Source organism: Capsicum annuum, chromosome 1, assembly GCF_002878395.1.
Source record: "Capsicum annuum cultivar UCD-10X-F1 chromosome 1, UCD10Xv1.1, whole genome shotgun sequence".
Lineage (NCBI taxonomy): Eukaryota > Viridiplantae > Streptophyta > Magnoliopsida > Solanales > Solanaceae > Capsicum > Capsicum annuum.
This window is the reverse complement of record NC_061111.1, coordinates 131,093,503-131,237,681: the sequence shown is the minus strand read 5'-3', so window position 1 is coordinate 131,237,681 and position 144,179 is coordinate 131,093,503.

Genomic DNA, 144,179 nt, shown 5'->3' with positions numbered 1-144,179 from the left:
ATTATATTTTTCCTGAATTTTTTCGCTTGAATTTATCAAAATGTCTATTATTGTATTATATTGTTTATCTTCTGAATGTAAAATATGTTCACCCTGGTTGAAATTACACCTTATAGTAGAGTTATCTTTTAATACTCTATATTTCTTTTCTGGTTGAAATCTAAGATCTAAGTAATCAAGGCATTTTAAAGAAGCTATCTTGTTATCCTAAGTGGTTTAAGTTAAGGTATTTTTTGGTTAGCTTAGTTTGATATTTCAATCTACTATTTGTATAGGTTATATCTAATTCTACTTCTTGTATATTTTCTATCAGCCTAGATTGTTCACTAATTAATGCTTTTTTTATAATAGTTAGATGTTATGGTAATTATTTCGTCTGTTTCTTTAAAGTTTAAAATATCTATTTCTAGGTTTCTTATTTCTTTATTTAGCAACTCTAGTCTTTCTACAAATTGTTTCCAAATTTTTACAAGTTGATGTTTATAAGCAAATTCTCTATAATATTGACGTTGTATTTCTCTAATACACTCAATATATCTTATTGGCATTTATTATCCTAATTGATAAGAGTTTCTCTTAATCCGTTCCTTAAGCCACTTTATTCCTAAAGTATTATTTTCTAAATCTCTCTCACAACCTTGTATTTCCCAATTTAACGCGCTTCCTAAATCTTCACAAACTTGTCTAGATGTATTATAGGATTTATGTAATCTGTTTGCTTCTAATAACCTTCTTCGACTTTCTTCTAGATTATGTTTTCTAGCTATTATATTATTTCTTTTTCTGATTTCTCTACATAAATAGAAATAGCTACACCTTATGTCTTGGAAAGATCTATGTCTTTTCATATATAGTTTATAAACTTTTGCGAGTTAGTAGGTAATGTTCGATACCAGGTAATGTTCCCAAAACCTTCGCGCTCTGATACCAAAACAGAGATATATTTCAATAATATTATATTTTAATATTATGATATTTCAATATTTTAACACAAAGATAAACAAAGATAATAAACAAGGATAGATTTCAGTGAATAATGATTGATTTTTTAGTATATCAATTTTGTAAAACCTACTCAGTACTCCCTCTTTCCCTTTGTTTCTTCATATACACACACATATATGACATATCTACTTCAACTGTTTCAATCGTAATTTTACTATATATCATCCTAATTAATTATTATAAGTCATCTAAATAGTACAAAAATATATATTTAATAATAAAATAAAATAGAAATAAAATAATAAGTTAACTTTTGATGTTTTAAATTAACTTCACGTCTTATATAAGGCCCATTTTTAAAAAAAAAAAAATCATAGGTACTTTTTGTAGTAATTTTGTTAAATCACTTCTTATTAGTCATTGTGAATAATTTAAGACATATGTTTGTTTCTTTGCTTCAATCGTAATTTTACTATATCACCTCTAATTAATTATTATAGTCTAAGCATTGTGCCACTTAAATTGGAATATAAGGAAAAGTTTTATAAACCACAATAATTAAAAACTTAGATTATTTAAAATATGCAATTGACTATCAATGCCACAAAATTTTGGACAAGGGAAGTAACATATATTATTTAAAAATTACATAAAAAGTATTATAAATTACAATAGTTAACAACTTAAAATATCTAAAAGTAAAAATAATGTGTTATACATTTCAAAAAGTACGTAAAAAATATTATAAATCACAATAATTAACAACTTGAAAATTTTTAAAAGATATAAAATATTTGATTGACTCTCAAAATTATATCAGTGGCATTTAAATTGGAATATAAGAATAGTATAATAAATCACAATAATTAAAAACTTAAAATATTTTTAAAATATAATAGACTATCAACGCCACAAAATTTTGGACAAGAAGAGTAACATATATTATTTGAAAATTAAAAAATATTATAAACTACAATAGTTAATTACTTAAAATAGCTAAAAATGTATTAAAAGTATGATTGATTATCTAAGTTATATTTGAATCGCATTGTTTGAGATAAAAAAAATAACATATATTAAGCCTGTGGTAGGTTTTTTATTTTAAAAAATTAAAATAATTATTAAAATAATTTTAGTATTAATTATTATTCATTTTGTAAATGAAAAAAACCGACCACAAGTGGTCGGTTTTAAATCCAACCACAAGTTGTCAGTTTTTTTTATATATTTTTTAATTACTTTTCTTTTCAAAAAAAACCGACCACTGGTGATCGTTTTTTAAAAGAAATTAATCAAAAAACCAACCACTTGTGGTCAGTTTTTTATATATTTTTTAATTTTTTTTTAAGAAACCGACAACCAGTGGTTGGTTTTTTGTTTTTTTTTTTATTATTTGAAAAATAAATAAGAATTAATACTAAAATTATTTTAATAATTATTTCAATTTTTTAAAATAAAAAAGCTACCACTTGTGTTTGCTTTTAAAAAAAAATAAATTCCGACCACTAGTGGTCAGTTTTCTGTGGTTGGGTTTTGCCATTTTTTTAGTAGTGACAAACATTTATGATTCGTTCCTTACGACTTCATGGAATGGTCAATAATATTTCATTAACTTTATAGATGACTACTCCCATTACAGGTCTCTATTTAATTCATGAGAATTCACAATCTTTGGATGTTTCTAAAACTTTTAAGGCTGAAGTTGAAACTTAATTAAGCAATAAAATTATGGTTGTCAAATCTGACCATGGAGGAAAATACTACGGTAGATATGATGGATTAGGTGAACAACGTTCTGGATCTTTTACAAAGTGTTTGACAGAGTGTGGAATTGTACCTCAATACACTATATCAGGAACTCCAAGGCTAAATGGTGTAGCTAAGAAATGAAACTGAACTCTTAAGGATATGGTAAAAAGTTTGATTAGTCATTCTTATTTGCCTGAGTAACTTTGGGAAGAAGCATTAAACACTGCAGTTTATATACTAAAGAGAGTTGGCTTAAGTCATCGACAGGCACTTAAAGTTGTCTTGAAAATTCACTTGGATCCCCCAACTAAGATCTGTACCTATCAGGCACCTCCACTGCTTAAAATTGATACCTATCAGGCGCAAAATGTTGATTTGGCAAGGAGAGTGTGTTACACTCTCCTTTGCGCGCGTGAATCAAAGAAAAAATAATATTTTAATTTTTTTAATTAAAAAACTTATACTTAAATTATTTTATTAATATAATTTTTAATTATAATAATTTTTAATTTAAAAAGAAGAAAAAAATTTTCAACCCCTCCCCCAACGTCATCATCTTCACCCCACCCCACCCCCACCCCGCATCATCGTCTCCACCCTTTCTTTTGATGACAACAACGAAATGGTAATGTAATACCCCGTATCTTTATCTAGCTTGAAATCATCTCAAGTATATTAGAAACTTGTGTTGAAATATGAATCCACTTTTGTACATGTGATATTTTTAAGATTTTCACTTTTTATCACGTGAGAAATCGAATAAGCTTTCCATCGATACTAATTTCATCAAAATTCGGTATCAGATGAAGAAGTTACGGTCGAAACACAGAAGGCAGGAAAATCGCCCAGGTGCAACGGTGTAGGCCAACGGACCGTCAGACAAGCGATGAACCATCGACCACGACCGTCACATCGAGGCAGTGAGTCAGCTTTCTGGTTGAGTACGACGGAGAGATCCGATAGACCATCGACCAAGCGATGGACTATTGGACCCTACCGTCGCACAAAGGCTGTAGGTCCCAGTTCTAGTCCCAGTCGATGATGAGTCCGATGGACCATCGGCCCAACAATGGACCGTCATACCCCACCATCGCATGTCTAGCTCAGTTATTTTAAGTCTTTTTAACAGGGGTATTTTGGACTTTTACTACCCAGTTATATCCAACCTCATCTTAATTGTTCTTTATTCTTTCACAACAACAAAACTAGGGTTTTCTTTCTAACATTAATCCCCAAGAACAAAATCCAAATCTTATTCAAGAACTAAGAGATCCAATCCTTCAAGTTCAAGAACTTCATGAAACCCAAGTATGCATAGTGTTCATTCATGGACTCCTTTCGTCCATAAAGCCCAAGAATCCTTTTTCTAAGTTCAAGTTTATAGATTTTCCTTTATGAATTTCATGTTGGGTTGCTAGTGTTCATGTTGATAATGACTAATTAAATTTTAATCCATGTTTGGTTTTTAATTTCATGTGGAATTGATTAGTATATGTGTAGGTTTATGTAAACCTATAATTAAACCCTTGAATGATGAAATTATAATTGAACCATGATGTTTAATTATTGTACAATGTTTTTTACACATACTATGCCTATCATATGTTTGATTAAATGCCTATATGAAGGAAAAGTGTTTAACTAGTATGATATTATGAAATCCTCATGTTTGTACAAGTTCATGCATATCACATTTGATGAAATACTTTAATAAATGAATTATGGATTATGATGATTTGTCATGTGTTCAAGTAAGTCATGTTATGTTAGTTTCTTTCCATCAAGTCCTGGGGTACTTGTACACGACAAATTAGCTGTGTGCCTAAAGCCAGTGTCAGTTTTCATGATACTCTCAGTCAAGTCATGATCCATAGAACTCAATCAGTCATGTGAGTCAGGAAATCTTAGAAATCTCAGTAATCTCAGTAGTTCAGAAATCTCAGTAATATCACTGATCTCAGTACTCAGAAATCTCAATAACTTCAATACTCTCAGTCAGTCCTCAGAACTCAGTAGCATTTTATTTGTCAACGAAATTCAGTAAATTCAGTTTAGCTCTACTAAACAATACCATTAGTATCAGTTTACTTAATCAGTTTATTGTCTTTCAGATGGGAGTAGGATTACGCACCGAGCGATCCTAGGGATAGGGAATCACCTGCTAAATAGGACTGAGATCCCTAGAAGCAATTCCTAAGTTCCAAAACTACGTACCCAGCATAGGCATGAGATGTCACCCGTTAGATAGGACTAACATACTCAGGGATCACCCGCTAGTATAGGATTGATCTCAGGGGTCAGTTGCTAGATTAGGACTGATTCCACAACATTTGTCTTTACCAGTGGTGCGGTACTAACATTCTTCCAACTGGGGTTGCAGGATGGAGCCCAGTTATCTTATTATAGGGCATGTCGATTAGATGATTACTTCCAACAATTTTAGTCTTAGTCTCAATCTCAGTCTCAGTAATAGAACCCAGATAGTTCTACAGATTTTAAGACTGTCAGGTACAGTCACTCAGATATAGTATGGAACTCAGCTAGTTCCATATGATCTTAGACTGTCAGATACAGTTACCTTAGCTTAATATAAAACTCAGATAGTTCCATCAGAATTAGGACTATCAGATACAGTCACTCATGTTATCAGTATTCAAATTCAAAAATCATGTGATCACGGTATTAGTGTCAATTATTATGTCTCATGCATGTATTCTCACGTTCATGATAGTTAGTTGGTTATTATTATTCATGCATATGAACCTCTGCATTCAGCCTACCTCGCATGCATACAGTACATTCAGTCGTACTAACGCATTCACGCTATGGTGTTTTTTTACCATAGGTTTAGAGACACGAGCTCCAAAGAATCAGTAGCATCCCAGTTCAGCAGTCAGAGTTAGTAGTGAGTCCTTATCTTATCGAGGACATGATCATTACTTTTATGTCATTAATTAATTTATTAGTTGGATTTAGTTAGGGACATATCCCATCAACTCCTTATTCAGACAGATATGTTTTAGAGGCTTTCCAGACTACAATATCTTCAGATAGCTTATGTCAGTTTTGTTTTCGGTATTTCATACCCCCACTTAGATGTTTTATTTTAATTAGATATTATGCTACAGTTTTGAAACTTATGGCTTTTCAGTTTATATGTATGCATTTTAGAGTATATTATGCAGTATACAGGTACAGATATCAGTCGTGGGTTAGCTTCTAGTCCTTCGGGGTCATGAGCACCGTGTAGCATTTTGGGTACCAGATTTAGGGCGTTACAAGTAAACTGACCTTGAACACTGGAATGGTAAACTTCAATGCCAAGCCAATAAGTATAGCCATTTGTGGAAGTTATATCGTATACATTTAAGTACACTAGCACCGATCGACAATAATTTTGAACTGAATTCTTGCAGCGCAATATCTTAAAAAATGAGAAAATTTCAGCTCCCCTTCCCCCTTTAATCTCTAACTCACATATAATTGAATTTTAGAAATATGTTGGTATAGTACTTGATAGGTACAATGAAGTAAAAAATGTGGGTCCTCTTTTTATTTGTTTTTTTCTTTTTCAGTTGGAGGTAGAGTGGGGGTATCACCAGTAATAATACAATGGTTATGCTAGTTGGTGGAAAAGGAGGATAAGGGTAGATGTGTGTGTTGAGTATATATATAAAAATATATTAAGGAAAAAGGTGTGAAGAGTATTATAATGGTCAGCTGATGAAGTGTATTATTGTGAAAGTTTACTGAAGAATAGAAGTTTGCTTTTTTAAAGTGAAAATGATGGGGCATGAGTTGTGTGTGAAGAAAACGAGATGGGTGGGGTGGGGGTGAAATGGGGGATTTGTGTGTGAAGATGATGGGGGAGGATGGTGATGACAGAGGATGACTATGTAAATGTGTGTGAACTATGAAGACGCCCGGGGAAGGGGTGTGACGATGACGAATGGGTAGGGGTGTTTTTTTTCCTTTTAATTAAAAAATTATTAGTAAATAGATATTTCAATAGAAAAATGGACAAATCAGCAACTCCTCCATATAATTATTTTTTTTGCCACATTTTTTTTATTTGTTATTTTTGTCACGTCACGCGAGTGTTTTACACACACTCTATACCTTTTGCTGATTAGGCAAAAAGACCTGATTGAATCAAAATTTGGGTGGGTTAGGGGCCTGATAGGTACATGTCTTAGTTGAGGGGTTTAAGTGAATTTTCAGGACAACTTAAAGTGTTTGTCGATGACTTAAGCTAATAGAGTTCTTAGTAAAACAATAGCTAAGATCCCATACGAATTATAGATTGGTAAGAAGCCTAGTATTAGGCACTTGCATGTATGAGGATGTCCAGTTGAAGCAAGGCCTTACAATCCTAAAGAAAAGAAAATGAATTCAAGTAATGTTAGTTTCTACTTTGTAGGTTACTCAAAAAGATCGAGAGATTTTAAATTTTATGACTCCTCAAATTTCGAGACAGAAAATGTCAAATCTATTGAGAATGTTGATTGTAGAGGGAGTAATCAAAACAAACAAATTGTGTTTAAAGAGGAATTTAATAATATCGATTCTAGTGAAAATGATCAGATTACTTTACTAAATGTGTTTCAATCATAAATCAGGATTATGGAGAAAACACAATGATATTACCTCATATTCAACAATCTCAAGTTGAAGTTCCTAAAAAATTAGCAAAGAAATGAGAAATGTAATTTCAGATAATTATATTGTTTATCTTAAAGAACATGATTTTTACATGGGATTGGAAGATGTTCCTATAACCGTTAGTAAAGCAAAATCATTTCAAAATTCTGCTAAATGGATTGAATCTATGAAAGATAAGTTGAAGTCTATGAAAGACAATGGCATTTGGAATCTTGTCAAATTACCACAAGGATAAAAAAATAATTGGTTGTAAGTGGATTTTTAAACCTAGCGTGATTCAAAAGGTAATACCCAAAGATATAAAGCATGTTTAGTTACTGGATTCACTCAAAAGAAAGGCATAGATTTTAAGGAGATGTTTTCTCTAGTTTCGTTGAAAGACTTCTTTAGAATCATTATGGTACTTGTACCTTATTATGATTTAGAGTTACATCAAATGGGCGTAAAGACTGCATTTCTCAATGAATACTTTGAAGAAATGATATACATGGTGCAATTAGAAACCTTTGAGTGTCAAGATTCAAAGAACCATGTATGTAAGCTTAAGAAGTCCATATATGACTTAAAATAGGCATTCCATATATGATACCGAAAGTTTGATCAGGTGATAACCTTTTTTGGGTTTTAGAAAAACACTGCTGATCAGTGCATATATTTTAAGTTCAGTGGGAGAGAATTTATGATCCTTATGCTATATGTAGATGACATTCTCCAGGCAAGCAATGATGTAGGTTTATTGCATGAAAGCAGAAAATTTCTACCTAGCAAATTTGAAATAAAAGAACTTGGTGAAGCGCCCTTTGTTCTAGGTATATAAATCCATAGGTATTGTACTAGAAACATTCTTGGACTGTCATAAAAAATTTATATTAATAAGGTGCTAAGTAGATTTGGTATGCACAATTGTGCATCAGGAGATACACTAGTGGCAAAAGATGATAAGTTTAATTTGCGCGAATGTCCAAATTTGGACATACAGAAGAAAAAGATGGATAAAATTTCATATGCATTAGCAGTGGAAAGTATCATATATGCACAAGTTTGTACTCGTTCAGATATTGCGTACATAGTGAGAATACTGGGGCAATATTTAAGTAATTTGGGAATAGATCAATGGAAAGCTGCAAAATAAGTTATGAGGTATCTTCAGATTTTGGTGGATGTCTTGATAGTATGAGACTTACACCAAGTTATGTTTTCATGATTACTGGAGGAGTTGTTTCTTGAAAAGTGTGAAACAAACATTAATAGCTTCTTCTACAATGGAAGACAAATTTTTGGCGTGCTATCAAGCATCAAATTATGGAATGTGACTAAGAAATTTTATCACTGAAATACAAATAGTCGGTGGCATATAAAAGACCATTGAAAATTTCATTATTATAACAAGTCTACTGAGTTATATTCAAAGAACAACCGAAGTTCATCAAAGTCAAAACATATAGACATTAAGTTTTTTGTTGTGAAAGAAAGAGTTCAAAGTCATCTTATGTCTATTGAGAATATTAGTACAAATTTAATGACCGCGGATCCGTTCATGAAGGGTTTGCCACCTAAAGTGTTTCATTGACATGTGGCTCATATGGGTGTTGTCAAATTTAAGGATGAGCCATTTTAGTGGGAGTTTGTTATTTTATTTATTCTTTTGATATTTTAAAATTAATTTTTTTTGCAAACTCAAGTTTTATGTAATCTATGAATTTCGTGTGTTCATTGATAAATCTGAAAAATAAAGATATTAATTTTCTATTGTAGTATTGCATAAGGTATAAGAAAGTGATTTTGGACTATTAAAGTCATAAGGTAGGAACATTTGGAAATAGGCATGACTTAGATCATTTTAAATGTAATTTTTATATGTGATCTATGTTGTTGGTATTGTTAATATTTGTGATCATTGATGAATTTCGTTTTGGATATATGTTACAAAAACCACTTTGATCCTATATTAGTTGTATCGATAGATCATATTATTTTGAGATATTACTAAAGTTTTATCTATGTATGATTATTCTATAATATATATGATCTAAGTGGGAGACTGTTAGTAAGTTTCTATTTTATGGACTCACATATCAATATATTATACATAGATATGCTATATCTAAAGAAGCCTAATTTATGATCTAATAAAGTATTAAAGTACTTGGACCTAAAATGTAAATATCTAATTAGTATCAATTTATTTTGGATTAGTTAAACCTCATGGACCTTTTCATAACTGTGATGGAAACTTAATTGAAAAAATATCTCTTTTAAAGAGACATGATTAAACGGTTGCCTTTTAGAAGAGTTAGAATATAAACATCATGGTCCCTAAGTTTGTACGTAATTTTTTTCTATCTCTAACCCATCTTAAGAAAAAATATAGAACGTGTATTAAAACTTATAAGACCATAAAATCAACATATATACTATCTCTAACCCATCTTAAAAAAAATATAGAACGCGTATTAAAACTTAGAAGATCATAAAATAAACACATACACACACACACACACACACACACATATATATATATAAAGGAGGCTCTTAGACAATCCTATGACATGTCTTAGAGGTCTCTAAAACTATTTATCTTTTTTATGATTTTTTTTTTCATTTTTTAAATTTTAAACTATTAAATTTTTCTTTTTCCTCTTCTTTTTTTTTTCCATTTTATCACCTCATTAATTCTCAATATAATTGCACCACTATTAAAGAAAGAGTTATTACAAATCCCAAAAGTCACATGACTTGTACTAAATATTCCAAAAGGCTGTCGAAACACAAGCAAAAAAGGTTTGAAAATGTAACATGAATGCAGGGAAGGAATGAAGAGCGCTTAGAACATTGATGTCATAGAAGGAATACTTTAGCAGAAGGAATAATCTTAATTATTGATGTCATAGTTAGTAGATAGTACATAATTTTTTCTTTTTTATAAGAAAAGCTTGCTATTCAGAGTACTGTAAAGGATGCTTGCTTTGTTTTATGTAGAACTGATGGTATTCGGCAATCTGTACCTGGAGTAAATGTTTAACTAATGGTATTTAATACAGCCGATGAAAGGGGAGAAGGGGAGGAGATTTTTCTCGTCAATTCATGTGTTAGTAGATATTCTAGGAGGGTTATATCTAATGAAAAAGGTTGCTTATCTTTTCCAAAGATATATGGTGATTTTAAGGTAATTGGACCTGTTAATCATTCTTTGTTTGACATCATGTCAGTCTACTGCCTTACCATGCGTGTGTTATAAAGAGTTTGGGAGGGGTGTGTGGAGATGTTTGTCATCTTTTTGAATCTCTAAAGAAGCTTCAATACAATTGATACTTTTCTTACTAAAGAATATATTTCATTGTGTGTGTATATGTATCTTAAATGAAAACTTTTAGAAAATGTTTGGATCTCGTAGTACATTTTATTTTTGTTTCATTTGTATTGGTAAATATACAATTAAATACTTACAATTCCTTTTAGAAACAACTTTCAAGAGAAAATTGAAGGAAAGGTGTCTTAAGTCTTGAATGAAGGATTGGTGACATTGACCAACTTAAAGGGTCAACCATCATTAGCAAACTTGATTAAGTTAATTGTGGACTTGATTAATATTTTCAAAACTTTCTAATCTTTTCAAAAATATAAATCAACCCAATTCACACCCTTCATTCAATCTAAATCAACCTTCTCTCTCCTCTCTCACTCTCTACAGCTTCTCTCAACTCTCTCCCAACCAATAGTTTTGTAAAATTCTCCATTCAATCCTCGGCAACTTCAACCTCTGGTGGATAAATAATTGGGCGAGTTTCTTTTTGACTTTCAACCGTCAATCAACGTGAAAACTTCTCCGGTGAAAACAACTTTGAGTTCTTTATTGTCCCATTTCCCTTTTCACAAGTAAAAAATTATGAAAAAACAAAGGAACTTGAGCCAACTACTCTTCTAGTATTGGTTAACAATTTCAATATTTTTAGCTTAAATTTAAAATGTGAACTGAATAAAACCCTAATTTTTGGCATTTCTTCCTCTTGTTATCGAACTGTTGATTCAGATTTATTGGTGATTTTTTATCATAGTTGATGTTCTTAGTGTGTGTATGTGATGTGCTGGTGTTGCTAGGTTGGTTAGTTGTTTGTTTTGGTAAAAATGGTGGTGTAACAGATAAAATATCTAATGCAACAGAAGAAATAATTTGATGCAACAGATGAAAATCTGATTCAACTATAAAATATTTGAAGCAACAGATGAACAATCTAACAAATCATTCATCTATTGTGATTGATGACTCTTCTATTTGGAATAAATCTAAATAATATTGACCCAACAGATAACTCATTTTGCAATAGATACGTGATATATTTCAACACATCAGTGATCTATTTTATGGTTTCCAACGAATTACTCATCCATTGCAATAGGTTGGTTATATGTTGTAATAGATAAACTACCTGGTACAATAGATTAGTGATCTATTTTTACTTGGTTATATGTTGTAATAGATAACCTTCTTGGTGTAATAGATGAGTGATCTGTTTTTACTTTATCCAACAGATTACCCTTTCGTTGCAATATTTTGGTTATATATTACGACAGATAAACTACCTGGTGCAAGAATTAGTGATTTATTTTTATAATTTCCAATGGTTTACTCATCCATTACAGTGGTTGGTTATATGTTGCATCAGATAAACTACCTGGTGCAACAGATTACTGATTTATTTTTACTGTTTTCGGTGGATTACTCATCTATGCAACAGGTTGGTTACATGTTGCAATAGATAACCTTTTTGGTGCAACATATAAGTGATCTATTTTTACAGTTTCCAACAGATTACTCATCCGTTGCAATAGGTTGGTTATATGTTACAACAGATAAACTATCTGGTGTAACAGATTTGTGATCTATTTCATGCTTTCCAATGGATTACTCAACGCTGTAATAAGTTGGTTATATGTTGTAGCAGATTAGTTATCTATTTTTAATTTTTCCAATGGATTACTGATCCTTGCAATAGGTTGGTTATATGTTGCAACAAATAACCTTCCTGGTGCAACAGATGACTGAACTGTTTTTACTATTTCTAATGGATTACTCATCCATTATAATAGGATGAGTATATGTTGCAACAGATAAACTACTTGGTGCAACAGATTAGTGATCTATTTTTATGGTTTCCAATGGTTACTCATCCATTTCAACGGTTCGTTATCTGTTACATCAAATAAAATACCTGGTTCAACAAATTAGCAATCTATTTTTATTGTTTCCAACGGTTTACTCATCCTTTGCAATAGGTTATTTATATGTTGCAACAGATAACATACCTGCTGCAACAGATGTGTGGTCTATTGGAACTGTTATTTTATCATTGTTCATGTTAGATTTACTGTTATCCTTTTTAATGATGCATTAATCAATTATAATCTATTTTATGTTCCTGTTAATTTAAGCTAATATGGCTCCAAAAAGAAAAGAAACCGAATCAAGTCTAACTAAAGGAACAAGTGCAGCAGCTCGGCTACATCCACCACTCTATGAGCTTACTTTACAAGTGTTATCTTAATCAGGAGCAGAAGATAATGAACACGGGGAGGAGGAAGATTTCCAAAGAGATGATCTAAATACTAATAGCCCTTCCGCCGAAGAGTTGGTCAAAACCTTTAGCATTGATCGTTATTCTATGAGAATGCAGTGCGATGGTTCCACAAATTTAATGGGTGATTCCATGGTTAAGTTAGCCATGGGAAAATCTTTCGACGCCTTCAAAAAAATACTTCTTTTAGGGAAAGCTGTTTTGGGGCAATATCTTGATTTGCCGGAGGAAAACAATGCTTGTTTACTGATAAAAATGGTATACGATCTTCTTAAGTATAGGTTTATGTATGAAAACAAAGATAAGATGGATGAGGTGTGGATAAATTACTGTGGCATGCCTATTTGTTTTAATTGGAAGGAGTTCGCCATAGTTACTGGACTAAAATGTTATTCTCTTTCTCCTTCTCAAGCTATACCTACTCTGACCCAAAAAAGCACCCTGCACACCCAAAAAAGGCAGAGGCAAGTTGAGTGATCATGAGGACCTGGTATCCATTGGTGCTCCAAGCTTAAAAAAAATTGATAGAAGCGTGGAAAGGTAAAGGACACTCAAAGAATCACAAGCAATCATTGTACTTGGTTTGGTTTGTACATAATATTCTTTGGGTGAGAGATGTTAACAACAATATAAGCCTCAGTTTAATAGCTATGCTCGGGGTTATGAAAGCTTCAAAATGACTGTCGAATATTTGTTGACTCCGTTAACGCCAAAGACAGTCAACTTATATGGCTTTCCATGGGCCTTCATGGTAAATATTTCTTTTATCATGATATGATTTGTTTTCTTATTTAATAATGCTTTTGATTTATTGGCATTATGTTATAGGCTTGGGCATTTGAAGTCATTCCTTATTTGAGACAACAAGTGAACTACCAGGAAAAAGTTTCCTGTCCAAGAATCCTGAGATGGTTGTCGGCCAAACCTGATAAAAATGCAAAATTTCTTGATCTTTTTAATCCCCCGAAGGAAGAAGTAAGTCCAATTCTAATCAAGTTTTTATTTTAATTAATGATTATTTTAAATAATTTCATCATCATTCTAATATATGTACTGATTTATTTTAGATTGTCCATCTGTGGCTTGTTCTAATTAACCGAGAGTTGAAGATGCCATTTTTTCTTATTTTATGGTTTATGCAAACTTTATCGGACCCTAAGGTCATTGATGGAATAAAAATAGAATTGTTTGGAGCAACAACCATCACAAAAAAAATAATTTTAAAGGGTGGACTTATTACTGTTGATGATAGTAGTAGTAATTGTAGTGGTAGTGGTAGTGGTGCTACTGTTGGGGCTAATGATGCTCCTCTTACTGTTTTTATAACATCAATCCATTATTATTATAATCATACTATTTGTACAAAATTTTCTCCAGATTTTGCCATATCTAGCAAATGTTCCGCATGCAAATGTCAATACTACAAGACGAAACACGATGGAGTGATTAATTCTATTAATGCACTAACTGCTTTTGAAAAGGAAATAACATCTAAGAGGGGTGTCATGCCACCAAAAAGGATTTCATATCCATACACTCCACTAGAGATCAAGGTGGCTAAGAGGAGAAGGAAAGATTTTTCTAAGGCATCATCAAGCATTGAAAATAGCAAAATTGCAACGCCTCTGTCTTTGTCTTGCATCATTGTTTAGTATGCAAGGGCCACAGGAGAGCAGCATGAGCTGAAGAAGGTGAATGTTCATCATCTATTCCAACAAACAAAAAGGCACATATCTATTTCAACAGATGATACATCTGCTGAAAATTATTAAACAAATATATACATCTGTTGCAACTGTTGTCTAACCTATTGCATCAATGCATTATTTATTACAACAGATAAGTCTTATGTTGCAACAGATGGGTCATCTATTCAAAATTATCGTACTTCTCTGATTTATCTATTCGAATTTATCCCAACAGATGATTTATTTGTTGCAATATAAGACTCATTTGTTGCACCAGATGGATAATCTATTGTATATCTGTAATTAGCATTGAAAATTCTAGCTTTCCAGGTGGATGTCATAGTAGAAACTACTGCTAAAGAGCATAATATCACAGTTAATAGTCCATCAACTGCTTTTAAAATGAATAAAAAGTGAAGCCTATCAGTTCGGAATAACGAAAGAATTACCTGTTTAAAGGGTTCAACATCTCGGACGAGGCTCTAAAAAAACTAACACAGTTGATCAATAACTATTTAAAATGGATTACGATGGGCTGTTAAAGCATCATGCCGGTAGGTATATAAGTCAATTTTAAAGATATTGGTTTATACAATTCTTGTTGTAAGAACATGACATTAACATATATAAATCATCATGTAGAAAACAAAATGACGAACACTATAAAGTAAACAAATCGAGTCTTTTTGATATATTTGACTTTGTTGTTGCACATAGCGGATTGAAGAATTGGTTCTATTTGATGTCACAACCCCAAACTTGCTAGAATGATGAGGTTTAAATGTAATACATATTACTATTAATTAATATTTTATTTAATTACATCTGCATATTAATTTTTTCGTTACATAATCTGAAATATTTGATAATATGTGCAGTACATCGATGTCAATTTTTACTACCTCCAAAAGAAGGCCAAGTTACAAACACAAGAACAATATAGATACAAGACAGGCAATTATTTGTACAAAGTTTACATCAATAATGCCTACGAGAGGTATTGTCAACAACAACTGGATGTTTCCCGACATAAGGAATGCTTAATCAACATCATCAAAGGTTTTAGAATTTCAGCTGGCTTACCTTGGCATTCGATCGACAAAGTGTATATCTCAATTAATTGTGGTGATGAATTCCATTGGGTGTTGGCTGTCGTCATTCAAAAAGAGAGGCACACCCGAGTTTATGACTCGATGTCCCGAAGGAGACGTTTCAAGCCGTCGTCTGAGATACAAAAGCTGGCCAAAATATTGCCTACTTACCCTAATATGAGTGGCTTTTTGGACTAAAAGGTTCGTACTGATTGGTCGACGATTGAAGCATAGCAGGATAAAATGGGCAATCCATTTGATGTACAATATGTTGAAGGAATTGCTAAACAAAGCATTGGTAGCCTGTAAGTTTAAGTGTCATGATTTAGTGTCATTGAACAAATTTTACAACGCTTGCATGAACTGTAAGATATAGATTATCTATTTTTTTTTAAAATGCAGGGATTGCGGTCTTTTTGTTGTCACGTACACCGAGTGTTTGAGAGATGTATTACTAGTACTAAATGATGAACTTGATGCTGAATTACTCTGCAAAAGATATACTACTCTTTCATAGAAATACAGAGAAGAGAAAGCTCAGAAGCCATGTGCAAGCGACATTAAAAGTCCACGATGACCAAAGCCGAATTTCGTAGCACCAAATGAAGAACAACTTATCCATATTGAGTAGATCTTTATAGCTTGAGTCCGTCAATGTAATAACCTATCCTTATTAGATCAACTTGTTAATTTATTTGTAGAGTAGATCATTTGTAGTCATAATGATTTTTTTACATTTTATTTATTTGTTGAGTTATTTCATGTAATTTTCGAAGGCTTCAATTTATTTTATGTTGTTTATGAATATAATTTAATCCTTAGTTTTGAACATGTTAATTGAAATGGAATACTAGATTCAAATATTGCAACAGATAATACATCTGCTGTAACAAATGACATATCTTATCAAATATATTTAGACATATGTTGCAACATGAGATGCAACACGTAGGTCATCTAATGGAAATTATATAACAGGTCTTCCTACTTTCTTGATTTGTTCCAACAGATTACCTATCAGTTGCAACAGATAGATTATAAGGTGCAACAGATTAGATATTTGTTGCGACAGACGGACTGTGAAATATCTTCATAATGCAACAGATAACCAACCTATTCCAATAGATAATCAATCTGTCACAACAGGTACTATAGCTGTTACAGTAGATATACTATATATTGCATTATAAAAATTCAACTTGGCCAAACATAAAAATTATTGCCACTATATGTAAAGTGAGGTAGCTTGAAATAAAAAATTATTATCTTGTTCATCTACGTCTTTGTACATATGCTTCTTTATACACGGGCTCCAACCATTTAGCTAGTAACCCATAATCTCAAACCTATTGCATCTTTCCCATAACGGAGTCGCACATACCGGTCATTTTTGTGCTGATCAGCAAACACTATATGTATGCAAGCGAGTACGTGCTGCACGCTGCACCGATTCTATTTTTTTGAAGCTGGATGTTCTTATTTTGACCTTCAAAAACCCATGATTCCTTCCTCAAGATTTTCGATGGCAAATAGTCCATCAGCTTACTCTGCATCAACAACTTCAAGAGTGGCTACATGTGGATTATAAATGTCTCCTCGCTGAAGATAGGTAAGCTGTAGTCATAAACCTTAATCCTTCCCTCATAGAGTAGTATCTCAATAGTGAGAAAATATTTGACTTCCACGTTCATGAATGCAAGGATTCTCTTTGCCTTGATCCAACTCTTGCCGTGTAGATATGGCCTCTTCTCTCTAACATATTTAATCACGTCTTCATCCCATTGGAACGTAGAAACTAACTTATAAAATCTCTGACCACTAGGATCAGCTATCTTATGGAGATCATCGTACCTATCCTTGAAATTATTGTAGAAGTTAAGGTCCATTATCCTATCGGCAGCATCATAAGCATCCGGATACGCTAATTTTCTGTCCCTTATGAGGCAGATATTTTATCAACATAATGTGGTATAAGAAGACAATTTTTAAATAGGTTAGTAATTGTAAAAAAGAAAAGCACAGTGGAAAGAATCTTTTGCAGAGAGTTATCTGAATCAGTTCACAGATTACCCAGCTAACGAAACTTATGCAACAAATTTATATTATGTTGCAACAGAATACTAAGCTATTGCAACAGATTACACATCTGCTGTGTAGATTCTTCTTTATGGAGTAGATTGGAAGGCTAGGTTAGCAAACGTAAACTTACATTATCCTCGTACCACTCACGCATATTTGTCGTATTCGTGAAGTCTTTGGCGGTAAATGAATGCATGGTGTATTCTTTTTGAACCTTCGTCTTGTTATTTATGATTTCTTCCAGTTCATTCTTCTTCTTCTTTCCAAGTGCCGCAAATATGTTCACTATCTTCAGTGGCCCCTGAACTTCAACAACTCTTGGAGCAGGAGGAGTTACAATTTTGCTATTTTCAGAATGAAGAGAATTTGTCTAATATTTCTTCACTTCCTCCTAGCTACTACTGTAGGAGTGCATGGCTCCCTCACCTTGTTGGATGGTATGACACCCCTCTTAGATTTCAACACCTCGATAGCTTCAACAATAGCCTCTAGCTTTTCAAGGAGCTTATCCTCTCTATCCTTGCATACTTTGCATTTGCAATAGAACATGAGGGTGAAGAGGGGTGAGAGAGACTACTGTAAGGGTGGGAGGGACCGGTGTTGGGGTGAGAGGGACCGGTCCAAGGGGTGTTTTCAAACTTATTTATGTTTTTCTGAGAACCAACATGCTCATAATCATGACTGGCAGTAGAAACAACATCAAGATGGCTGCCATCATCATCAACAACTCCACCAGCAACATCTCCAGAAGAAGCACTCAGATCTGTTGCAGTTTGAGGTTGGTCGTGAAGAGCTTCAACATTAGGCCGACCTTACCTAACTGCTCTTCTTATATGCTCCAGCCAATTCCTTCTTTATTAGCTCCACCATTAGGTCTTTTTTTGTATCAATAAGACCTAGAGTAAGAAAATAAGTCATCCCTAACTCATCTATGGTTGGTACGATCCAAGGATGCACAACCTATAAAAAAAACATGAGGCATTTAAATCATATAATAATAATTTGAAGTTAGTTGGGTTACATGTTAACACAACCAACTCATACAACATATGGTTCTAGCTGCCGCAATAACTAATTTGTATGTCGCAACATATGTTGCATCAGATTACCCATCTATTGCATAATTTGCAGTAGATGGGTAATCTGTTGAGTCGGGTTCAGAGAACTAGAGCAACAAATAGTTAATCTGTTGCAAAATATGTATCATCTGTCGCAACAGATTACCCGTCTATTGCACTAGTTGTAGTTGATGTCTAATCTATTACAACAGATGACCCATCTATCACAACAGGTGGAACATTTATTTTAATATTTTTCTTTGAGGTAAATTATTTTAGTTGAAAAAAGACGTATTTCATCATCTAGAGGGTTAAATAGATCAGCCTCCTACTCCTTAATTATTTTTGCTGCCCTTTACAGCCGCCAACCACCTAAGGATCCTTGGATGAGAAACCTTATTTGGGTATTCCTTGAGCTGCTTTTGGAGGGGAGAAATGGTTTCACATGCCCAAGCCTAAAAAATGTAAATAGGAAGGAACTATATTCAATATAAATTAATGGATGAGTAAAAATAGTGATTAATTTTACCATGAAAGACCAAGGAAAGCCGTATAATGTGATCGTCCTTGTGGATAGCTTTGTTAGTAAATATTCGAGAGTCATGTAGTAGCTGTCATATCCCCAGGGATAATCATTAAATTTCTCAAAATCATCAGCAAGCGTCAACAAATCATCTTCTATGACTTTCCTGATGTCTCTTGCCAATAGAATAGAATGGAAAAACCTAACTAAGCACAATTTCTCCCTGTAGTGATTTGGTATGTCTTTATCCTCGAGATCTACCATTAAATCCTCTACTTTGTTGCTACTACATCCAACAATGCTAAAAAAACCCATCTTTTTTCCCTTTCATTTGTTGGACCCATTTGTGGGGTGCTTTCTTGATGAGAGGTTATTCTGGGCGATTGCATCTCAAGCCCGTCAGTATGTCAAACTCTTTCAACCTAAAACAAACGGACATGCCACAGTAGTTGATCCATATTTCATCCGTATTCTTTTTTCCCTCCTTCGAATCTTTATCATCTCCCGCATACTTGATCCTGTGCTTGAGAAGACCATATACCATGTTTACTAGGAAATGGAGAATCCAATCATCAGGCAGCTCAAGAAATTATGCAAAGCAGTTCTTATTAAAAAGTTTGTCTATTTTTTCATTCTTCATAATTCTCCTTAATTCATCAAAACATTTCCCCAACTGACATTTAAGTACAAGATCACCAGTTACTTTGTCAGGGATATCCATCGGCATCATAACTCGAAACCCATCGATACTAATAGTTTTGATAGGATATTACAAGGAATGCAATATTAATTCATGCCCCATTGGTGAGAAGGAGTAATCACTTTTCTCAGCTTCATTTTGCCCCGACTGAGATTATTCAGGAAGTTTCTCCGAATCTATCTATACTCTAGCCATTTTTTTGGGGTGGTCAGAAGTTGATCCACTTTCAGTTTCTTTTCTTTTGAGAGACATCTTTTAACTACAAACAATAGAAAAACAAATACATTGCATCTGATGTCTGCATAATATTTTTTAAAAAAAAGGTAAGACAAATTTCAATAAATTATTCTACGCCACATTACAAAAAAATTCTCCAACGGATAACCCATCAGATGTAACAGATGGGGAATTTGTTTGAAGACCTATTTAATATGTCCCAATAGATCTTCCACCTATTGCAACAGATGGACCACCAACACCACAACCAATGCATCCACCAATGCCACCAAGACCACCACCAATTCCCCCACTACCAATACCAAGACCACCGACACCACCACCAAAAATACAAATACCAACAACAAAAACAACATCCACCAACAACACCATAAATACCATCCAACAATACCACGATAATCAACAAAACAAAGAGATAAAAACTAGGGTTTTCTCTGATGCTTCTTATTTTTTTAGCATCAAAATACAAAATTATCAATCCATTCTCGAAGATAATACAACTAAAAGTCTTCTTTTTCAACATTAACTAAAAATCCCTAATTTTTAGAATAAATAAAAAATGTATAAATCTTCTCAAACTTTGTTACCTGTGAAGATAGAGAAAACAACGGATACAAGCGAGAATGAAGTCGAAAAATAACAACTATGTGGTCTGAAATAAGAAGAAAATCGATTAGTTTCAAAGGGTTGAGCAATATGTTGAGTAATTATTGTCTGTATTTTTTATAGAAGAGAGATGAGTGAGAACTTGAGATTTGAAATAAGGAAAAAAATTTCCCGTAAATAGATAATTTGTATGGGTTGATTTGTAATTTTGGAAAAGAATGACAAGTTTTTATATTGTTAATTTGGTCCGAGTTGATCTTAATTTAAAAAGTTATAGATTTTAAAATATTAAGTTAATGAGAACACATTTCAACTCAGAGTGATTGATCAACGAATCGGGTTGGGATGAACGCAATACCAACACCATGCAATTGCAATGACTCAATTGAAGTTGTTGTCGACCCTATGAGCTCATTAATTAATACCTAGTTTTACCTAAATCAATTAAGGTACTATCAATCTAAACATTAAGTTCATGAGAACTCATTTCAACTTAAAGTAATCGATCGACGACTCAGGTCGGGATGACCGTAATACCAACACCATGCAATTTCAATGACTCAATTGAAATTATTGTTGACCCTATGTGCTCATTCATCCCTAGTTCCACCTAAATCAATTTAGGTACTATTGATATTAACATTAAGTTAATGAGAGCTCATTTCAACTCAGAGTGATCGATCGACAACTCTGGTCGGGATGAACGCAATACCAATACCATATAATTACAATGACTCAATTGAAGTTGTTGTTAATCCTATGAGCTCATTAATTCATTCCTACTTCCACCTAAATAAATTTATGTACTATTTATCTTAACATTAAGTTAATGAGATCTCATTTTATCTCAGAGTGATCGATTGACTACTCGGGTCGGGATGAAAGTAATACCAACAACATATAATTACAACGTCTCAATTAAAGTTGTTGTTGACCCTATGACCTTATTAATTCATCCAAAGTTCCACCTAAATCAATTTAGGTAATATTAATCTTAATATTAAGTTAATGAGAGCTCATTTCAACTTAGAGTGATCGATCAACTACTCGGGTCAGGATGAATGCAATACCACCATCATACAATTGCAATAACTCAATTGAAGTTATTGTTGACCCTATGACCTTATTCATTCATCTCTAGTTCCACCTAAATAAATTTAGGTACTATTAATCTTAACATTAAGTTAATGAGAGCTCATTTAAACTCAGAGTGATCGATCGGCAACTCGAGTTGGGATGAACGCAATACTAATACTATGCAATTGCAATAACTCAATTGAAGTTGTTGTTGACCCTATTACCTTATTCATTCATCCATATTTCCACCTAAATTAATTTAGGTACTATTAATCTTACCATTAAGTTAATGAGAGCTCATTTCAACTCAAAGTGATCGATTGACGACTCGGGTCGGAATGAAAACAATACCAACACCATGCAATTACAAAGACTCAATTAAAGTCATAGTTGACCCAATGACCTCATCCATTCATCCTTACTTCCACCTAGATCAATTGCAATGAAATTTGTTGGAACAAATGGCTGATCCGTTGGAAATTTCTAACAGATATTCATATCTGTTGCAACAGATGACATATCTAATTTAATTATCAAATAGACATTTGTATCTGTTATAATAGATAACTGATCTATTAGAAATTTTTAAATAGATATTGATATTTATTGTAATAAATATTACATCTGATTTAATTATCAAATGGACATTTGTATTTGTCGTCATAGATGACTGAGCTATTGGGATATTTATATAGATATTGATATCTGTTGTAACATATGGCATAGCTGATTTAATTATTAAATCAAAATTGTATCTGGGAGCTGTTGAGATTTTTAAACAAATATTTGTATCTATTATAGCAGATGACTGTGTTGTTGGAATTTTGAAACAGATATTGCTATCTGTTGCAACAGATGACATATCTGTTTGTATTTTTTTGTTCAATTTTAAAGCTTTTTGTCTGAGTAGATAAAGTAGTAAGTACTACAAAATGCAGTAAAAATGAAGAGTTTCTCTTCTTTTTCTTAGATAACTCAAAAATGAGTTCATTGAGTAGTCTTATCTTGTCTTTTCAATGCACTAGTCTTCCTCTTGCCCCTTAAATTATTAATGAATATTAATTATATTAATTAAAGAATATTAAAAAACCCATGTATACGTACACACAACATCTAGAATTATCTTATCTCTCCTCAGCTTCAGCCCTAAGTTTATTTTATTCATCTCTCATCTTTTTATTTTTCTCCTCTTTAGGTTAGGGTTATCACGACCTTTTTTACCTCTTTTCTCTTCTCTTTCTCATAAAGATATTTTTGGATCTAAGATGATCTATATCTTTCCTTAACTGAAATTGTTGTTTTAATCCCCTTTTGACATTAAGGTATAGTTCACTATTGCTCTTTCATTCTCGTCTTCTTCATTTCAAGTTATTTACATCTATTTTTTAATTTAATTACCATTTACCCATATGATATTTATTTAAAAATTTTGAAGGAACTTTTAAGTATTGAATAAACGAACTAAGAATTTTTATTACAATATGCGAAAAAGTATTCTGTTGGGAGAAGTTTCAAAGCCTTGTTGGGAGTATCATTTTTTGTATGTATTTTATTTGTTTCTTTGTTGTTTATGATGTTATTAATGTTATTGGCAGGGTTGACGTTGTAGGAACTTATGGTGTGGTGTTGTTGATGGTGTTAGAACAAAGGATGTTGCTTCTTTATTGTTGATGGTGTTGGACCAAATGTTGTTGTTTCTTTGTTGTTGATGTTTTTATTTGTTGTTTCTTTATAGTTTATGCTGTTGTTGATGTTGCTATAGATGGAGAAACTATTCGAACAAATCAAACCACCAGCATGGTTGGTTTAATGTATTCTAACAGACTCCATATCTATTGCAACAAACTCTATATCAATTACATTAGACTCCACATCTATTGCAACAGAATCCACATCTGATGTGGCAGACTCCATATCTAATGGAACAGACTCCACATCTAATGCAACAGACTCCACATCTGTTGTAGCAGATGGATAATGTTATTTCTATGACATCAATTTTTTTCCTCTTCTTTATAGATATAAAGTACTAAAAATTGATCAACATTTGCCCGACCGTCATAAGAGGCTACAGTAAAGATGGATTCGGAGGAATAAGCTGCATACAGATGGAACTACTTTATATGTGGGAGGTATGTATTACTGATAATGTTATCATGGAAACAAACATAAAGTACACTGAATTTGTGAATGCTATTTTTACCAATTAGTCATAGATCATTCAAACAGGATATCTGTAATTTTATAATTAATTTTGGTAGGTCTGAACTGATAAGGCTGAGGGTCTATAAATATAGTTCTGATACCTTATTAAGATTTAATGTCGGTTGTTGCTTATGTTTATTTGTCAAGCATTGTGAAGGGATCTAGTTTTGTTATCATTGTAAAGAGATTCAATAATGATTACACTAACTTTTAGGGTGCATTGGACTCTGAGAAGGCCTCAAAGCCTAGCATTGCATCTAACAAGAATGAAAAACCAATATAGTTATTTCCCTTGCCCAAATTTATATGGTTGGGTTGCTCGGGGTGATGATTATATGCTAAAAGGTGCGATAGGAGAATGCCTTTGAGGGAAAATGAGTGGTTGATGAAAGACTATATCATATGAGAGCTAATTGAAGAGGATAAATAGGATAGAAAGTAATTTTTAGCAAATTTGGCCGATGAAATTATCTTAAAACATGAGAAATTTGTATCAAGTGCAAATATGAAAGTGTATCCGATAATGAAAAATCTGTCTGTTTTTTCTCTAAGAGAAACATAGTGAAGATGGTCACTTTGCTAGGGAGCTACGAATAGGTAGCATGGTCAAGATTATCACCTAGATAGAAAATAGCAGAAGAACAAGAAAGTCGCCTTAAGGAAATCGAGGGTTTAAATGTTGTACTGTAAGTCTAGAAACTTCGGCCAATAGCAACTGCAGTTAAAGTAAGGAATCTAAGAGAAGGCAGAAATTTCTAAATTTTAAATTGCATCCCATGTCTTCTTATTTGTGGTTTCAATTAGGTCCACTGCTGTTGATCTGATCGAAACCATAAACGAGATTGAAAGGCAAATTGAGTATCATTACTTCCTTAGCAATATGGTTATAATTTATTTTGTTTTATATCCTTAGGATTCTTTCAATATATCTTGGAGAAGATCAGAGGCTTGCTCTAGTATGTGAATTTCAATAATTTTCAAGTTTGCCTCTAGCTTACTGATTCTATATTTAAGTTGGTTGTTGTCGTCTTTGATTTTGGTATAGAGTTCCTGATATTTTGTGAGCTCGATCAAGAACACTATCTTCAAAGTTGTGGCATTCTAGAAGCCCTTCAGAACACTTTCTTTAGAAGCTTTAAAAGATACATGTAGGGTCGTTGTGTATGTTTTTAGGTCATAATGTGTTGATGTATACTGAAGATGTGGTCCCAACCGTTGAATAGCTCACTTTGATCGAGCATTTCTCAATACATCTTGCTCTAACAACCTTCAAGGAATTTGAGAAATTAATAAGAAAGGAGTTACGTAATGTTTGATGTAAACAGACACTATCAAGCCTATCAAACATTATGTAACTCCAGGATCATTACCCTATCAAAAAACTTTGCCTGAGTTAGTGTACAAATCAAACGAGCTCAATCTCTCAACCTTTCTACTGATCGTTCTTCTCTAATATAGATGACAAGATATTCGCTATGCAAAAGTCTACACCGTCACCAGAAATGCTTGCCTGGGCACAAGTCTTCAGAAGGCATTAACAGTAATCTCTCAATATCAAGTGATGTTGAGAGATTCCTAGTCATCCTTCCCAAGACCTTCGCTACAGCAAGAATTTCTGCTGATGACAAGATATTCACCATGCAAAAGTCTACACCATTAACAAAAATTCTTGCCAGAGCGAAAGTCTTCAGAAGGCATTATTAGTAATCTCTCAACATCAAGCAAGTCTTGTATGAAATTCTTCAGAATACATCCAAAAATAAAGAAGTTTTCAGCAATGACTACACATAATCACAATCAACAACTTCACCAGATTCACTCCTAGTTCAAAAGAAAAGGCAAAAATACTTTCATTTGCATTCGAACTAGGAATGCAAATAAAAATATTTTTGCCTTTTTTTCGGAACTAGGAGTGAATCTGGTGAGGTTATTTATGCTGTAATTATGTGTAGTCATTGCTGAAAACTTCTTTATTTTTAAATATGTTCTGAAGACTTTCGTACAAGACTTCATTAATGTTGTGAGATTACTAATAATACCTTCTGAAGACTTTCGTTCTAGCAAGATTTCTGCTAACGGTGTAGACTTTTGCATGGCAGATATCTTGTCATCAACAGAAATTCTTTTCGTAGCGAAAGTCTTGAGAAGACATGATTAGTAATCTCTCAATATCACTTGATATTGAGAGATTACTGTTGATGCCTTCTGAAGACTTATGCCCTGGCAAGCATTTCTGGTGACAGTTTAGACTTTTACATAGTGGATATATTGTCATCTATATTGGAGAAGAGCGACCAGTAGAAAGGCTGAGAGATTGAGCTCGTTTGATTTATGCACTAACTCGAGCAAATTATTTTGATAGGTAAGCTACGTAATGTTTGATAGGCTTGGTAGAGTCTATTTAGATCAAACGTTACATAACTCCTTGCTTATTAATTTATCAAATCCTTTAAAGGATGGTTGAACAAGCTGCATTGAGCAACGCTCGATAAAAGTGATTTATTCAATGGTTGGCACCACATCTTTAGTGTGCATCAATATATTTTAACCTAAAACAAATACAGTAACCCTCCATGTATCCTTTAAGGCTTCTAAAGAAAGAGTTCTGAAGGCCTTCTTCAATGCCACAACTTTGAAGGTAGTGTTCCTAATCGAGCTCAAAAGAGACTAGGAACTCTTTACCAACTTCAAAAATGGCAATGACAAGATTGGATACCAAATCGACAAGCTAGAGAAAAGCTTGAAAATTATTGGAATTCACATACTACAGCAAGCCTCTGATCTTCTCCAAGGAATGTTAAAAGAATGCTAAGGAAAGAAAACACAACCAATTAATCCATATTATTAAGGAAGTAATGATACTCAATTTGCCTTTCAATCTCGTTTGTGGTTCCGATCAGGTCAACAACAGTGGACCTAATCGAAACCATAAACAAAAAGGCATGGGATGCAATTTAAAATTCAAAAATTGCCGCCTTCGCTTAGATTCCTTACTTTAACTGCAGTTTTTGTTGGCGTAAGTTTTCTATACTTACTGTACATTATTTCAACCCTCAATGCCCGTAAGGCTGATTTCTTAGTCTTCTGCTATTTTCTATCTAGGTGATAATCCCGACTACGCTACTTAGTCGCATCTCCCTAACAAAGTGTCCATCTACATTATTTTTCTTTCAGAGAGACAACAAATGAATTTACATTACCGGATACACTTTAATATTTGTACTTGATTCAAATTTCTCATGTTTTAAGATAATTTCATCGGCCAGATTCGCTAAAAGTTAATTTCTACCCTATGTCTCTTCTTCAATTAGCTCTCAGATGATTTAGTCTTTCATCAACTCTCCTTTCCCTTATAATATTCTTCTTTGGCTTCTTCTGGCGTATAATCATTTTCTCAATTAACGCTTAAATATAAATTTAGGCCAGGGGAATTTCTATTAGTTTTCTGTTCTTGTTTTATGTAGTATGAGGCATTGAAGGCGTTCTCAGAGTCCAATGCACACTTAAAGTTAAGTTCAATCTCTATTGGTTCTCTGTAATGACACTAAATATTGATCCCTTCTCAAAACTTGACATGCATAAACACAAGCAACAACCGTCAGTAATTCGCAATAGGGTATCTGTACCATCTTCATGGGGCCCTCAGCCTTATCAATTTGAACCCATCAAACTTAACTATACAATGCAGGATCTTGTTTGAATGATCAGTTCCTAATCGGTTAAAAACTGCATTCACAAAAATATTGTACTTTGTGCGTGTTATCTCGGTGACCTTATCAGTAATACTTACTTAACTCCCACATATATGATAATGATCTATCTGCACGCACCTTATTATTTTTTATCCCATATATGGCTTAAATTGAATAAATAGATAACTAGCAAATTGTAACAGATGCCACATCTGTTTAAATTGTGAAACAATTGCAGACATTTATTACGACAAATGATCAATCTGTTGCAACACATGAGATATCAGTTGAAAAAGCAAACAGATATATCCATTTTTTGCAACATATTGTCAATATGTTGTAAGTTATCTGACAGATGGAATATATTTTGCAACAGATTACCCATCTGTTAGATTTATTTTAAAGTAATTTCTTTTTCTTTCTGAAATACAATAAAAGATAAAATATTGTATTTAGGACAGTTTTTTTAATTTACATATTCAAAAAGTCACCAATTTTATTTAATTAAGGGATATGAACAGTCATGGCTTTTTGTTTGACTAATCCCTTCCAATTCAATCATTTATAAATATGTCCCTCCAGCCTCCTTCCTTACTCACTCTCACTCGTTCATTCTACTACACTTACAATACAAATATGGATGATCCAGATTCGTACAAGAAGATTCATATCGATTCTTTGTGGGAACTTCAAAGGCAATTTGATGAACTCCAGAGAGATTTGACCGACTTCAGAGCAAGGCTGGGGAGGGCCCTATAGCTGCCGGATGAAAATTGTCTGATTGACAATAGTAATAGTAATAATAATAATAGTAACGATAATAATAATAATAGTAGCAATAATAATTAGGTTATGTTTTTTATTTTTTTTCAGCATATGTATGTAATGTATGTATGTATTTTCATCCTTTTGTATATCAGATCTACCTAAGGGATTCAAAAATCTATGTTTGGACATGGTGATCGACTATGAATTTTTAATTCTTATTTATTATTTAATTATCATTCTGTTTATTCTTAACATGTCGATAGAGGTTAATCTGATGCGAAAGATCTATCATATATTGAAACAGGCGGTTATTGATAAAAAAAGGGTTATTGGTATTGTAATTGAGAGAGTGAAAAGACATGACTTTCCGATTATTTAATATGAAAAATAGTTTGTAAATAAATTGTAATACCCCGTACTTTTACCTAACTTAAAATTTTCCCAAAAATGTTAAAGACTTGTTTTAAAAGATGAATCCACTTTTATACATATTGAATTTTTAAGATTTTGACTTCTTTTGTGTGAAATATTGAATAAGCTTTCCATCGATACTGAATTTGCCCAAATCTGAGACCCAGGCAAAGAGTTAGAGTCATTTTAGTAAGATAGTATGCCACCTGAGCCATCAACGCATCGCGGAACATGCCAAAATGGCAATCGTCAAAATCCAGTGAACCTCCGCGATTATGGTGCGTCGTTCCAAGGCTCAATTTCAGAGTTGTCAATTTACAGTGTACTAACCCGATTCCACCGCGTTGCAGTGCACTTTCAGTTCACAAACAATGTAGCAACGCGATTCTACCATGTCATGCCGTCAACCCAGTTTCTAGTTGGCAATTTCTGGTGACATGGCACGATAGCGCCATATCACACCAGCCTACCAAATCGAGAAATTTTGATGAAAAATAAATATTTTGTCCAGGGACAAATTGGTCTTTTACCAAGATTTTAACACGTCCAGGTGCGGGATTTAATCCCTAAAAATATCTTAAATTATTATTTACTCATTTTTTCCTAAATAAAAATATTCTCTCCTAAGAAACAAAACCCTAGCTTTTAAGAAATCAAAGCCAATTCCAAGAATCTCTCCAAGAACTTTAAGAAACTTACAATCAAGGTATGTCAAGTGTTGATTCATCGGTCCCTTTCACCCATGAAGCTCAAGAATCTCTTTTCAAAATCCAAAGATTATGTATTTATGAATATTCATGATTTAGTTGAATTGAAATTCATGTTGATGTTGTTGTTGGGTTTTGATTCATGTTTTAAATTTCATGTTCCAATGATTGATCCCAGTATGTGATGCTTTGCATATATTCATGATAAACCCTTCAAATTGCTAATTTATTTATGGAACCATGATAATTAGATCCATTGATGATGGTATAACCAAAGTATGCTCCCCATGTATTTGATTAAATGCCTAGGTGAAGGAAAAGGTCCCATTATAGTATGTTGAAATGAAGTCGCCATTCATGTACAAGTTAATGCATGTCAAGTGTTTGATGAAATATCTTAGTCAACGAATTATGGATTTATCTATATAGCCATTGTTGTGCTTTCGAACTAATGCCATGATTTACTTTTATGTTATCGAGTCCTGGGGGTATTTATACCCGATAATTTAGCTGTGTACCTAGAGCCAGTGTCAGTTTTCACGATATTCTCAGTCAAGACATGATCAGTAGAATTCAGTCAGTCACATAACTCAGGAAAAACTCAGTAAATTCAGTATCAATCTAGTAATCTCAGTAATCTCAGTAATCTCAGTGAACTCAGTCCAGTGTAATCAGATCAGTGTCTATTCAGATGGGAGTAGCATTCAGCACTGAGTGAACCCAAGGATAGGAACACACATTGCCAGATGAGGGTGTGATCATTAGAAGCAATCCTTGCATTCCAGAACTATGTAGCCAGCATAGGTTAAGACATCAATACTGACAGTTGAGGGTTAATGAGGTGGATTAACACTGCCAGATAAGGGTTTCACCGTTCTCCTTTGAGGACACTGCCAGATGAGGGTCACTTACATCTTGTCTTTACCAGTGGCGCAGTATTGACACCTTCCAATTGGGGTTACAGATTAGACCCTAACTCAGTTATAATAGCTTATTAGGGGCATGTCAGTTAAATGACTACCTCCTAAAGTCTCAGTCTCAGTCTCAGTCTCAGTCTCAGTAATAAAACTCAAGTAGTTCTACAAATTTCAGGACTATCAGATACAGTCACTCAGCTCAGCGCAGAACTCGACTAGTTCTATCAGAATCAAGAATGTCAGCAACAATCACCCAGTATCAGTTATATTAGTTATCAGTAATCCATGTTATCAATATATTTAGTATTCAGAATCCCCATGTTTCAGTTGCAGTTATGTTTTCATGCATGTATCCTCACCCAGACATATTTATGTTATCAATCAGTTATAGTTCATGCATATGTACCCCATGTATTCAGCATACCTTACTTGCATACCAGTATATTCTCACATACTGACGCATACTTTTATTTTCCGCTATGGTGTTTTATACCATAAGTTCGGACGCTCAGATTCCTGACCACACTTAGCAGCTCAGGTTTCAGTCAGCAGCAGTAAATTAGCAGTGACTCCTTATCATTCGAGGATGCTTTATCATTTTAGTATTTCAGTAGTTAGAGTTAGTTGGGGACATGTCCCATCAACTCCTTATTCAGACAATTCAAAGTCTTTCTGACTAGATATTCAGACTTCAGTATTTTCAATTATTTTAGTTGTTTTGGTATTGTTATACCACATTCAGTATTATTATTATTATTATTATTCAGTTTTGAACCTTATGGCCTTCCGACCTTTTATTCCGTATTTATATAGTATATTATGTAGTGCTCAGTTATAGATATCAGTCATAAGTTAGCTAGTGGTCCTTCGAGATTGTTAGCACCGTATAGCATCCGGGGTACTAGATTCGTGGAATTACATAAATAATAAGGAAATAAATGATAAACACAATTTATAACCATAACAAAATGGTTATTTACTTTTAATAACTAATCGTGACTCTTCAACATATTTGTTTTTAAATCTATTTTTTAAATTTATATAATAAAAAGTCACCAAATTTGGATTAAAAAGATATGTTGATTATTAAAAAAGATATCTTATATGTGTATCAGATATTATCTGATGCAACAATTATCGATTTATCTCAACAAATGGTAATCTATTGTCACAGATGGGTTATCTGATGCAATAGATATATAATTTGTAGCCACAATTCAATAAAAATGGTTACTAAAAAGAACTTATCAAAGTCCTAACTTTCCACAGTAATTAAAAAGTCACCTGTTTGAATGTAATTAATAAATGGAGATGAACAGTCGCGCTTTTTGTTTTTGAATATGTTTTTTTTAATTTACATAACTAAAAAGTCACCAAATTTGGATTAAAGATAAAAGATATGATGATTATTAAAAAGATATATGTTGAACCAAATATACATATTGTAAACTTATTGCAACAAATGGCATATCTGTTGTCACAGATATGTTATCTGAAGCAACAAATATATAATCTGTTGTCACAATTCAATAAAAATAATTACTAAAAAGAACTAATTAATTCATAACTTTTCATAGTACTTAAAAAGTCACCAGTATTAATAAATGGAGGTGAACAGATGCGCCTTTTTGTTTTTGAATCTGTTTTTTAATTAATATAATAAAAAAGTCACCAGATTTGCATTAAAGATAATGATATGATGATTATTAAAAAGATATAGCAACAGATATATTATCTAATGCAATAGACTGTGAATTTGTTGCAATAAATGGTATATTTGTTGTTAAGATGGGTTATCTGATGCAACAGATATATAATTTGTTTCCACAACTCAATAAAAATAGCACCAGTATTAATAAATGGACGTGAACAGTCATGCCTCTTTTCCTAACTCATTCAAATTCAATCCTCTATAAATAGGTTAGGTCCCTTCTTACTCGTTCATTCTACTACACATATCTATTTATTTCTTGCTCTTGTCTTTCATATTACACCTTTAACTACTTTCTCTTCAAGGACTTGATAGTTTTTCCGTCTCTGATAAGTTTTTTTTTCTTGATTTTTGTGTAAATATATGTTGTATTACTTTTCTTTCAAATTCTTTTCTTTACTTTTATTTTTGTATTTTTTTTCAATTTATGCGTGTTCTAGATATGGCTGATCCAGTGTGGGATATCGCTATTTTATGAGACGTCGTACGGGAACTGTAGAGGAAGGTTCATGATATATAATTGGAGTTGGCCGCTGTCAGAGTAAGGATGTTGCGGGAGATCCGCATGATGAGGAGAGCACTGCTTCTGCCATTCGAAGATTGGCTGGCTGGCAACAATAATAATAATGACGAAGATGATAATAATAATAATAATAATTAGATTATTTTATTTTTTTCTTTTTGAGTCTATGTATATGAATTTTAATTTAATTTAGTTTAATAAAAAATTATGTTTGATCAACTTTGACATTTTAATTCATGTTTAATCTTCATTCCGTCTATTATATTCTCAACAAGCATGTCGATGATTGAACGTAAGGAATAATTTTGAATCCAATAGCAATAGCAAGATTTAAGGTTTATCTATTGGGTTTGTAGCAGGGGCTGATTTGTGTTGTTCCAAACATATTACTCATATGTTGCAACAGATACGCAGTCTGTTTCAATAGATAACTAGTCTGTTGCACAGCTTTTACGTTTTAATTCATACTCCCTCCATCTCAAATTAACCCATTCCAAATTGAGATGACACATTGATTAAGAAAAATAATTAATAACATGCCTAGTTTACCATAATACTCATATTAAATGATGTTTTCATTTTAATTTGAAGAAAAAGTGATTAATGCAAAGGGTAAAAGATGGAATTTTTTTATCTCTTCTTGATTAATGAAAAAAGACAAGTAAAATGAGAAATTAAATTAGAAAATTTAGGACGGGTAATTTGAGACTGAGAAAATATTTAATTTTCATCATGTCTATTATCTTCTCAATAAACATGTCGATGATTGGACATAAGGAATAATTTTGAATCCAGTAGTAATAACAAGAGTTGAAACACATTGGCTATCTGTTGGGTTTGGGGCAGGTTTGATTTGTATTATTCCAAAAAGATTAATCATTTGTTGCAACAGATAATAAGTATGATGTAATAGATAATCAGTCTGATGCAACAGATCATCAGTCTGATGCAACAGATAATCAGTCTGATGCAATAGATAATTAGTCTGATGCAACAGATAACTAGTCTGTTACAATAGATAAATCTTTTTTTGCAACAGATTAATCATCTGATGCATCAGATTAGTGATCTGTTTAAATTATGGGTACTTATGTTGGATTCATGATCAGGTTCTGTCCATTTTTAAAAAAACAATAGTAACTGTGTACCCGGATGATAAATTCGAATAAAAATTATAATTTTACTTACCAAAGTCACCTATGAAGTAATTCCAAAGTGAAAAGTGATATAGGAAATAAAATTTGACCTAAGAAATTGGTTAGCTAGCAATAGTAGCGGTAACAACAGCAATAACAATGATTGACAAGAAAAAGTTGAAGATGATAATAAAGTAGAAGATAATGATAATGAAGTAGAAGATGATGAATAAAGCAGTAGCAACAATGAACAACAATAATCGTGAAGAGAGAGAAAATAACAACGGATGAGAAGAGAGAGAAACATGTTTTTTTCCCATTTCCTGTTATATTAACTAACATTTGGATCAAAGTGTAAATTAAAAAGCATGTGGATTATTTTCAAACTTCTCCAACTTTTTTAATCCATAACAAAGTAATTGTCCCCTCCACTAAATAATTCAGACTTGTGTCACCTACACCTCATTTTAAAACTCTTTTATCACTTACAGCCCAAAGCCCCAACTTTCAGTATAGGTTGATAATATGAGAAATAATAATTTTAAAATCAAAAAGTAAAATTATTTTATCTTGTATGTAATCTATCTATCTATATATATTTGTGTGTGTGTGTGTGTGTTGATGTGGCATGCTTCTAAAGTCACTATTCACATTAAACTTTTCTTCTCATTTTTTTCTCTTTTATAACTTTTATCTTTATAAATAAATAAATGAATAAATTTAATATGTAATTCAATTCAATGTGTATTCATTGCTAAATCAAAAACAATACATTTAGACTACTATCATTTTTTTCTAATCAATATTAACGTGACTTTTCCTTTTTCAGTAACTTTTTTCTTTCTATAGATAAATTTATTTCGTCTTGATTTATCTTTTTTCTCTTTTTTTGGTCATTTGTTGAGTTTTCTCCTCATTTTTAATATTTAAGCATTAAAAGAAAAATCAAAAGTCACTCTCCTTAACTCTATATATTGATTGTGTAAAAATTAATGTGTCAATTACTATATTTTTATTCATTAAAAATTAATGTGTCAATTACTACACTTTTATTCAATTTTATTTTTCAATTTCTATTCTTAATTAATTCTCTATTCCTATTTTCTAATTTTAAAATGAAATTTCAAGAGTAAAAAAATATGTGTTTCTTACAAAAAGAGTAAAAGATTTGTTTAGAGATATAATTACCATAATATGCTCTTGAATAGATTTTTTTTTTGTCTTTTTATTTGTTCTCTAATTTCACCTCCATAACTCCTTAATTATTAAATTTCTACTCTTAATAATATTATTAACTTCATGAATTTTAAGTTTCATATTCATAACCTCCAATTAAGTATTTAATTATAAAATTTAAGATATCTTTTGATATTCCTCCATTTATCTATATAAAGTCACAATTTTTTATTTCATGAGACCATATTCAAGAGTATCCTTTTTTCATATTCAAAATAGTGTTCTTTATATTATTATTTATAGTATAAAATTCAAGCTTATGAAGAAGGTTTTGGAGGTTGATCATTTATAAGAGGGGCTATCAAACAGGAGCTTACAAAATTATACACTGATTCTATATTTATTTTTTATGATTAATTAATGAAATACATTATTCTTTATGTGTTTTTTACGATACAAAAAATGATTTATTTTTTATTTAACGATTTGCTTATTTCTTTTACTTTAATAACAGAAAAGAATTTGATAGTAATAAGTATAAATATTTGGGATAATCATATTCATTTTAATAAATTAAATTAGAATACATTTATAAGGATATATACAATATCTTTACGTAATTCTTGATTGTAGTTGATATCATGAAGCAATTATAATCTACCATTTTCATGTCATGAGATCTATAGACACAACTAAAAAATAATATTAAATGTCTTTGCTTAAAAGATCAATATAAATTGTGTAAAAATGTAAGATACTTTCTTTTATTTTTTCTACTTATTTTTTTCTCCCCTCTCTCTCTCTCTCTCTCTCTTGAGATGCATTTTTCGATTTATAAAATTATGCTAATATTGAAGAAACAATAATTTAGGAGATGCCAGAAAGTTAGAATGAAAAAATAACGATTTGTAAGCTTACATTTCTTAGAGTAAAGATAGAATATATAAAGAAAGAAAAAGAAAAAAGCAATAAAGAAACATAAACAAGTACCATAATAGAGCACAGAGACAAAATTAGCATAGAAAATCATTTAGATGATGATGAAAAGTTAAAAATGAAAAAGATAAATATGAACTATAAAAGGATAAACTGTCAAAAAAGATATAGAATTGAAGAAGAATTATCCGAATAAAAGTTTACCACTTAATGAAAGCAGGAATAAAATTAAGTGCTTAAATCATATAATGAAATTAAATGCTTAAATATATATATATATATATATATATATATATATATATATATATATTTGAGTTGTATTAAATTTAAAAAATTGTGTATTAACCTCTTGATATATGAAACTTTTTATTACTAATTTTTTTAAAAAAAAAAAATATTAAAGACGAACAATAAATTAGATCGAGAGCTTTTTAGAAAATTGAGCTCTCAATATTTTAAAAAATGAATTTATTTATTTAACGAGATATTTTATGATTGCAAAGCGCGATCAAGTTCTCTAGTTGATTACTAAAGAAAAAAGATCTTCAACAAATCAAGTTATTGCGATGGAACAAGGATGGTATTCTTACTATTTTTCTAATTTCGAATCTCTATCTAATGGTTTATATTGAAGCAGTTCCAACTATATCAAAATACTGCTACAATGACATAGTGAATTTAGTTATAACCAACTCCTAGCTCACCTCTAACCAACTGACTATCCTACTAGTAGTCTTAGCTCACTTATTAACTGCCTATATATACATATGTATCATTTACTATTGAGAACAACTTTAATAACAGAATTTCAATTTTGGCTAATGCTCTATGATCATCTCTCTCTTTTTCTCTCTTTTTTCTTACCACCTTACTTTCTTGCTTAATCGTACACGGTGATCATTATTAAGATCACTTAATTCTTCATGGTATCAAAGCAATATTGAATTGAATCAGTTCTCATTATTGATCCTAATTCTTAAGAGTGCATATTGATTCTTGAATTCAAGAAATAAAAAAAATCTAATGAAATTTTCTTTAATATTTCTCTAATTGATTGAAATGGCAAACAAGCATGGATGGAGTTGGTACTCCAGTTGTACCTCCTGTGAATGTACTCCGGTGAATGCTAACAATGACGGTTCTAGATTTCAGTTTACAACAATCACTTTGGATACTAATCATCCCCTATATCTCTCTATTGTTGATATCTCAGGGAATTCACTTATTTCGATATCTCGGGTACACTTATTTCATTCCACTTACAAGGGAGTGAAAACTGTGTTGTATCGATTAAAGTAGTTAGAATTGCATTGCTAGGTCGGAATAATTTTGGAATGGTTGATGGTTCTTGAAAAAAAAAAGTTTCTCAGTTGATTCAAGTAATCAATGGGAGAGAGTTAATGCAAAAGTGCCGTCATGGCTAATGAATTTAGTTTCTAGTAATCTTCTTGGAGGGGCAGTTCATGCCTCGAATGCTCATGATGTATGGGCAGATCTTAAAGAGAGATTTGATAAAATAGATGTTTCCAGGACCTATAATCAACATCAAGAAATTGCAACTATGTCCTAAGGTGTTCAACTTGTTTTTATCTACTTCACTAAGTTGAAGGTCTTATGGGATGAGTTTGAGTCTTTAATACCATCACCTTCTTGTAACTATGAAAAATCAAGAAATTTTTTTAGCTTATCTTCAAAGGCAAAAGTTGTATCAATTTCTAATGGGCTTGAAGGATTCCTACTCACAAGCAAGACACCAAATCTTGTTGATGACACCACTACCTACTATTAACATGACCTAGTCCATGATCATAAGTGATGAGAATCAAAAGTCTATGGCCCAATTGTCATACCCTATTTCTACCTAAGGTCAAAACGAGCACGACGTTATGGACTCTAAAAGAATGAATTTATGTACAGAGTCGTTATCTAATTTTTAAGGAAAATAAGGAAACCTATTTATTAACAAATATGATTAATGGTTTTGGTCTGCGAAAACCAATTTAAGATTCTAGGTAATGGTTCAAGTTCTCCCGAAGGGAAGGGGTTAGGCACCCTTCGAAATCCACAAATGTGATACCCGACTAGACTAAATTTTTCAAAGAGGGAGGAGGTATATTTAAAATAATGTACAAAATATGTATTAAGTATAAAATAATTCTTTTAAAAAATATAAATATTTACAATTATGTAAAGGTATATGTATATTAAATATATAAATAAAACATATTGTTATGAAACACATGTAAAAAAAAATATATATAAAAAATGTATAAATTACATGTGAAAAGAAAAAATATTTTTGACGTGTATGAAGAGAAGTGTATCTTGATATGCCATGACGAGAAAAATATTTAAAAATAATATTTTTACTTGATTTAAAATTGACGAGAAAAAAGTAAAGATTTATTTGAACAGAAAAGATCACAATGTTTATGATGTCAAAGTATGTAAACTAATTTATTAAAGATAATTTATTAATGTAAACATTAACGGCCTAAAGTTTGCATAAACACAAGGTGAAGTCGTATAAATAAAGAAAATCCCGCCCAACACCCCAAAAATAAAGTTTTCACTATAATAACATTTGTACAAATATAAGAATATAAAATACAATATAATACAAAATTAAAAAATCCTCTTTGACTGCAACTCCCGACGAGTATTCCAAAATAACCTGTATAAACACTTGTAAAAAAATGTTAGTAACAAATAAATAATAATAAATGAGAATGTGTATATTTACGTATTAAAAAAAAAAAAAATTTGTTAAAAGTAGGCTCAAATAAAATCATCATTGCAAAGTGGTTGCTCAATTAATGGGTCATCCTAAATCATTTTGCTACGAAATGGTTGCTCAATAAATTGGCCGTCCTAAATCGTCTTGCCAGAATATGAGTTGTAAAATCTTGTGTTGTTATAAAGTTTCATCATCGTCCAAAAAATATTTATTTATTATGTATTTGTATACATAAAATCCGTCTTTTATTTACGGAGGTCTCAAAATTAATAATAATTTTTTCATTGGCCATAATATGTAGTGTCTTATTCATTATTAGTCTAATAAATATAAAACGATAAAATAGTCCAAATTTATAAAATACCAATAAATAAAAAGTGATACTAAACAAGGTGGACCCACTGTAAAAGCAAATAATATTAAATAGCAATTTAAAGAATAAAATTCCTGCACAAAACAAAGTTCAATTTATAAAGTACCACACTAAACAAAGTGGACCAATCTGTAAAGGCAAATAATATCAAATAGCAATCCAAAGAATAAAATTCTTATTTTATTTTCATACCAAACTCCAGCAAAGCAACATCAATAAAGAAGAATAACTCCTCTGCAAACATAAAACAAATACCAATATCGCCAGAGGCCATTATTCAGTACAACTACAAAACAAATATTCACAAAAAAAATATAATAAAAAATAAAGAGAAAAGAGGCGCGATCTTAGACATATCTAATGTTCAGGGATTAACACCGGAGATAAAGAAAAACATAAAGTAGCAGTGACCATCAGTGTTACTTCAACGTCTTTCGCCAGAGCAACGCCGGAATCGCAAAAACGGACAGAGCTGCCACAGTTTCGGTGAACCGTGGGATGTTGGTCGGAGAAAAAGAAAAAGAGGGCATTCGTAGTTGTTTTCTCGACTAGATCTCGCCGACAATCACCTCCGGCGAGCCAAGAGCAAACGGAGGAGGAAGAAGGAGGGTCGTTGGTTGGTCACCGTTATTGCAATGATAGCGTTGGGGAACGACTTTTACTGATGGGATTCGACGGCGATGGTGGTCTTGAAAGAGATGTGGGGTTAGAGAGAGGAGAGAGTAGATAGAGAGAAAGAGGGGTAAGAGATAGAGCAAGTGAACCAAGATCTTTGTTGTATGTCTTTTTTGATTGAAAAGAGAATAAAGTCCATCTCCCCCCTCAATATGAATGTCCTGATATATAGTGTCAGTGTAAATTTAAAAATGTGGACCGTTTTAATTGGAACGTTGTAAAAGCTAACATATATCAAAGTTAAAGATTTGGTTTTGAAATGTGGAACATTCATAAATTAAATCAACCTACTTTTCTTGAGATGTGACATAAAGAAAGGTAACTTTTCTTTTAGTCTTGAAATGTTTGAAAGAAAGAATAAAGGGAAGTAAGTATTTTTTACTATTTAAAGTCTAGTCATATTCATCTTTTTATCAATTTATTATTTGGATCCTTTCCGGTCTTAAATTGATTCTTTTGAGCTTCTAATTTAATAGCTAGTTTAATATATATTAAATAATAATAAAAAAATATGAAAAATTTACTATATACATGACTACTTTAATAAATATGAGACTAAAAATAAAGTAACAATGATCGATTTTAAAAATAAAATAAAATAATAACAGTACTATTGATAACACAGTAATATTTTTAAATTAGTAATAATACTATTACATAAATAAGAACGGTAAAAAATAATAATAAATTAAAATAATGATGAAATATAAAATATTCAACTCATTATTAATTTGGAAGCTCAAGAAAATGAATTAATAGAAAGGATAAACAAAATTAGGTATCAACAAAAATTAATGTGACAAGACACCGAATTATTATTGCATTTGTATTAAAATAATTGATTCGACTCAACTTTTGCAAACATGTAGAAATTGATTTGTAATTATGAAAAAATGTATAAAATATTAAAAGTATAAAAAATGTTTAACATATTTTAAAATGTAATTAATTTAAAAAAAATATTTTAAAATGTGATGTCATGCACGTTTGCAAATGTTTGTGAAACAATAAATTGATAATAATAAGAAAAATTATTAATAAATTATAAAGAGTAAAAACTATAAAAATAAATTGATAAAATTATAAAGTAATGATGAACATCAATTTTTATTATCAATTATAAAAAATATGTGAAAATTGTATTTTGTATTTTGTGCCCTTTAGCGGTCAGGAAGCCTGAAGACATTAAGTACGGAGAGAAAAAATTGGGTGTCAACAGTTGCCCCTTTTGGTTTGAAGGCGATGTAGAATTCTTCAAACTAAAACGTTGGTATGTAGCCAATTTTGCTTGACAAAATGATTTGAAGAAAATTCGATCGAACTCCAATTTAAAGTTACCTACATACCTCGAGTTGTTTGAGGATCAGGCCAATGTAGTTCAAAAAATTAAGCAAATCGCCCTGTTGTTGAGGGTGAGAGATCGTGTGAAATGATTATTGGGAGAAGGACTAATTGAAAACAAAAGTGTTCATCTATTTTCGATGCCCCTTTTAAAATTGCCCCTGTCAGATGCTGGAGATGCAAGATTATGTACTTGCTGGGGAGAAAGAATGATTGTGGTTGTGATGATCGAACTCTGCACAGATCTTCTTAATTATCTTGAGTGTTACGAGAATCAGGTCACTGTAATTCGAATCATAGCAATATCTTGATAAATATCAAAATTTGCCCTAGTATAGAGTTATGGTGACACTGGGTTCCTTTAAGGATGACAGAAAATATTTTAACATTAATGGAATGAATACGGGTGCTTATTCCAAAATTGACTCCTTGTTCCAAAATTGACTGTTTGGATAGCTAAAAATGAGTAGATGTCAGATAGAAATATTTGCTGGAGACTTTGAAGGAAAAGGAGATTGCGAATTTTCAAAGATTGCCCCAGTATCGAATTAAGACGACATTGAGTAATCATAATAAGAACTATAAAATTGAGAGTTTTAGGTAGAGTTGAATTAAGTTTCTTCGCCAAAATTCCTGACGTAACTAAGGATCCTTGACATTCTGCTAGCTTTCCCCAGTTTGCTGCCAAGAGGATAGTTCCACGTTGTACTGCATGTTCTAGTATTATCTCTATTTTTTTTAAGGCAATCCACTTGGCGGGGTGATAACTGAAATGTAAATAGCCTCCGTCGGCTGAGTAGTTATTTGAAAGTAAAAACCTTCGTCGGCTGAGCAGTAATTGAAATGTAAATAGCCTCTGTCGGCTAAGTAGTTTGATGAAATATAAATAGCCTCCGTCAGCTGAGCAATTGCTGAAATGTAAATAGCCTCCATCGACTAAAATGTAAATAGCCTCTACCGACTGAAATGTAAATAGCCTTCGTTGGCTGAAATATAAATAGCCTCTGGTGGCTGAGCAGTTGTTGAAATATAAATAGCCTCCGTCGGCTGAAATATAAATAGCCTCTGTTGGTTGGAATGTAAATAGCCTCTGTTGGCTGAAATATAAATAGCCTTCAACGGCTGAAATATAAATAGCCTCCGTCGGCTGAAATATAAACAGCCTCCGTCGGCTGAAATGCTTGTTGAGGAAGTGAAAGTTATATTATATGTTCTATTGTTCGGGGCGGACAGTCCCTTTCCTATTGTTCGGAGCAGACTGCCTTATCCTGTTGTTCGGGGCAGACTTTCATGTCCTATTATTTGGGGTGGACAACCCTGTGTTATATTAGAGTTTTGTGAACAACTGTTAGTACTTGATGACCGAGTCTTAATGGGGATATCCCTTTAATGCGACCTGGCTTCCTAGCTCGCGATAGAGATATGATGCTGAGTTCCTGATGGAATGTTGTAAGATACTTGACACGTGCCTCCTTGAGCATTATTGTGACCTACAAGATTCGAGAAGATCCTTTAGTCTTTTGGAATAATTTACGGATAAATTGACGATACTTGGATTCTTAGTTCGTATGGTGAGGCAGCATTTAGGCTTCCAAGATGTTTGAACCTTTGCTGTAGTGATGTTGTACCTGCACTCAAAGAAATTTCTTAGTTTGGGGAGAGGGTGTTGATTTTATGTCAATCGAGACCTTGACCTAGCAACTACCTCATCCTTCAATCTTTCGGCAATTGATAATCTATTCAAGATTTAAAGCAGTGACACTTTCAACTCCACATAATGTGCTCATAATGGTATATCTTATAGCGGGGACTTTCTCTGTCTTTATCTTTTGACTTCTGTCAAAGCAACAAAATTGATATGGATTGAGGTGATAAACAAAATTATTAAAAAGATAGAAAGATTATGTTGTTGATATGATCGAGCTTGAATCAGGCGGCCTATATATCCTAGAATAGGAATCAGGTTAAAACATAGTTCCATGTAAGGAAAATCAAGAAAATTTGGCCACAAGGGTGGGTGGGTGGAGAATGGTAAGGTTGATAATAATAAGTTTGCCTTCAAAGCTCATTTGGTCGCTTCTGAGTGATGTCTCTTATGTAAGTCTTTAATATCTTATCTCTTTTTTCTTGTGCTAACAATTAACATCAAAGAATTCCTTCATTTGAGCGATGCTTTTGTAAGATGTTGGAGTCGATTAAGCATTGAGATTTACATCTCAATGTCGGTTCTTTTGTGTCATAGTTTTGAGCGGAAGAGTAGTGAATGTGTTGTATAAGCTATCTTCATATGTTGTCTCACTGACTTGCATTTTGATGAAAGCAAGAGGCTTGGGTACATGCGCGAGTCTTCTTTGTGTAAACTCTGAATATTTCTTGGGCACCTCATTGATAGTCTCCTTATCTTGTGGGCGTCTTCGTATATGAACTCTTTTTGGGTCCACTACAGTCGTCCTTTTGTGTACCCGTTTGGAAGAAAATAACTCGCAACAACAAACACAACAACCTTTTTGGTTGTTGCATAATCATTTGTCAGTTGAATATGTCTTCAAAGCGGGGTGCCCCTTTTGGACACCGATGACACTTTATATGAAGAACGGTCCCTGCGATGGTGTAACCTTGTGTTGATGTGGTAAAACCCTTTTGAGTCACCTATAATTCTTGTGGAATGATAACCTCTCTGTTTATTGCCAATAATTCTTTGCATATGATCTCAAATAAGTCATGCGCTTCTTTTGTATCAATACGACGTATAGATTCCCCTTGAATCGTCAATGTTTGGATTATCTTGCGCATTATTTGATGTTAGATACGAGGCGAATTATAAATATCCTTTGAATTTCTAGCCTTTAGGTAATCCTGCACATTATCCGACCTTAGATAAGAGATGACTTACAGATATCCCTCCAATCGCTAGCTTTTAGGTGTTCCTGCACATCTTCCGACCTTAACACAATATGACTTATAGATATCTCTCAAATTGCCAGTCCTTGGGTAATCCTGCACATAATCGATCTTGGATATGACGCGGATTATAGAGAACCCTTGGACGTATCAATTTGATGATCTCACATATTTTTCGGTAAGGATTTAGTTGAAACTTATGGATAACCTTCAGACTATCAATTTTGGGTAACCTTGCACACTATCCGATTAGGATGTTATTGCAGCTTACGAATGACCTATGGGCTATCAACTCAGAGGTAATCTTGCACACTATCTTATTTCAAATAATATGACTTATAGATGATACTCAAATTGTGAATTTCAAGGAAATCTCATATGTCGTTTGCTTTTAGATAGCGACTTAAAGACATACATTGAATCACGTGCTTTTGATGAATTTAGATGCGGATTCATAAGATGATGAGATATCCTCGATGTCAGCATACGCTATCTCACATGTTAAAAAATATTGAATGTTGATATCCTCGATTGATGTATTAGTCATAATCCAAGCTTGATTGTATTTAAGCATATTTTGGAAATTATTCTTGGGATTGCGGGTATAAATTATCATTCCTTGTTATGTGAACTATATTTCTGGATCTTTCATAAGTATGGGCCACCTGAAAATTTGGTTGACCTCCAATGACTGACGTAATAAGTGTAGTCAATTGCGTTGATCGACGATATCATCCCAAAGCATTTGGAACGATAGTATCTTTTAACAGTATTTGTAGTAAAGATCTTTATAGAATTTGTAGAGAAGATCTTTGGTTAAGTGGTGGAAGTGTCTTCTGTATTGACCCTTGGTGCATTTCTCTCGATATTGCAGTCAATTTGTCTCCTGTTGATGTCTTGTAGATTTAATGATGACTTGTGTTATCTGGTACAAATCATCCTTGATTGTAACATTTTCAAGTTGAACGTCCTAGCCTTCGTTGATTTTCGAAACGTTCTTCAAAATTTTGCCCCAGTCTATTGGAGAGACTTTCTCGACGATTCTTTATTGCGTATCTTGGGATAACCTTGATAGGTCATGTAGGGTTTTCTGGATATCATCGTGTTCAAGTTTCGCTCTTCGTTGGGGGAAAATAGAATTTTGTACTATAAAGGGACTGAACCTTATATAGGCTGCCTACGTATCCCGCTGAGGGAAATCAGGTCACATGTAGTTCCAATTACAAAAAATATTTATTCTACTTAAGTATGACCGAACCCGATGAGGGTTGCCTATATATCTCACCATGAGAAATCAGGTCAGAACGTAGTTCTGATACATGATAATTAGAAGGTAATCTTATGCCTTTCAAATATAGGACTTTATTGCCTACTTCTGAGTCAATTAACTTGGATTTATCACTATTGCATTCCCACTAAAGTTAATAGCTTCTCTGTAGGGTGGCTTATATGAAAGCCTTGTTGGCTCAACGTGGAGGATGGTGTCCCTCATGTCATATATAATCTTCTATTTTCATGACTGGCACTGGATCATTATTTGTTTTTGGTTGAACTTTGACACATTGAATTTCCCCGACCTTGATCAAGCACTCAATTCTATGCCTTAGCCTATTACAATCTTCAGTATCGTGCCCCTGAACTCCAGAGTGAAAGGCACATTTTTTTTCTTTCATCGAACCATTTAGGCAATGGGTTAGAAATCTTTCCCAGCACGGGTTGCGATAAATTTATAGCTCTCAATATTTCAAACAAAAGTGTCAATGGTTCAACAAATTAAGTACGGCTTCGACTGCGCCTACCTTTTTGATTTTGTCTAAGCCCAAAAGGTGTCTAATTTTGATAAACTAGCATTTGGATTGGTATGCATGGTCGTGATGTATTTTGGTACGTGGGAGCTTGGGGTTGAAGGTAATTTTGTTGGATATCATAGGTATAATGTAGTCTGTGACTCGATATTTGTATCAGTTCGTTATCAGGATTTTGAAGTGATTGGGATGATTTAGGTAATAAGTGGTGTGGTATCACAACAGATACTTCTTCTTCATTCTCCACCTTGGCTCCTTCGATAAACTCTAACTGAGTAGACTCTTTCGAGTTATTTGCCGAGTTAATCTTTCCAGAGTTAATTGCCTCTTCAATAAAATTCCCCATTTTGACATAATCAACAAACTTCTAACCCAATGTGGACATTATCCTTTCAAAATAGACACCCTTTTAACTGCGGATAAAATACTCCGTCCATTGGTGGTTGAACTTTTCCTACTTTGGACCTTCATCGTCGAGTTCCTGGAATGATTAAGAGGTCTTCTTTTGTATACTGATTAGGGAAAGTCGATCAGGTGCGATTTCTATGTTAAAATTAAAACGATTCATAAAGTCTTCAGCCATGTCACTCTATTTATACCAAAGACGAGGGTCTTGTTTGGTGTACCAAGCGAGAGCCTCACCAGAAAAACTTCTAATAAACAACTTCATTATGAGCTTCTTATTTTTTTCAATTCCTTCCAATTTATCACAATACACTCTTAAATGAATATGAGGATCCCCGGTTCCATCAAACAAGTCAAACTTAGGTGGCTTGAACCCGATTGGCAAATCAACATCTGGATAGATACATAAATCTTCATAGTCCAAATGTTTGCTGACTTAAGTTTCTTGGAGGTGTTTCATCGCTCGCTTTAGATTACGAAGCTCATTTACGATTTTGTCATTCCCCTCTTTTGTTCCTGAACTAATCGCAAGCCTACTTTTAGCAGGCATGGTGAAAATGGGTGTCTCAGTGACGCACATTGGAGAAATATATTATTCTTAAAAGGTAGCGTGATTTATTTGTTAAATATCATAAGCAGATATGATAATATTTGGATATGGGGTGCAATGAGGAAATTTATAGGAGGTGATAGGTATGAATGGGGATGATGGATTTGTTAAACCAACAGTCATTGTGGGAGGTTGTACTGACTGATAGTGTTTAGGTATTGAAGTTTCTAGCGACAAAATATTAGGAGGGCGTGGCAGAGTAGCCTTGGATGGATGTGTGGGATCCTTTCCTTGGTGCAGTTCTCCTCTTAACGTCTCGAGTTATTGCTCTAAAAGAAGCATACGTTTATCTTTATCTGTATTATCTTGTCTTTTGAAAAACCCTGATACGTTTCCCAGCGTTGGAACACTTTTGGTTGGGTCGACAATATTGGTGTTCATTCCTGAGATATATAGGTTAAGTCAGCTAGTTCTATCGATCAACACAATTAACCTCTATCGGGGGGGGGGAAGGGGGGAGGGGTAATGCCAACATAAATAAAAGTTAAGGAGTTAGTTCATGTCGATAGACAAGCACATTCAGACAACATCAAGTAAGCGCAACTTATATTGTGGAGCCTCATTTTGCCAGAGGTAGGCCTTCGTTCAAATAAATTGACATAGATGAATCTAGGCTTTGACACATTTTGGATTCGAAACAATTTTAAGTTTTCTTGAAAAGGAAATGTATCCAATAAGGGTGGCTAAAATTATGCCTTTAAAAGAGTGAGTATCTCAAGTCTCGTTATTAATGAATGAGGATCTTGTGGTAGAAATATCGAACGGAGGAGAAGTATCGACAATGCCTCATGCTCATTGGCTGAAAAGAGTTAGAAGTGGGTGAAGATGAATAATATTCCAGATTCATTATTCTGAAGAAGGGTGTCAAATAATTGTAGAGTTTTGAATAATATTCTACGTCTGTTGACTAGAAAAAGGAATCAAACATTGGAAGAATGCTTGACGACATTCCACTGTAGTTTGGATCAGAAAAAGTTAGACATAGGTGGAGTTTCTAGTGACATAAGTTAGACATAGGTGGAGTTTCTAGTGACATTCCCTATCTGCGGATTTGAAGAGAAAGTCAAACGAAAGCAAAGCATTTTTAGAACACTCAGCTTTCATGGACTTTGAGAAAGATATTTGTGAAGTGGAGTTTTAACAACACTTTGTATTCATGAAAATGGTGTCAAATGTTGGCTAGTTTGGGTAATACTTTATGTCTATTGACGTGAAAATGATGTCGAATGAAGGAAGAGTAAAAGAAGGCCAATTTGATTGTTCTGAATCCATTAATGTTCGATTTCTGGATTATCTGAATCAGTTCTAACACAAAATATGTCATAATGGTTTCATAACCTTATGATGAAAGGGTGAATTCCTAGTTGCGAAGACGATACCTTGGACCGTCCCGCCTAAGGTATATGCAATATGACCTATTACTAGAGTAGGATTTTTTCCTAAATGTTCAAGAGTGGGACTGAATATTTGCGAGAAGGTGCACTAACCTAACTACACCGACTCTGAAACTAAGGAATCCAAAGAAGGTTCGGAGGAGTGCAGTACACCCCTTTCATGTACCACAATGTGTGAATTGTGTACGGCCAAAGACTCGATAGAAAAATGCAAGTGATAAAGTAGTAACAAGTAGTGTTATTCAAACAAATAAGGAATGCAAGTTTGGATTTGGATTGCATCCTTTCACACATCGCATGATATAAAAATATGTAAAACAAATAACATAATAAAGCATAAAAATCCTAAAATAAGCATGATAAAAAAATGTAAAGAATATATGAGCAAATTCACTTAATTTGCAGTGTAATAGGTAAGGAATCAAAGAATTTAATCATATACAAAAATGTAAAAATACCTCCCTCGATTGAAAATTGAGTCGATCATGGTTAGAATGTCTCTTCATCCCCAGCAGAGTCGCCATTCTGTCATACCCTATTTCTACTTAAGATCAAAACGAGCACGACGTATGGACTCTAAAAGAATCAATTTATGTACAGAGTCGCCACCTAAATTTTAAGGAAAATAAGAAAAACTATTTATTAACAAATATGATTAATATTTTTAGTCTGCGGAAACCAATTTAAGATTCTAGGTAAGGGTTCAAGTTATTCCGAAGGAAAGTTGTTAGGCACCCTTCGAGATTCACAAATATGGTACCCGGCTAGACTAAATTTTTCAAAAAGGAAGGAGGTATATTTAAAATAATGTACAAAATATGTATTAAGTATAAAATAATTCTTTTAAAAAATATAAAATGTTTAAAATTATGTAAAGATATATGTATATTAAATATATAAATAAAACATATTGTTATGAAACACATGTAAAAAAAAATAGGTATAAAAATGTATAAATTACATGTGAAATGAAAAAATATTTTGTGACGTGTATGAAGAGAAGTGTATCTTGATATGCCATGAGACGAAAAATATTTAAAAATCATGTTTTACTTGATTTAAAATTTACGAGAAAAAGTAAAGATTTATTTGAAAAGAAAAGATCACAATGAAAGATTTATTTGAAAAGAAAAGATCACAATGTTTATGATGTCAAAGTATGTAAACTAATTGATTAATTTAATTTATTAATGTAAACATTAACGGCCTAAGTTTGCATAAAGACGAGGTGAAGTCGTATAAATAAAGAAAATCCCGCCCAACACCCCAAAAATAAAGTTTTCACTATAGTAAAATTTGTACAAATATAAGAATATAAAATACAATACAAAATTAAAAGAGCCTCTTTGACTGCAACTCCCGACGAGTATATCAAAATAACCTGTATAAACATTTGTAAAAAAAAATTTTAGTAACAAATTAATAATAATAAATGAGAATGTCTATATTTTCGTATTAAAAAAAATATTTTTTTTGTTAAATGTAGGCTCAAATAAAGTCATCATTGCAAAGTGGTTGCTCAATTAATGGGCCATCCTAAATCATTTTGCTACGAAATGGTTGCTCAATAAATTGGCTGTCCTAAATCGTCTTGCCAGAATATGAGTTGTAAAATCTTGTGTTGTTATAAAGTTTCATCATCGCCCAAAAAATATTTATTTATTATGTATTTGTATACGTAAAGTCCGTCTTTTATTTACGGAGGCCTCAAAATTAATAATAATTTTTTCATTGGCCATAATCTGTAGTATCTTATTCATTATCAGTATAATAAATATAAAACGATAAAATAGTCCAAATTTATAAAATACCAATAAATAAAAAGTGATACTAAACAAGGTGGACCCACTATAAAAGCAAATAATATTAAATAGCAATTCAAAGAATAAGATTCCTGCACAAAACAAAGTTCAATTTATAAAGTACCACACTACATAAAGTGGACCAATCTGTAAAAGAAAATAATATCAAATAGCAATCCAAAGAATAAAATTCCTATTTTATTTTCATACCAAACTCCAGCAAAGCAACATCAATCAAGAATAATAACTCCTTTGCAGACATAAAACAAATAGCAATATCGCTAGAGACCATTATTCAGTACAACAACAAAACAAATATTTACAACAACAATATGATAAAAAATAAAGAGAAAAGAGGCACGATCTTAGACACATCTAATGTTCAGGGAGTAACACCGGAGATAAAGAAAAACATAAAGTAGCAGTGACCATCGGCGTTAATTCAACGGATTTCGCCGGAGCAACACCGAAATCAAAAAAACGAATAGATCTGCCACAGTTTCAATGAGCAGTGGGACATTGGTCGGAGAAAAAGAAAAAGAGGGCATTCGTAGCTGTTTTCTCAACTAGATCTCACCGGTAATCACCTCTGGCAAGCCAAGGACAGAACGGAGGAGGAAGGAGGAGGGTCATTGATTGGTTGCCGTTGTTGTAGAGGCAGCGTTGGGGAACGACTTTTACTGGTGGATTCGACGGCGATGGGGATCTTGAAAGAGAAGTGGGGATAGAGAGAGAAAGGAGTAGATAGAGAGAAAGAAGGGTAAGAGAGAGAGTAAATGAACCAAGATTTGTGTCGTATGTCTTTTTTGATTGAAAAGAGAATAAAGTCCATCTCCCCCTTCAATATGAATGTCCTGATATATAGTGTGAGTGTAAATTTAAAAATGAGGACCGTTTTAATTGGAACATTGTAAAAGCTAACATATATCAAAGTTAAAGAATTGGTTTTGAAATGTGGAACATTCATAAATTAAATGTACCTACTTTTCATGAGATGTGACATAAAGAAAGGCAACTTTTCTTTTAATCTTGAAATGTTTGAAAGCAAGAATAAAGGGAAGTAAGTATTTTTTGTTATTTAAAGTCTAGTCGTATTCATCTTTTTATCAATTTATAATTTGGATCTTTTCCGGTCTTAAATTGATTCTTTTGAGCTTCTAATTTAATAGTTAGTTTAATATATATTAAATAATAAAAAAAAAAAAGAAAAATTTACTATATACATGACTAGTTTAATAAATCTGAGACTAAAAAAAAAGTAACAATGATCTATGTTAAAAATAAAATAAAATAATAACAGTAATATTGATAACACATTAATATTTTTAAATTAGCAATAATAATATTACATAAATAAGAACGGTAAAAAATAATTATGAATTAAAATAATGATGAAATATAAAATATTCAACTCGCTATTAATTTGGAAGCTCAAGAAAATGAATTAATAGAAAAGATAAACAAAATTGGGTATCAACAAAAATTAATGCGACAAGACACCGAATTACTATTGCATTTGTATTGAAATAATTGATTCGACTCAACTTTTGCAAACATGTAGAAATTGATTTGTAATTATGAAAAAATGTAAAAAATATTAAAAGTATAAAAAATGTTTAAAATATTTTAAAATATAATTAATTTAAAAATATTTTAAAATGTGATGTCATGCACGTGTGCAAATGTTTGTGAAATAATAAATTGATAAGAATAAGAAAAATTATTAATAAATTATAAAGAGTAAAAAATATAAAAATAAATTGATAAAATTCTAAATTAAGGATGAGCATCAATTTTTATTATCAATTATAAAAAATATGTGAAAATTGTATTTTGTGCCCTTTAACGGTCAGGAAGCCTTAAGACGTTAAGTACGAAGATAAAAAAATGGGTGTCAACACCAGTCAGTACAAGGAATAGGTCTTCTTAGTGCTGCACCTACTACAATGGATATTGTTGCAATGAACGCCAAAACTGGATATCAAGGTGGTTATCTGAAGGGAAAAAGGAACTATGTTTCAAACTTTAACCCAAATGTTATTTGTGATCATTGCAAGATAAAAGGTCATTATAAGATGGATTGCTACAAGTTAGTTGGATATCCACCAAGGCATCCAAATCATGAATATCAAAGAGTCAACAATGACTTCAGAAATGGCTTTGATAACAAAATTAAGCAGAGAAAAATTTCTTCTAGTGCTCATAATATTATGGTTGAAGATTGGCAGCTACAGCCTCAACAAACTCAATTAATAGTGCTTATCAGACTTCACAAAATTTACCAAATGATGGGATGATTATACCAAGGTTTACACTTGGATAGTATCGCAAAATACTGGAATAACAGAATTAAGTTTTAACATCTATGCCCTCTACTATTGCAACAAACATGATAGGTATTAGTAGTGCCTTGTTGGTCAACAATAAGCCACATGAGTGGATTATTGATATAGGTGCTACAAATCCCATGACAACATACATTGAACTTCTAAATAAAGGTTTAATATCTGAGTTAGTGTATCCACAAAAAGTAACATTACCTAATGGTGATATGTCACTTGTTACACACACTAGCTCTAGTAGTAACTCTGATAGGAACACTATACAAAACGTGTTCCTTTTACCTTAATTCAAATATAACTTGTTATTAGTCTCACAGGCTACTAAACAACTTAATTGTTCTACAACTTTTTTCCCTAACTTTTGTGTATTTCAGGATCTTTAGAGTGAGAAGGTGAATGAGATTGATAGAGAAAAGAATGGATTATACTTTCTACTAAGACAAAAGTTACCAGGACATAGCAGAGTAGCTGACTGTGTGCTCAATGCTGAGATAAAAGAAAAAAAAATCTTCAACTATGGCATAAGAGGCCTGAACATGTTCCCTATAGAATACTGTATAAAATGTTTCCTAATAAAAGTGGTTCTCCAGATGGTTTTATCAATAAATGTAGTGTTTGTCCTCTAGCTAAGCAAGTCAGATTAGCTTTTCCCGTTAGTACTACCACTAGACTTAAACCATTTGATCTTCTTCATATAGATCTTTGGGGACCATACAAAGTTCCTACTTGTAATGGACACAAATTATTCTTGACTGTAGTTGATGATTTCTCTAGAATGATATGGATATTCTTTCTTAAACTGAAATCTGATGTTATAGTTATTCTTAAGCATTTCTTACCTTATGTTCATACTCTGTTTGATACATGTGTAGAAGTCATCAGGACTGACAATGGAACTGAATTTGCTAATAGCTCATGTACTGATTTGTTTGCAAACTTGGGAATAAAACATCAAACCTCATGCTCTTATACACCCCACCAAAATGGTGTGGCTGAAAGAAAGCACAAACATTTGTTGGAAGTGACCCAAAGCTCTAAGGTTTTGAGCTAATATACCTGTAAATTTTTGGGGATATTATGTACAAGCAACAACATAGATTGATTAATAAACTTCCACCTGCTGTGTTAGGATATATAACACCTTATGAGAGGATGTATGATAAAAAACTTTCCTAGATCATCTAATTGTATTAAAATGGCTATGGTATGCTAAATCTGTGAATAAGCCAGATAAACTAAGGCCTAGATCTAGAAAAGCAGTTCATATAGGATATTCAGAAACAATGAAAGTCTATATTCTCTATGATCTCACTAACAAATTTTTCTTTGTGAATAGAGATGTGGTATTTAGAGAGGACACATTTCCATTCATAACTGATCTAGATCAATCTCCATAATATGTGTTTCCTCCATATGATTCAGAAGTTGAGTTACTTAATACCACTGGTGTGACTAGACTTCAACTTAATGATGACCTTAAACACTAAGCCATAAATGACTTGATTGCAGATCAACCAAGTGCTGCACATAGTCAGCCTGTACAACTCCCTACATAGGACCACCATGCACAACCTGTTCCAACAAGAAGAATAAAAAGATCAATTACCAAACAGCAAGTTTCAGAACAACCTATCACAAAAAGTATCACAACTAGAGTACAGATTGGACCCTTCTAATTGGGGTTACAGATTGGACCCCAACTCAGCCATAATGGTGTATTAGTGGCATGTCGGTTAGATAACTAATTCCCACAGTTTCAGTATCAGTCTCAGTAAAAGAACTTAGATAGTTTTTCAGATTTTAGGACTGTCAGATACAGTCAACTCAGATACAGTACGAAACTCAGATAGTTCCATCAGATTTAGGACTGTCATATACAGTCACTCGTGTTATCAGTTGTATTAGTCATTAGAACTCATGTTATTGGTACTCAAACTCAGTAATCATGTTACCACGATCTCAGTTTTAGTTACTATGTATTCATGTATGTATTCTCACGTGTATGTTAGTTAGTTAGTTGGTATTGTTCATGCATATGAACCCCATGCATTCAGCCTACCTCACTTGCATACCAGTACATGCAATCGTACTAACGCATTTGCGTTATGGTGTTTTATACCATAGGTTTAGAAGTACGAGCTCTAGAGCATCAGTAGCATTCCAGTCTCAGCAGTCAGAGTTAGCAGTGAGTCCTCATCTTTCAAGGACATGATCATTTCTTTATTATCTCATTAATTAATTTATTAGTTGGAGTTAGTTGGGGACATGTCCCATCAACTCCTTATTCAGACAGTCATATTTTAGAGGCTTTTTAGACTATCATGTTCAGTTAGTTATTTCAGTTGTTTTGGTTATTTCATACCCCACACAAATGTTATATTCTATCAGATATTATATTACAGTTTTGAACCTTATGGCCTTTCAGTTCATGTTTCCACATTTATCCAATGTATCATGCAGTATAAGCACAAATATCAATTATGAGTTAGCTTGTGGTCCTTCGAGGTCATGAGCACCGTGTAGTGTTTTGGGTACCAGATTCAGGGCATTACAGTTTGAGGGGGTGTTGAAGCATGCAGTTAAAGGTATTCCAACTATATCAAAATACTACTGTAATGACACAGTGAAATTAGTTATAAATGATTCCTTGCCCACCTCTAACCTACCAATTAACCTACTTGTAGTCTTAGCTCACTTACTAACTTCCTATATATGTATCATGTACTATTGAGAACAACTTTAATAATAGAATTTCAATGTTGGCTAATGCTCTATGATCAACACTCTCTTCTCCTCTCTTCTTTCTTACTTCCTTGCTTTTTTGCTTAATCGTTCATGGTGATCATCATTAAGATCACTTAATTCTTCAGTTTACATGTGATTTTGGATGAATTCCTTCAAAGTTTTCCTACATTGTATGCACTCTGTAAGAATTTAACAATTTCTAAGGAAAAAATAAAATCTTGTACAATGAATTGTTTTTGTGCAAAAAGAAAAAAAAAAACTACAGATTTACTTATACGGTGCATTTAATCTTCTACACTCGTAATTCGTAACCTAAGTGTTGGCCTTTTAATTTAATTCAAATATCATCAAGATATCTTGATATATTTTTGTGTGGGGGTGTGTAGTTATAATTTTTAAATATGTATTTATATTGTCAATTTGGCTCGATTGTTTCAGTTAATTTTTGTTTAAAATTAAAATTCAAATTAAATTATGTTGTTTTAAAATAAAGTAATATAAGATAAGAAAATTAGAAAAAAAAAAAATGAAAGATTAAGAGAGGAGAGCTTTCTTATTATTTCGAGTATCAAAGAATATACGATCTTATGTCTTTGTTTATAGCGTTCATAGAGGTATACAAAAGATTGTCATAACATAAATTAATAAGAAGATTGTGGGGGAGGTTAAAGGGTGTGAAAGTTATATCTATAATTAATAATGTGTAAATTTGTGGAGTAGCAGCTATACATTATGAAGAAGATTAGTGAAAGTAAATTCTGAAAGTAGTAGATATCCATACTAAATATATTTTTTCATAAGATATGTGGATTTTTTAAGTTTAAAACCAAAATCAAATTAAAAAAAGAAGTGTAGATTATTTTTTGGAAAAATAACATAAATATCAACCTTTTAAAAGTAATTACACTCTCTCCCATTTTTTTAATTACTTTACTTTCTCTCCATATTAATATACATAACATAGTCAATATATACATAGCATTTTATGTATATGTGAGATTTTTGTAATATATTTAGGAAGTTAAGATTTTTTGTAATATTAAAAATATAAGTTGTGTATTTATCTAATTTTTAGTTATCATCTTCAAGCGTTTGACTTTTACTGGTGTGATTCCATGTTCCGTGAACACTCTACTTTTTGATCTAATTTCCAAAAGAACATAACTGGGAGACCGTTTGGTGCGTTTTCCTCATTTTGAACATTCGGGCATATTTTGATTTAAATTTAAAAAATTAAAAAATTGAATTGAAATTTAATTTTGTCTTGGTTTTTTATTTTTTTCGGATTAATTTTGGTTTCAAATTTTAAAAAATTGATTGAGCGATTTGGTGTTTGGATTTTCGAAAATTTTTTGGATAAACTAAAAAATCGAAATTATATAAATAATATTTTATAATTTATATATATATTATTATATATGAAAATATACTAAAAATATAATATAATCTGATATAACATATAACTATATAAATTATAATCATTTACTAACCCTAAATCTTAATATATTGTTTTGCTTTAGCCCCTAACATTAACGTGAAGGCTGGAGCGGCGCTCAATTATCCTCAATTCGTCAGTTCATTTGAAATTTCAACATCGCCAACGAAAGTCGTTTGCTCAGTTCGTCACTGTCGTTGGCAGTTGTTGCCGAGTGCGGCCACGGCTGTCACGTCAACGGCGATAACTCAATGAGGTCGATATTTATGATTATTTTATACGTGTTGAATTAATTATATTTGAGAATGAAAAATAGGTTTGAAAAAAAGATTATTTTCTAGAAAAATCACCAATTTTAAATGCTCACTACTTTAATCGTTAAAATCGAAATAAAAATTCGAAATAATCGAACCAAATTTGTAAAATCGAACCAAACTGAAATAATTTTGGTTTGGTTATGGTTGTCATTTTCGTCAATCCGAATATCAAAAAACCAAACAGATATTCAACAATCAAACCGAACAAACCGAATGCCCACCCCTAATTGAGAGAAGTGGTTGATCAAGGGGGGGGGGGGGGGAAAAAAAACGCAGTTGAAATTAATCAGAGGCCTATGAGCCTATTTGAATAGGATTAAAATCTCGTCAAATAGGTTTTAATCTTTTTTATTTTTTAAATTTTTTAGGTGTTTGGTAGAATTAAAAAGTGTTTAGAAATAGCTAAAAAATTGATTAAAAAAAGCAAAAAGTGAAAAACTGGATACCCCAACTTTTTACTTTTTAGATTAAAATTCTTTTATGTTTGACCAAAATATTTACCTTTTTATCCATTATATTTCCACTAATTTCAACAATACCCTTAACTCGTAGCCCTTAAATATATGGTATTTTTTTCTTTTTCTCTTTGCCGCTTCTTTTCATCTCTTTCCTCAAATTTTCTCTTCATCTTTCTCCTTTATTTTCAACAAATCATCATACATCGAAGGTTTGCTCAAAAATTTTATCTTAGAAGTAAAACTTATAAATAATTCTCTTTATTTACGATGTTAATAACTTTAAAGTCATTTAAGTCATTTTAACAATAAAAAAGTACTTAACAACACTTATTTACCAAACACATCAATAATTTTTTTCAGTTTTAGCCGTTCTATTTAAACACTTATGTGCTTAATTTATAAAATTTACTTTAAATTTTTAATCACTTAAATTAAAAAGTTAATTTTTTAATCCTATCCAAATGAATTTTATATTGTTTGCGAGGTCTATTATTAGAAAAGACACAGATAGACTAATTATTGAACTACACTTTTTGTGATGTCTATTATTGAAACTAATATTCCATTCACGAGAAGATTGGTAACCCTGTGGCTTTACCAAAAACAGATGTGGATAGAAGGGTGCAGCATTAACCGTCCTGTTCTTTCGGTGGAAATTCCATTAGCCGAATTCTTCTATTACTCCATCCAATGTATATACTCTCTCCGTTTCATTGTATTTGGCTCGTGTTAGTTTGACATTCTTCTTAAAAAATTATTTTGAAAATCAAAAATTAATTGTTAATACTTGTTGTGATCTTTTAATAATATTGATTGTATTGAAAGAAAAAGCGATAAAGACTTTTTTTATTTATATAAATTGGATAAGTAAATTAAAATTACTATCTTTAGTAAAAGAGTCAGGTAAAATGAAAAGAAGAGAGTATAATATTGGCCAAAGCATCTAAATCTAGTTTACCAAATTGAAAAGAAGAGAGTATAATATTGGCCAAAGCATCTAAATCTAGTTTACCAAATTGAAACGTCTTTTGAATTGAATACAGTCACTCACTGAGCCAAAGGTAATAAACCGTTTTTTCATAAGTGGGCGGTTTTTCAAACCCTACCACTTCATTAATGCCAATAATATGGAAAAAGATAAAGCTTGACTTGTATGAATCTTTTGGGTCAAGAAATAAGTGGGGAATGTTTTTGGAAAATTCTAGCATGAATATTCTTATCCATCTTAATTATATGGAATTCCAAGATGAATTCTCTTATGTGTGTCTTGGGTGTGGGTGAGGAATGAGGATACCCATATGTACAAGCAGTAGCAAATTAAACATATAAAAAAAAACGTATTTTTCTTTTTTTTTAATAAAATCAACTAAGAGATTGCCCCTACATTTTTACTCCAATTCCATCACCTCTGTTGTTGCTACTTTCTATAAAGTACCTTATTACGGCATTCTTTTTGAAAAGAATAAGGTTAAAACCGGTGTTTTAAAAGGGAAGGCGTGGTGATGCATGCGTTTTATTTTAGAGAGGGTGAGACGTAAGTTTCGAGAAATAAGGCGTAAATCCCTTGAATTTTTAATTTTTAATATAGTAAAATATTACTATAATAACACAGAAATTGTAAAGTTAATTAACAATTTCAAAAAAAAATTAAAACATGATTTATAAAACTCATAAAAAAACAAAACTTCTCACACTATTTTACACGTAGCAATAATGCAATGATATAAAAGTTATTATAAAATGTAAATCAACTCTAACATCATAACTTTTAAATAACTAAAAACATATTCTCAATTTACCTCCCTAAAAAAAATAATCATGTATTAGTATTATAATTAAAAAGATATCTCTTCCATGAATAAAAATAAAATACTTTCAAATTAAAAAAATAATAGTATATGAGAATTTGGAGATGGGACAAAAAGATGAGTGAATAGGTAAACTCTAACTATGTATTTTAAAACAGAAATGTTACTGTATTCAATCCCCCCGCCCTCACCCCACGAGGTTCTCAAATAGTAAATAAGTAACAATATGATTTGTTATTTAAGTTACTTAATTTTTTTTTATTTAAATAGAAAGAAAATACTAATTAAGTATCATTCATTATTAAAGAATAATGCGGATCAACAGTATTGAATAAGAAATTTGTACATGATTTATACAAGATAAGACTCAAGCGTTCGATGTTAGGCGTGTGTTTAGGGCGTACAATCGAATCATAACATAAGCATCATAGCACTAAGCCTTACACATGAATCCTGAGGTATTTTTCCAGTCGCCCCCTTGGACTGAGCCCCGGTGCCAGTCCCTAAACTATCTTTTAAATGACTGGTTGAAACAGATCAATTGGAATAAATTTCAGTGCCCAAGTTCCATATCACACCTAGGCTTGTGGACCTTGCCCGTTGTTAACATGTCATGATGTTAGCGTGCCTAAACTAGGTTTCTTACCCTCTGTGATAGGGCATTAGTGGCACCATGAGATTTGCAGGAACGCCATGTTTAAAACTTAAACTGACATTTGTTAATTTTATGATAGTGTTTTACTTATTTATTTAATTTCTTTTTGTAATAAAGTTACCTAGTGTAGATCGATTGTGATTTACTTATGAGATACAAAGAGAAAGGAGACTATAGCCTTTTCTCCATTACAATGCAATGGTAAACTAGTCAACTCATCAATATCAGAAGAGAGATCCGCTGCACTGAAAAGGCTAAACTCTTGTAATAAGTTTAAATAAGTGAGTATCAACTATTATCGATTTCTGTTATAATATAAAGCATTTGACACTTATCCAGAAAGTAAACTCCTTCTCAGTTCTGGAAAGCTTTTTAGGAGAAATAAAGAAATATTATTTCACTACGCATAACAGTCATTTTTGATAGAAAACTTGATTATTTTCTCTAAAATAGTGAGTAACTTGAGCATTAGTGTAATTTATTTTTACAATGATATTACCAAAGATTTTCTTGAATTTGAGGTTGTTAGTTCTGTAGTTGTTATTGGGAGATGATTGATTGTGTAATAAATTGTGCAGATTTCTCTCCCTAATTTATGCTCTATTAAATGTATATAATATTTTAACTGATTTCTAGTGGAAGAGCAAATTTCTTTCTGTTCGATGACACAATGCCTCACCTACCTTCTGGTACACATCTCTTTACTTGTATATATATCTATGTAACCTTTGGATAATACACAAGTCTAATACACTACTCCTTCTTCATCTCTCGAACATTTATGGTATTAGAGCCTTTCTAAACTACAACGAGTCTTCTCATCTCTTTCAAGTTTTCTTTTGGTTCTATGGCATCCATAATGAATCCAAGTGATTCTATTATCCCTGCTAATAACACCAGTTATCTGGTGCAATTTAACCCCAATTCCCAGTTTTTTCTCAAACTTACTGGTCTAATGAACTTTGTCATTTGGAAAGAGCAGGTCGAATCTCTCATGTTCGGTCATGATCTCTACCGCTATCTCGATGGAACCTTGACATCACCATAAAAAATGGTAACCCTTAACAACCAAGAGGTACCCAATCCCAAGTACAAACTCTGAATTCGCTAAGACCAATTGATATGTAATGCCTTAATGGCATCTGTTGATCCTACAATCACCTCTGCAATCGCTAAAACTTCCACCTCAAAGCAAGTGTAGGACACACCGCATAACCTGCATGCTAATAAATCACATACAAGGGTTTTTAGTCTCCATAACTCTCTAGCTACCATCACAAAAAACTTTTGCAGCATGACAGAGTACTTGTGTGAGATCAGGAGTGTTGTTGATGAACTTTCAGCGGCTGGAACTTCTATTTTAGATAACGAACTTGTGGTAAAAATTCTCAGCGGTCTAGGACCTGAGTATGATTCAATTTCAACGGTTATCCAAGTGCGAGATACACCTATCTCGTATGAGGAACTATACAACAAGCTTCTCAATAGAGAGCTCCTCATCAAACATAATGAGCCTAATCAGGCCTCAATTACAGCTACAGTGGTACAACAACCATCACCAAATAACTTTACACCCCGCAATAATAAGAGACGACAACTATGGCATCCATAACATCCCAATCAACAAAATGCATGTACCTCATCTCTAAATTGGCATCCAATGAATGCACCAGCCACATCACCAAATTGGTGTCCAATGGCCCCTCGACAAAATCGTCCAGTTTGTTAGTTATGTGGTCGCACTGGGCATACTGCCAATGTGTGTCATTCATGTTCCCACAATCACTTAGAAGCTAGAGTAAACTTTACTTCCATGCCTTGGGTTGTCGATTCAGGAGCATCACATCATGTGATTGCTAATTCTCATAATCTTCAACATCCGAATGACTACACTGGTACTGACGATATTACCATGAGTAACGGTGACAAAATCCCTATAACTCACACTGGTCATGTTTAAATAAATTCTTTAAATAAAAAGTTTCATCTTTTGAATACTTTGTGTTCACCAGAGATTAAACGTAACCTTATATCTGTGTCTTAATTTTGTAAAGATAATCAGACATCCATAGAATTTTTTTCTTTTGATTTTCTTGTGAAGGATTTGAGTACGGGGGCACCGTTGGAACCAGGCCAGAATAAAGAAGGACTTTATGAGTGGCCTGTTAGAGGATCCCAATGCAATCTGAGCTACCAATCCTATATTGCTGAATCTCAACAATCTTGGCATAGAAAATTAGGACACCCAAATAATAGAGTGCTTAAAACACTCTCACATATGTTTTCAATTCCAATTTTAAATTCTGAAATGTTTGATCATTTTAATTCTTGATCTTCTAATAAAATCCATCGGCACCTCTTTTCTGAGAATACTCTAGTGAGCAAAAAATCTTTACAAATTATTTTCAGTGATGTATGGGGCCCATCACCTATTTTGTCAATTGACTAAAAATTATATTATGTAATTTTTTGTTGATTAATTTAAAAAATACATTTGGCTGTACACACTTAAAAATAAAAGTGAGGTCAAAACAGTTTTCTCTAAATTTAAACCCCTTGTTGAAAATTATTTTCATATAAAAATAATCTCAGTTTATACTGATGTGGTGGTAAGTTTGAAGGTCTTAAGTCATTTCTTCACACCATTGGCATTGAGCACCTTGTATTGCCACTATACACACCACAATAGGTAGCTTTGGTTGAATGTAAACATCGGCACATCATTGAAACAACAAAAACTATTCTACACCCAGTCTCCATGCTTCCAGTATTTTGGTCCTTTGCTTGTCAACAAGCTACATTCTTAATTAATAGGCTTCCTACCTGCACACTTCATTATGATTTTTGTAACGCCCTAAACCTGGTCCCCGAGATATCACACAGTGCTCAAGACTACGAATAGCCTCAAGCTAATGTAACGACCCTAAATCTCCTCCCAATGCGTCACACTATGCTTAAGGCTACAAGTAGCCCCAAGCTAACCCTTTGAGCCTGTTACTACATATAATAACTCATTTTGAAATGAAATAAACAAAACACTGGTACTGTCATATCAAATGATAGGAAATACAAAGAAAATACTTTGTCCAAATGACCACAATACCGGAAATCTCAACATAATAACAATCTAATAACTAGTCTGACAAAACCTCTACTACTTCATGAACTAGAGAGTCATTGGGAAAGGTCCCCAATTGACTCAAGCTGAACTAAAAGTAATAATATATCTACTAAAATACTGAAATGTCTAAAGATAGATCCTCAAACCATAAGGACTCACCACTGTGGAGATGTAGACAAAGGTACTCAAAAATCACTGACGAGGCTGGGATTGAGAACCTCAACCTACATTATAAGGTAATGTAGCACATAGACATATATGTGGATCAACACTTGGGAATGTACTGAGTATATGGGGGTGTATGCATTTACATAAAACAATATCAATACTCTTTAATAAAATCATGCATGCAGTTAGAAATGACTCACATAGCTTGAACAATCTAAAATGTAAAGATCATAAATCATGTATAATGAAGCATGTAACACAAATCTCGTGAGCCATTATACTTTAGTTTTAAAATCTGTACTCTTCTCTTATTTTCAATACTCAAAGACTAAAGGAAGCTTTAGACAATATTATCAAACTCGTATTCTTATTTCATGAAGAGTAAAACTTCTTTAAAACTCAAGAACTCAGAACTCTTTTCGACTCAAGACACTTGGAACTCGCAATTATATAACTTTAGTTTAAAAACTAATTATTTACTCTTACTAGTAGAGAAAACTACTTTCTTCTTGGAAAAATTTTACTTCAAGAAACTATTCTTAAAATCTTACTATTGGGAAAAAAAATACTCAAAAGATGTTTATTTACTTTTTACTAGCAGGGAGATTCTCTTAACCGACATAAACCATGCAAGCTACATGGAGTCCAACGTCTTGTCCTCTTAAGAAAGAAACCTCACGTATGGGAGAGGTGTCATACTCTTGCCAGGGAGTATAACCTCAACACATTGATCACTTATCTCGGCCTCAGACCCATAAATCTTAATCCTATGGCGACACGTAGTTCTAGGGTATGAAACCATAGTAACTTACCCAACTCAGTGCTAAATACTACTCTCTTTAGTTAGCTACACTCATCTCATGGAAATCTACTTTAAAAATAATCTCATGGTTCATGAAGAACCTAACTATGAGATCTGTAATCTCATTTAGTAAAGTGGATTTCAAAGCTAGCTTGACCATTAAGGTCAAAACTTTCTAAATGATCTCAAAATACTCAAATTAGGGGTAATCATAGCAAAAAAGTTCGTAAAAACTGAAATCTCAAGTAGGGCTTAATGACCCATAATTCAATCTCAAGTTAAGACTCATCAAAATGCATGCTAGATACCATATGGATTCATAAATCATATAGAAATCTGGAATTTTCAACAATTTGTCTTAAAATCTCAACATACTCACATACTTCAATTTCTAGAACATTGGAACTATTAAAATCTCAAGGAATAGTAACATAGGCTATAAACCCATAATTCAATTTCATAATAAGACATGGAAAATCATTTATCCTTGTAATTAAAACAACTTTTAGGCACAAGGACGAAAGAAGTGTCCTTGTTCAAACCCCACATACCTTAGATTGTGACTTAAATGAACAAACTTGCTTGAGACTCTTCTTCTTACTCTTTGAGAGAGGGTTCTTGAAGCCTTTGACTTGGGGAACTTGAATCTCAACTCAATTTGTAAAATCTATGGTGAATTCTTGAATTTCTTGGAGAAGGATTTTGCGTTTATTCTTGAGGAAGAAACCCTAACCTTTGGATGATTTAGGAGATAATCGAGTTATCTGGTCCGTAAAGGGTATATCAAGGTGTTAAAAGGGTGGAAAAAAACCGAAAAGCCCTTTTTAAAATGACTTAAAATTACTGAGTGGGATCTGCGATGGTTGGTGCAATGGTCCGTTGGCCTAACCGTCACACCTGGACCAAAAAAAGGGTATCACTACCTTGTCTGTGATGGCTTGGGCGATGGTTTATTGCTGCTTCGATAGTCCGTTGACTTGACCGTCGCACTTAGCTAGAGAGTGGGCTTACTACCTCAGCTGCGCTGCTTCGACGGTCCATCGACTTGACTGTAGCACTTAGCCAGAGAGTGGGCTTACTACCTCAGCTGCGATGGTCCGGGCAACGGTCACTTGCTAGATCGATGGTCCGCCGAACCTTTATGTCGCACCTGGGCAGTTTAGACTACTTTTTGTAAAACGTCCATATCTTTCTCCTCCAATGTCGAATTTTGATGAAATTGGTATCGTTGTAAAGATAATTCAATTTCCCACATGATAGAAAGTCATTTTTAGAAAAATTCAAAAAGGTTTAAACACTAATCACTTTGGAAGTCACTTCTCAATATTTTAGGGTCGGAAATATACTTCACTTGACACACTCTAAGGCCCAGACTACGAGGAAAATTTGAGGGGTCTTACAATATCTCCCCCTTGAAAACATTCGTCATCAAATGTCACTAGTTAGACTAGGAACACATGAAAATAGAGTACACATAGCTGAAGCAATTTGCTAAACGGGCTCCAAATCTTTCTAAACTCTTGAATACTTTGAAAATTGCAAGAACTCATGTAAGAATAGATACACAGCTAAACTATAGATTAGAAGGGCTGAATTAAGGAAGAATAATACCTTCAGCTTGATCTGAACTCACAGAGAAGAGGTACGGGTAGTTGGCTCGCATGTCTGCTTCTGCCTCCCAAGTAGCGCCCTCAACCGAGATAACCTCTTTGTTCCTTAGTCTACAGATCTGAAAGTCTAGAATCTCAACAGAAATCTCATTGAATGAAAGGCTGTTCTGAATATCAGCACTCTCTAAAGAATCTGCTACAATAGAATCACCGATATATTTTTTAAGCATCGAGATATGAAAAATTAGATGGACGGCTAACAACTCTATGGGCAACTCAACTTTATAGGCTACTTTACCAGCACGGCTCAAGACTCTATAGGGGACAACATAACGGGACTAAGCTTCTTTTTTTTCCCAAACCTTTTCACCCATTTCATGGGTAAAATCTTCAAGTACACCAAATCACCTACCTCAAACTTAAGATCTCTTCTCATCACATCAGCATATGACTTTTAATGACTCTGAGCTGTCTTCAACCTTTATCTAATCAACTTCACCTTCTCCATAGCCTCAAAATACTGCATCAGGTCCAACAAAAGCAGCTTCACCCACTTCAAACTAACCTATGGGTGATCTATATCTTCTACCATATAAAGCCTCAAATGGTGCCATCTTGATTATAAACAAACATTATCAATGGCAAATGCTCATCGCAACTACCTTTGAAATCAAGAGCATATGTCCTTAACATATCTTCTAGAGTCTGAATGGTCCTGTCAACCTGATCATCTATTTGTGGATGAAAAGTGGAACTCAAATGAACTTGGGTACAAAGAACCTGCTGAAATGCTCTCCAAAACTGAAAAGTAAACTGAGTACCCCTATCCAAAATAATAGACAAGGGGACTCCTTGCAGCCTGACTAACTCTCGGATATACAATCTAGCATAATCCTCAGTTGTATAAGAGGTATCAACGAGCAAGAAATGCGCGAACTTAGTCAGACTGTCTACAACAACCCAAATTAAATCATAATGATGACACGAAAAAGGTAAACCAATGGCAAAATCCATATTCATATCTTCCCACTTCCAAGTGGGTATAGCAAACTCTTGCATAACAGAACCAGGTCTTTAGTGCTCCACTTTAACCTGTTGGCACATTGCACACTTTTCTACAAATTTATCTATATCCTTCTTTATACTACTCTATCAGTAGATTTCTCGCAAGTCGCGGTGCATCTTGGTAGTACTGGGATGAATAGAATACCGCACGCCATGCGCCTCAGCCCTAATCCTCTGCCTCAGATCATCAACACACGGTACACATAATCTACCCTACAATCTCAACACGCCATCTCCCCCTTGGGAGAAAACCTCTACCTTTTGGTCCTTAACTAACTCCTTCAGTCTGACCATACTACGATCCTGTCTTCTTTCTCTTTAACTTTTGAAACTAAAGAGGATTTGGAACTACTCTACACCAATATACTCCCCCTAGCTGAATTAAGCAACCTAACACCCAATCTAGCCAGATAATGCACATCACGAGCTAACTCTTTCTTACCTTCCTCTATATGATTAACACTACCCATAAACAACCTACTAAAGGCTTCTTCTACTATATTAGCCTTGCCTGGGTGATACAACACACTCATATCATAGTATTTAACAACCTTTGCTATCTTCTCTGCCTAAGATTCAACTACCTCTGAGTAAACACATGCTGGAGGCTCTTATGATCAGTAAATACATCAACATGAACACCATGCAAATAGTGTCTCCATATTTTTAAAGCAAAGACCACAACATCTAATTCAAGATCATGAATTAGGTAGTTCTTTTCATGCGGCTTCAACTATCTAGAGGTAGGCTATAACCTTACCTCTTTGCATTAACACATAATCCAAACCAACTCTAGAGGCATCACAATACATCACAAAACCATCTGTACCATCAGGAAAAGTCAACACAGGGGCTAAAGTAAGTCGAGTCTTCAACTCCTGAAAACTCTTCTCACAGAAATCTGACCACTAGAACTTAACTTTCTTTTGGGTCAATCGGGTCATAGGAGACACAATAGAAGAGAACCTTTCAACAAAATAGCTATAGTAGCTAGCTAGACCCAAGAAACTCGTAATGTCAGATGGAGAGATAGGTCTAGGCCAATTTCTTACAGTTTTTTCTTTTGGAGCCTTTGATTGAAATGATATGACCCAGAAAGGCTACTATCTTAGACAAAATTCACACTTATTGAATTTGGTAAACAACTGCTGATCTCTAAGAGTTTTTAATATAATTCTAAGATGATTTACATGGTCATTCTCAGTACGAGAGTACACAAGGATATCATCTATGAAAAAAATGACAAACATATCAAGATATTGCTTGAATACTTAATTTATGAGGTACATAAAGGATGCTTCAATTTATGAGGTCCATAAAGGCTACTGGAGCATTGGTTAGCCCGAAAGACATGACTAGAAACTCAAAGTAACCATAACGAATTTGGAAGGCTATTTTTGGGATATCACACTCCTTTACCTTAAGCTGGTGATAGCCGAATCTAAGGTCCATCTTGGAGAAATAAATTGCACCTTGCAACTGATCAAACAGGTCATCAATTCTCAAAAAAGGATACTTATTTTTGACTGTGACCTTGTAAAGCTGACGATAGTCAAAGCACATACGCAAAGAACCATCTTCCTTTCGTACAAATAGAACAGGTGCGCCCCAATGAGAGATACTAGGCCTTATGAAACCTTTATCTAAAAGATCTTTGAGTTACTCTTTCAACTCCTTAAGCTCTGCAGGTGCCATACGATAGGGAGGAATAAAAATAGGCTGAGTGTTTGAAAGAAGGTCAATTCCAAATTCTATCTCTCTATTGGAAGGTACCCCTAGGAGATCTTCCAGAAAAATATAAGAAAACTCATTAACAATGTTGACTAACTGAATGGTTGGAGCCTCACACTTAGAGCCTTTAACTCTAACTAGGTGATAAATACAACCTTTGGATATTAGCTTTTTGTCTTTGAGATAGGAGATAAAATGACCTTTGGGAGATACTGAACTCCCTAACAACTCAAAAAACTAGTTCATCCAAGAACTGAAACTTGACCACATGATTACGACAGTCTATGGATGCATAAGAAGGATGAAGCCAATCCATACCCAGAATAAGGTCAAAATCCACCATGTCTAACTTTATCAAATCAGAAAAAATGACTCTATGAAGAACAGTAATAGGATAATTTCTGTACACTTGCTTAGCAACAACTGACTCCTCTACTGGAGTAGAAACTAAGAAAGGCTCAGGAATCTTCTCGGGACTCATTTTAAAATTCACAGCTACAAGTGAGGCCACAAAAGAAAAGCTTGACCCGGGGTCTATCAACACATAAACATCAAATAAAAAGACACAGAGCATACCAGTAACAACATTGGGAGAATTCTCCTGCTTCTGATGGGATGGTAAGGGATAGAATCTATTCTGGCGCTAACCGCCAGTAGTGCTAGACAAAGTGCCCTGAGCAGGAGCGGGATGGGCTACAAGAGCTGGTGTACTAGTAGTCTGTGTCTAAGGTCAGACATCTTTGTTCCCCTACCTAGCATACGAACAATATCTAAGTCTATGGCCCAGCTTTCCATAACCAAAATAACCCCTCTGATCTACCAAACACTCACTGGGATGATCCCTACCACATTTAGCACAAGGAGGATAGCGAGACTTTTTACTTATATTGTTCTGCGACCTAGACATAGAAGACCTGTTCTCTTGCTCCTGCCTACCTCTAGGAGTGGGAGCACTAGCTGATGAAGGCGCTAAAATAGATGAACGACTCCGGAACTTTGGGCGATTCCCTCCTTGGGACCTAGCCTAACTGTATGTATGCTACTCGGATCTAGCCCTCTTGTTTCCCCTCACTATATCTCTCTCCCCTATCTTATCTGCCTCTATCTGCTGTGCATGTATCATCAATCTAGACAGAACCATATCCCTATTCAATATCGCAGTCCTACACTCTTTAAGTACCAATCCAGAAACACCTATCACGAACTTGCTCATACTAGATCGGGTATCAGCAATCAAATCAGAAGCATACTTGGCTAACTGGTTGAACTTTAACCAGTAATCCTTAACAGTCATGGAGCCCTGCCTTATGTTCATAAGCTCCTCAATCTTTGCTTCCCTTATCTCAAGCAGAAAGAACTTGTCCAAGAATGTATCTTGGAATACTTGCTAAGTCACAGGAGAAACACCCTTACCTCTACCCTTCTTCCATGCTACAACCAGTAATAAGCAATATCTTTCAACCTGTAAGACACCATCTCAACACTTTATTCCTCAAAAACATGCATCACCTATGTGATCTTCCTCACCTCCTCAAGGTATAACTATGGGTCTTCACCTACCTTAGACCCATAAATCTCTGGCAGATTTATCCGAATATAATCACGAATCCTAGCAGTAGATAAATCACCTCCCTACTGATTTGGCATTGCGGCCTAGTTATTGACCTGAATATGGCAGTGACTGCTTAGGCTAACGCCTGAAAGGCCGTTTGAAACTTAGCATGAGACATAGTCTCATTCAAGGGATCAACAGGCTGGGGTTGCTCATTATTGTTTCTGGGGGTGTTCGCTCTTTGGGAAGGCATTTTTTAAAATAGAAGAGAATGAATTATTAGATAAGAGAGACAACTGTTGGCATGATAGAATTTGAAAGAAAGAAACAACTTTTTGCTAAAATGTCTTGTAGCCTCTTGCTTATAGATGTGGTGCGTTACACACCGATGATCAAGACTCTACTTAACGCAGCTTGTCAGACTTCCTAGGACTCCTTAAACCATAAGCTATGATACCAAGTTTGTAATGACCCGAAATCTCCTCCCAGGACGTCACACGGTGCTTAAGGCAACAAGTAGCCTGAACCTAACCCTTTGAGCCTGTTACTACATATAATAACATATTTTGAGATAAAATAAACAAAACACTAGCACTGTCATATCAAATAATAGGAAGTATGAAGAAAATACTCCGTCCAAACGACCACAATATTGGAAATCTCAACATACTAACAATCTGATAACTACTCTGACAAAGCCTCTACTACTCTATGAACTAGAGTCATTGGGACTGGTCCCCAGCAGACTCAAACTGAACTGAAAGCAATAATATATCTACTAAAATACTGAAATGTCTAAAGATAGGTACTCAAACCATGACGACTCACCACTGTGGAGATGTAGACAAAGATACTCAGAAATCACTGGCGAGGCTGGGACTGAGCACCTGAACCTACATTATAAGACAATGTAACACAGACATATATGTGGATCAACACTTGGGAATGTATTGAGTATATGGGGGTGTATGCATTTACATAAAATAATATCAATACTCTTTAGTCAAATCATACATGCAGCTAAGAATGACTCACATAGCTTGAATAAATCTGAAATGTAAAGCGCGTAAATCATGTATAATGAAGCATGTAACACAAATCTCGTGAGTCATTATACTTTAGCTTTAAAATTTGCACTCTCCTTTTATTCTCAATACTTAAAGACTAAAGGAAGCTTTTGACAATACTGACAAACTCATATTCTTATTTCATGGAGTGTAAATCTTCTTTAAAACTCAAGAACTCAGAACTCTTTCTGACTCAAGACACTTGGAACTCAAAATTATATAAATTTGGTTTAAAAACTGATTATTTACTCTTACTAGTAAAGAAAACTACTTTCTTATTGGGAAAATTTTACTTCAATAAACTATTCTAAAAATCTTACTATTGAGAAAAAAATACTCAAAAGCTGTTTATTTACTTTTTACTAGCACAGAGGTTCTCTTAACCGACATAAACCATACAAGCTACATGGAGCTTGCCCTCCTAAGAAAGAAACCTCACGTCAAGGAGAGGTGTCATACTCTTACCAGGGAGTATAACCTCAACTCAGTGATCACTTATCTCAGCCTCGAGCCCATAAATCTCAATCCTACGGTGGCACGTAGTTTCTCGGTATGACACCGTAGTAACTTACCCAACTCGGTGCTAAATACTAATCCCTTTAGTTAGCTATGCTCATATCATAGAAATCTACTTTAAGAATAATCTCATGGTCCATGAAGAACCCAACTATGAAATATGTAATCTAATTTAGTAAACTAGATTTCAAAGCTACCATGACCATTAAGGTCAAAACATTCTCAATGATCTCAAAATACTCAAATCAAGGGTGCTCATAGCACAAAAGTTCATAAAAACTAAAATCTCAAGTAGGGCTTAGTGACCCATAATTCAATCTCAAGTTAAGACTCATCAAAATACATGCTAGATATCATATAGATTCATAAATCATATAGAAATTTGGAATTTCAGTAATTTGTCTTAAAATCTCAACATACTCACATACTTCAATTTCTACAATATTGGAACTATTAAAATCTCAAGGAATAATAACATAGGGTATAAACCCATACTTTTATTTCATAATAAGACATAAAAAACCATATATCCTTGTAATTAAAACAACTTTTAGGCACAAGGACGAAAGAAGTGTCCTTGTTCAAACCCCACATACCTTAGATTGTGACTTAAATGAACAAACTTGCTTGAGACTCTTCTTATTACTCTTTGAGAGAGGGTTCTTGAAGCCTTTGACTTGGGGAACTTGAATCTCAACTCAATTTGTAAAATCTATGGTGAATTCTTGAATTTCTTGGAGAAGGATTTTGCGTTTATTCTTGAGGAAGAAACCCTAACCTTTGGATGATTTAGGAGATAATCGAGTTATCTGGTCCGTAAAGGGTATATCAAGGTGTTAAAAGGGTGGAAAAAAACCGAAAAGCCCTTTTAAAAACAACTTAAAATTATTGATCGGGATCTGCGATGGTCCATCACTGCTTCGACGGTCCGTTGGCCTGACCGTCGCACCTGGACCAAAAAAGAGCATCACTGCCTTGTCTGCAATGGCTTGGGCAATGGTCCATCACTGCTTTGATGGTCCATCGACTTGTCCATCGCACTTATCCAGAGAGTGGGCTTACTATCTCAGCTACAACGATCTAGGAGATGGTCCGTCGCTAGCTCAACGATCTATCAGACCTCTCCGTCGCACCTGGGCAGTTCAGCCTACTTTCTATAAAATGTTCATATCTTTCTCCTCCGATGTCAGATTTTGATGAAATAGGTATTGTTGGAAAGATTATTCAATTTTCCATAATATAGAAAGTCAATTTTAGGAAAATTCAACAAGGTTTAAATACTAATCACTTTGGAATTCATTTCTCAATCTTTTAGGGCCAGAAATACACTTTACTTGATATGCTCTAAGGCCCAGACTATGAGGAAACTTTGCGAGGTCTTACAACTAACCCTATCTGCCTTCTACTAAGTCTGAATATCATAAAATAGAAACATAAATATAAGAGTCATACTATATGCAGAAATCTATCTGAATATAATATCTAAAAATAATGTCTGAAACCTCAATACTAAATAATCTAAATCAATACTAGCAGTCTGACAAGCCTCTACTACTGATATCTAGAGAGTCAATGGGACAAACCCCCAGCTGACTCAAACTATTTGAAGATACTGAATCATCTTAACTGATAAGCTAAAAATCTGAATAACTAAGTCCCCAAACTATGAGGACTCACCAACTGTTGGGATGTAGATAAAGATGCTCGAAATCACTCTTGCTGCTGAAACTAAGCACCTCAACCAACATTATGAGACAATGTAGCATATAGAAGTATATTTAGATCAATGCTTTGAGGTTTTACTGAGTATATGAGGGTGAATACGTACATAAAAATAGTATATCAATCATTACCATCACTTGTAAATCAATGCATGCCAAATGTAAATGGCATACATAAGCTTGAGTAACTGAGAAACTAAAATCTGTAATCATGAGTAGTAAAGCATATTGAATAAATCTAGTGAGTAATATCATTTAGTTTTAAGAGCTGTACATGTGTTCTGTCTTTAAAACGTACTATCTAAGTATAGAAAGGACTCACTCTCATATCTAAAATCTAAAAGCTAAAATCTGTAGCTAATATTTTTCTGTAAATCATAGTTTAAATAAAGTTGTGAACCTTTACACTTAGTTTTCTAAAAGCTTTTTTATTATTCTGTAAGCTTAAAATTTTAGGGAGGTTCTTCTAACCGACATAAAACATGTGTGCTAACATGGAGTCCAACGTCTTATTCCCCTATGGGGAAAACCTCACGATGGGGAGAGGTGTCATACTCTTGCCAAGGAGTATAACCTAATCTAAGTGATCACATCTGTAACTGTCATTCATATAGAAATGGGAATAATCTAATAATCTACACCTACATTGGCTACATAGTTCTGTGGAAGATAGGGCACGCTAATCCCATGCTTCCAGCTCGGTGCTAAATACTACTCCCTTTTAATCTGTATGCTCATTCTATTGGAAATCCACTTTAAAACTAGCATAAGGGTTTATTCTGAAACCAATTATGCATTTATCTTAGTAAATCTATAAATAAAGCTAATCTGATTTTTGTATTCTGTAATAAATCTATAAAGTGGATTCCAAATCTTATTTGAGGATCAAAAGATCAAATCTTTACTGAAAATTTAAAAATAAACTAATCACCTGATGCTTAAAGCATAATCATTCTTGAAATTATAATATTCAATCTTGGGATGATAACCCATGAATCAATCTAATGTCAAAACATCATAATAATCATGCTTGGTAATAAAAACAATGATAATTCATGTCAAAATCTGAAAATTACTACAATAGGCTCGAAAATATGAAATAGTCACATAATTCAACTTCTAATACACTTGAAATCTCAAAATCTTGCAATTAGCAATAATGGGTATGAACCCTAATTTAAATCTCACGTAATTTTATAGAAAATCATGTAAATATATAGTTAAAAGCTAGTTTTGGGCACAAGGATGAAAGAGGATCCTTGTTCATAAACCCTACATACCTTAATTGATGATTAGATGAAGATACTTGAATTTTGGGTTCCTATTAGAGCTTTTGAAGATGAACTTTTGATTATCTTGATTTGGGAATCCCCAATTTTGAGTTTTCTTGCAGTAACAATGGAGTAATTTGATTTCTTGGAGAGTAAGCTTTTAAGCTCTAGGGTTTTTCTTTGAGAGTGGATGAAAATAAGCATAAAGTGCTTCGGATATGCTTAATTCCTTGTTTTGGACATATTGGGGGATTGAGAATTAACCAAAGTGTCCTTTTTAAAATTCACGTCAGAACTGGAATAAGGAAAAAATTCCTGATTTTGCATGCCACCGCAACGCGCCACTATCGCGGTGGCTTACTGGACAAAGACAACTAGGAACTAGAAAATCTCCGCAGTGCAGAGCTATCACAATAGTCTACTAGAATGTCATTTTGACCATTACCATAATGGGCCTCTACAGCGGTGAGCTACTGAAAAATTAACAACAAGAAATAAGGCTTCACCTCGATGTGGGCTTATCACGGAGGTCCACTGGAATCGGACAATTGCCATTTTGCAAGTCATCGCGGCGTGATGCTTCTCCAGTTAAGATACTACTTTACTAAAAATTCCATAACTTCTCAATCGAGTATCGAATTTTTGGAAAATTGGTATCGATGGAAATCTTATTCAATTAGCTATACAAAGGAGGGTCTAAATCTGGAAAATTTCATATGTAACAAAAGTTATTCATTTTTGAAGCTTACCCTTGACGTTCTAGGAGATAAATTGAGATAGGAAAAAGTACGGGGTATTACAATTCTCCATACTAGTGATTATTTGAAGAAATTCCAAATTATCAATCCATTCATACTTTTAGTTGCCTATGTTATGCATGGATTAAACCATATGCCAAACATAAACTAGAACCCAAGTCCACCCCTTGTGTTTACTTAGGCTATTCTAATACCCATCACAACCATCAGTGTTATGATCCTATTTGACAAGGGATATATATTTCACAAGATCTTATTTTTTATGAAAATAAATTTCCTTTTTCTAATATATTTTCATCTTTGAAAGAAAAAGGAATTTCAAAATTAGAGTAGGATATCTTGTACAAAGAGTCAAATGACCTTAGTGTCAAGTCTATGCCTCTAGTAGATTATGAGATTTTCCAGCCAATCAAGGTTTCTCTAGAATTGCAAGTGACATCTTCTATAGGTTCTTCTTCAGGTCTTTCTTTGGCAGCAACGAAAACTCCTGATGCCAGCTCAGATTGCTCCACATAGCCTATTTTTTCCCACCTACCACAGAACGACTAATCCAGTATCAATGCTAAAATCAGCTTACCCCAAGAAAACCTTTATCTATACCAACTCTAGACCACTTTTCGTCCATTCCATCTCACAATCATCAACAATCCTCCACCACAGATTCTGTACATACCCAACAACCATCCATTCATCGACTTGTTACTCATTCACAAAATAACATCACCAAACCCAGACAAGCATTTGATTATCTTGCAGTTGCATTAATTGAATCACTTCCTACCACTTATAACTAAGCCCAAAAGAGTGTACACTGGATAGAAGCGTTGAAACTTTAGTTTGAAGCATTGATGAACAACAAGATATGGGAGCTTGTATCACCATCCTTTTCTCAAAATATTGTTGATTGTAAATGGCTCTATTGTATCAAAACCAAATCAGATGGAAGTGTTGACATGTATAAAGCTCGAATAGTTACAAAGGGCTTCACGCAATGACCAGGCATGGATTATAACTCTACATTTAGTCCAATGGTAAAACCTGATACTGTTAGACTCATTTTGTCGCTTATAGTTCAGCACAATTGGCATTTATACCAACCGGATGTGAATAACGTATTTCTTCAAGGACACCATGAAGAAGATGTATATTTACGTCAACCTTGTGGGTATGCTTATCCTGATTTTCCTCATTACGTGTGCCAATTAAAAAAAGTAATTTATGGATTTAAGTAGGCCCCTCGAGCCTGGTACTCTGAGTTACTCTTGCTTCAAATTGGCTTTAAAAGTCTAACTCTGACTCTTCTCTATTTATTCGTCATCAAATTAAAGCATTGGTCTACATTCTTATATATATTGATGATATAATTATCACTGGATCAAACTTTGAGGTTATCAAGAAAACTATTCTTCTTTTAGCCAGATTCTCTCTCAAATACCTCAAACATCTCTACTATATTTTGGGTATTAAAATTTTCTGCTCTAAAGAAGGGATCGTCCTTTCTTAAGCCAAGTATGTTTCTGATCTTTTTGTTACCCATAGAATGTCTGAATATATGCCTGTTATAACTCCCATGAGTTCCATAATCTCACTATCCTTAAAGGATGAAACACCTCGGAAGATGCCACTTTGTATCGTCATGTACTTGGTAAGCTTCGATATCTGTAATTCACCAGACCAGATATAAGATTTGCAGTTTACAAATTATCTCAATTAATGCATGCTCCTACACAAACACATTGGTCTTTTTTTAGCGACTCTTGTGATACCTCCAGTACACTAAAAATCATGGCTTACAGATAATGAGCAAGGCACATCTTGGGTTGTTTATGTATTTAAATGCCGATTGGGCTGGTGACATTAATGACAGGAACTCTACTTTTAGATATATTATGTATCTTGGTACATAAACCTATTAGTTGGTCATCCAAGAAGCAATGGACTATTGCGCACTGCTCTACTGAAGCAGAGTATCGTGCAGTAGCTTCTGGACTTGCTGAGGTCAATTGGGTTCAAAAACTTCTTGTTGAACTACATGTGTAGCTGCTTGATGCACCAATAAACTATTGTGATAATTTTAGTGCTACCTATCTACTTCAAAATCTGGTACTACACAGTAGTATGAAACACATTGAAGTTGATTTTCACTTTGTTAGAGAACAAGTGCAGCAAAACCAGGTGCTCGTTCAGCACTTACATGTTGCTGATCAACTTGAGGACACACTTACAAAGCCTTTGACTCATCTGCTATTTCATCAATATCTATCCAAGTTAAAGGTTATTGATACCACCTTCAACTTGCGAGGGCGTATTCGGACATGATTGATTGTGTAATAAATTATGCAAATTTCTCTCCCTAATTTGTGCTTTATTAAATGTATATAATAGTCTAGCTGGTTTTTAGTGATTTAGATATCTAGTTACCTTAGTTAACCTTTCCTTTAATTGTATGTATGTATATATATATATATATATATGTAACCTTTGGATAATACACAAGTCTAATACACTACTCCTTCTTCATCTCTCGAACCTTTATGGTATCAAAGCCTTTCTAAACTCCAACGAGTCTTCTCATCTCTTTCAAGTTTTCTTTTTGTTCTATAGCATCCATGGTGAATCCAAGTGATTCTACTATCCCTGCTAATAACACCAGCCATCTGGTGCAATTAAACCCCAATTCCCAGCTTTCCCTCAAACTTATTGGTCCAATGAACTTTGTCATTTGGAAAGTGCAGGTCGAATCTCTCATAGGTTTGGATGCTTAGTTTATTATCTTAATAACATGTAATTTGCCACTTGTTTATTAACTTAATATTAATAGGTGGCAAAATATGAACAGAACATGTAATTTAATTATTTTAACTATCAATTACCTAAGTGATGAAAAACATCAATATGACAAGTGAGAAGAGGGAAAAGGGACAGTTTATAACAGAAATATTTATATTAAATTAAAGAGTCTAAACTGCCCTAAGCAAGTAAATATATACAAATAAGAAAAGAAAAGAATAAATTCACAAAGTTGGACAAGAAAATATTATGGTTTATTCGCATTAGTACCCAACTCGTCAATCATTATCTGACCCATTAGACAACAGTCGGATTCTAGACAAGTAATAATGGCATACATCGTATAGTCAATATATGTTTGGGTATCATTACTTCTGAATGTCTACGCACCCCCACCTAGGCTGGTTGTCAAACCTAAAGCATTCTAAAAAGAAAGGATAAAACTAATGCCTCTAAAATGCCTATCGTCCCAACCTATCATCCACGAGACATTGGACTTTACTATTTTAGATTTGTGGTCTAGACAAATAAAGCTAGGTTTCCTAGTTAGACTAAAAGAGCGTAAAACATGTTGGACTACAAGTAGCATATAATAGTCTCAAATAAACCTCTTGATTAATTAAGGAGTTGGTCAAAGTGATTAACATGCTAAACGACTCATTGATTTTTTTTGATATAATTAGGAACCTATAGGCATGATACTAAGTGGCAATATTATGCAGGTTCGTTAAACGTGTCAAGGACAGAGAAATATAAGGGAATTAGATAAGCATGAAACTAATTGATTCTAGTGTGCAAAAAAACCGATGAGCATTAAGGTTAGTTGCTGAAAATATGGTTTAGAAGTTGAAAGTTAAAACATCTAGTGTTGATAATGTCATTTTAACTTTATTGGAAATTGACAAAACATTGTTGAAAATTAATAGTTTAATTGCTAAAGAAAGTGATTTTATGTTACTGTAACTTGTTTTAAAAAACTGAAAAAAGATTAAACTGCAGGAATTTGTCTTAAAAAGATAAAAACAAAGTTGAGTTCCCGGAGATTGTTTTAACTAAAAATAGAATTTTGTTGCTGGAAACTTGTTTTAATGTGTTAAGGAAAAGAATTTAGCTGTTGGCAATTTGTTTTAATGTGTTAAAAAATAATTTTTAAATTGTTAGAAAAGACGTTCAACCATTGCCTAAACTAACTACGATGTCCAATAAACACGCATGTTGAGATTAATTCTAGAGCAAAAGTTAATTAATGATCATAAAGGCATGTTTTCTAGTCTAGGTGGCAAATAAATTAATTAATGATTCCTATATTCCATTTGTCTAAGTAATTCATGTAGCACATAAACCTCCCCCCAAGCAATCCCAATAATTATTATTACATCATAGTATTTATACAAAATTACAGACCAATATGAAGGAAAAAAATGAAACAACTAAACTAGACAGGAGTAATGTAGACCCTCTCAAACCCTCAGGTGACTCTTTAAATCCCAACTTGTTAAACATAATGAAAATAGCAGGGGAAACACAAAGAGACGAATGAGAGTATTGTGGCATTATTCGGTAGACAAAATGACCAAACAATGACGTAGCAAATAATATACAAAATAATTCCTATGAACATATTTTGTAACGATTTTCACAACACAAACATTTATCATAGAAAGAATGGAAAATCGCATTGAGTAGAAGCTTACGAGTTAGCATCAAAGGAAATGCTAAGGAAGACGTAAGCAAAATGATCCCAACAATGAGATAATCCAAATGCTTCATTAGAATCTAGAAAGCACCAGAGAATTGAAAAATATCTTACTTTTCATACTGAAGTAGTTAATATTTTTTTTTATTAGGAGAGTAATAGCCAAGAAGAGCCCTCTTTAAAAAGGTGAAGAGTAATCCCTTATATAGGTTGAAGGGGGGGGGGGGGGGTCCATAAAAAGGAAGAAGAGAATTTTGAATAGTATTACACCATTATTTTCTTTAATTAGGAAAAGATTGAATAAATTTAGGGATGTAAAGAACAAATTTACCATAAATGCATGAGTAAGAATATTTTCTAAAAAGGGACAAATATTGATAGTAAAAATATGCCCAATTACTTACCATATGTGATGAAACTAATAACATCTAAAACCCTTAAAATATTCCCTTATCATATTATTCAAATTCAACTCTCAATTTACCAAAAATACATTACACAACAAGTTAAGGTAAATCAAATGTCAAAGATTGCCAGAATAACATGATCAAGGTATAGAGATCTCCTTTAAACAAACAATAACATAAAATCAGTCAAAACACATCAAGTATGAGGCAATACTAATATGTCACACGGTTTGAGGCTAATTAAAAGTCCTCGAGCTTCCATACTTTGCAAAACAGACTGTTCAGAATCAAATTGAGCAAGAGAAATTTGTAACTTCCTCCTAATAAGTGAAATTAGTGTTAACAATGTCAATCATAAAATGGCTATTTTTACTAAAAAATTTCAAAAGGGTAAAGTAGTATTTAGATATACATAGTTTACATAGACCAAAATTAAAGGATTTAGGGTTGTTAACAGACATGCATTTGTAGTAAAACATACCAAAATTTAAAGAAAAATAATATATACAATTTAAGGTGTTAGGGAATCAAACCGGTGATAATCACAGTAGCATTTGATGAAAAATCTCTTCGATTACGGTAAATAGACAATGAAAATAGAGAAAAGCCATTTGTCATGGGTTTCTCCAGAGCGGTTAGTTTTGTGGTCTCACTGGCTGGTTGTGGATTGGCTGTTGCTGGCAGCTATTGGTGTTGTTGTTGGTCGCCGGTGGTTGGTGGTTGGTGGTTGGTGGGATGGCTTCTGAATGGAGAACAGGATGAGGCAGCGGAGGGGCTCTACTGGTTTACTGACCATCTACATGGCTGCTTGCAGTGGTAGCTGGTGATGCTGGCTGGTGCAGCTCTCTGGTGGCTGACTGGCGGCAGAAGGAGACGGTGACTGATTTTTATAGAGAGAAAGAAGAGAGATAGAGAAGTGGTAACGCTAGTTCTGGCGGACGGCCTAGCAGAGACAACTATGGTGGAAGTTTAGATAGATGAAGAAAGGGGGGTGCAACTAAGAAAAATAATCCAGGAGGGACTTCTAAGTTTTCAATTAGAAAAAGGGGACAAGTGGATCCCACAAACTTGTCCCTTAAAAAAACTAAGGCCCTTGAACAACTGAGATAGTTGTTAGACAACTACACTAGTTGTCTGAACAACTTTGTGCAGTTGTTGAACAACTTCTCTCAGTTGTCGAACAACTGTGCCTAGTTGTTCAATAACTAGGCACAGTTGTTGAACAACTGCGCTTAGTTGTTGAACAACTTGCGTTGTTATCGAACAACTACCAAAGTTGTTCTACAACTAGGACAAGTTGTTGGAATGGAAAAACCTTAAAAAAAAACTCAAAAACCTTTTGTCCCTCCCACCCAATTTAAAAAACTTGGAGGACTTTCACTTAATTGGAAAACTTGTTTGTCCTTTCTAATTGAAAGTCCCGGTGCGCCTAGTTTAAGAGAATAAAGGAGATTAGGGTTTGTTTTTTTTTTTTAGAAAGGAAAGGAAGGGTGAGTGAATCTCAGCTGTTGGATCAATATTGATCAACGGATGAGATCAAAATGACCCAAGAAATGAGTTTAAAAATTGGAATTTAATTTTATGGCCAAATTGATGTCTAAGTTAACTACAATTGACACAAATTGAGTACAACAATGTCTAGAACTTAAATACATAGGATAATAAATTGAAATTGGCTACTATTTTAATAAATGTAATAACAAATATAAAAAAAATAATAAATATAATAATAACAACAATAATAATAATAGCAATTATAATAATAAGGACTTGACATTGTACTTGTAAATTATGAGTGTGCATATTTACAAAAAAAATTTACGAAATATTAATAAAATTATGTCAAAAAAGTTGTATTTAAATTAATAAATTGTAAAAAATGAGGATTAAAGTAATAAAAATAATTTGTATTTTTTTAAATCATGAATGTGACACATCAATAATTAGTTAATATCAAAATAATGTGTAAAAATGTTAATGTTAGAAATCAATAATTTTGACAAAATAACAGCCTACCGAGAGGCCAAAATGAGGTGTCAACATCCCACAAACATTAATTGAAAGAATTCATGAAGAAATCTTGTATTCGGAACTTAAATCCTTGTGTTCTTGAGAGGAAAATCTTGAACTTTGTTCTTGGGAAAGGAGAAGTTTTCTTGTGAGAAATTTTGAGGTAATAGGCAAATAATGCCCCTTGGAATTTTAAAAATTGTGTTTTAGACAATTGGGGTTGAGGGGAAAGGACCCAATTACCCTTTGTCCTTTATTTTCCTATGGGATGAACCTCATGGTTCCACCCTTGTTCCAGTGCAATAGGCCTCGCGACGCGACCCCTACTCCGTGGAATAGCCCTCGCAGTGTGGGTTTATCGCGACCCCTTATTATTTCTCACGAAAAGTCATAACTTTTCACTCGGGAATCGAATTAAGGAAAAATTGGTATCGTTGGAAAGAAAACTCAATTATTTATTATTTGATGGGTATTGATCTGCAAAATTACACATATGTAAAAAGTTATACACATTCAAAGTCAACCCTTGTAGAATTGATTACCAAAATTTGGCCAAATCAAAGGCTCTTAGCTCAACTTTGCTCTAAGGGATTCCTACGAAATTTTTTCACATCATAAGCACTCTTCTCACTAGGATAATAATCATGACACGTATTCAAATGTAAATCGTGAGATTAGAGTTTATACACGTAGGAATGATGGTTCAAAGTCTAGCTAAAAAATGCGGGGTGTTACATTGTCTCCCTCTTGGAATTATTTGTCCTCGAATGAAACTAATTAAGCTGAGATACTATAGAGACTAAGAGTCTATATTGAATATTGATAAGCTAAAACATTATCATAACTAGGTCTGAAACATGATACATACTACATAGGTTGAACTAATTTCATGAATGCATACTTGACATGAGAATAGTTGTATAGCTGAAATAGAGAACAAAAAAAGTCAACCTAAAGAAAACTGTTACCTCAATCTGATTCTGAATTTTTGGAGAAAAGATGAGGATTCTGAGCTAGCATATCTGCTTCTTCTTCCCACGTAGCTTTCTCAATGGACTGATTTCTCCATACAACTTTAACCAAGGAAGCTTCTTTATTCCTTAGCCTACGAATCTGACGGTCAAGGATCTTAACTAGGACTTTTTCGTAGGAAAGGTTATCCTTAACATCCACATTTTCTAAAGGAACAATAGAAGTTGAATCATAAATGTGTTTCTTTGAAAAAGAAACATAGAACACTAGCGTACTGATGCCAAATCTGCAGGCAACTCTGGCTCATAAGCTACCTTCCCAAAATGGCTCAAAATTCTATGAGGTCCAACATAGCAGGGGCTGAGTTTCCCCTTCTTGCCAAATCTCTTCACTCCTTTCATAGGCAAAAATTTTAAATAGACTAAGTCATCCATATCAAACTGAAGATCCCTTCTCTTCATATCTGTATAAGATTTCTGATGACTTTGGGTTGTCTTCAGCCTCTCTCAAATTAACTCAACTTTCTCCATCACCTCAAACACCGAATATGGCCCTATCAAAGCATCCTCACCTGCTTTGAACCACCCAATAGGAGATCTATATCTCCTCCCATAGAGAGCCTCAAATGTAGCCATCTGAACACTGGAGTGGTAACTATTATTGTAAGCAAACTGAATCAAAGTTAAGTGGTTATCCCAGATACCCTTAAAGTCAATAACACACGCCCTCAACATGTCCTTAAAGGCTTGAATGGTCCTCTCTACCTGACCACCTGTGTGGGGATGAAAAGTCACGGTGAGGTAAACTTGGGTACCATGACCTTTTTGGAAAGCCTTCCAAAAGTGTAAGGTAAACTGAGTACCTCTGTCTGAAATGATAAACAATGGAATCCCATGCTATTTTACCAACTCCCTAAGATAAAGCCTGGTATAATTTTCAACCGATTATAAAGTATGAACTGGTAAGAAATGGGCTGACTCGGTCATTCTATCTACAATGACCTAAATTGAATCAGACCGATGATGCATATGAGGCAATCCTATCACAAAATCTATATTTACCACCTCTTACTTCCAAGTAAGGATGTTGAACTCCTGAAGTGTACCACTAGGTCTTTGGTGGTCAACCTTAACCTGCTGACAGTTCGAATACTTAGCCACAAACTCTATAATATATTTCTTCATACCACTCCACCAATAGATTTCCCATAAGTCATGGTACATCTTATCGGCTTTGAGGTAAATAGAATACCATGCACCATGTGCTTCTGCTAATATTCAATGTCTCAAATAAAAAAACTATGGAACACATTATATATCCTGGAAATGAATCACACCATCTCTCTTTTGAGAGAAAATCTCAACCTTCTGATCTCTAACCATCTCCTTCAACCTAAAAAAACTGGGATCCCTGTCTTGCTTTTCTTTTACCTAAAAATTCAATGAAGATTTTGCTCCATTCTAAACATATATACTACCATCGTCCGAATCAATCAATTGAACACCTAACCTAGCAAGATGATGAACCTCATGGACTAACTCCTTCTTATCGCCTTCAACATGGGCAACACTGCCCGTAGACAATCTACTAAGGGTATCTGCCACTATATTGGCCTTGCACAGATGATACAACACACTCATATTGTAATCTTTCAACAACTCAAGCCATCTTATCTGTCAAAGATTTAGATCTTTTTGCATGAACACGTACTATACACTTTTTTTGATCTGTGAACACATCAACATGAACCCCATAAAGATAGTACCTTCAAATTTTTAAGGCAAAAACAACAGTTGTCAACTTAAGATCATGGGTAAGATAATTCTTTTTATGGGGTTTAAGCTGTCCAGAGGAGTAGGCTATGACCTCACCTCTCTACATCAATACACTACCCAGACCAACTTTAGAAGTATCACAATAAACTACAAACCCATCTGTGCTTCTGGATAAGTCAATACTGGGACGAAAGTGAATCGAGTTTTCAACTCCTGAAAATACTTCTCATGATAATCTTACCACTGAAATTTAACCTTTTTCTGGGTAATTCTAGTCATGGGAGAAGCAATAAAATAAAACCCTTCAACAAACCATCTTTAATAACTAGCTAAACCCAAGAAACTCTTGATATCAGATAGAGAGATGTGTCGAGGCCAAACTCTTACTACTTCTGTATTTTGAGGATAAACTCGAATTCCATCACTAGAAACGATGTAACCAAGGAAAGGTACTTATTTCAACCAAAATTTACACTTACTAAACTTAGCGAATAACTAATGATCTCTAAGGGTCTGCAACATAACTCTCAGATAGTATGCATGATCATTCTCTCTATAGGAATAGACAAGGATGTCATCAATGAAGACTATGACAAACATATCTAAGTACCTCTTGAACATCATGTTCATCAAGTCCATGAAAGCTATAGGGGAATTTGTTAGTCCAAAAGACATAACTAGTAATTCGAAGTAACCATACCAAGTTCTGAAGGCTGTCTTTGGAATGTCACATGTCTTTGGAATGTCACATTCTCTGACTCTAAGCTGATGATAGCTGGATCTAAGGTCTATCTAAGAGAAATAACTTGCACCCTGAAGTTGGTCTTACAAGTCATCAATTCTGGGAAGTGGATACTTATTCTTGATGGTGGCTTTGTTCATCTGATGGTAGTCGATGAACATTCTGAGAGAACTATCTTTCTTACACATGAATAAAACTGGAGCACCCGATGGGGAAATACTAGGCTTGATGAAACCCTTATCTAAGAGGACTTTCAACTTTTTCTTCAATTCCTTAAGCCTAGTTGGAGCCATTCTATAAGGTGGAATAGAGATAGGTTGGGTATCTAGAAGGAAATCTATTCCAAATTCAATTTCCCTTTCTGGAGGAATTCCAGAAAAATCTTTGGGAAATATATCTGGAGATACCCTTACTACTAAAACTGACTCAAGACTCGGTGTCTCAATATTTAAGTCCTTGACTCAAACGATATGGTACACGAACCCTTTAGATATTATATTTCTTTCCTTAAGATAGGAAACAAACTGACCCTTAAGTACTAAAGTACTACCCCTCCATTCGATAACTGGCTCATTAGGAAACTGAAATTGGACAATTCTATTTCTGTAATCGACTGAGGCATAACATGAGTAGAGCCAATCCATGCTGAGAATGACATCAAAATTAGTTATCTCTAGCTCTACAAGATCAACTGAAGTAACTTTCTAAGATAATATGATAGGGAAATTTTTGTTTACCTGTTGTGCTATAATAGACTTACTCACTGGGGTAGATAATGAGAAAGGGTCTACTAATTTTTTGGACTGACACCAAAGTGTACAATGATGTAAAGAGTCATAAAGGAAAGTGAAACACCGAGATCTGATAATGTATATACATGAAGTTGGAAGACTTGTAACATACTCATAACCACATAAGGAGAGCTATCTTATTCATATCGAGACTGGAGAGCATATAGTCTATTATGATGCTGTCCACTGGTGGCACTATATGTGGCATCCTGCTTAGTCAAGTGACCTGCTTATGCTGCTGACGAATTAGTCTAGCCTTGCTGGAGATCATTTCTACCCTCCACATGCCCATAGGGCACTCCCTTACACTGTTGCCTGATTTGCCACACCCAAAACACCTATCACTACTAGGTCTATACTAACCCTGATAATTTTTCCCATACTTTCTGTAGAGTGGATTGGTTCGACCACTGCCCTGGGACTTGAAGCCTGATACTCTATCCAGTTATCCTACTTAGACATAGGTACTGGTGCACTGGCAGAAGATGAAGCTGGGGCTAAAAATTTTAGGCGGAACTAGGAACGGTTACCATCTTCTAACCTTGGCTGAGAAAAGTTAAAACTACATATTCTTGCCCTCTTATTCTCTCTCTCTTTCTCTTTAAGTCTATCTACCTCTCTACTAAGCATGAAGCATAAATTTAGATAAGTCCATCTTCTTAATTAATATAGCGGTCCTACACTCCTTAACCATACTATCAGATACGTTAGATACAAACTTACTCATTTTAGACCTATTGTTAGCCACTATAGTAGGAGCATACCTCACCAACCGAGTGAACTTGAGTGAGTACTTCTTCACACTCGAAGTACCCTGCTTTAAATTTATGAATCCCTGAAACTTTGCTTCTCTCAACTCTAATGGGAAAAACCTATCTAAGAAAGTCGTGGAAAACTTCTCCCACTCCATATGCCCTGCCTCAATACCTCTGTCTTTCTTTCGCTACTTGAACCAAGTGTGAGCTACTCGCTATAACTGATATACAACAAATTCTCCATCTCATTCAAAGTGACACCTATGATATCTGTCACCTGCTGTAACATATCCAGAAACTCCTATGGATCCTCCTCAGACTTGGACCAAGAAAACAAAGGGGGATTCATCCGAGTGAAATCCTGAATCCTAACTACAACTGTATTTGCCACTAGATTAGTTAGGGCAATAGCCTATTGGTTTTTCTGAGCAACTATAGAATGGGATAAGGCCATGAAAGCATCCCTGAACTCAGCATGAGAAACATGATCATTTAAAGGATCTTTCTGAATAAGTGGTGGTATGGGTTGATCCATACTCCTTCTTTCGTTGTTTCTTCTATGAGGCATTGTCTGTAAATAGAATGAGGGATGAGTTAGAAAGAGGAATTCAATCAAGCTCGTTCTCTTTTGCATGACATTAACACTAAAAGAAGGAAAACTTTCCCAAAAATGTCTCGTAGCCTCTTGTCCATAAGTAAAGCGTGCTTCACACCCATGCACAAGACTCTATTCAACACGGATTCCAGAAACCCTAGGATACTTCAAAATCTTAGGCTATGATACTAATTTTTATCATGACCCGAGGCTACCCCCTGGTTGCAACAAGGATGCTTAAGGCCATAAGAAACCCCAAGCTAACCCATGAACTGATATCTGTTATGAGCACTGAATGAAATGATAGTAGCCTAACATGTATGGAAAATAAACCAATAAGGTACTGTCAATCTAAGTGCTAAAATATATAAAAAATATGTCTGAAGTATCTGATAAACACTGGAAACTAGACGGTCCATCTAAAATAACTGATAAAACTAAAAAACTGACCGACTGTCTAATTGTCTAAAAGCCTTTAAGAATCATAAGGCGTTGATAGGACAAACCCCCAACTAACTCCAATTGACTAAGTATAACAAAATACTAAAATAACAGTAAAGCATATCATGTCCTTGATGAAGGAGTACTTACCACTACTGCTGCTGGGTGATGCTAGACGGTCTATAAACGGCCGGGAAACTAAGTATTTGAACCTATGTTATAAGACAACATAGCGCAAGAGAAGAGTATGCAATCAGTACTTTGCATATACTAGTACGTTATATAAGGACTAACTGAAATATATATAGTAACTGAACATGGATGCATGAATAAGTAAAAGTGATAATGCAAGACCAAACATAAATATTACTAAAATAACTTATAAATCTGAGTGATTTAATCACCTTAATAACATGATTGGATAACTGAAGTCTATATACTCAGTCAAGCAAGCCTGAACTGATCTAGTCTGAATACTACATTGAGACTCTGGGAGCTAATTACAACTGATATACCATAATTTGAGCTATCGGGGTCCAACCTGTAAACCCCAATTGGAAGGGTATTGGTACCTTGCATGGGGTACCAACACGTGACTGACTATGTGGATCCACAAGGTTGATATCCCGAAAGATAAGGGTGTCATGCCTAACTAAGGGGGAGACACAATTCTTATGTTTACTTGGTGCTATGTGTTGCTCCCAACTGAATGACATTAGTGTTATTAGTCATTTAACATGACATGGTACTGTACTTGTAAGTGCTTAGCATGAACATGATGATCTAAATATAATAATAAAACCATGGTTTGACTGAATTATTACTTAAAAATAGAAATATGTAAAACACATAGGTGTTCGTAACCCGCCAACACTGAATGATTACAAAATATGATAACAATGCTTAAACCAGTTGTATGGAATCATAGTTCAAAGACCTAAAACATAAAACATTTCAACAAATAGGTGAGAAGCATGAATTTGAACATAGAGATGTGTTACACATGAGAGGACAACATATTTACATGGTTTAATACATAATTTGATATTGTAACATGAAATCACTTGAATATGACCAGGAACTTAAAATCTAAAGCATGAAATAACCTAATTTTTCATGGGATCATATGAGGACATGGATTGAGTCAATTTACTAAAGAAATGCATGGATTGAATTTATCTTGAACATGTGAAAATTCTATAATGAAGGGAAAACTCGTACTTAAATCAAAGAGGGGAGTTTTGGGGCTCAATAGGTGAAAGGGACCCATTGATGAATAATACCCCACATACCTTAATTAAATAAATTCTTAAAGAAATCTTGTATTCAGAACTTAAATCTGTGTGTTCTTGAGAAAAAGGTTAAACTTTGTTTTCGAGAAAGGGGAAGGGTTTCTAGTGAGAAATTTTGAGGTAATGGGCAAATAATGCCCCTTAGAATGATAAAAAACGTATTTTGGACGCTTGGGGTTGAGGATAAAGGACCCAATTACCCTTTGGCCTATTTTTCCAGTGAGAATGGCCTTCGTAATGAGACTACTTTTCCAGTTGAATATCCCTCATGACACGACACCTAGTCCAGTGGAAAAGCCCTCATGGCGCGGGACTATCCTGACCCCTTACTTTTTCTCACGAAAATATTCATAACTTTTCACTCGGGTATCGTATTAAGGTAAAATTTGTATCATTGGAAAGATAACTCAATTATATATCACTTTTTGGGTATTGGTCTATAAAATTTCACATATGTCAAAAGTTATACATATTCAAAGTCAACCCTTGTAGAATTGAATACCCAAATTTGTCCGAATCAAAGGCTCATAGCTTAACTTTGCTCTAATGGATTCCTATGAACATTTTTCACCGCATAATATCTCTTCTTACTGGGATGATGATCATGACATATGTATTCAAATGTAAATCATGTGATTAGAGTTTACACGATGGTTCAAAGTTTAGCTAAAAAATGCGAGGTGTTACAAAAATGAATTAGTTGAGGAAGAAAGTAGGGAAGCAGAAGCAGACATGATAAGTCAATATCTTCATCTATTTACTTCTTGCATAGAGTTAGTCAAAGGTAAGAAACCCTTTTTGATTTATTTTATTCACTTAACATATATACTCTTACCCTATGAAGTTCATGTCTAATGAGTCATTTCAGTTGTAAGTTGATGCTTGAGGTGAATGATTATAGTTTTAGAGTAAGACAAGTTTGATATCTCTACCTAATGAAACCATGTGATAGTTTTTTCCCTATCCTTACCTTCATTTGAGGATGAATGGTCCCAAGGGGGAGACAATATTAGACCCCTAAATTTCAAATAGATCATTCACATTTTATTGTGATTTCTGAGTTTAGTTATGATAAGGAATGTTAATGGGACCATTAGGAAGTGTTTTAAAATTTTTGGAATGCATTTCAAGATATTTCAAAACCCTAAAATAATAAGGGTCTACATTTAGGGCATACCACAGAGGTATGGCACACCCTTATACGAAAACCAATAGCCTGGCATTATAAGAGCATGCCACACTAGCTGTCTTCTATAATAAGGGCATGACATTCCCTTAGAGTGAGAAATAAGGACATGCCACACCCAAAGATGTTGAAATGCTAGATTTTGTTTTTCTTAAAAACTTCTGAGATCTATTTGGTATTTTACCTCTTAAAAGGTTTCCCAACCATACTAAATCTATTTCCCACTTTCACATATCATTATACACATTTTCTCTCCTCCTAAACCCTTAAGAATACAAAAGAAGGACATCTTTTACAAAAGTCAAGCTTTTGAGGTTCTAATTTGAGTTTCCTTCAAACAATTCACCAAGTCTAGGTATGTAGTGTTTGAACAAGGATAACCTTTCATCCTTATACCCAACATTTTAGTTTTTCCTTGAATTTAAGAAACTTATAACTAGGTTTTATACCCACATACCTATGATTGAACTTATGATATGTCTTCATGAGCTACATATTATTTTGCATATGATTTCATGCTTACTTAAGTTTTTATCCACTAAAGTGGTCTCAAGCATTGAGTTTTGACATTTTAATATAAACTTTCCATGAGATTCTAAATGCTTATAATTTGAGCATAAAGTACTCAGTTTACAAGAAGTTCAACCTTACTAGTTCAAATTACAAAATTATCATAGCATGATCAAAGTTTTGTTTTTTTTATTTATGATTATAGACAAGATATGAAATTAACATAAGTAATCAAGATTTTAAGATAGAAACATAAGCATATTATATTTTCAGATTTATCAACTCATATGCTATTTTAAGGATTAACTTAATATATATAGTACGGGAAATAGTTTGATTTTGGGAGTAGTATATAACATCGAGAAGTGAAGGTTTAGAATGCCCTAGTTCCATAAACTACGTGCCACCATAGGTTATTATTCAGATTGTCCAAATGGGCATGTAGTTTATCCTAACAGGTATGTCATATATTATTCAGCATGTCCAACAGACATGCTTAAGTGATTACCCCAGTTAGCCTTTATACCTAGGAAAGGTATATTAGGCCCTTCCAATAATGGTTTTCGACATCAGGCTCCTTGTTGCTCTCTTGAATTATGTTGGTTATGAAAATCTCCCACATAAAAAATAAGATTTTAGAAACTAAGTGTAATGACTCAATATCTCTATTTCGATGTTACTTATGATTTTTGATTTATGAGATTTCAGCTTTCGATTTTACTTATGATCAAGGTGAGTCTATTTACACTTAGTATGCATGATTTGTAAGTATAATTAGTTCTATTTTTACTTATTGTATTTAACCCCACATACGCAGTACATTACAGAAGTAGTGACCAAATATATATTTTTGTGTCGCTACATTATTCATATTGTAGTTTTTGGTGTTTGTCCCTAGAGAACGACTAGTTGCAATCACCACTTCCTCCTTCAGCTAGTTGGCAAGTCCTTATAGTTTGAGGGCCAAACTTATATTTGTTCCAAATTCTTAATGTTATTAGTTTAGATGTTATTTTTTTAGTTTGGGTCAGCTGGGGACTATCCCAATGGCACTTTAGTTTTAACTAGAGGCTTGTCAAGACTATCCAGAAGATGCGTTATTTTAGATTCTCATAGTTGAATGATACTTAGTTGGAGTGTTTTATTGAGTTTGTTCATATAATTGAACCTAATTTATAAGTTTTTCTTTAGTTCATGCTTATGTTTTAATTTTACATTATTAGAATCAATGCCGAATAAATATCATGGGTTAGCTTTGGGGATACTTATAGTCCTAAGCACCGTGTGACATCTAGAGGGTATCTTTAGATAGTTACAAACCACTTAAGAGGACATTTGGTTTCTTAAGTGGTAGCCGCTTAAGCGACCCTAAGATTTTTCCATTACCTTGGCCATTTAGCTGAGGTTCGCTTTAGCAGTCAAAAATCACTGAATATCGATTTAGTTTCTAGGATATATGCTTTAGCGATTCCTATGTCTCATGGCATAACCTCTTCAGCAGACTTGTTCTACTTAAGCAGATAAGTGACCGCTTTAGTGGCATACGGGGGTTGTTAAATCAATAATCCCTATTTTCATTTGATTTTTCATTATTTTATCTACATTTTCCCACTATTTTGGGATCTTGAAGAGAGAAACAGAGTGGAGAATCATCCTTTGAAGTTGAGATAAGTTAGCTTAACATTCCTTGGTCATTTTTATTATTTTCACCATTAATTTCTATCCCATTTCTTTGTAAATTCTTAGAAATTAGGGCTTTAAATCTTTAAAACTTAGGGGATAATTTGGGCTCCAATTTATGCACCATTTATGCTCAAATCTTTGAGAAAACATTCCTTGTCCTTCGAGGGACCTTGTGACAAACTAAATTTTAGTTTTTGTTTGAAGGCCCCGCAGGCCCATTCTTGACCAAAATTCTGACTCGACTTTTTAATATAGCAATGTGGGGCTTGTTTTATTGTTAATGATGTGTAGATGACTATATTGATAGTCTGGCAACATTTTAGGCTAGTAGACAAAAAGCTTGTGATTTGTAGATGACTCAAGAGTTGCAGTTCGACATTGAGAAGGCTTTGGTGTACTCTTCCTCATGAGATAGTGTATGGTATATATATTTCATACTAGGTTAGGATGATAGGATTTGATTACAGATATGTACTTATCCTAATATAGATTCTTGGGAACATAAGGGTGAACTAACCCTTAAGATAAAATGCACGTTATAGCAATAGAAGCCTATCACCTTAGATTATAAGCATGTTAACCATAGTTGATGCTAAGCATCATTTACTATAAGATTTATGTAACACACTATAGATTTTAGCACGTATACAACTACGTTGACATCGATAAAGGTATTTTAACTTGAAAAGTAAGTTGGTTTTGGGGCTTAAAGGTTTGAGGTGCGTGTTAAATTGGAGTAAAAGGATTAAAGTATCCAAGTATATATAAGTATTAAATTTACATAAGGGATTAAGACTTAGAATATGGAATAAAATAAGTGAGTTTCTTGGTTGACCTAAATTTAGCTAGTAGCTAACAAGTAGGTGTATCACCTACTTTAAATTGCTAACCAACCTAGGAACTAAGTAGGTGCATCATCTACTAAGAGTACATCGACTAGATTATTAGGCCAAATACCCTACCACCTACTTGAATTAATTTGGGCCCAAATTAAGGGAAAGAAAATGAGAAGAATGGGTAGCCAAAGCCCAATAGTTTCAGATCCCCAAGGCCCAAGCCAATGACCAAGTAGGTGCATCACCTACTTAATATAAAAGGACCTTTGAACAACTTAATAGAGAAAGTAGGTGCATCACCTACTTGGACTATTTGACTAGCTTAAAGAATAAAGTAAGTGCATCACTTACTTGGACCTTTTGACTAAAAAGAAGTATCTGACCTAAAGACAGAGAGGCAGTCATGAAGGGTCATTTACAAACTAAGATAAGCTCATTTAACTATTATTTTATTTTGAGAAATTATATTTCTCTCCATCTTTTTCAACCAAAAAACAGTTGCTTAAGTTCTCCCAGGGTTCCTAAATTAACCCTCCTTATTTCTATACAAGGTAAGTGAAAATAACTATGGTTTATCTTTAATTCTATCATGGGAGGTTATCAAAATTAAGTTATTTTTGTTTGAAGTGAGGAAAACCCCTTTTTGCCAAGCTTGGCAGTCCACTTCTCTTTAATCTCTAAGATATTTTCCAATAGTATTTGGTTCAACTTGAAGGAAAACTTAGATTCTTGATGGAGTATAATTTAAGAAGAAAATTTTAGAAATAAAGGTAAGGTTACTACACTAATTTTGTTCCTCTTTATGTATAGGTCTTGGTGGAGGATCTTAAGAACTTGCGAGATAGTGATCAAAAGTCGTGAGTTCAATATCTTATATTATGTTGAAGGATTTTGGGACTATTTAGGTTATTTCTATATGTTTTGTTGTTGGAGTCAGTGGGTGACCTTATAGAATGGTTATGTGGAGTTATATTAAAGTATAGAAGGAGGGTGTGGTGATACACCAAATGTTTGAGGGGCTGAATAGTCTTACCACCCGTCAAGTGTTTAGATACTATTTCACAAGGATTACATTGTGGTTAGTTGCTAATATTACATCCATTATGTTATTATATTATAGATTAACACCTTAAAAGAAAGAAGTATAATTCATTGTAATAATCAGTTTGCACAACAAGATATGTAAGGCTATTCTAGTTAGTGTGTCTTGGCATGAAGTCTTATAGTTGTGTACCAACAAAGTGAGCTTCCTAGATGATTTTTATGGCAAAAGAAGCATTGTGATAGTGTATTCCTATTATAGTTAATGAACCCTTTTCTTACCATCTGTGGTCTTAAAAATGTTTTAAAGTATCATATGTTTCTCTTAGATGGGTATATAAAATCCTAGACTACACATGTTAAGAGTGTTAATATGTTGGATATACAATCAGTCCATATACTACCAAATATTTCAATTTTCTAATTGATCATATATTTCATTTGACTCATACTCTCACAAGGTCCTTTGATTGGATATTACACCCATTGTGTTAGGATATAAGGTGATCTCATAGAGTCCTTACTTGTTCAAATATACAACTTATACGTCCTTACTTGGAATATGCATTTGTTCCTAATCGGAATCTGCCCACGTGCCTAAATATTACCCACTCTCATGTACCTTTATAATTGTTATTTCCTAGTAAGCATTTATTTGTATAGTTTGAACCTCTTTAGTTGAGTAATTACATGTCTCCACTTGGAATGCACATATTCCCCCATTTGAAACGTCTAGATTTCTACACTTGAATCTTTCACAAATGTTATATGCTATATAAGATTACTTGCTCATAGTTATACACCTTAATGGCTCATTTTTTTATATATCCTCATGTCCTCACTTGTCACGTGTCTTCATTTCTCATTTGTGAAAATGTTTTATACCCAGGGATGAGGTATAGTGTGTCATATAAGTTTCTAAGTTTTACTATAGTGATTTCACATTTGTATCCTATATCATTGTTGTTACCACAATCATATTTTTCACATATCTTCTTCTACTAGTCCATAGCTCCAAAGTTTGATAATGTTATGACCACCAAAAGAACAGTCTCATTGATTAAGAAACAAGGTAAAGTGAATCTATATAATTATGGGTGGCAACTTAAGGGTTATGATACCTAGCATGGGCAGATCCTAACTATTTGAATTATGGGTGGCAACTTAGGGGTTATGATACCTAACATAGGATGATCCCAATTTATGTATTTAGGGATAGCAGCTCAGGGGTTATGATACCTAGCATAGGCCAATCCCAATTAATATATTTATGGGTGGAAAAATAGGGGTTATGATACCTAGCATGGGCTGATCCTGATTTGAATATTTATGAGGATCGTATTCTAGGGGTTAGAATGCCTCGTATGGGTTATCCTCTTCTATCACTGATCAGCTAGTCATTTGTATCACATACTAACAAAGTTAATGAAGTAAAGAAAATCAATTACATAATAGAATGTAACGAACACGATTCCATAAGTATTAAGGAAATATGGTCTTCCATCATTATCTATGCATTTGAACCTAGTTTCACTTAAACTTATATCTTACATATGGTTGCGTTATGCCTTGAATATACAATACATTCTTTTATACTAACGTCCATTATGGGGGAAACTATGTTTCATGTCGCAGGTACAAGTATTCTAACTAATAGATCTCCATACAAGAAGCACAGAATACTCAACGGTTATTGCTGAGGTCCAGGTTAATTTAGAGATTTACTGAGTCTTTAGCATGTATTTGATATTGTATTATAGTTAAGGGTACGACGGGTTCCTGTTCTGACCTAAGCTAAAGTTGTCTATCTCTTAAAAGCTTTGTAGACTATTGTTAAAATAAAGAGCAATAATGTCTTTCTCTAGTAATCAAGGCCCTAATGGATAGGTCATATATATCTATTATGGTCCTATCTATGTTGGTCTTTTTATCAGGGAGTTTTACCTATACTTTTTAAAGCCTTATAATTATCACAATTACATGTACAATAATTGCAAGGTATAAATTGGTTCTCTCCAACCTTTAGGGTATCGGGTGCATGTACATCTCAATGGGATATGAGGCATGATAGTTTACTACTTGACTTATTTTATTATCATAGTTTCCTAAATTATTAGCATTATTGTTATACTAGTTATATACCATTGGGTTCGAGGTCCTGGTTACAATACCAGTTTGACTCCAAGTAAGTATTTCATCCTTATAAAGGATTTGGATTTAGTTTATAAGGGCTTGGCCTCTAATGATTATATTATATGGATAATGGTAATAGCATGCATAGATTATTTTACATTCATTCTCACTTAGTGGTATGATTCCAACTAAGACCACGAAGGGATTTATACCCATTTCCCCCCTTAAAATAGATTCTTTTATGACAAAGATCATACCAAATTAATTGGTGATTTATGAGATTTTGGAACTAAATATGTGGTTTTGAAAATTGGACCAAGATTTATTCTGGTCTATGGTTTATCCACTCTCTTACAACTATCAATTACTTTGATTGAGAGAGATTCCGACCCTTTCTATGCTATTATAATGATTTAATCTCAGAGTTGATCTCAGACAATGGGTTTATAGACTTACACTTTTTTATCCATGGTTTACATCCTTGCATTTATTATATATATACATATATCTAGTACTGAATGGAGTAGATTGGTGATGATTATTAGTAGAAATCCTAGATTGAGACCGGGTAAGTGTATATAGATATTTCTGAATCCCCAAGGGGCCCTTATGTTCGTAAGACGCTCTACCAAAGAAGAGAGGTCATTGTAGGTCCTTTCATTATGAGTTGTTGAGCTAGAGGAGGTGTATAAACTTGGTACATTATGGCACTTAGATTGGCTATGGTATTCATTCAGTCATATGCATTGCCTATCACCGGTATGTTATTTGTTGCTTATATCTATCAGCCTTTAGGGGGTTTCATAGGTATAGGCTATAATTGTTATCTGTTGAGTATTGATTGAACCTTTTAGGTTTATGGGCCCCAGTTAAGTATTGTTTGTTCAAACTAGTCAGTTGCTTTATTATTTTTACTATGGTTAGTTTGTGGCAGACTGGTTATGGAATGATACTGAGGTTGGAGGCATGATTTTAACCTCTCTCCTTTTTATGATAAATTACATTATGGACAGTGTATTCATGGTTAGACATTTGACTATAGGCCCAAATCATAGTGGTATTGACCTTCCTACTTGGTTAGGATTTCCTAGAGATGTTAGCTTAGCTACATTAGGTTGTTACCTTTCAGTTAGTGTCACGACTCAAAAAGCAAGGGTTATGATGGCACTTGTCATGGCAAGCCTTGACAAGTAAGCCTATCATCCAAACTGATCTAAAATAAGGATTAAATACCAAAATCCAAAGCAAGACTCCTACAATGGATTCAATCTATACACATATATAGTAAATGCGGAAATACATAGTCAAGATACCATACAATACCCTAAAACTTAGTGTCACAATGTAAGAATTACTACATATATCTCGAGTGTCAAAAGATACAATAATAGTCAAAATAGGATCAAATCTCTTTGTAAATACTAAATAAGACATGAAATAGATAGGAAGAGGCAGTAGGCCAACTCCAAAAGCATAGGACGTCTGCTACCTCAAATATACTCTGAATGCCGCCTGGATCAGATATCCATGTGGCACACTCATACGTGGATCTGCACTAAAATAGTGCAGTAGGGATGTGTACGGTCTGCTTGTACTCAGTAGGTATCATACACCAACTGAGTAAAGTAAAAAACAAAGCATATAAACACAAACTATAGGCACGTCACCTATAATCAGAAAATGTCCCAAATAGTAGCCCACAACGTCTTCACTAATAGCTCTACTATATAAACATATAACAAATACGGGTAGGGGAAAGAAGAACAAATATACACATACACCAAGTACAAGTACATGAAGATAAGACAAATGGATAGATATCAAGTAAAGAATGGAAACACAATCACAGAATAAGCACAATATATGAAACGCAATGAAGATGATGATTTAATGCACGAGGTTGTCGCACAACCTCAGTATACACCTACCAAGCTATGATATTGAGGTAGGACCCATGGGAAGCTCGTTAAACCATATACAACTAATATCCATAACTCATCTCTTGCATATACATTTGTAGAGGTTCATAAAGATGTCACATTTTCTATCAGAAAAAAATAGCATTTGCAGTATTTCCACGGTGGTACCAATTTTTCATAAATGAATATGATATGAGGATGTAATACTCATAGCTGACTAAAATGAGAATATCCAATATACCAACCAAGTAAGACAAAAATCCACTCAAATAAGCATAAAATTTCATGTGATTCGGTAAACAAAATTAAAATGCCACCATTGCTAGATTATTTATCTAATCTATCTAATTAGATGAAGAATGAGCCAATAGTGGTATTTTTTGCTAAATGGGAAATTAAAAATTCTCTGGATCGGAAATGCCAACCATCCATGATCCAGTATAATCCACAAACCATCAAGTGAAACATGTGAGAAAAGTCATTAATATCACATAAATCTCAAAATCTAGGCTTTTCCAACAAAATGAGTACAACCAACATACATATATCAAATTCCAGACTACAACATCATATAAGACCCCACATAGTCACACATAATAAATAATATCTCAAAACTACTAAGTACTATCCACAGAGGCATCCACACAGACACATAAATCGCCTAAACACATTTTTCATGATACAACCACATACCCATAGCATGCTTTTACATTATTATTAACTATCCAACCTAGTCTAAAGAAAGTTAGGCCATAACCTACCTCGAATGCCAAAAATAAATCCAAAAATTCTTCAATCCAGATTTTCCCCTCATAAACAAACTCGAAATAAACTAAAACATACAATTACAAAATCTATGCATCAAGAAAGGCGAACAATACCCATATTGCCCACTTCCAAATTGGGGACAAACTGGACCCCCCCCCCCCCACCAAAATGGGTTTTTGAAAAAGAAAGGTAAAACCAAAATTTGTCTAAAAATATTCTTCCCAAGATCAAAGGAACTCATAGGACAAAACTGATGTGTCGTGGAAACACAACACTTTTGATGCTTAAAACAATGAAATTATTATTTTACTTAGGTTATTTTGGTTGATATAATGTGGTTTGTTACTTGTTCCAGGTGAAACAGGTCAATAATAGTGTTGGAGTAAAATTGGAAGAAAAAGACCTGAAAAAGACCAAGACTGTAGATCATACAAGTCACCACACTAGTCGTCAACACAACATACGACTCGTAGATTGACTCATAAGAACAACAGTAACCAAAGCCAAGTTAAGAAGTTAAGTACAGAGAAGAAACGACTCATTCATACGAGTCATCAGATGTTGATACGAATCGTGTCAGGAAGTTGTCAAGAGAACAGAAACCAAGGAAACAATTTAAAGTTAAAGCCTTAGAAGATTATGAGAAAGAAGTCTAAGTACGACTTGTATAGACAAACCATAAGTAGACTCGTGTTTAAGGGAATGAAAGTAAAAAGTCCCAGGTGGATACGAGTAAATGCCACGAGTCGTATAGTCAAGGTAGGAATCGTGAGTAGGATTAGTAAGAAGAACAAAAGTTGAAGCCTGGAAGATCAGACACTGGAGTGGATACGAGAGGGATAGTATGACTCATAAGAAGACCTTACGAGTGGATGAACGAGCCATACCATATGCCGACATTACTTTTTGTTTTCTATTTTTATTAGGATTTTTAGGTTATTTTGAGATACTATAAATACCCTAGGATTTATCTATTTTACGTTACACTCTTTAACATTATTTTACTCTCTTATATACTTTATTACATACTTTTGCATTATTCTTGAAATTTTGGGTTCTTATTCAATTGAAAACTCTAGATTTTATTCATCTTATTTTATGCAACTAATTACATGAATTCTTCATTGATTATCATGGGTTCCTGCATAAACATGAGCTGCTAATTTCCCTGACTAGGGTTGGAGAACCCTTGCAAATTAGCTACATAAAGAAAGTGTGAGATTTATCTATTCTAGGGTTTATGCATGTATCTTAAACTTCTTCACAATAATTGACCTTAGAGCTACTACATAAGCTTGGGGATAGCCTGTATTTGGAAATGTCCTCACAAGGGAGTTTATGATTGGAAAAATAGAATTAAGATAGTAATTTGAGATTTACTTTCATCATATTATTATTCCATCATCTCATCTAATCAACTTGAGAATCAAAAGGTGAAAGTTGAACTGAAGTCATAAACAAGGAGCAATAAGGTGAAACCTTGAGACTCACAAGGTAAATAGTGAGATTTATCAACATGTTCACTAGACGGTTGATAATACATAGCTTGTTGACTTTACATACAGAGCTGCAGAATAGGTAGGTTGAACATGAGAAATTTATGAAGTTGAGAATCCATGGGGAATATAAGCCTAGTTTTTGTCTTGTATTGTTTACAACTCAAAACATTTAAGATTTGGTTATTAGTTACTGATAATTCCAAAATTTTCCCATTTATTTTTTGCACTGCTCATGAATTACATCAAGCAACTATTCAACATTTTTCCTGTGGGATTGACCCCAACCTAGTTGGGTTACTATATTTGGAATCGACTATAGCATATTTCTTTTGGAGGTCAGTTTTGGGCGACATCATATTTTGGCACCGTTGCCAAAGAAGACGGTTTGAATAGTTAATTGAGTTTGTGAAATTCGTGGGTTTTATCTTCTATTTTTTACTAGGCATATGCTGGTGTATGTCAAATACGATGAGAATAGGCAATCCCTTACTCATTTTTGATCCAGATCTTGAAAGAATTCTTCAAAGACCTAAAAGGATGTCAGAACAAGTTGGTAATGGTATTCTTACTGGGTTTCGAGACCCTCCCCCTCCACCTGTTGATCCCAATGCAGCTCTTCCGCATACTCTATATGATCCATAAAATTTTGTAGAATTACAGATACAATAGTTATAGCTGTTGCTGAGGAAGAGAGAAGAGTAGTCAAAGGGGCCCGATTAGTTAAAAAGGCTAAGTTAGCTCAGCACGGAGGACTATCCAGACCATGTCAAGTAGCTGAGCATCGAGACACAGTTCAGAGAATCAGATCTCCATTGATTCCTTCATATTAGTAACTCTCAACTCACTCCCATAATTAGGGGTGAGGCAGTCATTGTCAAGTTACCCAATTTGAATTAGGGTCGAATATCGATGAGTGAACTATAGACTTCAAACCCTATACTTGTTCAATTTACTAAGAGATTACCCAAAATTATAATAAAAATAATATGTGAAATAAAATTATGGAGGGGGGGTTGCTTGGGAATTCTTCACGACCAACTTTAACAAGCACTTGGTGAATAAAACTTTTACTTAGAATTCAAGATTTGAGGGAAATCTTGGGATTATGTCAACCTAGAGGTAATGCATGTGGTTTCATGTTGGTTCATCATGAAATTTAGTTGTTGACTATAGGATAGGATAGGTCGAAGTTCATTGCGGTCAATCTTTCAATAAAACCACAACGATTTCACCCATTGACTTTTTCGAGCACCTAACAAGTGTATACATTTTTGTAATCACCCAAGACCTCAATCAAGTATCCCTTTTTCTAGGATGATGCTCTTAACATCATATAAACTCCTAATATATTTATTTCTAGGATTGCAAAAGGTAGTAAACCATACGACCAATTGTCCACCATTGCCTTGTCCCCCTATAACCCTCTTTCAAGGATGTTATGGGTTACTTAATATTCACTTTCATCCATTTTTTGAGGATGATAAAGAGTTTCTAGAGTTTGGGGCATTCACCCATCAAACGCATTTGGAGATTTGGGGTTTTCACCCATCAAATTCTAACTCGTAATTTCAAGTAATGGTGGAATCCATACTAAACAACTAAAATTCATGCAAACAAAAAAATACCCACACATAATTACACTCTTGTTCAACATAATCCCAAGACTAAATTACTTAGCTACTCATGAAGAAAGTAGAGAGAGATATACCATAAGTATTATCCAAATCATTCATTCTTCACAAAAAGTCTAAGGAATTTAGCCTTCAAAGTTAATTACACACTTGCCTAAGATTAGGGTTTAAAATTTTGAATTTCAAAATATCTTATGAGCTAAGCTAACCTAAAAAAGAAATGATTTTTGCTTAAATATGGCTTGGGTTGCGACTAAGTGCTTTTACATACTTTCCCCTGGGCATATTCCCGCTGAACCGTGCTCGTACATGGCTATCTGCGACCACAACCATACGACCACAGTTGTGTGCCAAGACCGCATTATGATGAATATCTTGAGTAATCACGACCATGGATAGGGGACTGCGGTCATGGTAACTGAGGCTAATTTAGCACATGTATTTAGCTGCACTCTTCTTTACTCCTTTTTTATCATTTTTAGCTCCAATCCACATCCTTTGGTCTCCTCAACTTTATGCCTGCAATGAGTGGACATTAGCGCATCTAGCCATAGATTTTGTCCCTTTTATTCATTTAAAACAAGGTAATATGCACGAATAATAAGTGTAAATGAGTGGTAAACTCACCACTCATCAACACCCCTGAATTAAGACTTTGTTTGTCCTCAAGCAATACTACCCCTTATTATGAGACAATTTTGCATATATGCCCCCATTCTATCACTCAATGATCATATGACTCAAATTTGATTGCTACCACCAAAAGTTTTTCACAAATAGGCAAATAGGCTTTTAACGACTCCCCTCATTACAAAATAAAATATCAAAGGATGCAATGGACTTTGGGAAGCAACCATGTAATAATTACTAACACTATAAAAATGACTTACATATTGACTACAACTATTCTATACTTCCACTTATGTCATTGTGCGGAAGATGACAAAATCACCCACCTCAACTAGTTCACATGCCTTCTCATAAGAAAGAATAAAATTCACACACCTAGTTACCAATCATGCAACAAGGAATTTTAAGTGCAAACACTCACTCTCTCAGGAAATTCTCCATGTTAACAAGTACCATGCCATAGGCTTTCCCCTATTTTCAATCACCACTACAATGACTACACTTGGTTGGGAATAACAAAGGGTTTGTTTAGATTGTAATGTAGGTTTAGGGCAGTGTAGGAGATCAACATAGGAATACGAAGCTACACCCTCCTTGAACTTCTACATCGTACTCTTTTCATGCTTTACTTATTGCCACTTCTTTATTACTTTACTATTTTGCCCCCTTTGTTTTTTCTTGGTTTTCCCACTTTCCTTTTTTTCTCTTCTTCTATAATTTTTGCACATAGATAAATACTTTCTTTCCTTTATGGGATCTTTTCTTTATTCAAATCTAAAAAGCTTCACTTTCTCAAGATCGTAGAAGCCTTTTCAAGACTTCATGGCCTAACAATACTTATTTCTCTTTACACCACCCCTAACTTAAGCTTTTAGCCTCAATTTATATTCTCAAGTTCAAGAAGGATATAGTTCAAGAGCGGATGAATAGAAGGGTCACGGCTTATAATGCGTTCGCCAAAGAAAAGTCCAAAGCACTAAAGAGGGTGAATAGGGGTAACTCTTATGTATTGGTAGGATCTTTAGGTTAAAGTGGACTTCCATAATCACAAGATGGCCTATGATCAATTTACCAACCAAGCCCAGTCAAAAATTAGCTTTGAAAGACTAAAGGGCAAGTTCTAGATAGTACAAGTACACATAGGATGGAGACAATTAACCTCACATACATGGCATGCGAATTTCATTAAGGGGATTTAATTATTCTAGCTGCTCGAGACCAAGATAGAGTATTGATTATTTTTCCAAAGTCAACTTTTGGAGTCCTAGGAAGAGGGAAAAATATCGTCACAACGTTGCTTATGACCATACCTTCGAATATTTCAAAATTATTGGACAGAGGAGGTTGTTTGCTTTTACATCCGCACCATATAAAATTTCCTAATCATGGAAACCATCCAAGCTATAGTATGGGAGACCCATAATATAGTTACTCAGACTTCACCAATGGATCTTAATGCAACCCCAAATTATCAATGGCATAGATACTTAGACTTTTCTTGCATTCTATTACCTTGAAGCGACGGGTACTCAGACTTTCCCTACATATATGGTTAGAAACCCAATTACGAAGGCAAATCTCGACTAATGAAATTTAGACTAAAATAGCAAAATAAGAACAAAATAACTAATCCATGAAAAGGTGGGGACCATCAAGCTAACCGAATATTACAACCTAAATAAAATAAAGATGAGAATTATCCAACAGAGCAGAAAAGGATATAATACAGGCCCAAATTAAATGAATAAGAATAAGGAGACACCCCCAACTTAAAAGATAGTAGTGTCCCCACTGCATAGATAAGCAGTGGTAAAAGAGATAAGGGTGCTCCCTAAAACCATCAAGGGTTGCTATCAATGTTAGACTCTATATCATCACTCTCTCCCTCAAGATTGGACCACTTGATTGGAGCCTTATTATCACTGCCCACCCAATAAGAAGGAAGTCTATCTTGGGTTCTTATAACCTTACATAGGCCATTCACACCCTTCCACATATTTATAAAGAATTCATTCCGCTTCTTCTCCCTTTCAACTATTTTTTTATGTGCGATCCGGAGGTCTTGGTATGACTCCTTTAAAGAGGAGTAGGCCTTTTCAAGCTTATCAATTATAGCTTTTTGCTTCTTGTGGTACTCATTATACTTGTCATAATTGGTACATGACACATAAGAATGATGAGTGGTGGAAGGCTCTCTCAGTCCTTGGGTCAAACTAGACACAAGCTCTTTGATGGTTGTAATATTTCCTCCAATCTCCTCAAGTGGTCCCATGGTAGTTGGCCTATGAGACTCAGGATCACTGCATGCTGACTTTTCCAAGTTGATCATCCTTTTCTTGATTTTGTTGGGTGTGCCTTCACCTCTAATCCTCAAGAGGTAAATAGGAGCAGTAGGGCGCACCCACGTATCACTAGCATACTATTCCACCCTCATTTTTCTGGAAAGCTCTGTAGTTACGGAGGGAGATAATAGTATGCTCCTAATGGGATGCCATCTATTTCAATAACCACAAGCTGACCAACATCTATAGGGATGCCATCTAGAATACATGTAATCATCTGAGCATGTAATTCTAGGACTGCTGTTATGTGGGTGCAAGGAGAAACTCGGCTACAAATAATGTGAATCCATATCTGAGCCTCGAAGGTAAAGTCGTTCATGAAAATATTTCTTTTTTTTTTGGTCCATAGGACTTCCCTTCTGGGGCATAGCTAATATGCCAACCAATTCCCCGATTTATACCCCTTCGTTTTAAATTCACCCATATCTGCCTGCTTGAGCCCATAAACATCATTCATTTGTTTAGCCCCAATTTTCACTAGTTTTTCCTAAATTTTGACAGTCATATTGAGTGGGTCCAAAAAAAATACTTTACCGATGTTGGCATAGAATTCATAGACCCATTGCTTATTTACAATGCATGGATCTGGGGTGAAGCATCGCCACCCTATGGCTTCAAGTTTGTTATGAAGTGCCGGTATTTTATCTAGCATATTATCCAAGAAAATTCCTCTCTCTGAGAGCAGCTTTGTCCTTGGAAGATCGTTGTAGTAAAGAGTGTGGCACTCGGGTGCCATGAATCGGATGTGATCATACTTATCCAGGAGGTTGTCCTAAAAGCACTAAGCATACATTATATCTTTCAATAATATTTTAAGAATGAAAAATATGCTAGATTAATCATTAGAGTTCATGGGATTAGGTTCTTGGTGGTGCTAGACAAAAAATTTAGAAATGCAGGATTTTTAGCCTGGCAAGAAGTTGTCCTTAGTTATCGTAATTTGAGTCAGGACCGCATTCGCGTTATGTCGATCGTGGTCTATGAACATGGTCACGCTACCTAAGGCTGATTCTGTGTCAGATCTGTATGTATAGATTTCTTCCAAATTTAGGCTATTAGTATGTGCTACAATGTTGAAGAATATGAAGATTATTTGAACAATACTCACAAGTGTGTGAATGCCCTTTAAAAAAAAAATATAAGTATTGAAAGTTCATTAGAGCATTTTGTCAAACACTTGGTGTGTATATCTCATTGGTTAACCTATTTCTCACAAATTTGGGTACTCATGATTTCCCCCACTTGTGTGCATACCATTTTGAAACAACCAACATCACACAAATACCATATATGACAACATGGAAAGCATAACAATCAAAATTTGAGGCCCTTCTTAATAATGCATTCTATGGCCTAATTTCACAAGTAAAAGCATGGATTCATTTTACCTACCGGAGTTTTGATGAAATGGAATGCAAGAATATTGTTTAAGCTCATAGACTCTCCTAGAAATTAGCCTAAATTAGAAATTACAAGCGTAAAGGGGAGTGTGAGGGAAATAAAGGAAACTAGGGGTCAAATGGAAGAAGTGGACGTGACCGCAGTTGAAGGATTGAGATCGCGGACATCCGCACCACCGCGATGACAATTACAATAATCGAGATTAATTCTGCTCCCTGTTTACTCCTGTTTAGAATTTTACCTAATTTTTCCACATTTCTCCCCTATTCAGTTTATTCGATACACTCCATAGTTCCACAAATACATGGGTTATTCATAAGCACAAAATAACATCTACGCTACAAAAACATAACAACAAAAAATGATATAAGCCACTTTTGTGGCATTTGTGGGTTGCCTCCTACCTAGCACCTTGGTTATCTTCGTGGCAAGGCATCTTCCTTTCTTTATTTTCAAGGTGGGTCCTTAAAATCCTCTTCATTCATCTACTCATTTTCAACGTCCACCATAGATATTACTCGCAACTCCGCGATTTGCTTTTTTGACTTGTAATTTTTGAAAGAGACCTCATCCTCTTGCACTATAAGTTTCATCTCCCCTAAATCTAGATCAACAATGGCTCTTTTGGTGGCTAATAAAGGACGACCAAGAATTATAGGCACCTATTGGTCCATTTCACAATCCAATACCACGAAATCCGCTAGGAGAATGAACTTGTCCACTTTCACAAGGACGTCAAAAAATTTACTCACCGGCCTTTTTATAGACCGATTCACCATCAAGAGTCGCATAGAGGTTGGCGTCGGGGTATACAAACCAAGCTTCTTGTATTTTACAAAAGGCATTAAGTTGATGCTCGCACCAAGGTCACATAGAGCTTTTGGAAATTCATGCATCCCAATTGTGCAAGGAATAGTGAATGCTCCGGAGTCATGATAGCACTACATCTATGAGTGACCTCAATAGTATCACCTTCAACAAGTTTCTTCTTGGCTATAAAATTTTTCATCAACTTAGCATATCCTGGGATCTCTTGGATTGCATCGAGCAATGGGATGTCTATCGATAGGTTGCTAAGTTTGGCCATGAACTTCCTCAATTTTTCATTTTCCTCTTTTTTATGCAAATGTTGAGGAAACGTGGGAGGAACTTGGATGGTTGATCTTGCTTCAAATTGTTTCCTTTCCACTTAAACCACATCCTCATCGCTTCATTTACTCTTTCTCATTATTTACCTCTCTTCTTTAAGGTATCACCTTCTTTTCTTTGGCCTTGGGTATATTCTCACTCACGTCTCTCCTAAAAGGTTCCTCAAGAGCTCTTCCATTCCTTGTGATAATTGCTAGGACTTGGGCGTCGTTATTAGATTTAGCAATCATGTTACTCGGAAGTCCACCTCTAGGTCTAGCATTTAATTTTGTGGATATTTGCCCCACTTGAGTCACCAATTTCTTTATAGAGGTAGAGTGATACACCACCATTTAAGAGAGGTGGGAGAAATCCTCCTTCAACTTATGGACTATCTTGTCGGTACCTTCTACCCTACTCAAGATCCTTGCTAACATATCCTCAGTTTTGAACTTTTTAGGGCCAATAGAACTAGATTCCTTGGCTTTAGCTCGATCATTAGGAGGGACATAGCAGTCATAGTCACATTCACGATCTCTCTAATATCGATCCCACTCACGATCCATCCCCCGAGTAGTTTGCCAAGTAATAAATTTATTCATCCAACTTCTTTGTCTCTTCATTCTCTTCACAAGATTTTGATGCTTTGGCGTTTACCGCTTTCACGGATTGTAACGCCCTGAAAATGGGTCACAAAGCGTTACACAGTGCTTAAGGCTACAAGTAGCCCCAAGCTAACCCTTTAAGCCATTTTCATACCATTCAACAATCATCGACAGGATTACTATAATCAAACATCAAGATATTCTCCATAATATCATAATTCAAGATGAAAGAGATGCGGAAAGTAACAAAATACGACCTCTCCACAAGACTGATCAATCTAACCATCTAGTCTGACAAGCCTCTACTAAACTGTATAGCACTGAGCCATTGGGATAGACCCCAACTGACCCTAACATCAGGGAATAAAATGATAACTCAAAATAAAAGAGTGAAATCTGCAATAACTAGTCCTCGGACCATTAGGACTCACCACTGCAGAAAATATAGACCAATGTTCTCGGAGAATCACGCCAAGCCTGGGATGAGCACCTGGACCTACATTATAGGGAAAATGTAGCCCAGGTACGAATACATGGGTCAGTACCATAGAATATGGACTGAGTAAATGGGGGTGTATGTAAGTTTTCATAAAAGTCCTATACCACAAATATTCATAGGAAAATATGCATGCTGTAATAAGAGACTCACATAGCTTGAAATAAAATCATCATAATCACCATAGAGTAAAACACATCGGATGAAAACATGTGAGTCATCATAGTAAATCCCAATCACTTTTATGATCATTTTCAAGTTATCATAACGAGTAGCTTTCATTACAATTCTCTTTAAGATATAAAAATATCCATCAAAATTCTTCAAAAATAATAACTTTTTAAACTCACACTTTCAAACTATTATATGTTTCATCTCAATCAAAAGAATACACACACACAGTGAGAGTCTCTTACAACCGACATAAACCATGTGAGCTACATGGAGTCCAACGACCAACCCACATTGGGGAGAGCTGTCCTATCCTTGCCATCGGAGTAGGACCTTAATCTTTTGTTCACTAGTGATCACTATATCAATCAGTCTTAGGCTTACATCCTACATGGGCACGTAGTTCTAGAGGAGTACCAATCATAGCTATACCTCCCACTCAGTGCTAAAGACTACTCCTGGACTTAGCTCAGATCATTTCAAAAGAAAATCCACAACAACGCATTCAACAATTCATATCGGGAGCCATCATGCTACCCCTCTTTCATAGTAAATCAACATGTGGATTTCTTTTCTTATTCGAGTTCAAAAATAACTCTTTCAAGACCAAAAGGTCAAATCATTCAAATATCAAGGTGTGTATAACACATTACTTCACCAAAGATCATAATCTCAAAGAGGATTTAAATCCTATATATCAACACTTGAGCAAACTATTTCAAGATTCATACTTTGTATAGCAAACAAGTATAACTCATATGAAAATCTGGAAATTCAACTTGAAACATGATATTAACATCAAAACTCAAGGAATTTATCTTTAAGACATCACAAAAATATCATAGTGTCTTGAACAAGAATATAGGATAATAGTTTCCATCTCAAATTCATAATTAAACAAGTAAAATCATGTATCTTCGTAAAATAATACAAATTTTTGGGCATAAGAACGAAAGGATGTTCTTATTGAAAACCCCACATACCTTTATGGTAACGGATTCGTTGAAAGATTGGACTCTTAATTTTGATTGTGCAACCCTAGTTGTTTTTCTCCTTTAGTGCTCTTGGATGATGAACTTAGATTGATAATAGGGTTATGATGTGTTTAGATTCTATTAAATTTGTAAGGTTAAGTTTTGGGGTGTGTAAGGAGTGCCAAAAGACTTAATTTCCCTAAAAAAAACTCAAAACGGAGTGTTTTTACTACCTGAAACACCAAGTGTGCGCCACATTGCTTATCATATACATTTACGTATGCGCCGCATTTCTTATTGCATACATTTACGTATGCGCCGCATTGATTATCATACACATTTAGGTATGCGCCACATTGCTTATCCCATACCTATTCCAGTAGACATGTGCGATTGTTTAGGCGACGTACTCTACTTTGCAAAGCCATAACTTCTTGCTCGGGTGTCCGATTTTGATGAAATTGGTATCGTTGGAAATCTAATTCGATTATCTATAAGTTGGTGGGTAGAAATATGTAGAAATACCACATATTTATAAAGTTATGCTCATTCAAAGATGACCCTTGAGAATTCAAACACTAAAACTTGATGGATTTTGAAACTCTTAATTTGTACTACCTTAAGTGACTCATATAACCACACTTAGCACATCATAAGATCTATTATAACTTGGGTACTCTTGGTAATTCATGTTCCCAAATATGGCTTACAGAATTGGGGTTTCACATGTACAAACAACGGTTTGCTTTCTAGCTTAGCAAAGTGCGGGGCATTACAATATCTCCCCCTTGGGGACATTCGTCCTCGAATGATGTGTGGTATAATAAGAATAAAGAGAAAATGAAGGGTACACAGCTGAAGCAACTTGCTAATCTTGCCTCTACTTCATTCTACATTTTGGACACAACAAGGAGTGCATGACTCATGAAATCACAGCTGAATAGTATAAAATAACTGCTGAACTACTGCAATTCTACATAGAAAAGAAATGATTTAGAGCAGAATGGTACCTTCAGCTTGATCAGGGCTTATGAAAAATAGGTGACGATATACTTGGATCTCATATCTGTCTCGGTTTCCCAAGTTGCACCTTCAACAGAATGATTTTGCCACAATACCTTGACCAAGGTTACTTCTTTGTTCCTTAGTCTTCGGACTTGGTGATCTAAAATCTCAACAGGAACTTCCTCAAAAGAAAGACTATCTTGCATATCAGGGTTTTCTGAAGGATCTACACCAACACAATAACCAACATGTTTCCTAAGCATGGAGGCATGGAAGACAGAGTGAACGGAAGATAACTCTAAAGGCAAATCAACCTCATACGCTACCTTACCAACATGGCTAAGAACTCTGTAGGGGCCAACATAACGGGGACTAAGTTTCCCCTTCTTCCCGAATCTCTTCACTCTCTTCATGGGTGAAATCTTCAAATTACACCAAGTCACCAACTTCAAATTCAAGGTCTCTTCTCCACACATCAGCATACGACTTTTGATGACTCTGTGCGATTTTCAATATTTCTCTAATCACTTTGACTTTTTCCATAGCCTCAAAGACCGAATCAGAACCACTCACGGTAGCTTCACCCACTTCAAACCAACCTATTGGTGACCTATATTTCCTCCCATATAAAGCATCAAATGAGGCCATGCCAATGCTAGTGTGAAAACTGTTATTGTAAGAAAACTCTATCAACGGTAAATGCTCATCCCAACTCCCCTTAAAGTCAAGAGCACACGCTCTCAACATATCCTCTAAGTTCTGGATGGTCCTCTCAGCCTGACCATCTGTCTGCGGATAGAAAGAAGAACTCAAATGCACTTGGGTAACAAGACCCTTTTGAAAAGCTCTCCAAAACTGTGAAGTGAACTGAGTACCCCTATCTGAAATGATGGACAAGGGAGTTCCATACAATCTGACTAATTCCCGGATGTACAATCTAGCATAATCCTCAGCAGTATAAAAAGTATGCACAGGCAAGAAGTGTGCAAACTTAGTCAATCTATCCATAACAACCCAAATAGAATCATGATGGCGTTGGGAAGAAGGTAAACCAGTCACAAAATCCATGTTTATCTTTTCCCACTTCCAAGTGGGAATACCGAACTCCTGTATCATACCACCAGGTCTTTGGTATTCTACATTAACCTGTTAGCACGTCACACACTTAGCCACAAATGCTGCTATATCCTTCTTCATGCCACTCCACCAATAGATTTCCCGCAAGTCGCAGTATATCTTAGTGGCATCAGGATAAATAGAATATCGCAGGCCGTGCACTTCAACCATAATCTCTGTGTCAGATCATCAACATTCAGAACATATAATCTATCCTGCAATCTCAACACACCATCTCCCCATTAGAAGAAAACCTCCACCTTTTGGTCCTTGACTGATTCTTTCAGTCTAACCAAAATAGCATCTAAGTTTTTCTTCTCCTTTACTTCTGAAATCAAGGGGGATTCAGAGCTACTCTACACCCCTATACTACCTTCAGTAGAGTCAAACAACCTAACCCCCAGTCTAGCCAAACGGTGCACATCATAAGCCAACTCTTTCTTACCTTCTTCAGTAAGCAAAACACTACCCATAGACACCCTGCTTAGGGCATCTGCCACAATGTTGGCCTTACCTGGATGGTACAACACACTTATAACATAATATTTTAATAGCTCTAACCACCTTCTCTGCCTAAGGTTCAACTCCCTCTGGGTAAATGAAAACATCAACGTGAACACCATATAAGTAGTGTCTCTAGATTTTTAGAGCAAACACATCAGCAGCTAACTCAAGATCATGGGTGGGGTAATTCTTATCATGGGGTTTCAACTGTCTAGAAGCATAAGCTATCACCTTACCCTTATGCATCAATACACAACCCAAACCAATTCTAGAAGCATCACAATATACTACAAAACCCTCAACACTATCAGGCAAAGTCAAAATAGAGGTTGAAGTGAGTCGAGTCTTCAACTCCTGAAAACTCTTCTCACAAGAATCGGACCACAAAAACTTCACTTTATTTTGGGTCAACCAGGTCATAGGAGATTCTAGAGAGGAGAAACCTTCAACAAAACAGCGGTAATAGCTTGCTAGAACCAAGAAACTTTAGATGTCAGTCGGAGAGGTAGGTCTTGGCCAGTTCCTAAAAGCTTCTGTCTTTTGGGGATCAACTCTAATATCCTCGAAAGAAATGATATGACCTAGAAAAGCAATTGACCTTAACCAAAACTCATACATTCTGAATTTGGAAAACAATTGATGGTTTCTAAGAGTTTGGAAGACAATTTGGAGATGATCTGCATGTTCATTCTCACTATAGGAGTACACCAGAATATCATCTATAAATACAATAACAAACATGTCAAGATATGGTCTGAACAATCGATTCATGAGGTCCATGAAAGCTGCCGGGGCATTAGTTAACTCGAAGGACATAACAAGAAACTCAAAATGACCATAGCAAGTTCGGAATGCTATTTTCAGGGTTTCACACTCCCTAACTTTGAGTTGATGGTAGCCGGATCGAAGGTCTATCTTTAAGAAGTAACTTGTACCTTGAAATTGGTTAAACAAATCGTCTATTCTAAGAAGAGGATACTTATTTTTGACAGTGACTTTATTCAACTGGCAATAGTCAATACACATACACAGAGAACCGTCTTTCTTTCTCATAAATAACACAGGAGCACCCCAAGAAAAAACACTGGGCCTTATGAAACCCTTATCTAACAGATCTTTGGATTGCTATTTCAACTCCTTAAGTTCTGCAGGTGCCATACAGTAAGGAGGAATAGAAATGGGCTGAGTATCGGGAAGAAGATCGATCCCGAGCTCTATCTCTTTATCAGGAGGTATCCCTGGGAGATCTTTCGGAAAGACATCAGAAAACTCATTGACTATGCTAACTGACTGGAGATTTGGAGTCTCAGACTTAGTGTCCTTCACTCTAACCAGATGATAAATGCACCCCTTGGAAATAAGTTTTCTAGCTTTAATATATAAGATAAAATTACTCTTGGGATATACAGAACTCCTAGACCACTCAAACACAGGTTCATCAGGAAACTAAAACTTGACCACTCGAGTACGACAATCTATAGAGGCATAACAAGAATGAAGTCAGTCCATACCCAGAATAACCTCGAAATCCACCATGTCTAACTCAATCAAATCAGCTAACATGATCTATGAAGGACTGTAATAGGACACTTTCTATAAACTTTCTGGGAAACAATCGAATCACCTACTGGGGTAGAAACTAAGATAGGCTCAGGAATATTTTTAGGACTCATTTTAAAATTCACAGCAACCAGAGGTGTAACAAATAAAAAATTGGACCCAGGGTCCAACAAAATATAGACATCAAACTAAAGTCTACGGATCATACCAGTAACAACATCGGGAGAGTTCTCCTGCTCCTGGAGAGATGGCAAAGTATAGAACCTATTCTGGCGCTGACCGCCAGCAGTGCTAGAAGAGGCGCCCTGAGCGGGGGCTGGGCGAGTCACCTGAACTGTTGCACTACCAGTCTGAGGATGATTATCACGATGCCCTTGCCTGGCATGTGGGCACTCCCTAAGTTTGTGACCTGAGTCACCACACCCGAAATAATCTTTCTTCTTACCCCAATACTCACTCGGGTGGGTCCTATCACACTTAGGACACGGAGGATAATTTGGCTTGCTGGCAATACTGTACTGGGACCTGGCTGCATATGACCTGCTACCTTGCTGCTTTTGATCTCTAGGTATGGGAGCACTAGCTGATGATGGTGTTGGTGTAGATGAAAGGTTTTGAGACTGAGAGTGATTCCCTCCCTGGGATCTAGTCTGACCCTGTCCGTGCTGCTCAAACTTAGCTTTATTATTCCCTCTTATTCTATCTCTCTCTTCGATCTTGTCTGCTTCAATCTGTTGGGCATGAGTCATCAGCCAGGAAAGATTCATCTCACTATTTAACATAGTAGACCTGCACCCCTTAAATACATTGTTAGACACTCCTGTCATAAATTTACTCTTACTGGCTCGATTATCATTTACTAATCCTGGAGCATATTTGGCTAACTGATTAAACTTCAGACAGTACTCTTTAACAATCATAGAGTCCTATCGCAAGTTCATGAACTCCTCTACCTTCGTCTCTCTTATCTCTAAAGGGAAAACTTATCTAGGAATGCATCCTGGAACTCCTGCCAAGACGTAGGGGCGGCACCCTCACCTCTACCCTTCCTTCACGCAACTACCTAATCATAAGCAAGGTCTTTCAACACATATGCTGCCAACTCCACACTATGCTTCTCAGAGACATGCATCACCTGAGTAATCTTTCGCACCTCCTCCAAGTATAACTATGGATCCTCATTTGGCTTGGACCCATAAAATTCTGATGGATTCATCTGCATAAAGTCACGGATCTTCGTAGCAGCTGAATCACCTCCTTGCTGCTATGGAACCTGGGCCGGATTGGCCTAAACATTTGTAGTGACAGCTTGGGCCAGCGCCTGAAAGGTTTCCCAAAACTCAGCATGGGACACATTTTTATTCAGTGGGTCAGCAGGCTGGGGTTGCTGACCATAGTTATTTCTTCTAGCTCGACGAGGAGGCATATTCTGAAAGAGGAGAGCACTAATTAATAGCTGAAAGAAAACAACTGTAAGCACGATGGACTTCTGAAAGAAGGAGATAACACTTTTTCCTAAAACATCTCATAGCCTCTTGCTCATAGATATGGTGCGCTACACACCGATGATCCAGACTCTACTTAACACGGCTTTCCAGACTCCCTAGGACTCCAATAACCTTAAGCTTTGATACCAAGTTTGTAACGCCTCAAAAATGGGTCCCAAAGCGTTACACGGTGCTTAAGGCTACAAGTAGCCCCAAGCTAACCCTTTGATCCATTTTCATATCATTCAATACTCATCGACAGGATTACTATAATCAAAAATCAAGATATTCTCCATAATATCATAATTCAAGACAAAAGAGATGCGGAAAGTAACAAAATACAACCTCTCCACAAGACTAATCAAGCTAACCTTCAAGTCTAACAGGCCTCTACTACACTGTATAACACTGAGCCATTGGGACAGACCCCAACTGACCCTAACATTAGGGAATAAAATAATAACTCAAAATAAAAGAGTGAAATCTTAAATAACCAGTCCTCAAACCATGAGGACTCACCACTACAGAAAATGTAGACCAGTATGCTCGGAGAATCACGTCAAGACTGGGAATGAGCACCTGGACCTACAATACATGGGTCACTACCATGGAATATGGACCGACTATATGGGGGTGTATGCAAGTTTTCATAAAAGTCCTATATCACAAATATTCATAGAAAAATATGCATGCTGAAATAAGAGACTAACAGAGCTCGAAATAAAATCATCACAATTACTATAGAGAAAAACACATCGGGTGAAAACATGTGAGTCATCATAGTAAATCCTAATCACTTTCATGATTATTTTCAAGTCATCAAAATGAGTAGCTTTCATAACAATTCTCTTTAAGATATAGAAATATCCATCAAAATTCTTCAAAAATGATAAATTTCTCAACTCACACTTTCAAACTATTATATTTTTTATCTCAATCAGAAGAATACACACACACTGGGAGTCTCTTACAACTAACATAAACCATGTGAGCTACATGGAGTCCAACGTCCAACCCACATTGGGGAGAGCTGTCCTATCCTTGCCATCGAAGTAGGACCTTCATCTTTTGTTCACTAGTGATCACTATATCAATTAGCCTTTGTCTCACATCCCACGGGGGCACGTATTTCTAGGGGAGTATCAATCACAGCTATACCTCCCACTCAGTGCTAAAGACTACTCCCGAACTTAGCTCATATCATTTCAAAATAAAATTCACAACAACGCAATTCAACAATTTATACCAAGAGCCATTATACTACCCCTTTTTTCATAATAAATCAACATGTAGATTTCTTTTCTCATTCGAGTTCAAAAATAACTCTTTCAAGACCAAAAGGTCAAATCATTCAAATATCAAGGTGTGTATAACGCATTACTTCACCAAAGATCATAATCTCAAAGAGGGTTTAAATCCCATACATCAACACTTGGGCAAAACATTTCAAGATTCATACTTTGTATAGTAAACAAGTATAACTCATATGAAAATCTGGAAATTCAACTTGAAACATGATATTAACATCAAAACTCAAGGAATTTATCTTTAAGACATCACAAAAATATCATAGTTTCTTGAACAAGAATATAGGATAATAGTTTCCATCTCAAATTCATAATTAAATAAGTAAAATCATGTATCTTCGTAAAATAATACAAATTTTTGGGCATAAGAACGAAAGGATCTTCTTGTTGAAAACCCCACATACCTTTATGGTAATGGATTCGTTAAAAAATTGGACCCTCAATGTTGATTGTGCAACCCTAGTCATTTTTCTCCTTTAGTGCTCTTGGATGATGTACTTAGATTGATAATAGGGTTATGATATGTATAGATACTATTAAATTTGTAAGGTTAAGTTAAGGGGTGTGTAAGGAGTACCCAAAGGCTTAATTGCCCTCAAATTAACTCAAAACGGAGTGTTTTTACTACCTGAAACACCAAGTGTGCGCCACATTGCTTATCACATACATTTACTTATGCGCCGCATTGCTTATCGCATACATTTAAGTATGCGCCGCATTGATTATCGCATACATTTAGGTATGCGTCACATTGATTATCGCATACCTATTCCATTAGCCATGTCCGATTGGTTAGGCGACACACTCTACTTTGCAAAGTCATAACTCCTTACTCAGGTGTGGAATTTTGATGAAATTGGTATCATTGGAAAGCTAATTCAATTATCTATAAGTTGGAGGGTAGAAATATGAAGAAATACCACATATTTATCAAGTTATTCTCATTCAAAGATGACCCTTGCGAATTCAAACACTAAAACTTGATGGATTTGGAAACTCTTACCTTGTACTACCATAAGTGACTCGTATAACCACACTTAACACATCATAAGCTATATTATAACGAGGGTACTCTTGATAATTCATGTGCCCAAATATGGCTTACAGAATTGGGGGTGTCACATGTACGGACAACTATTTTCTTTCTAGCTTAGGAATATGCGGGGCATTATAATATCTTCCCCTTAGGGACATTCATCCTCGAATGACGCTGGGTATACTAAGAGTAAAGAGAAAACAAAGGGTACACAGCTGAAGAAACTTGTTAATCTTGCCTCTACTTCATTCTACATTTCGGACACAACAAGGAGTGCATGACTCATGAAATCACAGCTAAATTGTATAAAATAACTGCTAAACTACTGCAATTCTGTATAGAAAAGAAATGATTAAGAGCAGAATGGTACCTTCAGCTTGATCGGGGCTTACAAAAAATAGGTGCAGATACTTTGATCACATATCGTCATGGTTTCCAAAGTTTCACCTTCAACAGATTGGTTTCGCCACAACACCTTGACCAAGGGTACTTCTTTGTTCCTTAGTCTTTGGACTTGGTGATAAAATCTCAACAGGAACTTCCTCAAAAGAAAGACTATTTTGCACATCAGGGTTTTCTGAAGGATCTACAACAACACAATTACCAACATATTTCCTAAGAATGGAGACATGGAAGACAGAGTGAATGGAAGATAACTCTGAAGGAACCTCAACCTCATACGCTACCTTACCAACACGGCTAAGAACTCTGTAGGGGCTATTATAACGAGGACTAAGTTTCCCCTTCTTCCCGAATCTCTTCACTCCCTTCATGGGTGAAATCTTCAAATACACCAAGTCACTAACTTCAAATTCAAGGTCTCTTCTCCTCACATCAGCATATGCCTTCTGACGACTCTTTGCGGTTTTTAATCATTCCCTAATCACTTTGACTTTTTCCATAGCCTCAAAGATCGAATCAGGACCACTCACGACAGCGTCACCCACTTCAAATCAACCTATGGGTGACCTACATTTCCTCCCATACAAAGCATCAAATGAAGCCATGACAATGCTAGAGTGAAAACTGTTATTATAAGCAAACTCTATCAACGGTAAATGCTCATTCCAACTCCCCTTAAAGTCAAGAGCACACACTCTCAACATATCCTCTAAGGTCTGGATGGTCCTCTCAGCCTGACCATCTATCTGCGGATGGAACGCAGAACTCAAAAGCACTTGGGTACCAAGACCCTTCTGAAAAGCTCTCCATAACTGTCAAGTGAACTGAGTACCCCTATCTGAAATGATGGACAAGGGAATTCCATGCAATCTGAATAATTCCCGGATGTACAATCTAGCTTAATCCTCAGTAGTATAAGAAGTATACAAAGGCAAAAAGTGCGCAAACTTAGTCAATCTATCCACAAAAACCCAAATGGAATCATGATGGCGTCGGGAAGGAGGTAAACCAGTCACAAAATCCATGATTATCTCTTCCCAATTCTAAGTGGGAATACTGAATTCCTGTATTATACCACCAGGTCTTTGGTGTTCTACCTTAACCTGTTGGCACGTCACACATTTATCCATAAATGCTACTATAACCTTCTTTATGCCACTCCACCAATAGATTTCCCGTAAGTCACGGTACATCTTGGTGGCATCAGGATGAATAGAATATCGCACGCCGTGTGCTTTAGCCATAATTCTCTATCTCAGATCATCAACATTCGGAACACATAATCTATCCTGCAATCTCAACACACCCTCTCCCCCTTAGGAGAAAACCTCCACCTTTTGGTCCTTCTCTGACCAAAATAGCATCTAAGTTTTGCTTCTCCTTTACTTCTGAAATTAAGGAGGATTTGGAACTATTTTGCACACCTATACTACCTTCAGTAGAGTCGAACAACCTAACCCCCAGTCTAGCCAAACGGTGCATATCATGAGCCAACTCTTTCTTACTCTCTTCAATAAGCAAAAAACTACCCATAGACACCCTGCTTAGGGCATCTACCACAACGTTGGCCTTACCCGGATGGTATGACACACTCATATCATAATCTTTTAACAGCTCTAACCACCTCATCTGCCTAAGCTTCAACTTCCTCTGGGTAAATACATATTGCAAACTCTTATGATCAGTGAAAATATCAACGTGAACACTATACAAGTAGTGTCTCTAGATTTTTAGAGAAAACACAACAACAGCTAACTCAAGATCATGGGTGGGTAATTCTTCTCATGGGATTTAAACTGTCTAGAAGCATAAGCTATCACCTTACCCTTCTGCATTAATTCACAATCCAAACCAATTCTAGAAGCATCACAATATACTATAAAACCCTCAACACCATCAGGAAAAGTCAAAACAGGGGTTGAAATTAGTCGAGTCTTCAACTCCTGAAAACTCTTCTCACAAGAATCGGACCACAAGAGCTTTATTTTTTTGGGTCAACCGGGTCATAGGAGATGCTAGAGAGGAGAAACCTTCAACAAAATGGCGGTAATAGCCAGCTAGACCTAAGAAACTTTGAATGTCAGTTGGAGAAATAGGTCTAGGCCAGTTCCTAACAGATTCTGTCTTTCGGGGATCAACTCTAATACCCTCGGAAGAAATGATATGACCCATAAAAGCAACTGACCTCAACCAAAACTCACACTTTCTAAATTTGGTAAATAATTGATGGTTTTTAAGAGTTTGGAAGCCAATTCGGAGATGATCTGCATGTTCATTTTCACTACGGGAGTACACCAGAATATCGTCTATAAATATGATAACAAACATATCAAGATATGGTCTGAACACTCGATTCATGAGGTCCATGAAAGCTGCCAGGCCATTACTTAACCCGAAGGACATAACAAGAAACTAAAAATGACTATAGCGAGTTCGGAAAGCTATTTTTGGGGTGTCACAGTCCCTATCTTTGAGTTGATGATAGCCGAATCGAAGGTCTATCTTTGAGAAGTAACTTGCACCTTGCAATTGGTCAAACAAATCATCTATTATAGGAAGAGGATACTTATTTTTGACAGTGACTTTATTCAACTGGCAATAGTCAATACACATACGCAGGGAATCATCTTTCTTTCTCATAAATAACACAGGAGCACCCCAAAAAGAAACACTGGGCCTTTTAAAACCCTTATCTAACAGATCTTTCAGTTGCTCTTTTAACTCCTTAAGTTCTGCAGGTGCCATATGGTAAGGAGGAATAGAAATGGGATGAGTATCGAGAAGAAGATCGATTCAAAATTCTATCTCTCTATCAGGAGGTATCCCTGGGAGATCTTCCAAAAAGACATCAAAAAACTCATTAACTATGCTAACTGACTGGAGAGTTGGAGTCTCAGACTTAGTGTCCTTGACTCTAACCAGATAATATTTGCACCCCTTGGAAATAAGTTTTCTAGCTTTAACATATGAGATAAAATGACTCTTGGGAGATACAAAACTCCCAGAACACTTAAACACAGGTTCATCAGGAAACTGAAACTTGACCACTCGGGTACGACAATCTATAGAGGCATAACAAGAATGAAGCCAGTCCATACCCAGAATAACATCGAAATCCACCATGTCTAAATCAATCAGATCAGCCAACATGATTTATGAAGGACTGTAATAGGACACTTTCTATACACTTTCTGGGAAGCAATCGAATCACCCACTGGGGTAGAAACTAAGATAGGCACAGGAATTTTTTTAGGACTCATTTCAAAATTCACAACAACCAGAGGTGTAACATATGAAAAACTGGACCCAGGGTCCAATAAAATATAGACATCAAACTAAAGTATACGGAGCATACTACTAAAAACATCAGGAGAGTCCTCCTTCTCCTGGCAAGATGGCAAAGCATAGAACCTATTCTGGCACTGACCACCAGTAGTGCTAGAAGAGGCGCCCTGAGCAGGGGCTGGGCGAGTCACCTAAACTAGAGCACTAGTAGTCTGAGGGTGATTATCACGATGCCCTTTCCTGGCATGTGGGCACTCCCTAAGTTTGTAACCCAAGTCACCACACCCTAAACAACCTTTTTTCTCACCCCAACACTCACCCGGGTGGGTCCTACCACACTTAGGACACGGAGGATAATTTGGCTTACTTCCAATAATGTACTAGGACCTAGCTGCATATGACCTGCTACCTTGCTGCTTCCCACCCCTAGGTATTGGAGCACTAGCTGACGATGGTGCTGGTGTAGATGAACGGTTTTAAAACTGAGGGTGATTCCCTCCCTGGGATCTAGTCTGACCCTATTCGTGCTACTCAAACCTAGCTCTATTATCCCCCCCCCATTCTTTCTCTCTGCTTTATCTTGTCTGCTTTAATCTGTTGGGCATGAGTCATCAGCCAGGAAAGATTCATCTCACTATTTAACATAGTTGACCTGCACTCCTTAAATATATAGCTAGATATTCCTATCACAAATTTGCTCTTACTGGCCCGATTATCAACTACTAAGTCAGGAGCATATTTGGCCAACTGATTGAACTTCAGACAGTACTTTTTAACAGTCATAGAGCCTGTCTCAAGTTTATGAACTCCTCTACCCTTGCCTTTCTCATATTTAAAGGGAAAAATTTATCCAGGAATGCATCCTGGAACTCCTGCCAAAACGTAGGGGTGGCACCCTTACCTCTACCCTTCCTCCATACAATTACCCAATCATAAGCAAGGTTTTTCAACCCATATGCTGCCAACTCCACACTATGCTCCTAGAGAGACATGCATTACCTGAGTAATCTTCCACACCTCCTTCAAGTACAACTATGGATCCTCATCTGGGTTGGTCTCATAAAATTCCAATGAATTCATCCGCATAAAGTCACGAATCCTGCAGCAGCTGGATCACCTCCCTGCTACTGTGGAGCCAGGGCCAGATTGGACTAAACATTTGCAGTGACAGCTTGGGCCAGTGCCTGAAAGCTGTCCGAAATTCAGCATGGGATATATTTTTATTCAGTGGGTCAGTAGGCTGGGGTTACTGACCATCGTTATTTCTTCTAGCTCGGCAAGGAGGCATATTCTAAAAGAGAAGAGCACGAATTAATACCTCAAAGGAAACAACTGTAAGCACTATAGAATTCTGAAAGAAGGAGATAACACTTTTTCCTAAAACATCTCATAGCCTCTTGCTCATAGATGTGGCGCACTACACACCAATGGTCAAGACTCTACTTAACGCGGCTTGCCAGACTCCTTAAGACTCCAATAACCTTATTCTTTGATACCAAGTTTGTAACGCCCAAAAAATGGGTCCTAAAGAGTTACACGGTGCTTAAGGCTACAAGTATCCCCAAGCTAACCCTTTGAGCCATTTTCATACCATTAAACACTCATCGATAGGATTACTATAATCAAAAATCAAGATATTCTCTATAATATCGTAATTCAAAATGAAAAAGATACAGAAAGTAACAAAATACGACCTCTCCACCAGACTGATCAATCTAGTTATCTAGCCTGACAAGCCTCTACTAATTTGTATAACACTGAGCCATTGGGATAGACACCAACTGACCCTAACATCAGGGAATAAAATGATAACTCAAAATAAAAGATTGAAATCAGAAAAAATCAGTCCTTGAACTATAAGGACTCACCACTGTAGAAAATGTAGACCAATATGCTTGGAGAATCGTGTCAAGCCTGGGATGAGCACCTGGACCTACATTATAGGGAAAATATAGCCCACGTATGAATACATGGGTTAGTACCATGGAATATGGACTGAGTACATGGGGGTGCATGCAAGTTTTCATAAAAGTCCTATATCTCAAATATTCTTAGGAAAATATGCATGCTGTAATAAGAGACTCATATAGCTCAAAATAAAATCATCATAATCACCATAGAGTAAAACACATCGGGTGAAAACATGTAATTCATCATAGTAAATCCCAATCACTTTCATGATCATTTTCAAGTCATCAAAACGAGTAGCTTTCAAAACAATTCTCTTTAAGATATAGAAATATCCATCAAAATTCTTCAAAAACAATAACTTTCTCAACTCACCCTTTCAAACTATTATATTTTTCAACTCAATCAGAAGAATACACACACACTGGGAGTCTCTTACAACCGACATAAATCATGTTATCTACATGGAGTCCAATGTCCAACCCACGTTGGGGAGAACTGTCCTATCTTTTCCATCGAAGTAGGACCTTAATCTTTTGTTCACTAGTGATCATTATATCAATCATCCTTAGGCTCATATCCTATGAGGGAATGTAGTTCTAGGGGAATCTTAATCACAGCAATACCACCCACTCGATGCTAAAGAGTACACCCGAACTTAGCTCAGATCATTTCAAGAGAAAATTTATAATAACACAATTCCATAATTCATATCGGGAGTCATCATGCTACCTCTTTTTCATCATAAATCAACACGTGGATTTATTTTCTCATTCGAGTTCAAAAATAACTCTTTCAAAACCAAAAGGTCAAATCATTCAAATATTAAGGTGTGTATAACACATTACTTCACCAAAGATCATAATCTCAAAGAGGACTTAAATCTCATATATCAACACTTGAGCAAAACATTTCAAGATTAATACTTTGTATAGCAAACAAGTATACCTCATATGAAAATCTGGAAATTCAACTTGAAACATGATATTAACAACAAAACTCAAGGAATTTATCTTTAATACGTCACAAAAATATCATAGTTTCTTGAATGAGAATATAGGATTATAGTTTCACTCTTAAATTCATAATTAAACAAGTAAAATCATGTATCTTCATAAAATAATACAAATTTTTGGGCACAAGAATGAAAGGATGTTCTTGTTGAAAACCCCACATACCTTTATGGTAACAGATTCGTTGAAAGATTGGACCCTCAATGTTGATTGTGCGACCCTAGTTGTTTTTTTCCTTTAGTGCTCTTGGATGATGAACTTAGATTGATAATAGGGTTACGATGTGTTTAGATTCTATTAAATTCATAAGGTTAAGTTTAGGGGTGTGTAAGGAGTGCCAAAAGGCTTAATTGCCCTCAAAATAACTCAAAACGGAGTGTTTTTACTACCCGAAACACCAAGTGTGCGCCGCATTGCTTATCACATACATTTACGTATGTGCCGCATTGCTTATCGCATATATTTAAGTATGTGCTGCATTGCTTATCACACATATTTAGGTATGCACCGCATTGCTTATTGCAAACCTATTCCAGTAGCCATGTGCGATTGGTTAGGCGACACGCTCTACTTCGCAAAGCCATAACTCCTTGCTCGGGTGTCTGATTTTGATGAAATTGGTATCGTTGGAAAGCTAATTCTATTGTATATAAGTTGGTGGGTATAAATATGTAGAAATACCACATATTTATCAATTTATGCTCATTCAAAGATGACCCTTGCAAATTCAAAAACTAAAACTGGATGAATTTCGAAACTCTTAGCTTGTACTACCTTAAGTGACTCATACAACCATACTTAACACATCATAAGCTCTATTATAAATAGGTTACTCTTGGTAATTCATGTGCCCAAGTATGGCTTACAGAATTAGGGGTTTCACATGTACGAACAACGATTTTCTTTCTAGCATAGGAAAGTGCGGGGCACTACATGGGTGCACCCATAACATGCCTTGTCAAGAGCTCATGTTCGGTCATCATTTTGGCCATGTTATCCTTCTTTTCTTTTAATCATTTTTGTTGTTTATTAGTCGCCACAGATATGGTAGAAGGGGCTTTGGAAGCTTTGGTCTCTTGGGTATGCCAACCCTACTTTTTTTTGATACTTCTTCTATTAATCGGAAAGCCACAAGCTGATGTAATATATCTATAGAACTTCCCACCGCATTATCCACCACCATTTTGTTTAATGGATCAAAAGCCCTATAGAAAATTTTGAGGAGCATCTTTTCGGGAACCTCATGATTTGGGTATTTAGCTAACTTTCCATTAAACCTCTCCCAAGCTTCAAACAACGGTTCTCTATTTATTTTCTAGAATTTCACAGTCTCATCCCAGTTTTAAAGCATTTTTTATGGTGGTAAGTAACTATTAAGAAACACCGTAGTAAGCTTTTCCCATGATGTAATTGAGCCGAGTGGAAGTGATCGAAGCCATAAAATCGCTTACCCCATTAGTGAGAATGCAAAAAGTCAAAGCCAGATGGATTCTTGCATAATATGTGCTATATTAAATGGAGCACAAACTTCCACAAAGTTCCTCAAATGGACATCTATTCCTATTGGTTGGCGGGATGCGAATTGCACTTGTTTGTACCTCTTTATTCAATTGTCCTTCATTATCGAGGGGGGATCAAAGGGTCCCATTTTGCTTGCGCTATCGCTCATTGCTTCATTTACACTTAGATCACCTACGAAAGATTCAAAAATAACAAATAAAGTAAACTACACCATTTTAGGTATTCCTAAGTAAGAATGGCACCACACAAGTGAAATTTACATTTAACTCCCATGCAATGGTGCCATTTTGATAACGCTCAACTAACTCTCATAATTAGGGGTGAGGCAGTCATTGTCAAGCAACCCAATTTGAATTGGGGCCAAATCTTGAGGAATAAACTATAAAATTCAAACCCTATGAATTCTCAAATTACTATAAGATTACCCAAAATGCTAATAAAAATGATATGTGAAATAAAATTGGCGGGGAGGGGGGGGGGGAGGGATTTTCTTGGGAATTCTTCACGACCAACTTTAACAAGCACTTGGTGAATAAAACTTTTACTTAGAATTCAAGATTTGATAAAAATATTGGATTATGTCTACCTTAAGGTAATGAATGTGGGTTCATGCTGGTTAATCATGAAATTTATTTGTTAACTAAAGGATAGGCTAGGCCGAAGTTCATTGGGGTCAATCTTTCAACAAAACCACCTATTGGCTCTTTCGAGCACATAACAAGTGTACACATTTTCGTAATTACCCAAGACATCATTCAAGCATTCCTACTTCTAGGATGATGCTCTTAACATGATTTACACTCCTAATACACTTATTTCTAAGATTGCAAAAGGTAGTAAACCATAGGCTCAACTATCCACCATTGTCTTATCCCCCTATAACCCTATTTTGAGGATGTTATGGGTTACCTAATGTTCACTTTCATCCTTTTACAAGGATGATAAAGGGTTTATAGAGTTTGGGGCTTTCACCTATCAAACCAATTTGGAGATTTTGGATTTCACCCATCAAATTCTAACTCGTAAGCTCAAGCAATCATGGAATCCATACTCTACAACTAAAATCCATGCAAACACAATAATATCCACACACAATTACACTTTAGTCTGACACAATCCCAAAACTAAATTACTTAAGTACTCATGAAGAAAGTAAAGAGACATATACCTTAACGATTATCCAAGGCATTTATTCTTCACAAAAAGTCTAAGAAATTTAGCCTTCAAATTTAACTACGCACTTGCCCAAGATTAGGGTTTCAAGTCTTGAATTTCAAAATATCTTATGAGCTAAGGTAACCTAAAGAATAAAGTGTTTTTTCTTAAATATGGCTTGGGGTGTGACTAAGTGATTTTATAGATCGGCCCCTGGGCATATTCCCGTTGAACCGTGATCGCGTATGGCTATCCACAACCACAACCATGCAACCATAATTGTGTGTTGTGATCGTGTAGTGTTGATTATCTTGACTAATCGTGACCATGGATAAGGGACCGTGATTATGGTAACCGAGGCTGATGTAGTCTAGGTCTTCAACTACACTTTTTTCTTCTTTTTTTTTTTATCATTTTCAACTCTAATCCATATCCTTTGGTCTCATCAACTTTATACCTGAAAAAAGTGGACATTAGTGCACCTAACCATGGATTTTGTCCCATTTATTCATTTAAATCTAGGTAATATGCACGAATAATAAGTGAAAATGAGAGGTAAACTAACCACTCATTATATAGCAACACTTGCACCCATATGAGGACAAAGAGGATATGGGTTTTGTTGAACCTGCTAAGACAAGAGCCATTATTCCTTCTGCTTTACCACCCAATGTAAGGTTTGATATTACTTGCACTATAATCCAATTGTTAAATTTGAAGGGTGTGTTTTCTAGATTAGCTACTAATGATGCAAACATCCATCTTGCTAATTTTACTAGGATTTGTACGTCATACACTATTCTAGGGGTGGGTCAGGAAGCCTTGAGATTAAGGTTGTTCCCATTTTCATTGATAAGTGAAGCATCACTATTGTTAGGGGAACTTCCAAGAGGTTTAATCACTACTTGGCATGAGTTGTGCAAACAGTTTCTAAACAGATTTTCCCTTTTGCAAAGATGCTATAATTGAAAGATAAAAATTTTAATTTCAGATAATATCCTGCAGAATCCTTCCATGAGGCATGGTTTAGCTTTAAGAAGAAGCTGAGCATAATACCTAACTACAAAATCAGAGGGTCAAATTTGTTGGATATATTCTATAGATCACTAGATATTAGTTCTAGAGCAATGGCAGATACGATTTTGAGAGGTGCATTTATGCATCTTTGGTGGGATACTGTGTAGGATATGCTTGATGATATTTTGGTGACCAATACATGTTAGCACACTAGAGATACTGAGTGTGGTAAAGGTAGATATGCTATTGGAGCAGCTAATAATTATAGAGTTGTTCAGGATTTAGTCACACAAGATGTTGTACAACTTTAAGCAGATATAAGGCTACTTTCAAAATAATTCACAACAATAAGTGTTGAGAAAATGAATGTAGTTACAGCACAGGGATCTACTTCTAGAACTTTTGAGATTGGAAGATATCTGAGCCCAAAGGCATGGGAATCAAGGTTGAAAATATTATAATGACAGATACAAACATAAAATTAGAGGAAAAAATGGTGATTAGCGGTATAAAGATGGCTACAAGGAGAAGAGTGACAAGTATGTTACACCAGGTAGCTGAGATACAGAGTCTATAATAGAGACAATATTATCAAAACTAGTCAAAAGGAAAAAAATCAAGAGAGTTTTCTTAAGGAGATTATGACAAACCTGTCAGGGATGAACCAAAAAGTTGAGTGACATGCTACTGCAATCAAACAACTAGAGTAGCAGTATGGATAGATGTCAACCACATTGAATCAAAGACAATCTGCCACTCTTTATAGTAACATTATTGTAAATCCAAAGAATGATGGTCATTTCTGTGCCATTACCACTCAGAGTGGTAAAACCACTATAGATCTGCCTGTACGAACTATTAATGAACAAAAGAATGATGATGATTTTGTTGAGGTGGAGAGTAGTGGCAATCAAGATTAAGGAGAGGATAAGGTTGAGGAGCCTATTTTGAAGCCCATCCCGATACCTTGTCCTTTTTTTTCTCAAAGCTAAAAAAAAAATAAGAAAAACGTCAGTATCAAAAGTTTTTATCTATGTTGAAGTAACTATCAATCAATATCTCACTTGTAGAGGCATTAGAGCAAATTCCAGGATATGAAATTTTTTTGAAATTAATCACTAAGAAGAGGTCAGTCAGTTATGCGCCAGTCAATAATATTCATCATTACAGTGTTGTATCTATAAGATCATTGGTGGAGAAGAAGGTGGATCCTGGTGCTTTCACCATTCCCTACACCATTGGATCTTTCAACTTCACTTGTCCATTATGTGATTTAGGTGTTAGTATCAACCTCATGCCATTTGTAGTATCTAAACAATTGGGGTTGGGAGCTCCCAAACCAACCACGATGAGACTAGTGATGGAAGACATGACTATGAAAAAGCCAGTTGTTATTCTATATGATGCGTTAGTGAAGGTGGCTTCGTTCATCTTTCCTGCTGATTTTGTGATATTAGACTATGAAGTGGACTTTCAAGTCCCTATTATTTTAGGAAGACTATTCTAAGCTACAAGAAGTACATTGATTGATTTAGAGCTAGGATATGTGATGTAGAGACTCAATAATGAACAAGTGATATTTAATATATGCAAATACATGAAGCATCCTGGTGAGTTGGGAGTGGCATTTGTGATTAACGTGTATAATGAGTAGATGGATTCATTCTATGATGTTGATTTAGTGACTATATGGGATGATGCTTCTAATGTTGATCCTATTAAAGAGAGGTTAGGTGTTGAATCTCTAGTAGTCGTGATCATAAACTTTGATAGTGATGGCATTAATGAGTATGATGATATTGTGTGTGCACTATATGGGAGTGGTTAGTACACTTATGCACCAAAAAAGCTTTATTTGGATTTGAAGAATAGAACTACTCTATCTACTCGTCCATCCATGGAAGAGCCACCGGTCTTAGAGTTGAAGGTCCTCCCTTCTCATTTATGATATGTATTTTTGGAGTCCAACAATACTTTGTCGATAGTTACTACAGCTAATTTAATTAATACAAAAGTCGAAACATTGTTATCAGTATTTAAGAGGTTCAAAGGGGCCATTAGTTGGTCCATTGTAGATATTGTGGGTATCCCACCTGGGTTGTGTACTCATAAAATTCAACTTGATTCGGATTGTATTCCAAGTATAAAACCTCAATATTGAATCAATCCTCCTATACAGGAGGTGGTAAAGAAAGAGATAATCAACTGATTGGATGCTGGTGTAGTGTATCCCATTGCTGATAGCAAGTGGGTCAGTCTTGTCCAATATGTTCCAAAGAAAGACGGGATTACTATTTTGCCTAACGAGAAGAATAATCTAGTACCAATGAGGCTATTCGTAGGATAGAGAGTATGCATGGATTACAAAAAATTAAATATGTGAACTCAGAAGGACCATTTTCCCATACCTTTTATGGACCAGATGTTGGATAAACTTACAGGCAGAGGATGGTACTATTTATATGATAGGTACTCAGGCTATAATCAAATCACTATTACGCCTGTGGACCAAAAGAAAATGACTTTTACATGTCGTTATGGGATCTTTGCATTCAACCATATGCCATTAGGGTTATGTAATGCTCCAGCCACATTTCAAAGATGTATGATGTCCATCTTTTCTGACATAGTAGAAGACACCATAAAATTGCTTATGGATGATTTTTTAGTTGTTGGTGATTCTTTTGATGACTGCCTAGTTCACTTGGAAAATTCTCTTAGAAGATATATGGAATTTAACTTGGTACTTAATTGGGAGAAGTGCCATTTCATGGTAAAATAAGGTATTATTCTTGGGCACAAGGTTTCAAAAAGAGGCATAGAGGTTGACAAAGCCAAAATAGAAGTGATTGAGAAATTACCTCCACCTATTTCTTTGAAGGGGATTCAGAGCTTTTAGGGCATGAAAGATTTAATTATCCTTTTATCAAGGATTTCTCGAAGATTGCTAACCAACTTTGCAAGATTCTAGAGACGGAGGTGAAATTTATTTTTGATGATGTATCTATGAAGGCTTTTGAAAATGGAAAAGAGAAGTTGGTGTCGACCCCAATCATTGTGTCTCTTGATTGGTCCTTTCCATTTGAGGTTATGTGAGATGCAAGTGGAGTGGCCTTAGATGTTGTCCTAGTCCAAGAAAATAAAATATTCTTCAACCCATCTACTATACCAGCAAGGCATTGAACCCTGCTTAAAAGAACTACATAGTGACTAAACAAGAGTTATTGGAAGTGGTTTTTGCCTTTGAGAAATTTCAGTCTTACTTGATTGGGACGAAGGTATTAGTGCACACTGACCATGAAGCATTGAGATGCTTGATGGAGAAAAAGAATGCAAAGCCTAAACTGATTAGGTGGATACTATTTTTACAAGAATTTGATTTCAAAGTCAAGGACAGAAAAGGCACCAAAAACCAAGTTACAAATAATTTGTCTAGACTTAAGGAAGATGTTATGTAGAAAGTTAAAGATAGGCTCGAGATTGATGGCAGTTTTCTAGATAAGCAGTTATTGGCAGCTTCCCAAGATCTAATTCCATGGTTTATAAATCATGCAAATTATCTAGCCAGTGATCTAGTCCCAAAAGATCTTACCTTCTAACAAAGAAAGAAGTTTATTCATGAGGTAAGGAAATTTTTCTAGGATGATCCATATTAGTTTAAAATTTGTGCGGATGGGATTATTCTTAGATGTATACCTGAGGTGGACATGATGAGTATACTTGAGGCTTGTCATTTCTCACCAGTTGGGGGTCATCATAAAGGATCACACAAAGCCCACAAAATCTTGAAATATGGGTATTATTGCCCAACAATCTACAAAGATGCTCATGATCTTGTTACCAATGTCAATGCCAACGTAATATCTCTATATGCCATGAACTTCCTATGACTCCTATATTAGAATTGGATTTGATTGATGTATGAGGTATAAACTTTATGGATCCTTTTGTGAGTTCGTTTGGCATAAAATATAAACTTGTGGCTGGGGAGCATATATCCAAATGGGTGAAAGCAGTTGTGCTCCCCAACAATGAAGTATGTAGTGTCATCGCATTTTTGAAAAAGCACATATTTTCTCGATTTGGCACGCCATGTTCTATCATTAGTGATGATGGGTCATATTTTTGTTATCGTCTATTTAAAAGTCTTCTTATGAAGTATGGAGTGAAACACAAGGTGGCGAAACCTTATCATCCACAGACTAATGGATAGGTTGAGGTGTCCAATAAAAAAATCAAGTCCATCTTGGCGAAGACAATAAATGCCAGTAAGACTGATTGGTCACATAAGTTAGATAATGCATTATGGGCTTACCGAAAAAATTTCAAGACCCCTATTGGTGCTTATCCTTATTAGCTGGTGTATGGAAAGTCATGTCACTTGCCTATTAAACATGAACATAAAGCACTATGTGCATTGCAAAAACTGAATTTTGAGTGGCAAGATGCAACAAAGTCAAGGATGAACAACATGAATGAGTTTGACGAATTTTGACTCCTAGCGTATGAAAGTTGTGCACTTTACAAAGAAAATATGAAGATGCATCATAATCACAAGATTGAGAAAAGGATTTACGAAAAAGGTGACCATGTATTACTCTATAACTCAAGGCTTTGCTTGTCTCTAGGTAAGTTGAAGTTTAGATGGTATCGTACATTTACTGTGCTAAGAGTCCTTCCATATGGTACTTTCGAATTAAAGCAAGATGGAGAAGCCCCGTTCAAGGTGAATGGGCAAAGAGTAAAGAACTACATGGGTAACACTAAGGAAATAAATGTGATTTATGAATTGGACCTTGGTGAATTCTTAGTAACCAAGGCAATTACATTGCGTCACGACATTAATGAAGCGCTGCATGGGAGGAAACCCATGAGTCTAGTTGGTAAAATCTGAGTATCCAACTTAGACACATTGTACCACGACATTAAATCAAGATTTGCATGGTAAGAAACCCATGTTTTGTACTTATTTATTTATAGGGTAATATATTTGTTCAGTGTGCAGGGCTAAAGATTGCAGAAAAGTGATAGAAAATTCAAGAAAGTAGGTCATAGGACTCTTTAAGAGTTGTATCTTAATGGTATGACTCATGAGTAAGATTTGTAAGGACTTGGGAGATTATATAGATCCAGGTAAAAGTTTCTAGAGTCCTTACAACTCTCAGAATGAGTCGTACCCTGAAGGTACGACTTGTCACATTGAATCATATCAACTTTAGAACCTAGGTAAGGTTCAATGTCTTTACAAAAGGAGGAAATGACCCATAAACCTAGGTATGAGTCATACATATGACTCTTACCCAATCTTACCACGTCGGGGGTTATGGGTCAACTCGACCCAGCACTTGATTTAAAAGAAAGATAGCACCCGATACCAGTACCCGATATCTGAATCACCTCTAAACCATAATACCTCTATTGTTGATCGAATTGAAAGCTCTAAAAACATGAGTTCACTTTCAATCATATACCAACTTGCTTTAATTCTCTCACATTACACAAATTAAGCACGAATTTGGGGAAGAAAATGGAAAACTCAAGAACCCTACATTCGGAGCAAATCAAGTAAGTTTTCTTAAACTTAAATGTACTACATTTCCACTTACAGTTGTTAGTAAGTTGAAATGTTTATGTTTCTTTGAGTTGAATAATTTATGTGTTAAAAATATAAACCCTAGTTCTTAGGATTTGAGTTGCGAAAGGAAGTTATGGTTGAACTTGAAGTTTTATGCGTCAAATGAGTATTTTAGACTGATATGGTGGAGAAAATGTTGTATAAAGTAGAGGATAGTTTGGGAATTTTGAATTAAGGTCAACTCTGAAGTTAAACTTCTATGTTTCAGCGGATACAAAACCCTTTATGACTCGTACCCATAAGTAACGAGTTATAACGAGACTCGTAACATCTGACAACATAGAAGTCCAACTGAGTGTAGATTCTGGTATGGTTATGACTTGCATAAATGAGTTGTATCAAACCCATACGACTCGTACACATAAGTCGTAGGACCTGGGTATATAGCATATATTAGAGTTTTGTTTTTGATCTGCTAATGGGTGTCGGTAATGAGTCATTCCTTGATCTTACGACTAGTAAGAAGGACTCGTTAGCATACCAGTGAACTTCTAAGTCCACACAGAGTATCATACAACTTGGTCATATAAGTCATACCCAGATGATACAACTCTTAACCCCGTCGTACCCTGAATAGGACATGCACACTATCATTTATTTTCTTATTTTTGCTTTCTTTTCCTTACTTATTTTCTAATATATGTGTATATTCAGGTACCATGCCACCCAAAGGTGTGTCATCTTTAAAAATGTGGATAAGAAGGGAAATAAAATGGCACCATTTTCAAGTTCTGAATCCACAGAGTCATCTAGCAGTAGCGGTGACCACGTTGAATATCAAATAAAGTGATAGGCAGACCTAAGAAGCAAAAGACCTATGAGGGAAAAGAAAGTGGTCACGTCGGAGGACACACCTTTGCATAGGGACCAAGGATGTAAAACCTAATTACCTCCCCTCTGCACTCACCTCCACCTTTGGAGACATAAGATGATGTTGAATTTAGTTCTGAGGAAGTAAGTTTAGAGAATGCTAGTGATACTGCGGAATAAGTTGATGTGCCACCAATTGATGTGCAACATCCACCAACAGCCATCACCCCTACTCTGGTGACCATCATTGAAAGATGGGGGTACCCCAGTATGTAAGACACATATAATGATGGCTTGAATAGACTCTAGAGTAGAAGAATCATGAGGATATTAATGATTACTAGGATGACTCACCTACCAAAATTTGAGGAGAGGTTTAGGACATATAGCTTCAAATGGATGACCAGAGAACCCAGCAAGTACAGTGTCGCATTAGTCCAAGAATTTTACACAGTATACAAGGATAAGCTACAGAGAAAGTATCCATAGGGGCAGCTGTGGAGAGTTTCTGACCCATTACCTTGTTGACCAATTAAGGAGTGTGAATCAATATCTCCCCTTGTTCTATTTCTATATTCTTTTATGGACTAGACTATCAGCCTCTGTTGAATACGAGTAAAATAGAGTACCACATGGATGAGATATAAAAAATCACTAAGAAGCAGATGTGGATGGATAATAAGATTGGTTACTTCAGATAGATCACAGGTTTTATAGCGTCAGATGGTGAGAATGTTGTTTGGGTAGAAGATGGCCTGGGTGTCACTTCACATAAGATATAAAGGAATATGTTGACTTTTGAGGCCAAGGCATGGTGGACACTGGACCGAGATAGGTTATGTCCCACTACTGGGGAAAACATACTCATCCCAGTTTGGGAAACTTTGATAGTCAAGTTCATGGACGAGTATGAGTTTGATATAGGAGAGTTTTTAGCCCGGGAGATGAGAGAGTGAGATTTGGGTGGTGAGAAGTTGTTGCTGGCATACCCTGCATGATTATGTAGATGTGTTTGACTGTGGGAGGACAGGAACTCTTAGGAATTGATAAGATGATCGAGGCCACAAATACCACATACTTGGGACTTATCAGAGACACAACTAACCCATTGGCCGAGCAGGTAAAGAGAGTAGCAGACGAGTTAGCGGAGATATAACGACAGAGTAATCAAACTAAGACTATTGAGGCTACTAAGAAATGTGGATAGATTGAGACCATACAAACTTTTGATACCATAGGTGCACCTAGTGCCTCTCCTCTAATACTATTTGTACCACCTCGATTGAGAGGTATGCCAGCTGGATTTATCATGATCTCACAGACTATGCGGGGTGATGCTATGACGAGACTGGTAAAGTTGGAGGCCAAGGTCTAAAACATGAAAGGGGGTATGAAAACTTGGGTAGAAATAAAGCTGGAGAACTAAGATAGATGGGTACAGAGTTGGTTGTATGCCTTTCAACAGAGGATGATCCATCAGGTGGAAAGTATCTAGACCCCAGATATTACAGAGGTCAAAGAAGAGGTGGCTAAAGTTAAGAATATGGTGGATGATTTGTATAACAGGTCAATTATCTCAGAGTTTATGGTTTCGATAGTTGAGCCAGAAGTATATGTTGATAATATTTGGGCTATTCCAGAACTAGTATAGGAGTTGGTGGAAGAGATAAGAGTAAGAAAGAAACGAAAACACTGGAGTAGTGTAGAAAAAAGAAATGAAGAAGGCTAAATGAGATAGCTTACAGAGTAAGCAAGACCGACAAGTAAGGGTTTAGGAGATGCATACGATAGCCGGTAGTTTGAGATCGGTGGTTATTAATATTGAGAGAAGCAGTGATATAGACCCACTGACTGATGGACTACTAGGTGCATCGGCTACAACCAATGCCATTACTACTGACACAATCTCGATAGTTGAGGGGACTATAACTAATGATAGTGGGAACCGACCTGAGGGCCCACTTAAGGATATTGTATGAGTTGTCTCCTTAAGCACCCAGGTATGTTACCAATCCCGTGTACTTTATTTTTAGATGTATTAGGGATAGAGCATATTCTATAAGTTAGAGGTGGGGGTGTACCAAAGTCTCCACTGGCTATACTTGCCATGTTTCGAAGCTTGTGGCCACAATCTAAAAATTTTAAAGAACGAGCATGTTTGTGTTTTATTTTATGTTGTCGTTGTGTATTGTGTGCTAGAAATAGTTTAAAATAGGAGGAGAATTTGTATCTGTGGCAGTTAATTTTTTGAATGATTTTGCAGGAAACTGTCTAATTTGGAAAATTTTATGCTGCAAATTTGATACCCCTCCTAAATTTTTGTGTTAACTGTGTGATATTTGTAAGTATATAAGATAGTTGTGAATCTTATAATAGCATTAGGATTAGGAATAGAACAACTAGGGCAGACAATTACATTACTGGATAAGAAGTACCTAGCAGTGTAACACTATGTGAGTGTGTGTGACGTAGTACTGAGTTCCTAGTGTATCGAAATATTAACTTACCCAGTTGCTTTTACCTAGGTCTAGGATAGCCAAGTAAGATATGATCATAGGCCATTGTTGTTTTAAGTCTAGTCGAGCCTAAATGCCCAACCAAATAAATTATGAATCCCTTTAATCTAAATACTTGAGCCTAAATTAACCAAGTTTTTTGTTTACATCGACTTCACCTTTCGATTCCTACAATGAACCTGTATTGTCCCTAGTACGCCTTGGACACTGTGCACCTCAACTCAAGAAAATCGCCTAAGTTAAGGGTGGTTATTATAGGAGTGTGTAGGAAAAAATGAGTATAAAGAAAAGAAGTGTAAAAGAAAAGAAAAAAAAGTGTTGATAAGGATAGGTGCAGTAAAAATAAAAGAAAACAATGAAAAAAAAGAAGAAAAATTGCAAGAAAAGAAAATGAAAGTGAGAAAAAAAAAGAACCACACCTGGTACAATCTATATGTGATTTAAAATAAAAAGGGAGACATAAGGGCAGAAATAAAAAGCAGAAGATAAGTGGACCCCTAATAAAGCAGTGTTAAAGAGGTGTATAAATCTCAAAAATATACCATACCATCCCCTAACTTATGTTACAAGTCGAATAAAGCCTTTTAGTAATCATGTCCCGACTGTCTGAAATCAAGGAAAGAAGCATATGGCAAGCCTGTGGCATTCTGTATACACCGGATAAACTTCTTTGTGAGTGAGAGTGTATTTTTCTATATCCCTAAGAAATTGATTTTTACATATTAAGTGAAAAAAGGATTTCCTTGATTGTGAGTGCACATGGGGTATGTCGTTAGGTTGATAGACTATCCAGTAAATGTGATTTGTGTCTATGCCCAGTTTTCTATCATTAATGTAATGTCATTATCAGATTCCTTTGTATATCTTCTTGTTCTAAATCGTTATACATAGTTTAAATCTTGAAAAGTTCAAACTAGGAGGGGAACACAATAGTTGAAAATTGAATTAAAAAGTCCCTACCATAGGTATCTTAGGATTTTCCTACTTAAGTATCATGGTGTTTTAATAATTTTTTATTTTTGTTATACCTGAAGACACGCAAACATCTAATTGGGGTGTTTATCATGGAAATATGACACTTTCAATGCTTAAAACAATGAAATTATGTTTGTACTTAGGTTATTTTGGTTGATATAATGTGGTTTGTTACTTGTTCCAGGTGAAACAGGGCAATAATAGTGTTGGACTGAAATTGAAAGAAAAAGACCTGAAAAAGACCAAGACTATAGATGATACAAGTCACCACACGAGTCATCAACATAACATGTGACTCATAGGTTGACTCATAAGAACAACATTAACCAAAGCCAAATTGAGAAGTTAAGTACATAGACGATATCGCTTAGTCATATAAGTTGTAAGATGTTGATATGAATTATGTCAGGAAGTTCTCAATAGAACAGAAACCAAGGAAGAAATTCAGAGTTGAAGTCTCAGAAGAATACGAGTCAAAAGTCTAAGTACGACTCGTATGGACAAACCGTAAGCAGACCAGTGTTCAATGGACTGAAAGCAAGAAGTTCTAGGTGGATACGAGTGAAGTCCATGAGTTGTATGGTCAGGGAATGAATCATGAATAGTATTCATAAGAAGAACAGAAAGTTAAAGCCTGGAAGATCAGACACTGGAGTGGATACGAGAGGCACAATATGACTCATAAGAAGACCTTAAAGTGGAAGAATGATTTGTACCTTGTGCCGATATTACTTTTTCTTTTCCATTTTTATTTGGATTTCTAGGTTATTTTGAGATAATATAAATACCCTAGGGTTTATCTTTTATTAGGTTACACTCTTTAATATTATTTTAATTTCTTGGATACTCTATTACGTACTTTTGCATTATTCTTGAGATTTTGGGTTCAAATTCAATTGCAGACATTGGATTTTATTCATCTTATTTTGTGCAATTAATTACATAAATTCTTCATTGATTATCATGGGTTCTTGCATAAAATGAGCGGCTAATTTCCCTGACTACGATTGCAGGAACCTTGGTGGATTAGCTATGTAAAGAAAGTGAGAGATTCATCTATTCTAGGGTTTATACATTAATCTTTATCTTCTTTACAATAATTGACCTCAGAGCTTCTGTAGAAGCTTAGGGATAGCTTGTATTTGGAAACGTCCTCACAAGGGAGTTTGTGATTACAAAAATAGGATTAAGACAGTAATTTGAGATTCACTTCCATCTTATTATCATTTCATCATCTCATCTAATTAATTTAAGACTCAAAAGGTGAAAGTTGAACTAAAGTCATAGACAAGGAGCAATAAGGGGACACACTGAGACTCACAAGGTAAAGGGTGAGATTTATCAACATGTTCACTAGACGGTTGATAATATATATCTTGTTGACTTTACATACAGAGCTGCAAAATAGGTGCGTTGAACACTAGAAATTTATGGAGTTGGGAAGCCAAGGTGAACACAAGCCTAGTGTTCATATTCTATTATTTACAACAAAAAATATTGAAGATTCGGTTACTAGTTACTGATAGTTCCAAAATTCCCCCATTTACTTTCCGCACTATTTGTGAATTACATCAAGTTAATCAACTATTCAACATTTTCCCTATAGGATCAACCCCAACCTAGTTGGGTTACTATATTTGGCATAGATCACAACATACTTCTTTTGGATATTAGTTTTGGGCGATATCAAAAACTCAAGTAAAAATGGAGTGAAATTGGTGTTTGAATCAAAGAAATGATAATTTGGGCCTTTGGGCCAAAATCCCCAAATTTCACCTTTAAATCTGAGTTTAAACAAGATTTAAATAATAAAATCAAAGAAAAGTAATTGTAATAGGAATTTGGAGCTTAACCAAGATTAAAAATAGATTAGAATGCTCAAAAACTCGAACCCTAGGCTCCAAGTCTAAAAAATAGTATAAAAATCTCAAAAAAAGGAAACTAAGCTACCCAAGAATCACCTAAGCTACTGCTGGATCGCTTTGGTGGCTATCACTTAAGTGACCAGGTGTCTCTTAAGCAAGACCCACCTCATTGCGTACATAACATGGCCATCGCTTAAGCAACAAGTATTCGGCAAGCCTATGTCGCTTAAGCAACCAGGCCATCACTTAAGTGATTGATGCTTAAGAGATTGATGACATTTTACCTATCAGGGCAAGTTGCTTAAGTGATAACACCATCAATTAAGTGGTTTCACTAGCTGAGTGGTCCACCATCTAGAGACTTGGAGAATTCCATGTCTCCACGGGCCCCTCGAGATTTTTTCAAAATTGAGTACACAAACGAACTATGTTAACCCACTAAATTTGACGCTTCAGACTTAATGAAGAAATCAAATTTTTGAAAAAATATATTTTTTACAAAATTGACCCCTGAAACACAATTTTATAATTTTCCAAACGGAGGATCGAAATGAGAAATAAAAGTTGTAAAACTACATTAACCATGTTATCAACCTAAAATCAAAGTTCTAGATCTGTGGCACAGTTTATTTTTCCATCCAATATACAAATCAAAAGATGTCAACCGAAGTCAACAAATAAGCCTTTAAGATCAATAAAAACAATAAACTCGCATAAATTACAATGAAAAGCATTATGAACCAAGCCAATTACCCCCACACTCTAGAATTACCACAATGCAACCATGGGAGGGGTAAAATAGTTAAATCACATAGAAATAAATATTTCACATAAATTACCAAAAAATCAGGTTGTTATAGTTAGTCTAATATACCTATATGTATGTATGTATGTATGCATATATATAGATATACATATATATATATATATGTGTGTGTGTGTGTGTGTGTATATATATACAGATACATATATATGTGTGTCTGTGTATGTGTATTTATATACATATATACCTATATATATATACCTATATATATATACATATATATAGTATTATCGTATAACCCTCTCTTCCCTTATTTATTTATTTATTTGAATAAGGTTTTTTTGGCCTTGTATACTACTATATATCCTTCTTATACTTTATTTGTATATTGACTAGTAATAAATGGTGTAGTGCTTTAGTTCCTGAATATGGCTAAAATAGGATAGTTTATCATTACTGTATCTCTAGTTTTATTATGCTTGATTCCTTGATAGTTGTCTGTAGTTTATATTTCTGCTTTAAATGTTATGTGTATTTTCATTATCTTTGGAGCTCAGTCGACAGTTGCCTACTAAGTACCGTATGTTTAGTACTCATACTACACTTCTGCAACTTACAGATCATAGTGTGGGTTCTTGTTGTTAGTTTTTGCATCATGCAAATAAGTTATGAATCAGAGATTTAGGGTGAGATCCTAACAATTGAAGCAGTGCTACTCTCCCTTTTATGGTTTAGACTGATCTCTATATTGTATTCAGAGATGGATTGTGCATGCACTTATTCAGTATTTCACTTTGTATTCTTATTGTATTAGAAGCTCTTGTACTAACTTTACCAGGTCTTGGACTTGTCTTATATATATTGGTATTTTTATTATTTTTATTCTGTTGTTCCTTTCATTTTCTTTGATAATCTGTTATATACAGTTTTAGAATACGGGTTGGCTTACCTGAGAGTAGCTTATAGTAGGTGTCATCATGACTCAAGAATTTGATTGCTAACATAATTCTATTCTTTTAGCCTTGTCTGTGACATTTTGTATATTGTGAGTAAAGATGAGTAACTCTTTTGTTATGAGGGCACTCGGATTAATGGAAAATAGGTGAAGTGTTTGATATCTTGGTCAGGTAACTTACATGATTTTCTAATATCATAGAGTCGGTTCTTGATGTTAGGAGGTCTTGAAGTGGTTGCTCATGAATTTACATATGTTGAATGAAGTATGCTTAATAAGAGCTTGTCATCTATTATAGACATTGTAGTCTAAGATTGAGTAATCTTTTTCCAACGATTATAATTCGTAATAGAGTCTAGGACATGAGTTTATAGCTTACTCAAGGACAAGCAAGGGTTTAAGTGTGGCATGTTGATGTTGGGCTAGAAGTCATGTTATTTAACTATCATGCGACTCACATTTGTTCTCTTTTTAGTTTCATATTAAGCTTAAATGATGTGAACTACATATTTATTTCATGTTTATTTATGTAGGAGTATCTCATGGCATTTTAAGCTTAAACAAGAAGATAAAGAGCACCAAGGAACTAATGAAGAATCAATGTTGCAATGCGTAGCAAGACGAGCTAGAAAGGGTTAGGGAGATTGTGTCTTGTGCCACTTTGCAACGCAAGCAGTGGTACGTATCTGGAGAATTACCAGAGCACGTGCGGCAATCCCCTAAAGCAAGGGGTGGCGCAAGAAATGACACTATATTCTATGTTCCACTACCCACTGCTCGCTTTTGGGTAGCAGCGCGACTGAGAACATCTCCTAACTAGATTTGGATTATTTTTTGAAGCCCTATGTGTTCCTAAACTCAATAAATACCCCCATTCCATATTTTTATTATTAATATTTGATTTGGGGTCGAAAGTCAAAGTTAAGGAAGAAATAAAAAATAACATCTAGTTTATTTTTTAAATTTTATTTTTGATTTTTACCTTGTAAATTCATGAAATCTCTTCCTCCAATGATATTAATGAGTAGCTAAACCTCTTAACTTTTAAGGTAATGCTTGAACATGAAAGTAAAAACTTAAAAATCAAATTACCTATTTCAATTTTCATCTATTGAGTGTTTGTTTCAAGTATTTATTTTCTTGATCACCTTATGAATACTATTTAGGGTTTATTTTTGGAATTAAAAAAGGAAATGGCAAGTGTAAAAAGAAAAAATAGGGCTAGTTTGTGAACCTTTTAGAGAAAGGAATCGATTCTTCACTGAGGATAGAGATATCATCTATGAGCTCTCTTAGTGGATACAATGAACATCTTCATGAACACTACTATTAACTAACGATCATAGAAATATAGGTGTTAGTATTAGTTGAGTAGGCTTAGGGTTGTTGAAAAAATTCTCAGTATAGCTAAAATTAATCTGCAACTAGTCACTCAAGAAATAAAATTAGGTATATTATTGGATATCTCAACTAGATTGTCAAAATATCACAATCTTAGATCTCTTTTTTTTTTTCAAATTTGAATTACAACAATACTAATCCACAAGTTTTCTACAAATATTGATTACTTACATTCAAAACATGTAAATCACTTCTTACTATTGGTTACCTACTGAATAGTTCGTATAAGAATTCAAACTAGAAATCAATTTGTCAAATTCCTATGGGTACGATACTGGGCTTACTTTCTTTATTACTTGTACGACCACATATACTTACGTATGCTAAAAGATGTAACAACTATTGTTTATGTAATAAAATGGCTATATC